Raw genomic sequence first — 127,283 nt, 5'->3', positions numbered from 1 at the left:
GAGGGGAATGGCTTCTTAGGGCTCCTCCTGGGAAGCTGTGAAACCCGTGCCCTCCTCTCTGTCCCCATAAGCCAGAGGGTGTGCAGGGCTTCCTATGACTTCGGAGGGAGCACCCTGCGCCTCCTCTGGGGATAGGCAAGTATTTTCCTCCCAGACCTCTCAGAGCATAATTGGCATATTATGTTTTTATTGTTTTGCTTGAAAAGAGAAACTTAAACAGAGAAACTAGGGTAATGGGCAACCAAATGCACCTAGCAAGGAGCTCCAGCATGTGGGCACGTCCACAAATCTTTGTTGACTGATGAAGAGAGGGAAAATGCTAGTGGGGGTTCAAGGCAGGATTCCAATATTCCCAGATGCAAACAGATGGAAGGGTCAGCTAACTCGACATTCTGCAGAAGAGGAAACAGAAGACTAGAAAGATAAAGGGTCCTGTTCAAATTTGCAAGGCTAGTTACTGATAAGAGACAGCCAATGCCCTGGATTTCTAGTTGGCCACAGATCCTGCCTTCTTAGCAAGTTCCCTTCTGAAAAGACATTGTTTGGTGATAAGGGCCTTGTGGCCTGGTCAGCAAGTTGAAGTCTACTTGACAAGGGATGGGACTCCCAACGTTCCCCAGTCTCTGATTCAGACATGATATTCATATGTGGATCTCAGAGGTACTAGTACACAGCAATGAAGCAGCAGCCAGAGAGCTCTGGATTTGACCACATTCCAAGGTTGTTTCCCAGGTCCAAGTTGTCATCAGTTTGGCTCACTTTCTTTCTTTTTTAAATATGTTTTTGTTTATTTTAGAGAGAGAGAAAGAGAGAGAGAGAGAGAGAGAGAGAGAGAGAGAGAGAGAGAAATATCAATTGGCTGCCTCCTGCATGCACCCCATTGGGGAAAGAGCCTGCAACTCCCACCTGTGTACTGAGCGGGAATCGAACTGGTGACCTCTCAGTGCATCGGACGCCATTCAACCAATTGAGCCACAGTGGCCAGACTACCTGGGAATATTTTTAATTGATTTGAGAGAGAGAGGGTTGGGGGAGAGAGGAAAATCAATGTGTGAGAGAGAAACATCATCGGTTGCCTCCATTTTTGTAAAATATATTTTTTATTGATTTCAGAGAGGAAGGGAGAGGGAGAGAGAGAGATAGAAACATCAATGATGAGAGAGAATCCGGCCCCCTATTGGAGATCCAGCCCAAAACCTGGGCATGTACCGTTGACCAGAATCGAACCCAGAACCCTTCAGTCCGAAGGCTGATGCTCTATCCACTGAGCCAAGCCAGCGAGGGCTCGGTTGCCTCTTATACCCATCCTGACCAGGGATCAAAGCCGTAACCTTGGTATGCGCTCTGATGGGGAATTGAGCTCGAAACCTTTTGGTGTACGGGGACAACACTTAACCAACTGAGCCACCCAGCTGGGCCAGAGTCCCCACTCTTTCATGATGACAGTGTGGGTGGGAGATGGAAAGGAAGGGCCCTAGAAAGCAGTTTGAAAGGTGTTCATGTTTCCTCTCTCAAAAATTCTACCAGGCTCTTTTCACATTTAAGAAAGAAAACATTGAGAGAACACAGAGCACCAAGGATTTGAAACCCAAAGTACTTTCTGTGCCTATGAACCATGACAAGCAGATTTTTGAGAACTAGACAAATATGAACTAAAGAGGAGGGAGTGGAGAAGTATTGTATAAATGCTCAGGCCAGGGCAAGCCTACTGGTTGCAGTGGGAAACAGATTACTATACTATATACATACTAGAGGCCCAGTGCACGAAATTCGTGCACGGGTAGGGTCCTTAGGCCTGGCCAGTGATCAGGGCTGATCTGCAGGGCGACCGGCGAGGCAATTGGGGGGCAGGGGGTGCTGGCACCTGCCTTGGCTGGCCTGGCCCTGCCCCCCACTGCCGCTGCTGGTCAGGGCCTGTGGGCTGGGGGAAGCTCCTGCGTTGAGCATCTGCACCCTGGTGGTCAGTGCTCGTCATAGCGACCGGTTGGTCAATTGGCATATTAGGCTTTTATTATATAGGATATAGACAGACAGAGAACTATGGAATAGCCGAAACCGGTTTGGCTCAGTGGATAGAGCATCGGCCTGCAGACTCAAGGGTCCCAGGTTCGATTCCGGTCAGGGGCATGTACCTTGGTTGTGGGCGCATCCCCAGTGGGGGGTGTGCAGGAGGCAGCTGATTGATGTTTCTCTCTCATCGATGTTTCTGACTCTCTATCCCTCTCTCTTCCTCTCTGTAAAAAATCAATAAAATATATTAAAAAAAAAAAAGAGAACTATGGAATATACCTATAGCTACATCTATATCTATAAAATACAGTAAAACTCATCTGCCTAAGCAGGGTCCTTCCTAACTAGCCCTTTCCAACTTTTCTAGCTGTATTTCTTGCTGCAACCTGACAGATACCCTGACTATTTACTAATCACTCATTCAGTGGGTATTTATTGAGCACCCAGGACATCTCAGGAAATAGGTAAATAAACAACTAAGAATACGGTGTGTTAATTAATTAATTCATATTGAGGACGATAAGGGGTTCTATAGAAAATAATCTCACAGGGTGATTTGATCATAAATTCCTAACTAGGCAGGCTAGAATGAGTAGTCACACCTCAGGCATATAACTTTTTTTTTTTAATGCATTTTATTGATTTTTTACAGAGAGGAATAGATAGTTAGAAACATGGATGAGAGAGAAACATCGATCAGCTGCCTCCTGCACAACCCCCACTGGTTACGCACATGCCCTTGACTGGAATCAAACCTGAGACTTCTGCAGGCTGACGCTCTATCCACTGAGCCAAACCGGTTAGGGCAGGCATATAACTTTTTCTTTTTAAAACAATTTTTATTGACTTCAGAGAGAATCCTCAAGAGGGAAAGAGAGAAAGAGAGAGAGATCGATCTGTTGTCACCCCAACCTGGGATCAAACCTGCAACCTGGTATGTGGCCTGACTGGGAATTGAACCTGCCACCTTTCAATGTATGGATGACGCTTCAACCAACTGAACCACACTGGCCCGGGAAGGCATGTCACTTTTTCAGTAAAAGGTTTATCTTTGCCTTAAGCAAGCCCTGTCCATTGTTTTTTGGGTATCCAGGTTAACACACCTTTGCAATAAGGCTAACTACCCCTAAGAAAGCAAATACTACTATAATCTTGTTAACTATCCTGTAATCCAATCCCTGCCTTGCTTTCTCCCACCTTTATGTAATCTTTCTTCCCTTCCCTCCTTCCCTTTATCTCAAATGCATTAACACACACACACACACACATCTGCCAAACTGTCATTTTCCTGAGCATTGGAGATCTTGCTTCCTGGCAGTTGTCATCAGTTTGGCTCAAATAAAATCTTATACAAATTCTTTACAGGTTTGGATGTTTCTTACATTGACAATATATTCCCATGTGATGGCATGAGCTACCATAGAAAGTATTCTTCATATTTCCTTCTCCCCGCCCTTGAACCTGGTTTGCAGTTTTCCCCCTTCCTGGTTCTCTGAGCTGAGGCCCTTCTCTCCAGAGCAGTCTTTGGCCTTTTGTGATGGAGAACTTGGAGGAAACTAGGAGGCAGGAAAACAGGCCAATACAGGAGGATGGAGGACAGGTCCCTAGGAGTTCTTTAAGGGCTGCAGTTTGTGAGAATAACTGAGAGATGGATGGGAAAGAAACAAAGGATTTTAAGGGAATGATTGGTGGTTCTGTATTCTATTCTGGGTGTAAAGAATTGCAAATAAAGACTGTGCATAGTTTTATTTAGAGAGTGAGGAACCGAGGGAGGGAGGGAGACACACACACACATTGGTCAGTTGCCTCCCGCACATACACCAACCGTGATCGAATGCACAACCTGGGTATGTGCCCTAACTGGGAATTGAAATGGCTGCCTTTCTGTGCACGGGATGATGCTCAACCAACTGAGCCACACCGGCCAGGGCAAGACTATGAATAGCTTTAAAAATTGCCTTTTGGTTTCATAGAAGGCATCTTTTTTTTACCTATACAGCACTCTGGGGGCATGATTTTATATGCTTTTCACATTCACTTACTGGGTGAATATTCATGGAGTGCCTTGTATATGCAGTCACCATGCAGGGCTGAACAAGACAGACCTTGTCCCTGTCCTACTGAAGCTTAAAAATATGAAACAAACACATAAATATTGCATTACAAATTGTGATGTATTTTGAAGGAAAGAAAGGAGCACAGTGCCGTGAGTATTAATTGGGGAACTGCTTTACACCTTTGGAATGTGTCCTGCTCTTCACACTTCAGGGTCTTTGTTCACACTTTTCATGCTGAAGTACTTTTTTTGGATAGTATATTCTACTGAAATCCTAATATTCTTCTGAAAAGCTTAAATGTTACCTTCTTTAGAATGCTATGCCAGGTCCCCCATTTAGTCTGTCCTCTCCTGTGACATTGCTTGCAAGTCTTTTATGAAACCAAATTCATTCTGCCAAGTGCATACCTATTGTACAGTAATCAATTGTCCCAGTTTGGACCAAAGATTTCCTGGGATGAGTTGGCCACCCTAACTGTTGATAAGTCTGTCCTCCCCATTATATCCAACAGTCCAGGAGGGAAGGGAAGCCTTTTTATCTCTATTCACGCAAGGACTTGCACATAGAAATAGTGATGATATTAACAACAACAATTCACATTTGAGTATTGCTACATTCCAGGCCCTGTGCTTAACACCATACAACAACCAAATAAATGAAGTAAGTCATTCTCCCTTTCTATAAAAAAAATTTGAGCCCTATCCAGTTTGGCTCAGTGGATAGAGTATTGGCCTGTGGACTGAAGGGTCCCAGGTTCAATTGCAGTCAAGGGTACATGCCTGGGTTGCAGGCTCAATCCCTGGTGGGGGGCATGCAGGAGGCAGCCAATCAATGATTCTCTCTCATCATTGATGTTTCTCTCTCTCTCCTTTCCTCTCTGAAATCAATTATATATATTGAATCTAAGACAGTTAAGCCAGGATTTGAGACGGTGGGATAAAAGAAGAGAACCTAATCCCCACTCATGCTTATCACTGCAGTTCTCAAACTTTTTGATCTCTAGACTCTTTTACATTCTTAAGAATTATTAAAGATCTCACCCCCATGCCCACCAAACTTTTATATGGGCATCTATTGATAGTAACTATTAGAAATTAAAACTTAGAATTTAAAACATATTTGCTCATTATTTTACTTAAACATTAATAATACATTTTATAAGTGAAAAATAACTATATTTTCCAAAACAAAAACATTTCAGTGGGAAAAGTGGCAAATCTCTTTAATGTCTGGCTTAATTAAGAAACCACTGGAGGAGTATTTGAGATCTTCTCCCTGGCATATGTCATCTGTTTGGCTCAAACAAACTGTTATAAACGTTTAAAAACAATAACAACCCAAACCACTGTATTCTCTCAAATCTGCTTCTACCATTCAGTCTGTTACAATATATATCATATGTAGCCTCCAAGAAAGTGAAAAAGGTGCCAAAGCCGGTTTGGCTCAGTGGATGGAGCGTCGGCCTGCGGACTGAGGGGTCCCGGGTTCGATTCCGGTCGGGGGCATGTACCTTGGTTGCGGGCACATCACCAGTGGGGGGTGTGCAGGAGGCGACTGATTGATGTTTCTCTCTGGTGGATGTTTCTAGCTCTGTCTCTCTCCCTTCCCTTCCTCTCTGTGAAAGGTCAATAAAAAATATTTAAAAAAAAAAGAAAGTGAAAAAGGCAAATAACCTCTTAGTATGATTATCAAGATTGTTTTGGCTTCGGAAACCCCTGGGGTCCCTGAACACTTTGGCAGGTGCTATTGTACTGTATGAAACAATAACGACTTTATGGCAGACCACAGGGGACGAGGTAACCTTTGGTTTGCACGAACGTTGGGTTTCGAATTGTAGACATCTTAGGCCTTACCGAGGCACCACGAGAAGACAGGGAGGACAGCATGTCCCTCACCTCGACCAAACCTTATTCTGTGAGCTCTACCCGGGTTACCCAAGAGTTTCCGACCTTGGACTACAACTCCCAACAGATCTCGCGGCAGCGGGCGTGTGTCAGCAGTTGCGAGGTGCTTGTGTGACTCCGGCCGAGTGACGGAAGTGGAGGGGGCGTGCCTGTTCCGGTAGACGCAGTGCCTCAATTGGAGGAACCGGGAAGATGGGGCGGAGCCAATGTGTGGGGTAGCCAATGGTTTGCAGTCAGGCGGAGGGGGGGCGTGGCGTGGCAGGGCTCACTTGCGGGCTGCGTGGGGCTCCCCGAATCTGGGAACGCGGGTTTTGGGGCCGGGACGACCCGGGTGGGAGATGGCGGCACGATGGAGCAGCGAGAACGTGGTGGTGGAGTTCCGCGACTCCCAGGTGAGCCGGGGGCCAAGTGGAGCCTTCTGGGCATGCGCTCTCCCGGTTCCCCTCCCCCACGCTGCCGGGTCCGTCTCGGGGTTGGCGGGGCGGCTCCTCCCGCCGGTGTCGCGGAGATGAGCTAGGCGGTGACTGGGAGCTGTTAGACCTGAGGGTGCCTGCGGGCGGTTGGGGCAGGCACGAACACGGTTTTGGGGTTACTCACGGGGGTATGGGGAATGGGGTCTGCCTTCTTGGGACGCCGAAGCGCAGAGATTGCGCACGAGTGAGTGACGAGGGGTGGCTTCCCAAGGCCAGGATGGTGAACTAGTAGGTGTTTGCTCCTCGAGGCTGGGGGCCGCGCTTGGTGACTTTGGGCAAGTCGCAGAACTCTGAGCTTCAGCAATGGAACTTAACCCACCTCACAGGATTTGGGGGGAGAGTTGATTTAAAAAAACAAAACAAAACACCGGAATGCAAAGTGCCTATTTCAGTGCCTAAGCTTTTCAGTGGTTGCTGGTGGAAAATCCCGTATAGTGAGTGAATAGGAGTGTGCGTTGCAAATACTGCCTGGGTTGAACCCTGCTCAGTCCCTAGCCTGACCTCACCCTCTGCGCATTAGTTTGTCTCACCTGTGAGAAAGTGTGAATCATATCTACCTAATAGGGTTGGCATGAGAATTTGGAGGTCTTACATTTAGAATGTGTGACACAGTGAGAGGCACAAGGTAAGCCTCAAAGAACGTTAGCCCTTACTAGGGATTTTTCTGTTTCCTTTCTTCCATATGCCAGGCTGTGCTGTCATTAATTCAGGAAAGAACCACACATGATAAGTCGATGTTATCCCCTTTTTCCAAATGGGGAAGCTGATCCTGGTTTGGCTGACCCTGTGGCGTGACTAAGGCCTCCCGTTATGTGGCTGAATTGGGATTTGAACTCAGGCATCTGGCCCTGGAACTCTTCTTGGCCTCATTACACTACCCTGCATGCTGTATGAGCCTATCATACAGTTGTTCCTCAATAAATATCATACCCACCCACCCCTCCCCTAGCACCTAGGACAGTGTCTGGGTGATACTCTTTTTATTCACATACTAGGGGCCCAGTGCATGAATTCATGAACCTTGAACTGTGGGCTGCGAGGCTGTGGTGGGCAAAGGACAGTGTCTGGGTGATACTCTTTTTATTCACGTACTAGGGGCCCAGTACATGAATTCATGCACCTTGAAAGGAACTGTGGGCTGCGAGGCTGCGGTGGGCACAGGGGTGGGTCTCGGCCCATCCTCCACACTGCTGTCCAGACCCTTCTGCCACGGCCCTGTCCCCTGTCTGCTGGCAGCCCCACTCCCACCATCGTCATTCCAACACACTGATGGCACTGGCCCTGCTCGCACCCGCTGACGGCGCGGAGCGATTGGGGCCAGTGCCAGCAGCAGGTGCAAGTGCCAGGCGGGACCGTGGTGCACGGGAGCAAAGAATTTTGCTGCTCCCCCATCCCGCCGTGGCCGACACCTGCCATGTTCCGGCTCTGCCGCCTGCTGCTGACACTTGCCACGTTCCGCGAATGCCCCCTGGTGTTCAGCGCATGTCATAGTGACAGGTTGTTTGGTTGTTTGGTTGTTCCGCCGTTCGGTCTATTTGCATAATAGGGTTTTATATATATAGATTTCTGGAATACCTTTTGTGTGCCAGGCTTTCAATTCACTCATTTATTCAACAAGGATTTATTGAGCTCTTGTGGCCAGGTGCACACTGTGTCTGGCACTGTGTTGATACTCAGGTGATTTATTCTGAAGGGAAAATGGATTACAACAAGGGATGATGTGGTTTCTTCTTTCTAAAACCCCATCCCATTTTGCTATAAGGACAATTTCTGAAGGAGCCACCCACCAATTTGCTCTTTGGTACTCTCTGATGCATAGTTCCCATGGAGAATTTGAGTAGCAGCATCCTAATGAAAGGATTCTGAAGCACTTACCACTGTCAGCCTGGTGTCTCCTCTCCCAAGGGATGTGCCAGACTCGGGGTGGAAAAAAACCCATATTCCTGTTATCCATATTGTTAATTGCTTTCACTGGGGACTAAGAGCAAAATCATGTATGGTACTTCTGAACCTGCTAATTTGGAAGCTGCTAATCTGTGAACCCTTTAATTCTCATAGAAACCCAGGCAGTCTCACCCCAGCTTCTCTATAGAAATGTAATTGAAGAGACCTACGGGGAGAGAGTGCTGACACATATATTAGGATGCTATGAAGTAGTATCAGATAATTAATCCGAAACAGCCATTGTCAAAGTAAGAAGACAAAGTAAATTGGGTAATTTAACTACCTTGTGGGAGTTTCTGTTCTTTCTGATTTTTCTATTCAGTGGAAAGGGTACATCTTGGCATGAATTAGCATGGTTTTGTGGTTGAATCTGGTGCTAATTAGGAGCGATAGGGACCCATTTCATGAGCTATTTCATTAATGTAGAAACAAAAAGTTGAAACTCTTAATATTGTCTTTCGGAAAAGAAAGCCCAAACAATAAACTTTTAAAAACCCCTCCTCTTTTAAAAAAAAATCATTAAAAATTAAAGCTTTTAGGTTTTCCAGTGAAAAACCCCAGTCGTACCCTGATCGGTTTGGCTCAGTGGATAGAGCATCAGACTGTGGACTGAAGGGTCCTAGGTTCGATTCCGGTCAAGGGCATGTGCCTTGGTTGCGGGCACATCCCAGTAGGGGGTGTGCAGGAGGCAGCTGATCGATGTTTCTCTCTCATCGATGTTTCTAACTCTCTATCCCTCTCCCTTCCTCTCTGTAAAAAAGCAATAAAATATATTTAAAAAGAAAAGCCCCAGCCGGAAAGGTGAAGCTCTTTAACAGCTTATACAAGCATCATCCACTTTGTGCCTTGAGATGTTACTGTCACCAGTTAATAGTGAAGAACCTGTGCTACTTGGCAACTACTCTGAAGTGGTCCCTGGAATCAGTGAGTGTTGTTAGCACCGTAAGAAAATTTAGATAAAATCTTCTAGGGCAACACCATCCAGTGATGATGGAAATGTAGCCATTGAACACCTGAAATGGGGCTAGTGTAACTGAGATACTGTATTTTTAATTAAATTTTCATTAATTGCCATTTAAATAACCACTTGACTATTGGCTATGGTATTGGAAAGTGTAGTGGAGATTGGATAGTTTCCACTCTCAAAGTGAGGTAAGGTGGTGGAGTGTTAACAAGTCTCTAACTCAATAGTAAAAATAAATTAAAAAAATACTACAGGATATGATTATTGTATGATGATAGGAACTTTGGACTCAAAGAACTCAACTCTGCCGAATGGCTCGACTTCAGCATCTGTGAGATAGCTCAAACTCAGTATGTCCGAAGTAGTTGGACATACTCTGGGACTTCTCTCCTTGCACCCCAGCTTTTTTCCCTCATCTAATACACCCTCCAAATAGCTAGAGTGACTTTTAAAAATCCAGGTTTATTGAGGTATAATTAATGTATAATAAAGTTTACCCTCTATGTGTACAATTTGATGACTTTTGACAAGTGTTTGTAGTCCTGTAGCTACTATAATTAAAACATAGAACATTTTTATTACTCTAAAAAACTCCCTCGTGCCCCTTTGTAGCCAGCCTCCTTTTCTTATTCCCATCGTCTGGTAGCTTGCTGATGTGATATCTATAACAAATGGAACATACAGTGTGTTACCTTTTTTTAATCCTCATCCGAGGATATTTTTCCATTGATTTTTAGAGTGGAAGGGAGGGGAAAAGACAGAGAGAGAGAGAAACATCGATTGGTTGCCTCCCGCATGCACCCCAATCAGGGCCTGGAATGGAGCCTGCAACTGAGGTACATGCCCTTGACCGGAATCGAACCCGGGACCCTTCAGTCCTGGGGTCATGCTCTATCCACTGAGCCAAACTGGCCAGGGCCAGTGTGTTACCTTTTGAATATGGCTTCTTTCACTTAACCTAGTGCTTTTAAGATTCACTCATGTTTTGAACCTATTATTTAGTCTCTTTTTATTGCCCAGTAGTATTCCAGTGTATAGATAGATCATAATTTGTATTTTCCAGTTTTTGGCAATTATGATTAAAGCTGTGATAAATATCAAGTGATTTTTGTTGTGTTTTTTTCCCCCCCTTCAAAGTGATTTAAATATATATATATATATATATATATATATATATATATATATATATATATATATGTTGTTGTTGACTACTTTTAGAGAGGGAGGGAGGGAGGGGGAGAGGGAGAGGGTTGGAGGCCCCATCTTTATTTCATGCCTTTAATCTATAAATTACACAGTAGAGTTCTGAAAATGACATCTCATTTCACTGCCTGCCTTTCCAGTAGGGCTTTTTTTCTGCTCATGACTCTAGTGGAATGAAGGATGCATAATAAACACTTTTTAGCCTCCAGTGAGAGCACTCTGGCTTCTTGTCCCCAATATTACCTATGATATATTTCATGAGGGTGTTCGAGAGGGAGAAACGCATTAATGAGACCAGTGAGAGTGAGGAAGAGAATTTCTGGTGATTTGTGAGTGTAGCATCAGACTCTTTCTTGATGGTTTCTAGAGTAACTTAGAGCATTTAATAACTAAACAGTAGCACAAACTGTTTCAGATAATGCCCTGAAAATGCAGCAGGAGTTGAACCTGTCCAAATAAGAGAATTTAGGGCTGTAGCTGCCATGATTAAAAACAGCCTCATGCTTTAGCCTGAATGCAGCCATTTTAAAAAAATGTTTTTATTGATTTTTTTAGAGGGAAAGGGAGAGGGTGATAGAAACATCAATGAGAGAAACATCATTCAGCTGCCTCCTGTATGCCCCCTACTAGTGATGAGCTCAAGACTCTGGCGTGTGCCCTGGCTAGGAATCAGACAGGTGACCTCTTGGTGTGTGGGACGACACTCAACCAACTGAGCCACACCGATCTGGCCTAAATGTAGTCATTTGATTGGGTGTGGTCTCTTGGGAATTAGACATTGGATCCTGAAAAGATGATGCTTCCTAGGAATTGGGAGACCTGGGAAGGAGATTTCTAGTGAAAATGGTACTAGAAATCGAACCTGGGTATCTCAACAAGAGTATGACTGTGGACTCAGTACGGCTGGTGTTTGAATATTACCATTGCCATTCAGCTTGGAGGAGGAGTCTGTGCCCTTTGCAAAGGCATGGGTAGTGTGTGTGTGTGTGTGTGTGTGTGTGTGTGGTGATGATGATGATGATGATGATGATGATGTCCCAGGTCAGGTTTTGCTCTGAGTAGCTAGCTCTCTTTGCTCCAAGTTAGTCAGATTCTCCAAGGGCTCTAGGACTTCTGTCTCCTCAATTTATAACACGTGCCAGTATTGGTTGTGAGTAGTCCTGGTGTTGAAGGAACAGACAGCAACTGCCCTATTGTGGAAGGTGAATGTGAGATTTGGATAAGAACTAGAAAGGGATAAAACCTGGGGAATGCCTTAGCCATGGGAAGAGGAAGAACCCACGGTGACTGACTACCTGCCTGTCTTCTCCAACCTGAGCTGGCTTTGCTAGCAGAACTAAGTCTGTTTTCTCTCTCACAGGCAACGGCAATGTCTGTGGACTGTCTCGGGCAGCATGCAGTGCTTTCTGGGTGAGTGAGCTTGCTGTTTGTCTGCCATGACTTCTGGGAACAGATGGAAAATTAAGAGGTTTCTGGGAAATTAGAAAATACTCTTATATTTAAGGGTTACGATCATAGGGTTTAGTTCCGCTATCCTATTGACCTCAGGGGTACTGGTAGAGATGATTTGCAGTTATTTGTGTCTCTGCTCTAAAAGGTAAGCAATAAAATTCCTTTGAAATTTTAGTGACTGGTCTTGGAATTGCAGTTCTCCGTTTACTGCATGTACTCTTCAGAAGGATGCCAACTGGTATAGTTTAACAGGTCCTGGTTCTCGTTTGGCAGTGCCATTAATTATGGCATTTCAGTTGCCTCCCTGGACTGTTTTCTCATGAAAGAATTGGATTTCATCATGAATAAATTGAACTACCTTATTTCTATACTATCTTCTGGCACAAAAATTTTTTTTTAAATTGATTTCAGAGAAGAAGGGAGAAGGAGAGAGAGAGATAGAAACATCAATGAGGAGAGATTCATTGATTGGCTGCCTCCTGCACCCCCCACACTGGGGATTGAGCCTGCAACCTGGGCATGTGCCCTTGAATGGAATTAAACCCGGGACCCTTCAGTTTGCAGGCCAATGCTCTATCCACTGAGCCAAACCAGCTAGCCCAATTGTCTTCCATGAGCTAAACTTGATCTTTCTCTTTCCTCCAAAGCTAGAGTTAAATTTTTCCCAGATAAGAGCTGCCTTTCTTATAGATATACTAGAGGCCCAATGCATGAAATTTGTGTAAGAGCAGGCCTTCCCCTGGCTGCCGGCACCAGCTTCCCTCTGGCACCCAGGACCCAGGCTTCCCTCCGGCCGCCGGCAGGCACCCAGGACCCAGGCTTCCCTCCGGCTGCCAGCAGGCACCCGGGTCCCAGCTTGCCTGGCAGCCCCGGCTTCGTCTGGAAGGTCGTCCGGTCTAATTAGCATATTATGCTTTTATTATTATAGGTTCTTATTTTAATGGGTCTTTAAAGGAGAATGAAGATAAATGTGTGTGTTTATCTTCTGTCCTGTATTTGCTCTGGAATGTCTCTGAACTCCCCTGTTGACAGGCACCTCGTATATGTTTAGCTCTTAGCCTTTTCCTGTTTTTTGTTCTAATGGTAAGATGCCAGCTGGCCAGAGGTTCTAGATCTTTGTTCTGCAGCAACTTTTTTATTTTTATTTTTATTAATATATATTTTTATTGATTTCAGAGAGGAAGGGAGAGGGATATTTTTTATATATATATATTTCTATTGATTCTTTACAGAAAGGAAGAGAAAGGGATAGAGAGTTAGAAACATCGATGAGAGAGAAACATCGATCAGCTGCCTTTTGCACACTCCCTGCTGGGGATGTGCCCGCAACCAAGGTACATGCCCTTGACCGGAATCGAACCTGGGACCTTTCAGTCCGCAGGCCGACGCTCTAGCCAGTGAGCCAAACCGGTTTCGGCTGCAGCAACTTTTTAGAGGTTTCGGAGTTCTGTGAATTTGTGTCCTACCTATGCATTCCTTCTTCTCCCTTAACTATCCATCTTAGGGTTTCTGCTAGTTTTCCATGCCATTTTAACTTTCCATTTCCTATCTTTTCTGATTAGGGACTACTAATCTTTTTCTTCATTTTTGAGCCCATCTATATTCATTGATATTCAGGGGCTTGGAGTACTCTCTAACAATGAATTGTTAGCCAATGGCTGCTGAAATGTTAATTTACACAGCAAAAAAAAAAAAAAAAAAAGGAAAAATAAGTGAACACAGGACATCCCTGTTCTAATTTCATTTATATTGATTGGTACCTTAAACATTATTGACACTTAATATGTTATTTTTATTATTTTTTTGTTGTTGTTATTTCCCCTCCTGTTAGATTTCATTTAGTTTCCCTTTCAGGTAGATGACTTGTAAGGGAAATTGAGGTTTTTCTACAGGATATTTGGCTAAGTGATAAGTTTAATTTAACACGCATTTGTTAAAGCATGGTAAACACTGTGCCTTAGTGATTCTGGACATATAAAGATATTTGAGACTTGGTCCATACTCCAGACACTTAGTTGGTTCAGGATGAGAGTCCTAACATTAGTAGTTCTGCTACAGAGATAAAGGCTGCAGTCAAAATGCAAACCACATATTGGGAGTAATGTAGAAGCAGTGACTGTCGCGCTGGGGCATTGGGAAAGGCTGGGAGAGGGGCAGGGTTGGAGCTGAGTGTGGTGGGAAGAGGTCAGACTTGTGGTGGGGAAGACGATCTCTGGAGGAAGACTCACAGGGATGCAGCTCCTGCTTGTCTAACAGCCACCTTAGTTACTCCTGTCACTTGCATGCCTTTCAGAGTAAATAAATGGTCAATATATCTGGGGTTTTTTTTTTTGAGCACTGCTCACAAATCATATGTAATTCTAAATGTACTTTTCTATCTTAATGCTAATGCGGTTATAGTGTCATCATGATATGTTGTTCTCCTAGCCGCAGGTTCCTATACATCGTTAATCTAGATGCCCCTTTCGAAGGTCACCGAAAGATCTCTCGCCAGAGCAAGTGGGACATTGGAACTGTGCAGTGGAATCCTCATGATAGCTTTGCACACTACTTCGCAGCTTCGGTGAGTTGATTTAAGGACTATATGGAAGGGCTTTTAAATGTGTGGTCTGGGGCTGAAAGGTGTATGTCCTATGTAGAGAAGAGAATGTAACCCTCATTTCTCAGGCGGAAAAGAGGTGTGGGTGGTCCTAAAAGGAAGATAGAGGCTATGTATATGAAAAGGTTTTATTGGTACCATAGGTGTCAGACTTCGTATTTCTAAGGATTGAATCCAGGTTTGCAAGGGAAAAGGTAGATGGCCTCTACTTCTTTGTGTGATGAGAACCTGTTTTCATTAGCAGCAATGTCACTAGCCAGTGATGCTGAAACACGTTTTGAGGGGGAACTAGTGAGCTCAGCTGTGGTTGATCTTCAGTGCTTGCAGAGGGATCAGAAGGTTCCATATGCCCTTCCACTCAAAGGAAAGGGTTCTTTCTTTTTTTCTTTTCTTTTTTAAAAATTGATTTCAGAGAGAAGAAGAGAGAGGGAGAGAGATAGAAACATCAATGCTGAGAAAGAATCATTGATCAGCTGCCTCTTTCACAACCCCTACCGGGGATTGAGCCTGCAACCAACCCGGACATGTGTCCTGACCAGGTATCGAACCGTGACCTCCTGGTTCATAGGTTGATGCTCAACCACTGAGCCACACCACTTGGGCTCACTTCTTTTTTTCTTTTTTTTAATATATTTTATTTATTGTTTAAAGTATTACATGTAGTAGTACATATATCTCCTTTTTCTCCCCCATTGACCTTCCTCCAGCCTCCTCTACCCCCTGCCGCATGCCCTCATCCCACCCCATCAGTGTCTTGTGTCCATTGGTTGTGCTTATATGCATGCATACAAGTCCTTTGGTTGATCTCTTTCCCCCCTCCCCAACACTCCCCTGCTTTCCCACTGTAATTTGACAGTCTGTTCGGTGCTTTACTGCCTCTGTATTTATATTTTTGTTTATCGGTTACAATGTTCTTTATTTTCCATAAATGAGTGAGATCATGTGTTATTTTTCTTTCATTGCCTGGCTTATTTCACTTAACATAATGCTCTCCAGGTCCATCCATGCTGCTGCAAATGGTAAGTATTCCTTCTTTTTTATAGCAGCGTAGTATTCCATTGTGTAGATGTACCACAGTTTTCTAATCCAGTCATCTGCTGATGGGCATTTGGGCTGTTTCCAGATCTTAGCTATGGTGAATTGTGCTGCTATGAACACAGGGGTGCATATATCCTTTCTGATTGGTGTTTCTAGTTTCTTGGGATATATTCCTAGAAGTGGGATTACTGGGTCAAATGGGAGTTCCATTTTTAGTTTTTTGAGGAAACTCCATACTGTTCTCCACAGTGGCTGCCCCAGTCTGCATTCCCACCAGCAGTGCATGAGGGTTCCTTTTTCTCTGCATCCTCGCCAGCACTTGTCGTTTGTTGATTTGTTGATGATAACCATTCTGACAGGTGTGAGATGGTACTGCATTGTCATTTTGATTTGCATCTCTTGGATAATTAGTGACGTTGAGCATGTTTTCATATGTCTCTTGGCCTTCCTTCTGTCTTCTTTCGAAAAGATCCTATTTAGGTCCATTGCTCATTTTTTTATTGGATCATTTATCTTCCTTTTATTAAGTTGTATAAGTTGCCTGTAGATGTTGGAGATTAAACCTTTATCAGTGATAACATTTGCAAATATGTTCTCCCATACAGTGGGCTTTCTTGTTGTTTTGTTGATGGTTTCTTTTGCTGTAAAAAAGCTTTTTATTTTGATGTAGTCCCATTTGTTTATTTTCTCTTTAGTTTCCTTTGCCCTAGGAGCGGTATCGGTGAAGAAATTGCTTCGGCATATGTCTGAGATTTCTCTGCCTGTGGGTTCCTCTAGTATTTTTATGGTTTCCCGTCTTATATTTTTAAGTCCTTTATCCATTTTGAGTTTACTTTTGTGTATGGTATAAGTTGGTGGTCTAATTTCATTTTTTTGCATGTATCTGTCCAATTTTCCCAACACCATTTATTGAAGAGACTGTCTTTATTCCATTGTATGTTCATGCCTCCTTTGTCAAATATTAATTGAGCATAGTGGTTTGGGTCGATATCTGGATTCTCTATTCTATTCCATTGGTCTATATGTCTGTTCTTGTGCCAGTACCAGGATGTTTTGAGAACAGTGGCATTGTAATACAGCTTGATACCTGGTATTGAGTGATAGATCCTCCCTTCCCCCAACTGATGGACGGAGTATGATGTAAACTCCACCTGCAGCCGGACATTCATGAACACCTTATATGGACTGTACATTGAACCGCCAATCAGCACCTGCCAAATACCCTAAGCCCCCCCCCCCCCCATTCCTAAGTCCCTAGGTGCCTAATCATGTGCCTTATATGAAACCACCAATCAGCGTGTGCTGAGTGCCCTAAGCCCCGCCCCCTCCTCTCCTCCCCTCAAAAGGCGTGTTCACCCAGGCACGTGTGCTCTTTCTCCTTGGAAGGTAGCCCAGCAGGGGTCTTCTCCTCCAATAAAGCCTGTGTCCTGGTTCTCCGGCTCTCTGTTTCATCTTTCATTGAGATCCCACCTACTTTGTTCTTCTTTCTCAGGATTGCTGTGGCTATTCGGGGTCTTTTTTTATTCCAGATGAATTTAGGGCTCACTTCTTTTTAGTATATCTATCTAGGAGTGGAATGGCAGGGTCATGTGGTAAGTCTGTGTTTAACTTTTTGAGGGACTATGAAACTGTTTTTCTGTAGTGACTGAACTGTTCTACAGTCCCACCAGCAATGCATAATGGTTCCATTTATCCACATTGTCACCAAAAGTAGTTACTTCCTGTTGTATGTAAATTAAAAAAAATTTATAGCCATTCTAGTGAGTGTAAAGTGGAACCTCACTGTGGGTTTGATTTGCATTTCCCTAATGACTAATGATGTTGAGCATCGTTTCATGGGCCTTTTGTCCATTTGTATATCTTTTTTTTGAGAAATATTTATTCAAGTCCTTTGCCCATTTTTGCTTTGGGTTGTTTGTCTTTTTGCTTTTGAATTGTAATAGTTCTTTTAAAAAAATATTTTTCTTGGTTTTGAGGTTACTACATGAACAGTAAGTCTTGTTCATTCCCAAAGAATGTTGGAGAGAGGAAGGGAGAGAGAGAGAGAGAACGAGCAATATCGATCGGCTGTCGCCTGCACACCCCCTACCAGGATCAAGCCTGTAACCCGGGCATGTGTGCTGATCAGGAATCGAACTGGTGACCTTTTGGTACATGGGATGACACTCAACTGAGCCATACTGGCCAGGGCTGCAATAGTTCTTTCTTTTTTTTTTTTTTCAATTTTTTTTATTAAGGTATTATATGTGTACATATCTTACCATTGCCCCCCCCACTCCCAAAAATGCCCTCACCCCCCAGAGTTTTGCGTCCATTGGTTATGCTTATATGCATGCATACAAGTCCTTTGATTGATCTCTTATCTCCCCCACATCTCCCTAACCTTCCCACTGTAATTTGACAGACTGTTTGATGCTTTACTGCCTCTGTATCTATCTTTTTGTTCAAGTTTATAATGTTCTTTATTATCCATAAATGAGTGAGATCATGTGGTATTTTTCTTTCATTGACTGGCTTATTTCACTTAACATAATGTTCTCCAATTCCATCCAGGTTGCTGCAAATGGTAAGAATTCCTTCTTTTTTATGGCAGCATAATATTCCATTGTGTAGATATACCATAGTTTTCTGATCCAGTCATCTGCTGACGGGTACCTAGGCTGTTTCCAGATCTTAGCTATTGTAAATTGTGCTGCTATGAACATAGGGGTGCATATATCCTTTCTGATTGGTGTTTCTAGTTTCTTCGGATATATTCCCAGGAGTGGGATTACTGGGTCAAATGGGAGTTCCATTTTCAGTTTTTTGAGGAAACTCCATACTGTTCTCCACAGTGGCTGCACCAGTCTGCATTCCCACCAGCAGTGCACGAGGGTTCCTTTTTCTCCGCATCCTCACCAACACTTGTCGTTTGTTGATTTGTTGATGATAGCCATTCTGACAGGTGTGAGATGGTACCGCATTGTTGTTTTGATTTGCATCTCTCGGATAATTAGTGACGTTGAGCATGTTTTCATGTGTCTCTTGGCCTTCCTTCTGTCTTCTTTGGAAAAGATTCTATTTAGGTCCGTTGCCCATTTTTTTATTGGATCATTTATCTTCCTTTTATTAAGTTGTATAAGCTGCCTGTAGATGCTGGAGATTAAACCTTTGCAAATATGTTCTCCCATACAGTGGGCTTTCTTGTTGTTTTGTTGATGGTTTCTTTTGCTGTACAAAAGCTTTTTATTTTGATGTAGTCCCATTTGTTTATTTTCTCTTTAGCTTCCATTGACCTAGGGGCAGTGTCAGTGAAGAAGTTTTTTGGCATATGTCTGAGATTTTGCTGCCTGTGGATTCCTCTAGTATTTTTATGGTTTCCCGTCTTACGTTTAAGTCCTGTATCCATTTTGAGTTTATTTTTGTGTATGGCGTAAGTTGGTGATCTAGCTTCATTTTTTTGCATGTATCTGTCCAATTTTCCCAACACCATTTATTGAAGAGACTGTCTTTATTCCATTGTATGTTCATGCCTCCTTTGTCAAATATTAATTGAGCATAGTGGTTTGGGTCAATATCTGGATTCTCTATTCTGTTCCATTGATCTATATGTCTGTTCTTGTGCCAGTACCAGGCTGTTTTGAGAATAGTGGCTTTGTAATACAGCTTGAAATCTGGTATTGAGATCCCTCCTACTTTATTCTTCTTTCTCAGGATTGCTGTGGCTATTCGGGGTCTTTTTTTTATTCCAGATGAATTTTTGGAGAGTTCTTTCAAGGTCTGTGAAATATGCCATTGGTATTTTAATGGGGAGTGCATTGAATCTATAGATTGCTTTGGGTAGTATGGACATTTTAATGATGTTGATTCTACCAATCCATGTACATGGTATGTTCTTCCATCTGTTTACGTCTTCCTCTATCTCTTTTTTCAGTGTCCTGTAGTTTTCCGTGTATAGGTCTTTTACCTCCTTAGTTAAGTTGATCTTAATTTTTTTGTAGGTATCTTAATTTTTTTGGAGCGATGTATAGGTCTTTTTTTTTTCCGTGTATAGGTCTTTTACCTCCTTAGTTAAGTTGATCTTAATTTTTTTCTAGGTATCTTAATTTTTTTGGAGCGATGGTAAATGGGATTGCCTTTTTAGTCTCTCTGTCTGTAAGTTCACTATTGGTGTATAGAAAGGCCATAGATTTCTTGGCGTTAATTTTGTATCCTGATACATTGCCGAATTCATTTATTAAGTCTATTAGTTTTTTGACGGAGTCTTTCGGATTTTTTATGTACAATATCATGTTGTCTGCAAATAAAGACAGCTTTACTTGTTCTTTTCCAATTTGGATGCCTTTTATTTCTTCTTCTTGTCTAATTGCAATGGCTAATACTTCCAGTACTATGTCAAACAGGAGTGGTGAGAGTGGGCATCCCTGTCTTGTTCCTGTTCTTAGGGGAAATGTTTTTAGTTTTTGTCCATTGAGTATGATGTTTGCTGTGGGTTTATCATATATAGCTTTTATTATGTTGAGGTATGATCCTTCTATTCCCACCTTTTGAGAGTTTTTATCAAGAAAGGGTGTTGGATTTTGTCAAATGCTTTTTCTGCATCAATTGATATGACTATGTGATTTTTTTCTCTCAATTTGTTTATGTGATGTATCACGTTTATTGATTTGCGGATATTGTACCATCCTTGCATTCCTGGGATAAATCCTACTTGGTCATGGTGTATGATCTTTCTGATGTATTGCTGGAGCTGATTTGCTAGAATTTTGTTGAGGATTTTGGCATCTATGTTCATGAGGGATATTGGTCTGTAATTCTCTTTCATTGTGTTGTCTTTATCTGGTTTTGGTATTAGGGTGATGCTGGCTTCATAGAAGGAGCTTGGAAGTGTTCCATCCTCTTGAATTTTTTGGAATAGTCTGAGGAGGATAGGTTTTAGTTCTTCCATGAATGTTTGGTAAAACTCTCCTGTGAAGCCGTCAGGCCCCGGGCTTTTGTTTGCCGGAAGCTTTTTGATGACTGCTTCAATTTCGTCCATAGTTATTGGCCTATTGAGCTGTTTAGATTCTTCTTGATTGATTTTTGGAAGGTTATATTTTTCTAGGAATATGTCCATTTCCTCCAGGTTGTCCAGTTTGTTGGAATAGAGTTGTTCGTAGTATTTTGTAACAATCCTTTGTATCTCAGCGGGGTCTGTTGTTATTTCACCACTTTCATTTCTGATTTTGTTTATTTGGCTCCTCTCTCTTTGCTTCTTGGTGAGCCTGGCTAGAGGTCCATCAATCTTGTTTATCCTTTCAAAGAACCAGCTCTTGGTTTTGTTGATCTTATGTATTGTTTCTTTGGTCTCTATGTCATTTATCTCCGCTCTGATCTTTGTTATTTCCTTCCTTCTGGTTACACTGGGCTTTTTTTGCTGCTCTTTTTCTAGCTCTTTGAGTTGTAGGGTTAGGTAATTTATTACCATTGTTTCTTGTTTTTTTGCAATAGGCTTGTAGAGCTATGAACTTCCCTCTCAAGACTGCTTTTGCTGTATCCCATAGATTTTGGATTGTTGTGTTTTCATTGTCATTTGTTGCCATGATGTTTTTTATTTCTTCCTTGATCTCTCTGGTGACCCAGTCCTTGTTTAATAGCATGCTGTTTAGTCTCCATGTGTTTGATTTCTTTGGATTGTATTTATTGTAGTTGATTTCCAGTTTTATGCCACTGTGATCTGAGAAGATGCTTGATATAATTTCTATCTTCTTGAATTTGAAGAGACTTTGCCTGTGACCCAGCATATGGTCTATCTTTGAAAATGACCCATGTGCACTTGAGAAGAATGTATATTCTGTGGCTTTGGGGTGAAATGTTCTGAAGATGTCAATTAATTCCATCTGGCCTAGTGAGTCATTTAGGATTGCTGTTTCTTTGCTGATTTTTTGTTTAGAGGATTTGTCCAATGGTGATAGTGGGGTATTAAAGTCTCCTACTATGATTGTATTGCTGTTAATCTCTCCCTTGATATCCTCCAGGAGTTTTTTTATGTATTTGGGTGCTCCTATATTGGGAGCGTATATGTTTACCAGAATTATTTCTTCTTGTTGGATTTCTCCCTTTAGTATTATGAAGTGGCCTTCCTTATCTCTTGTTATGGCATTTACTTTGAGGTCTATTTTGTCAGATATAAGTATTGCTACCCCAGCTTTTTTTTCATTTCCATTTGCCTGAAAGATATTTTTCCATCCCTTCACTTTCAATCTGTGTGAGTCTCTTGTTCTGAGGTGGGTCTCTTGTAGACAGCATATATATGGGTCATGTTTTTTTTATCCATTCAGCCACTCGATGTCTTTTGATTGGAGCATTTAGTCCGTTTACATTTAAAGTTATTACTGAAAGGTATTTGTTTGTAGTCATATCTATTTTTGTGTCTGTATTCCTTCTTACCTGTTTATTTCTTCTTTTTACAGTATTCCCTTTAGCAATTCTTGCATTGCTGGTTTGGTGGTGATAAACTCCCTGAGCCTTTTTTTGTCTGCGAAGCTCCTGATTTCCCCTTCAATTTTGATTGATAGTCTTGCTGGATATAGTATTCTTGGATTCAGTCCTTTGCTTTGCAACACTTTGTATACCTCCTTCCATTCACTTCTAGCTTGTTGTGTTTCTGTTGAGTAATCATTTGACAATCTGATGGGTGTTCCTTTGTAGGTAACTCTCTGTCTCTCTCTTGCCGCCTTTAAGATTCTCTCTTTATCATTTATATTTGCCTTTGAAATTATGACATGTCTTGGTGTGGGTCTTTTGGGGTTGATCCTGCTTGGGACTCTCTGTACTTGTACTTGCGGAACTTTTATCTTTCCCATATCCGGGAAGTTTTCTGTCATTATTTCTTCAAATAGATTTTCTAAACCCTGCTGCTCTTCATGTCCTTCTGGCAGCCCTATTATACGCATGTTACTTCGTTTCATGTTATCCCGAAGATCCCTTAGGCTTTCCTCCTGCTTTTTAATTTTTTTCTCCAATTGCTGTTCAGATTGAGCTTGTTTCTGTACCTGATCTTCTAACTCACTAATTCGGTTCTCTGCTTCTTGTAGTCTACTGTTGAAACTTTCCATGGTGTTTTTGATTGTAGCTATATCACTTTTCATTTCTTCCTGATTCTTGCATAAGTTGTTGATTTCCTCATCCATCCGATGTATAAATTCCATGACCATTACTCTGAACTCCTTTTCGGTCATGTTGCAAGCTTCAGTTTCACTAATTTCCTTTCTTGGCGACTCCACATTTTCTTTTCTCTGTGAGTTATTTCGTTTCCCCATTCTGGCTATCACCAGAAAGCTCAAGCTTCCGTTTGCGTGGACCTGGGCCGTGTGCTGTGGGGACTTCGCTCCACCCGAGTTTCACTGAAGTGCTCTGACACTAGGACGTGTGGCTGCCTTTGGTTGGTGGGAACCAGACTTGCCCAGGGTCAGTATCCCCTGTGTTCCGTGTGGTCTCGTGTGCACACTTAGAATCAGGGGCCCTGTCTGCACCACACTGTTGGTATGTGCCGAAAATGAGATCCTTAGCATGTGCCAGGAGTCAGAGTTTCCCTGTGTCTGCACCAAGAATCGAGTGTCAGAGTCTCTGTTGCCTTGTGAGGTTTCTCGTTGAGAATCAGGGTCCCTGTGTGTGCATGCACCAACAATTGGGGTCGCTGGCTCTTAGTGTGAATGCGCTGTGAGTCAGGGATCCAAGGCAGCTGTGTCCGGCCTGCCAAATTCCCTGAAGTGGAGCTGCGTCCTGTGTGTGCTCTCTCTACTGAGCCAAACCGGCTAGGGCACACACTCTCAAATTCCTGAAGGTGAGCTGGCTCCTTGCACTCTCCCAGATTCCCCGAAGGCGGGGGGGAGTCCGTCCTGCGCGCCAAATTCCCCAAAGGGAAGCCCCTCTGTGCACGCTCTATGATTCCCGGAAGGGGGAGCTGTGACCCGCAAGCCAAATTCCCCCAAATTCCCCGAAGGGGAGCCCTCTGTGCGCACTGACAGATTTCCCCGACGGGGAGCTGCTTCTGTCCCCCACGCCAACTTTCGTAAGGGGGAGCGCGTCCCTGCGCAAAGCTCTGCAGCTTGGGCGAGGGGCGGGTCTATCAGTTACTATGGCGCTATCCGGAAAAAGATGGCGACCGGCTGGAAGGTAGGGAGAGAGTGCGAGTGAGGAACCCATAGAGGAGAGTGTAGACGTGTGTGGTGTGTGTGTGTGTGTGAGCTAGGGTCAGTTAGATTCTGCACGTCTTCCAAGGGGCTCCCTAACTGGGCAGTCCTAGACGGCGCAGCCCCGCGCACAAAGCGGACACTTCTCAGCGGCTGGTGCGGACGCGGAGACCACGCCATCTTGGGAAACAGAGCTGCCTGAGACGCGGATCCTGGCTTCTGACACAAACCAGGACCCTGCAGCCACTGGGCACAGAGAACTGCTATCACAGCTTCAGACCAACAAACAAGAATCCAGAGTTCTCAGCAGAATTCCGTGAGTCAAAGAGCCTACCCCACTCCCAGCAGGCGCTCGAGCGCCATAGTAACTGATAGACCCGCCCCTCCCCCAAGCTGCTGAACGCTCACAGGCGCACCGAGAGCGCAGTAACTGATAGACCCGCCCCTTGCCCAAGCTGCCGAGCTTTGCGCAGGGACGTGCTCCCCACTAGGGAATTTGGCGCGGCACAGGACAGAAGCAGCTCCCGGTCAGGGAAATCTGTCAGTGCGCACAGAGGGCTCCCCTTCGGGGAATTTGGCTTGCGGGTCACAGCTCCCCCTTCTGGGAATCTTAGAGCGTGCACAGAAGGGCTTCCCTTCGGGGAAGTTGGCGCGCAGGACGGACTCCGCCCCCCTTCCGGGACTTTGGGAGAGTGCACCACAGAGTCAGCTCACCTTCAGGATTTTAAGAATGTGCGCTCTAGCCGGTTTGGCTCAGTAGAGAGAGCACACACAGGACGCAGCTCCACTTCAGGGAATTTGGCACGCCGGACACAGCTGCCTGGGATCCCTGACTCACAGCGCATTCACACTAAGAGCCAGCGACCCCAATTGTTGGTGCATGCACACACAGGGACCCTGATTCTCAACGAGAAACCTCACAAGGCAACAGAGACTTTAACACTCGAGTCTTGGTGCAGACACAGGGAAACTCTGACTCCTGGCACATCCTAAGGATCTCATTTTCGGCGCATACCAACAGTGTGGTGCAGACAGGGCCCCTGATTCCAAGTGTGCACACGAGACCACACAGAACACTGGGGACACTGACCCTGGGCAAGTCTGGTTCCCACCAACCAAAGGCAGCCACACGTCCTAGTGTCAGAGCACTCCAGTGAAACTCGGGTGGAGCGAAGTCCCCACAGCACACGGCCCAGGTCCACGCAAACGGAAACTTGAGCTTTCTGGTAATAGCCAGAATGGGGAAACGAAATATCTCACAGAGGAAAGAAAATGTGGAGTCGCCAAGAAAGGAAATTAGTGAAACTGAAGCTTGCAACATGACAGTTACTATGGCGCTATCCGCGTGCCTGCGGGGAGGGGGATAGGCTCTTTGACTCACGGAAATCTCCGGGAAGTCTGGATTCTTGTTGTTTGTTGGTCTGAAGCTGTGATAGCAGTTCTCTGTCCCCAGAGGCTGCAGGGTCCTGGTTTGTGTCAGAAGCCAGGATCCGAGTCTCAGGCAGCTCTGTTTCTCAAGATGGCGTGGTCTCCGCGTCCGCACCAGCCGCCGAGAAGTGTCCGCTTTGTGCACGGGGCTCCGCCGTCTAGGACTGCCCGGTTAGGCAGCCCCTTGGAAGACCTGCAGAATCTAACTGACCCTAGCTCATACACACACACACACCACACACGTCTACACTCTCCTCTATGGGTTCCTCACTCACACTCTCTCTCTCCCTACCTTCCTGCCGGTGCCATCTTTTTTTCCCCAATAGTTCTTTATATAGTTTGACACTAGACCCTCATCAGATATATGATTTGAAAATATTTTTTGTACTTCTGCAGATTCTTTTCACTTTTTTTTGAAAATTTTTTGTTTATTGATTCTAGAGAGAGATAGTGAGAGAGAGAGAAACATTGATTGTTGTTCCACTTATTTATGCATTTATTGATTGACTCCCATATGTGTCCCAACTGGGGATCGAACCTGCAATCCCGGCACATTGGGACAACGCTCCAACCAACTGAGCTACCTGGCCAGAGCCTTTTCATTTTCTTGATAATGTCCACATAAACGTTTTAATTTTAATGAAGTTCAATTTACTGATTTTTTTTCTTTTTGAGCATCAGTTGATTAAGCCTCAGTTGCCTCATCTATATGAGACATGGTGATGACACCCAGTGTGTAATGTGGTGAGAAAAACCAGAGGACTCGTCTGTTAATGTACCTAGTTCATTGAGCAGACCCTTTGGAAATGTCAGGGAATATTGTAAGATGAAGGGAATTTCTTTTCACTCTTAGTCCCAGTGGAAGCTATTTTGAATCCTAATCTTTTCACAGCAATCTTACTGATTTAGAATTGGAATCAGGCATTTCAGGATAAAAATCTCAAAGTGTTATCCTTCTATATGACTCTGAACTAAAATGAAAATCAGTCGTATATATATTATTAAACAGCCTATTAGTTACCTTTATTCACTATCAGTGTGTTTCATAAACTCATGATAGTTAAGGAGCCTTTGCCAGTTTGTTGTGTTTTTAAGTGAAATATAGTTTGATCAAAGCTTTCTTCTTCTTTTTTTCCTGTTGTAACTATTGTTTCTATTGGCCCATTTTTCTGTGTCGTTCTGTTTAAGTCTTTAAGAAATTTGAGCCCTAGCCGCTTTGGCTCCGTGGATAGAGCGTTGGCCTGCGGATCAGAAGGGCCCCGCGTTTGATTCCTGTCAAGAGCATGTACCTTGGTTGCAGGCTCCTCCCCGGGCCCAGGTCAGGGCTCCTACAGGAGGCAACCAATCGATGTGTTTCTCTCACATCAATGTTTCTTTCTGTCTTTCCCTCTCCTTTATACTCTGTAAAAAAAAAAAAAAAAAAAAAATCAATGGGAAAAATATCCTTGGGTGAGGATTAAAAATAATAATAATAATAAATAAATAAATTTGATATAGGCCTGTTTTAAGCAGTCTTGTGTAATTTTGACTTCTTGGACACCCTTTTGATGGTGTTTCTGTTCTTTTTCTTGTGCATCTGTGTTTTTAAAGCATCAGTTGATTAGGTAGGTTGACTCTAGGCACTCGATAATGGTAAGAGTGAGCTAAAACTATCTGGTGTGCCAGCAGTTGGAGAGAGATGGGTGTGTGACCTTCAGAATAGGGAGGAGGTTCCTCTAGTGGTCGGGGACATCTCCATTACCCTTACTCACATGCTCAGTCTGTAGGATCTTTGCCATGTAAGTTAGTTTCGACATGGCTTCCCTTTCTGGGCCTTAAGCAGATTGGGGTGAGAGCATGTATCCTGATGCCTTCTTTCCCTTGTTTCTTTTCAGAGTAACCAACGGGTCGACCTCTATAAGTGGAAAGACGGCATTGGGGAAGTTGGCACAACCTTACAGGGCCATACTCGTGTGATCAGGTAGGCACCAGCCCTCTGCAGCGCCCTGGGGAGCGAGATGAAAACACCCACCTCCTCCCACAGCTTGATTCTCTGTGTTGTGTTGGCCCTGGGTGGCTGTTAGGTCGTTAGACAGTACTGAGGTGATGGCTTTCACAGTGGAAAACACTGGTATTTAGGAACCAGCATTCATGTAGTATTAACCCTGATCCCAGAAAATACTTAGACAGGTACAGAGTAAGGATTAGAGCTGACTTTTGCCACAGGAGGGAGAAGTTATGCCATAATCTTACCTCAGGTCATAGTCGGCGGTGGCCAGGAATGGAGACATCCGGGAGCAGCCTGTGCCCTTTCTCCACAGCTGTGCGTCACCACACAGAGCTCCTGCAGAGCAGCCCATTATCCAGACACGCAGTTCCCTTCCACTCATGGCCTTCCAGTGGCCTCTGAGTGTCCCCTGACCCACCCTTCCCTGCACCCCTGTTTCTGGGTGGAGAAAGCTTGTTCCGAGAAGGAGCAGCAGCGAGTGCAGGGGTGGTGAAGTGGACTTGGAAGTGGTGGGGAAAGGCTAGACCCCTGCCTCTGCTTACTGTTCATGTAGTAACTGCCTTTCTAGACGTGAGGGCGCGAGTAGGGGACCAGAGGCCTGCTGGCAACATGGCAGCTTGCCACTGCTAAGGGACATTGGATTTACTCACTGTACCTGTGGTTGAGTCTGATTCAGAAAATGAAAAGTCAAAAATTTTCCTTGTTTTGTCTGTCCAGTTTGTGCCTGCATGTGTGCGTGTGTGCATGTGTGTTTTAAGTTGAAACACTCCATTTCTGTTCCGGAGCACGTGTAATATAGCTGGAGATAACCGGGAAGGACCTGAATGTTTCTTTCCGAGCTCAGTTAAGTCTTGTTCATTCCCAAAGAACGTTGGAGATTCCCAGCCTAAACCGTGTTAAGAGGCCCATTACAGTGACTTTCTGAAACCACTGGACACTAAATCTGCTACTGCTTTGGAACCAGACTCTGAATTTTTTCTCTCTTCATTGTTCTGTTTGTTTCTGTATTCCCAGCGACTTGGACTGGGCAGTGTTTGAACCGGATCTCCTCGTTACCAGCTCTGTGGACACCTACATCTACATTTGGGATATCAAGTAAGAACGATAAAGAGGCATAACCACATGGTTGTGCGCGATTTGGTAGCTTCATTTTAGAGATCGGGTATCTTAGTTTGGTTCCCCCTAGAGGGCAGACCCTGAGACAAGGATACTTTGCAGATACATTATTTAGGAGTTGAATGAAATGCGGTAGGGGATAGAGAAGAGACAGGATGGGGAAGGCCACAAATAGAGGGCGCATTATCCACCTGTGTACCACTGTGAACCGGTGAGGCTGAGTCTTACTGGGACTGCTAGGTGCTAGTGTAAAACTCCCTCCTCAGAGGCATCCCACCCCGAGGGCTAAGGAAGTGGGGGTGCTGTTCACTGTCAGTCATTGGTTGTCCCCAGGGGCCTTACTTCTCTGCACTCAGTCCTGTCACAGCGGTTGCCAAATGGTCTTCTAGGGAGATTTTTGGCATTTGGAAGTCAGGATGGACTTTACTGAAGTGGCAAGTGAGGGCGGGGGATTTTGATGGGCACAGACACACAGCTGCTGCTGCAGGCAGTGCTACAAGACACCTCTGCTCAGCTCTTTACTTGCTCTTTGGGAGGCTTCAGTTCCCCATCTGTGAGCGTGGCTGAGGGCCACCTGGTAGAGATACTCTTCATGGGGTAAAGAGCACCCAGCCCAGGCCTGGCACCTTGTAAGTTATTTTTTTTTTAAATTAATTTCTTTGAGGAATAATGTGTGAGGGAGGAGGAGGAAGAGGAGGGGGAGAGAGAGAGAAAGAGAAAGAGAAAGAGAAACATCGATGGGTTGCCTCCCACACATGCCCTGACTGGGGATCGAACCCTCAACCTGGGTATGTGCCCTGACTGGGATCCAAACCCACTACGCCTTCATGTACGGGCTGATGCTCCAACCAACTGAGCCACACCGGCCAGAGAACTTTGTAAGTTCTTTATTTTTTTTTTTAAAGTTTATTGTTGAAAGTATTACAGATGTCCCCTTCTCCTCCTCCTCCCGCTTTGACCTCCTCCCCCCTGGATCCTTGCCCATCCCCCCGCCAAGGCCTTCACCACATTATTGTGTAAGTTCTTAATAAATGTCACTTCCCCTCTCGCTTTGTAAAGCAAAGTTCTCTTTACCGTAACAGAGGTGACTGACTAGTGTGTATAGTCTGTAGAGTCCCGGAGATGGTCACTTTTTGCCCTCCCCAGGCTGCTCTGCTCCCAAATGGCAGTGGCTTTGTGACACTTTACACTGAAAGGTGGACTGTAGATAGAAGACAGGCCTGGTATTGAGATCTGATGGACCAGTGAAAGAGATTCTAAGGGAGCAAGGGTGTGTACGGCTGACGTCACCAGCATTCCCTCTAGGTTAGCACCTCAAGGTGCTTGAAGCTCTCTTTTTTTAAAAATTGAATTTATTGGGATGACATTGTTCACAAAACCATATAGGTTTCAAGTGTACAACTCAGCAAAACATCATCTGCACACAGCATTGTACACTCATTACCTAAAGTAAAGTCTCTTTCTGTCCCTATTTGCCTACCTCCACCTACTCCCACCCTACCTACTCCCACCCCCCTTTTCCTCTGGCTATCATCACGCTGATGTTTTTGTGACTGACTTATTTCACTTAGCATACTGTCCTCAAGGTTCATCCATGTTGCAGCATGTGATAGAATCTCCTTCCTTTTTAAGGCCTAATAATAGCCCACTCTCTGTATATAACGCATTTTGTTTATCCACTAATCAGTTGATGGACACTTGGGTTGCTTCCACCTCTCGGTTATCGTGAACACCCAGAGTAGTTTTTTACTTTACCTTTGAAATGCGTTGGTAAGATTCTTGCAGAGTTACCCCTTCATGACTGTCCACTTGTTCCATTAGGAGAAATGACACCAGGAAGGTATTCTTTTGGCTTTTTCTGCTCTTACATCAGGGTCACACAGGCCATGCTGTGCTCTTTTTTTGTGTGTGTGTTTTGTTGTTAATCCTCACTGGAGGATATTTTCCCATTGATTTTTAGAGAGAGTGGAAGGGAGGGGGAGAGACAGACAGAGAGAAACATTGGTGTGAGAGAGACACATTGGTTGCCTCCCCCACGTGCCCTGACCAGGGCCAGGGATCAAGCCTGCAACTGAGGTAGGTGCCCTTGACTGAAATCGATCCCGGGACCCTTCATTCGCAGGCCGACGCTCTATCCACTGAGCCAAACCAGCTAGGGCTCTTTATGCTCTTTCTAAGGCTCTCACATTCCCACTGATCTCCAAGTACCTACTCAAAGGAAAGTGAAGAAATATGTGCAGAGCATGAAAAGCACTAGGTGTGTGGTGGCATATGAATTGGGCATTTGATTTCTGACTTTTATATTTCAGAGACACAAGGAAGCCTACCATTGCACTGTCTGCTGTAGGTGAGTGTATATCCCCCCTGTTTGTCTTTATTCTGTTTCTTCCATTCTTTCTCTCACATTGACTGTCCAAACCCCATGTTTTATTGTGGCTAGATGGAATTTTAAGGCCCATATTGCAAGGGACTTGCTTCAGGTTGCTCTTAGAAGTTGGTCAGGACTATTGAGTTGTCGTCAGCAACTTATTTCAGGATGCAAGGACAGGAACCAAATTGATTTGTTTTTAAACATTTTATTGCAGAAAATTTTAAGTGTGTATAAAAATAGAAGAAAGTGAAGTACCAGTTGTCAATATACTGCCAGTTTTATTTCATCTTTACCTCTACCCACTGTCCCACTCCCCCACCTGATCCTCTTTGGGATTATTTTGAAGCAAATCCCAGGTATTCTTTCATTTCATCAACAAATATTTCATTAAGTATTTTTTACAAGAAAAGAATCCTTTAAAAAGCATAATTATATGCCCTAACCGGTTTGGCTCAGTGGATAGAGCGTCGGCCTGAGGACTGAAGGGTCCCGGGTTCAATACCGGTCAAGGGCATGCATGTACCTTGTTTGTGGGCACATCCCCAGTGGGGCGTGTGCAGGAGGCAGCTGATGGATGTTTCTCTCTCATCGATGTTTCTGGCTCTCTATCCCTCTCCCTTCCTCTCTGTAAAAAACCAATAAAATATATTTAAAAACAAACAACATAATTATGTACTGTCAACATACCTAAAAATATTAACAATAGCTTTTTATTACCATTATATACTTATGCAGTATTCAAATTTCCCCAGCAGTCTGTCTGTCTCTCTTTCTCCTTTTTTACAATTATTTGAATCAGAATCCAAGTAAAGTCCATACTTGCAAATGGTTGATATACTTCTCATCTTTATTAATTGGTAGGGTTCTTCTCCTTTTCATTTTTTGGTTTGTTTTTCTTTTTCTGCAGTTTGTTTATTGAAGTTCATTTTTTGGTTTGTTTTTCTTTTTCTGCAGTTTGTTTATTGAAGAAACCAGGCTGTTTGTCCTGTGGTTTCCCCACAATCTAGATGATGCTGATGTGTCCCCATGGTTTCATTTAATATGGAGGCACTGCGTCTTTGAAATCTGATCTACCTGTTTTCATTGCTCAGTTGGAATAAACTATTGTTGGGATTCTGCACTGGGCTCTTGTGGAGGGTTCCTACCAGTTCCTGGGAGTTGAACTTGGATATAGAACTGGTAAACCTTACTCACAGGGATGAAGCCTAATCATCAGGATTATATTTTGGCATCAAGTACCTGTCACGAGGAGATGGAGCAGGCTCTTCTTACTCATTCTCTAGCTGATACGCTTTCTTACATAAAAACTAGGTCTTCACCACTTATTCTTAGATGACTTAAGATGCCCTGTGTCTCAAGAAAAAACAAAAACAAACAAACAAACAAACAAAAAAACAAATACCCTCACCAAAACCAAGCAAGGATAACTCTGGGCCTTATTTCTATTTCCTGTTAGATTCTAAGTCCTTGCTTTATCTATCACATTCTCCAGACTTCGTGGATCAGGTTGCTCTTCAAAGCCCTGGATCTACTATGGCATCCCCAATAATAAACACCCACCCAAAGGGAGAGATGTCAAAGCAGAAATATCATGTGTTATCTGAGCAAGAACAAAAAGAGGTGGGAATGATGGCCATTGTTTGGTTCTTGTTTAACTTAACTTGATTATTTTTAAGAGTCAGCTATCATTGCTGCTGTGTCCCAGTTTTTCCCATTTCTCAACGTCTCCTGCCATCTTACAGCGTGCCGCCTCTCTTAAGTAGCAGCTCTTTTGTCGTTGTTCTTTGTGTTTGCAGAGTGGGGAAGGCCTGAGTCCACACAGTGCCTGGGTGTTCCCTTTCCCTGACTCAGTGCAGGGCCAGTGGCCGTGTCTAACCACTGATGGGTTGGTGGAGGGGGGTGCCCACAACCCTCTGAGGGCAGAATTGGGCAACACTGGAGCTTATTTTTCATCAGAGCTTTGTTTTGCCAACACTGTCCATCAAAAAAAAAAAAAAAAAGAAAAAAAAGGAAGAAAGAAAGAAAGAAAGAAAGAAAGAAAGAAAGAAAGAAAGAAAGAAAAGAAAAGAAAAGAAAGAAAGAAAACAAACAAGGAAGGAGCAGGCATTGAGGTTGGGAGTGCAATCCTGGTCATTGAGGTGATGAAGAGCCAGGTTGTGTGATGAGTCAGTTACCAACCAGCAGAGCCACATTCAATGTCTGCTTTCTAAGAAACTGCATTTCCCTGCTGATGCTGCTCAGAGGTCACCTGTAGATTTTTTCCCCCGAGTGAAGTTACCAGGTGACTCTGATCCTGTTCCCATGTGTTATTTAATTCATTTATTTTTTGGCTTTATTTTCTCTTTATGGTGGAGTTGGTGCATTTATAGAAACTTGAGGGATTCTGTGCTTATTTCAACCAGAGCTCATTATCCAACTCCCCTGGGTGTGCTATCCTCTGATTCCAAAGGTGTTGAGGTCAGCAGCTTTCTATCCTGATTTTTCTTTGCAGCGGGTGCCTCACAGGTCAAATGGAATAAAAAAAATGCTAATTGCCTTGCCACCAGTCATGATGGGGATGTACGGATATGGGACAAGCGGGTGAGTAATCTCTCTTTTTCCCCCAGTTGGCCTTTAATCCCTCCCAGAGAATAAGACGAGGATGTTGTGAGTAGCAGGGCTTGTCTGAGAGTCTAGTGTGCCTGTGCTGTGTGGTAAATTGCCATTTTCGGATCACAGTACCAGATGATCTTTGCTTCCTGATCAAACTGGCATTGAAGGAAGGTAGGGAAAGTAGGAGGCATATGATCAGTGGTTAAGACAATGTACTTGGACTCAAGTTAGAGTCCCACTTTGCTGTCTCCTACTAGTAAGTATGATATCAGATGAGTCACTAAACGTCTCCAAGCTTCCATTTCCTTATCTTTAAAGTAAAGTTGATAATAATAGTGAGTGTATCATTGAGGAGGTCAAGCCTGGGAGACCCAACACTATTCTAGGATGGTCAACTGCCCCAGATTGCAAAGCAAAAACCATTTGTTCTAGGACATATACCATCCTGGATATCTCTGGTGTAAATGACTGAGGTGCAGGGTACTCAGTTGCACAAATCTTCCCTTAGAAGCCTAGCTATCTCATCAGCCCCAAAAGAGCCTCAGACCATATATTCTCCCTTCAACAGCTCCTGTAACGGACAAGCAGGAAGAGGTGTGGGGTCCTAGACTGCTGTTGTAATGGAAAGTATGTAGGACGTTTGGTATGTTGACATGAGGACCAATAATGATGCAGGGAAAGGGCCTCCCCGGTATCTAACTGCCAGACCATTGGGTAATGATGCTCCTGTAAGATCTGGGTTCTAAATACCACTTCCTGCTCTGTGAAGCCCTAGGCTGGAGATCCTCAGCCTTTGTGGGGAGTACCTACTTTGAATTTTCCTGAAACTTGTTCAGGGTCTGTCCCATCTCCAGTGTTGCCTGTAAAGTCTTAGTTTTGCTTCTGGCTGCCCTACTCCCTTCCCTCTTAGCAGGGAATAAGGTCTTAACAGTTGCAGAGCGGAGAGGGAATGAAGCAGAGATTGGGGGTCTGCTGGATTGGGTGCCAGGACTGCTGGGGAAGTCATATGCTGGCTGAAACTTTCTGCCTTAGTAGCTCTTAGGGGAGAAGGAGATTTTATAAATAGAGATTGGACAGGTGTATCTTCCGTATGTTTTTATCTGTCCCTTTAGTCCAGTCTGGTAGTAGTCATTCTTCCACCCCCTTTATTTCTTAAATTGGTGATGGGGTTTATTCTTTTTGTCGCTAGCATAGCATTTAAATATAGTGAGTAGTTTAAATGAAATGTGTGGTTAGTTGTAGTGCATCCCTATTTGCTATAGACTGTTTTCAGAGCCATAGGCAAAAGAAACACTTTGGTGTTTAGCCAGGAACTCTACCAAAACAGTATCTGTTCCTTATCTTTTTTTTTTTTTTTTTTTAGTAAAGAATTATAAATTTATTAGGTCATCTGGAAAACCAGATGGGCTGAGCCCCCAAATGGCGCCAGCCTGTGTTCCTTATCTTGAAGTACATACGGCCAAACTGTTCCTTCCTAGTCTTTTGATTGGTCCACTAATAACCCTGACTTCCCCCAGCAAGCCTTTTATCCATTGGTTTAAGGGGTTTATTTTTGGCTATTAATAACTTAAGACTTCTGCTGAGATGGACTGTAAAGCTTGTTCGTTTTATTTCTCTGGCACTTCTAGTGTCAGAGCAGCACTGATGGCAGCCAGCCTCAGAGGCTTAAAAAAGTGCAGTATCAGTGGTGATGCTCGAGTTTATTATCAGTGTGACTGATAATAATTATGTTTACTAAACATTTATGATGCACAGGCATTGTTCTAAGAACTTTATGTGCATTGGTTTATTTCTCTTTATAACTGGTCTTTAAAGTAGGTACTGTTGTGATCCCTGTTCTGCAGATGAGTAAACGTAGACACAGTTTGTTACTAGGATTTTAACCCAGGGAGGCTGGTTCTGGAGACTGCACTAATACATGCTCTTTAGAGCAAGTATAAAAAGAAAATAATCATTCATAGTCCTGTTACCCAGAGACAAATGCTAACATTTTGATATTTTATTTTCTTCTGCATTTTTCATGGTTTATCATATCATATATGTAGTTATGTATACTTTTTTCATTTAACATTACATTTTCCTCATGTTATAAACTCTAAGTATTAATTTTTTTAGAAATATTTATTTATTAATTTTTGTTGTTGTTAATCCTCATTGAAGGATATTTTTCTAATGATTTTTAGAGATAGTGGAAGGGAGTGGGAGAGACAGAAAAATTGATGTGAGAGAGACACGTCGATTGGTTGCCTCCCGTATGTGCCTGGACTGGGAATTAAACCCACAACCTAGGTATGTGCCCTAACCAGAAATTGAACCCCCAACCTTTTGGTGTACAGGATGATGCTGCAAGAAACTGAGTCTCCTGGCCAGCGCTCTAAATATAACTTAAAAAACAAATGTTATTGCTTTCAAAGAGAGGGAGGGAGAGGGAGAGAGAGATAGAAACATCAGTAATGAGAGAGAATCATCAATTGGCTGCCTCCTACATGCTCCCCACAAGGGATCGAACCCCCCAACCCAGGAATGTGCTTTGACCAGGAATCGAACCTCGACCTCCCGGTTCATAGGCCGACGCCCAACCACTGAGCAACACCGGCTAGGCTCTAAGTATAACGAACGTATCAGAAAGCTGTACTAGAATTGATTTTAAAATTTCAATTATTCCTCACTTACTGTTTGTATTGTTTCTGGTTTTCTGGTATTCCATGTAACACCAAGATGAACATCTTTTGTATCTAAAGCTTTCTGTGAATTTGGAATATTCCCTTGAGAAAGGAAAATTTTAAGTCTCTTGATAAAATTTGTCAAGTCCCCCCACCCTCACCCCCCAAAAAAAAGGTTTTGGTATTTTATATATACACGAGCAGTGATAAATGCAGACTGCATTGAGTATTATTTACAGGTATCTTCTAATTTGATAGCTTAAACATATTTTAATGTATTGTTTGAGGTTTCCTTTTGAGCTTGTTCATTTTTATATGCTTATTAATTGTGTATTGTTTTCTTTTGTGTTGTGTGTTCATTCTCTTCTGGGGTCTTGGTCACATTAATATTGGAAGTTTTTAGGATTGACATTGGATCTGTTTGGACATCACAGCCCCTCTTCTTGGGTGATTGTGAGGAAGGGAAGCAAGAATTGCAGAACATAATACTAAAGGGGAAAAGCCCCCACTATCTCGTATCCTTCATGAAAGCCAGTCAGGGCTGGAGCAGAAAGAGATTAGGCTCCCAGAGCCATATACAGAGTATGGGTGAAGGAGAGCAGGATAAGTGTTGTTGTTTGTTGTAAACAAAACAAAGTCGTTTCTTAAAGATAGAGACAGTATCTAGCATTTTTATATGCCTGCAGACTATGTGGTAGACTTGAGTTTTTTCTAAATAGACAATACTATGTGCTTGTCTTTTGCAGAAACCTAGCACAGCAGTGGAATATCTAGCAGCCCATCTGTCCAAAATCCACGGCCTGGACTGGCACCCAGACAGCGAGCACATTCTTGCTACCTCCAGTCAAGATAATTCCGTCAAGGTGAGTGGTACCCCAGTGGGGAAGTTGGGGAGCTGTGTTTGGGAGGCATCAGTTTGTGTTTGGGAGGTAGCATTTTCTTCTGAAGGAAAGTATGTTGGCATAGTCTGTGTGTTTCAGGGGTGCATGTGCTTGTTGGCTATGACGCGTACTGCGGCAGCCAACCAGCCTGATCCGGGCCCTATCGGTGCCCCCTACCGGCTGGCTCCACTCCCGATCGGCCCCCAACACCCCTATCGGAGGTGGGGCCAGCCAACCAACCGCCTGCCACCCCTCCCCCTGACCAGTCCCGCCCCCGACCGGCCCTCAATGCCCCAATTGGGGGCAGGGCCAGCTGGCAACTGCCTGCAGCCCTTTGCATCCCCTCCAGCCCAGCCCGATGGTCCCCTTTGGGGCAGGCTGGCCAAATCCCACCCGTGCATGAATTCATGCATCGGGCCTCTAGTATCTGATATGATCCTGGACTTTATTCCTTTCTCCTTGTGAAAGGAGGTCAGAAACAAAAGCATTTAGAAAGGAAAAGAAGTTTACTTACAAAGAAGTTGCCAGGAAGTCAGATTTCAGAAGGACTGGCTCAGCAAAGAAAAAGCACGGCAGACATATAAGGAAAGGAGAAAAACCCACAGAATTGTTAAAGTTATCAAGTTTACCATTAGTCTATCTGGGGTGGGAAAACAGCAGTTTTCTTACATGACTATTATAAAATTATGACATCTTCAGACATCAGCATTGCAGAAGTCAGGAATAGAGTTGTTTTATTAGAGATTCTTTAACTTACAGGAAATGCTCAAGGTTCATGTGTTTTGGTGACTATTATTTTTGGTTTATCTCAGAGTGTAGTGTTTCTTATTGTTTGTTTTTCTTCTCTGACTGTGACATGTGATATGTGTGCCCCCTTATTCACAAGGATGCAGGGCACGGAGTCAGCTTCGCTCTACAGTTCCTCCTTGTGGTCAGGCCTCTGCCTGGAAGGTCAGAGATTTAACCACAGAAATTTGCTTAGCAATTTTGTGATTCAGCATCATTAATTTAATGCTTTGCTTTATTTTCATAGGCATGCTTGTCTTTTTGGTATGGTTAGCAAAACTAAAACCATACATACACTAAGGCTTGAAAGTTAACTTCTCTCTGAGGTTTGTAAATCCCCCAGGGTTGTAATTTATGTTTATGTGCCACAAGTGGTTTTCTTGTTTCTTTGTTTTAGATTTGGATTTTTGTCCCCCATCCCCTCCAGATCAGCTTGTCTTCCAAGTTCAGGAACCAGAAACCAACCAATTCACCTCTGCCTCTATCTTTGAGGTCCCCAAGTTTGTCATTGTTCATTGACATTTTTACTACGTGTGAGGCTGAGATTCCATAGGCAATAAAGCAGATAACAGGCAAGGTCCATGTGTGAAACACAGACCTTGTTCCTTACCCATAGGTTTAGCTTATGAATTAAATGAAATTTTTGGCAAGGTACTTATTTATTCCACTATATTCTGGTAAGAAGGAAGACAGTTTTTATTGAATGCATACACTGAGTGGCCAGATTATTATGATCTCTGAATGCATAATAATCTGGCCACTCAATGTGTGTGTGTGTGTGTGTGTGTGTGTGTGTGTGTGTGTGTGGCCCAGTGCATGAATTCGTGCATGGGGGAGGGGACATGGGCCGTTGGCCAGCCTGCCTTCTGGTTGAACTCCTGGTCAAGGGGACAATTTGCATATTAGACTTTTATTATATAGGATATACACTGAGTGGCCAGATTATTATGCATTCAGAGGTCATAATAATCTGGCCACTCAGTGTATAAATAACATAATGTAAAAAGTAAAATAATTTAGAGGCACATTGTTTAATATTCAACCATTATTTTTACTAATTTTAGATAAGGATGAGTATCTCATTTCCCCCCCTACACAATCATTTTCTAACATTTACCTGACAATTTATTAGCTTATAATTTGTATTTTTAGTTTCTGAATTCTCTGGGATCAGCTGGAACAAGCATTGAATGAGTGTTTCACTTCAGTTTGTAAATTGTTAATCGTAAAACTCTTGAATTAAGAAGTGGGAAATGGCCCTAACCGGTTTGGCTCAGTGGATAGAGCATCAGCCTGTGGACTCAGGGGTCCCAGGTTCGATTCCGGTCAAGGGCATGTGCCTTGGTTGTGGGCACATCCCCAGTGGGGAGTGTGCAGGAGGCAGCTGATTGATGTTTATCTCTCTCATCAGTGTTTCTGACTTTCTATCCCTCTCCCTTCCTCTCTGTAAAAAATCAATAAAATATATTTTTAAAAAAAGAAGAAGAAGGGAAATGATTTTTTTAAAGGATTTTTCTTATATAGCCATTAAAAATAGAACATTAACCACAATGAAATTGGTTTTTTCCTGATCTCGGTTTAAGCAGTCTATTTCAGAAAATTGCCTTAGACTGAGTCCTGGAAATCCAAGCACGGTCCTTTGGGTACATTCTGAGAGATGAGTGTTTGGCTATGGATCAAGGTCTGCCTTATTGAGAATCTGTACCCCTGAGGCTATTCAAGAACCTGATTCTTTCCTTCTTGATTGAAACCTTTCTTATAGTTCTTCAGAAAACATCCTTTCTGATCTGTAGCTTATAGCTGGGGCCCTTTGGCAGTGGTAAAAGAAAAGCAGAAATTGCCTGAGGATGGGAGGACTGCATGGCTCTGATTAATGTATTATAATAACCAACTCTATCAGAGAGAAACATAGAGAAGACCTCTAGTCACATGTACTATGTGACCATGTCATAAGACTCCATCACTGATTGCCTTGAGAATAAGAATTTGTTATGAACAGTGAGGACTTTGTCAGCTCTCCTGGGTCCTCCCATTTATCCCATCAATGGTATGTTATAATTGTCATCAACTGTTGACTATTTTAAACCTAGAAGCAAAATCATTTTTTTAAAAAAAGGATTAATTTTGTTAATTGTCATGCCAATCTTTGTTTATAACCTGAAAAGTATACAACTGAAATGCATTCATGGTAACAATATTTTAGTTGTAGATAATTAACCCAGGGAGGCGGAACTTCTCTTTCACTTGCTAGTTTTTCCATTATGGTGGACTTGATAGCATGAAATCATTGTATTGAGCTAATTAAAAATCTGGAGAATGCCAAGCCTATCTAATATTTCTAGTTTCCCTTCTTTTATAAGTTGACGGAGTAAGTTATAGTTTACCTTATGGCCATCTGGGAAACCCAAAAGCAGTTTAGATGGAAAAGACATCTTAACAATTTTATAAGTTTGAATATGGGGCCTGGATTTGGCAAAAAAGAGTTGTCAGAAGAAACAAGAATTATTGCACGCTATGCCTTTATAGTTAAACTCTCCCTAACCCCTAACTTCTGACAACCATGGATCCATTCTCCATCATTATAGTTTTGTGTTTTGCAAATGTCATTAAAATGGAATCATGTAGTATGTAACTTTTTGAGGATGGCTTCTTTCATTCAGTGTAACATCTTTAAGATTTGTCCACGTTGTTTGAAGAATCAATAGTTCTGCCCTGGCCTGTGCATTTAAGGGTTGCGGGTTTGATATCCTGTCAAGGGCACATATCTGAGTTCCTGGTTCGATCCCCAGCCCTGGTTGGGGTGTGTGCAGAAGGCAACTAACCAATGTGTGTCTCTCTCACATTGATGTTTCTCTCTCTCCCTCCTTCCCTTCTACTCTCTCTAAAAATCAATGGAAAAAATATACTCAAGTAAGGATTAATTTTAAAAAATCAATAGTTCTTATACTTTTTACTGCTGAGTAATAATCCCTTGTATGGATATCCTACAATTTGTTATCTATTGACCCATTGGATAACATTTGGGCTGTTTCCAGTTTTTGGTGGTTGCAAATAGAGCTGCTATAACCATACATTTATAGATTTTTTTGTGAATAGAAATTTTCAGTTTTCTAGGATAAATATGTAGGAGTGGGATCACTGGGTCTTATGGTAGGTGTGCATATAACTTTTAAAGAAACTGCAAAACTGTTTTCCAGAGTGGCTTCTGTCTGTTTTTGAAAATAATTTCTTAATACCTCAATAATTCAGAGTTTCACTCTTGGTCCTCCTGCCATGGTGCTTTGCCATTTTCTGCTCTCATGACGAGTGCTGCACTCCAAGTATATTTGTCTCTCCATTGCAAGCACAGGTATCATCTCTAAGGGAGAGTTTGTATCTGGCTCACTTTGTATAACTGCAACTTCAAGTCCCACACCTTCCATGTAGGTGTGGGTGAATGAGTGGGTTGGTGTGCGCGCAGATAGTTGCATAGCCACCTTTTTCCTGTGTGACCTTGGGCAAGTTCCACGGGTTAGTAATTTTAGCTTCTCCGTTTGCAAAAGAGATTGATAACACTCATTGTATGGTTGTTGTAAAGATTTAATGGGATAAAAACTCAAAAGCTCTAAACATTTGTCTGAAATGCAATAAGTAGTCAGTACATTGCAGCTATTGTTGTTAGTTAAATTACTCTACTTGTGAAAGTGATAAAGGGTGAAAACATGCCACTCTTACCTTTCAGCTGAGAATGTTGTTTAATAGGCAGGCTGACAGTGATCTGCCCCAGCGTGGTCCTCATGAAGTCCGAAAATTCTCCGGTAACGGTTCTGAGTGTGAAGGCGAGGCTTTCTTTGTGTCTCTGCAACAGTAGCATGGCATGGGGGTGACTGGAATGCACTATTGAAATGTATCTTTAGAGAGCAGTCGCCAGCCTTTTGGACTTCTTGGACCACCAGTGGTTTGTGGACCACCGGTTGGCGACTGCTGCTTTAGAGGACAAAACAATGAGTTCAAAGGCTGTTCGTATTTCAATAGTTGAGTTTTTTAATGGCATTTATTTCACAAATTATCTTTCTTTCTTCCAGTTCTGGGATTACCGCCAGCCTCGGAAATACCTCAATATTCTCCCTTGCCAGGTGCCTGTCTGGAAGGCCAGATACACTGTGAGTGTGAACACCTGTCTCGTGTTCCAGACTCTTTATGAGGCAGTTTTCTCTTTCTGTCTTGATTTAGGGGTGGGACAAAGGTGGTCATACTGGTATAAAAGATGTTATCCACTTAAAAATTTACCCTTGGGCCCTGGACAGTGTGGCTCAGTTGATTGGTGTGCCATCCCATATTCCAGAAAGTGGCAGGTTCGATTCCCAGTCAGGGCACATACCAGGTTGTGGGTTTCATCCCCAGTCAGGGCACGTACAGGAGACAACCGACCAGTGTTTCTCGCTCACATTGATGTCTCTCTCTCTAACATTGATGTTTCTCTCTCCAATTAAAAATAATTTTTTAAAATTTAAAAATTTACTGTTGGAATGTTGGGTAAGAATCTGTACTAGAATTGCTAACCATAGCTAGACTGGGAAGCTAGGTAGTGGGAAGGTGGTCCTAGGAGCCGGGGAAGAGGGTCAGATGGAAGCAGAGGGTGGAGAGGCTTGTGGTCAGTGGATTGCGATGGAAAGAAGTCTGGCTTTAGATTCAGAAGACCTGGGTTTTGGGCCCAGCAATGCCACTTAAACACCCCCCCCATCTTTATTGAGCTATAATCTCTATATATAAAAGCCTAAGCAACCACACGACTGAATGACTGGTCGCTGTGACTGACCACCAGAGGATAGACGCTCAACGCACAGGATCGGGCTCCCTCCTGTCTGGATTGGGCCTGTGGGGATCAGGCCGAAACCGGCTATCCAACATCCCCCGAGGGGTCCTGGATTGCAAGAGGGTGCAAGCCAGGCCGAGGGACCCCATCAGTGCACAAATCAGTGAACCAGGCCTCTAGTTGATATATAACATTGTGCAAGTTCAAGTTGTACAATGTGTTAATTTGATACACTTATATGTTGCAAAACAGTTATCACCATAGCATTAGCTAACACCTCCATCACATAATTACCATTTCTTTTTTGTGATGAGAACATGCAAGATTTACTCTCTTAGCAACTTTCAAGTATGTAATATGGTGTTACTAACTTTAATCACTCTGCTGTATTAATATATCCCCAGAACTTAATCATTTATAACTGGAAGTTTGTACCCTCTGACCACCTTTCCTCTTCTTCCCTCTCCTCAGCCCTGTAATTGATATTTTACTTGGTGTTTCTATGAGTTCAGTCTTTTAAGATTCTACATATAAGTGATATCATACAGTATTTGTCTTTCTCTGACTTATTTTACTTAGCATAAGGTTTGTCCACATTGTGGTAAATGGCAGGATTTCCTTCTTTCTCATGGAAATTGTGTGTGTGTGCCTCATATTTTTATCATTCACCATTGATGGACACTTAGGTTGTTTCCACATTTTGGCTATTGTGACTAGTGCCTCAATGAGACATTTAATATTTGTGTGGCCTTTGGCAAGCCATTTGGTGTTTTTGAGCAATAGTTTTCTCCTTTGTAAAATATGAATAATAATTTTTACAATGCCTTCCTTTTTTATTGTGATAAAGTTCACCATTTTAAAATGTACAATTCAGTGGCATTTAGTATATGCACAATATGCCTTCCTTTTGAAAAATCATATATGAAAATGCTTTATAAATCATAAAGTACAATGAATATAAGGGGTAGGATATTATCAACATTCCAACCATTTTTTCATTGCCACATTGATAGCTGCTGGTCAGGGGTAATGTATTTCTCTTACAGTCAATTTGAAAGGGAGGATAGGGATGAATAAAGCTACTTTTATACATTAGGCTGTCACCCTGGGGCATTGTGGAGCATAGAGGATAATTGGGTATTAAGTTGCTTTTGCATTTGGGAACACTTGTCAGCAGCAGATGTTGACAACAACAGATGTTCTTTTTTAAAAAAAAAAAATTTTATTGATTTTTTTTAGAGAGAGAGGAAGGAGGAGGGAGAGAGGGGGATTGCCCTTGGCCAGGAATCGACTTGGCAACCTCCTCCTGGTGCGCAGAATGACAGCCAACTAACTAAGCCACACCAGTCAAGGCAGATGTTCTTATGAATAGAAATTTCTCTGGATTAATATGTTTGCTTAAAAAACAAACAAACGGAGAAGTCTAGAAGTGCTGCCAGGAGGGGAGGTAGAGATAAATGTGCTCTAGGTGGTGATGGTTTATTCTGTAAAGACCAGTGTCTAATCATCAATCAAATGGGCCCCCTAGCTGCCTGGCAGATTGGGTGTTGATAAGTAAAATCTGTCAGACCTCAAACTAAGTGGGAGGTTTTTTTTGAATAGCTGTAATATCTGGGGCAGTGGGAAGGTTATGGTTCACGTGGTGCATTTCCTGGAGACAGGAATTGTGCTTGCTGCTCCGGGCTTTTCCCCAGCGTGCCTTGCATGCTCACTCTGGGAAGGTGCTCAGTAACTCGTGAAAGAGCTCGGGGGGAGTAGCTAGGATATGAAACAGTGTGTTCCCCTGTGCAACAGTCAGAGCCATATTTTAGAATATTTTCAAAGTTCTTCAAGTATTTGGCTTAGCTTTATTTTATTTTATTTTTAAAATATATTTTTATTGATTTCAGAGAGGAAGGGAGAGGGAGAGAGAGGGAGAAACATTAATGATGAGAAAGAATCATTTATCGGCTGCCTCCTGCACGCCCCCTACTGGGGATTGAGCCCGCAACCCGGGCATGTGCCCTTGACCAGAATCGAACCCGGGACCCTTCAGTCCGCAGGCCGACGCTCTATCCACTGAGCCAAACCAGCTAGGGCAAGGCTTAGCTTTATTTATTTATCTTTTCACTTGCTCAGGTTTCTTCCAGAAGCAAAGAAAAGTAGATGTGATGGTCAACATACGATATTTGGAAAAGTTTTCCCCAGATGGGTTGGGACCTTCCATCATCCAATTTATTTTAGGAAAGAATTGCTACTTTGTTACTGAAGACTCAGCTGATTCTCTCTGGAATCATCACCTGCTTTTCCCTTTCCTGCCGTAGCCGTTCAGCAATGGATTAGTGACTGTGATGGTCCCCCAGCTGCGGAGGGAGAATAGTCTCCTCTTGTGGAACGTCTTTGACTTGAACACCCCTGTCCATACCTTTGTGGGGCACGATGACGTGGTGCTGGAGTTCCAGTGGAGGAAGCAGAAGGAAGGTGAGTGGGAGAGAAGACGGCCGCCTGGTTTCCTTCTGAGCCTGTTCCACAGCAGCTCAGTCGGGGTTGGCTGTGTGATCCAATGAGGAGGATGCAGAAGCAGGGCTGGCTTTAGGAATCAGTCAGGGTCCACCACCCTTAATCACAGATCGGCAAAGGGGTGTGTGGGCTGTGATGCTTCTACGTTTCCTCCTCTTCTCGTCCGTTCCGTGGAGTCTCTCTCCTGTGTGGGAAAGATCTATAAGAAATGGATAGGCTTGCTGTTGGGTCATTTCTAGGGCTGAAAACTCTGGGGTTACTACCCTCAGAACTCTCTGGCAGTTTCCCCTTGCTACTCTGCTGACGAGGGAGAGCCAAGGTCATCACTGCCCCTCACATATTCCCAGTCTCATCACAAACACATAGTGGTATTTTACCACCCGTGCCCTTGAAGGTAAGTTTGGTCAAGTGACATGCTTTGAACATGAAACATGATGCGGTTTCTTTTGGGTTGAAGTATTAACAGCCAGTGTGCAATTACACACTCTCATTGCCTCTGCCACGCAGCTGGCAAGACTCCGGATGGAGTCGCTCCGGTCAGAAATGAGGAGGTAGAGATAGAGAGTGAGCATAAAATCCTTGCTTTAAGCTACTGAGATTTGGGGTTGTTTGTGATTACAGCTTAATTAGCCAGCCGTCACTAATGCCTGGTCAGAATTACAGTGGGAGTCAGGCAGCCCTCGGCCTCAGTTTCTCTACCAACTCACCATGCAAATTTAGTTGCAGCCTCTCTTTTTTTTAGTATATATTTTTATTGATTTCAGAGAGGAAGGGTGAGGGAGAGAGAGAAACATCAGTGATGAGAGAGAATCACTATCAGCTGCCTCCTGCACACCCCCCACTGGGGATGTGCCTGCAACCAAGGTACATGCCCTTGACCGGAATCGAACCTGGGACCCTTCAGTCTGCAGGCCGACGCTCTATCCACTGAGCCAAACCGGTTAGGGCAGCCTCTCTTTTCTTGAGATCTTCCTGCCATGCTCTCTAAATATTGTACAGAACAGAAGTATGTTTCTTGGTCTTTCCATATCACAGAAGGAAAGCCAGGCAGTGCAGTGGTGTGACTTGTCCAGAGCCCAGGAAAGGGCTCTGGTAGGACTGGGGTTAGAGCAGTCAACTTCTCACCCCAACTTACTTGTGACTCTCCCAGGATTGTTTTTGAAAGGACTCTCTTAACCACCTTCTTAATTTTATTTATTTCTGTAATATCTCTTGCTTCTAGAAACATGAGGCTGCATGACTTTGGCTTTCAGCGTATTCTCTTGCATTTTGCCATAGTGAACAGATGATGTGGTTTCCCCACTGGCTGAGAGAGGTTGGCCTGTAATTTTGGATTGAAATAAAGTTTTTAGCAACCAATTTTCAGTTATCTATGTCTATATGCCAGTAGGGTGAATTGTATAAATTGGGACTCTCTAGCCAGTAGTGAAAAATTTTTTTAAATATTTATTTTTATTATATTTTATTTTTCTGTTGTTAATCCTTACTGGGTGTTATTTTTCCATTGATTTTTAAAAATATATATTTTATTGATTTTTTACAGAGAGGGAGGGAGAGGGATAGAGAGTTAGAAACATTGATGAGAGAGAAACATTGATTAGCTGCCTCCTGCACAACCCCCACTGGGGATGTGCCCGTAACCAAGGTACATGCCCTTGACTGGAATCGAATCTGGGACCCTTCAGTCCGGAGGCCGAGGCTCTATCCACTGAGCCAAACTGGTTAGGGCTCTATTGATTTTTAAGGAGAGTGGAAGAGAAAGGGAGAGACAGAGATAAACATTGATGTGAGAGAAACATCAATTGGTTGCCTCCTGCATGAGCCCATACCAGAGCCTGGGACAGGGAGAAGCCTACAACCAAGGTACATGCCCTTGACTGGAATTGAACCTGGGACCCTTTGGTCCACAGGCCGATGCTCTATCCACTGAGCCAAACCAGCTAGGGCCAATAGTGAAATTTTGAATGTAAGTTATAGGGTTTTGGTTTTTTATTCATTTTTTATTGTGAAATATATCACCCATCCATAAAATTGCATAAAACACATACAGTTTAAAAAATAAAGTGAAAATCTATGTAACAACAACCAAGGTTAAGAAAAGAACATAGTTAGAACTCCAAAAGCTTTCTGATCACAATACTGTCTCTTTTCCTATAGGTAAACATTATCCTAATGCTTATGATAGTGATTTCTGGTTTTATCTTTTTAGTTTTACCACCCATTTTTTTCATTTCTCAAAATAGTTTAGGTTTGCTTGTTGTTGAACCTTTTGTGAATATAATCATCCTTTATATATTCTTGTATTTTACTTTTTATTTTTATGGCCATGTCTTCTTAGTTTTTGTTGTTTTTATATATATTTTTTTTATTGATTTTAAAGAGAAATGGAGAGGGAGAGAGAGACAGAAACATCAATGATGAGAGAGAATCATTGATCGGCTGCCTCCCGCACAACCCCCGCCGGGGATCGAGCCCGAAACCCAGGCATGTGCCCTTGACCGGAATTGAACCTGGGACCATTCAGTCCGCAGGCCAACACTCCATCCACTGAGCCAAATCAGCTAGGACATGTTGTTTGTTTTTAAGAATGGTTTATTGATTTCTAGAGAGAGAGGAAGGGGGGGGGGGGAGAGAGAGAGAGAGAGAGAGAGAGAGAGAGAGAGAGAGAGAGAGAGAAACATCAATTTGAGAGCGTAACATCTATCGGCTGCCCAAACTGGGGAATTGAACCGGCAACCTTTCAGTGCAATGGATGACCCCCAATCAACGGAATCACACTGGTCAGGGCTGTCTTGTTAGATTTAAACGGGTGTATAGAAACGTTGTTTGAAGGCAGTGACAGAGAAGGAACTTTTGTCCCTCACTCACCCGATTAACTTGGACAGATTGTGTTCTTTTGTTTCCTCAGTTTCCCCATCTGTAAAATGAGGGAATTGGTGAAATTACTTCTAAGTTCTTTGCTCTCTGAAGATGCCATGAAGTAGATTCTAGATACTACATAATTTCCCTGAAATGTCCTGACCTTTCATAAAGCTCTTTCATAAAGCACCCTGAGCCTGTCAGAATAATTTTCCTTTGACCTGACCTAATGTGAAAATATAATTCAGTTAACTCAAAACATTAAAGATTTATTATTCATTTTATAAAGAGATGCGTCCACCTCTTTTCCAAAAAATTTTAAACAGTAAGATGCCAGGATGCATTTAAATCAATTCATTTTGCAAAAATTGTATTCATCCCCGGCTCTGGAGCATATAAAAGAAGAACATTTGTGGAGGTGAAAGTTTAATGTGGCATTAAACCCCAGTATCACTCTTCACCTGCTAATTTGCTAGTTATTATTTCACCTCATTTAAGTTTCTGCTCAAATGTGACTTCCACAGGGAGTCCTGTCTAAAAATAGCTTCCCTATCAGTCTCTCTCCTCTATTTTTTTTAATAACACTGTCACTACCGACATTTTATTACATATTTATTAGTTTGTTTATTTCCACCACTGGTACGTAAGATCTACAATGTCAGAGGTTATTGTATTCATGCTGTAGTGGCTATAACAGTTCATAAATATTTATTGAATGGATGGATGAAAGAATGAATGAATCAATCAATCTCACTCCATTGCAACCTGTAGCAAAATTGATGTTTAATTTAGAAAATTTTCCAGAACTTTTATTTGGTGATTTCTAGGGTCCAAGGACTACCAACTGGTTACGTGGTCACGGGACCAGACCTTGAGAATGTGGCGGGTGGATTCCCAGATGCAGAGGGTATGTATTCGTTGCTGTTGTGGAGGAATGTAACCAGATACACTAGAAACTTTAAAAAATACAGAATTTGGTATTTGTGGAAGTTAGAGGATACATGATAGATATTTAATACGCACTTGCTGGTAGGCCAAGTGGCTGTGTATGCCACAATGAGCCTCTGAGGTCTTCAAGAGCCAACTTCAGTATTAAGCACTTAAAGGCTGAAGAACCTCTGCATGTCTTTTCTTTTCCTGTCCTGGTATAGGAGGGTGTGGGCAGCATACTGAGCAAATGGCCCATGGGCTTCATTTCCTTTTCTTCTCAATGGGCTAGGAAATTTACCAGTGCACTCTGTAGTGTTCAGAGCCCTCCACGTCCATCAATGACACCTGTTCTATGAAGCCTTTTCCAATTTTTGCCCCATGAATGATACCTGTTTCTTACATGAACCACATTGGAAGCGGGTATGAACTGCTTTGCTCTGCCTCATCTCAGTGTTCTGTCCTCTCATTCGGTGGCTACATTTCTTGAAGTCAGGAACCATGTCCCACTTGTATTCCTCCTTCACAGCGCTCTGTACAGAGTGGATAGAAAATGGTAAAATTTGCTTAGTACGAAGTCATTCTTGAGCATTTTTATTCATTATCATCACCTTATTGTTTTTCAAATCTATTTTCTCCAAAAAGTGCCATTTGCTCTAAATGCTCTGAAGGTTATTATATTTTGGGGGTTAGCTGAATAACTCCATCAAGGATTAGAATTAAAAATAATGTTTTTTGAGGCTTGCATAAACTATGAACAGGATGAAAAAATTCCATGGTAGAATAATAGACTCTATTCTCCTGTGTATTTAATCAGGGAAAGTTGGTGATAGATAAAACCTGTTTTGATTTTATCAGTTTTTGTCTGATATCTCTATCTTTTGTGATTCCCATTTTTTTTAAAAATTGATTTTTAGAGAGAGAGAGAAAGAAGGAAAGAGAAACATCAATGTGAGAATGAAACATCGATCAAATGCCTCCTGCCGGGGTGGGGGTGGGGGAGGTGGAGTCTGAAACTCAGGCATTGCCCTGACTGGGAATCGAATTGGCAACCTTTTGATGCACAGGACGATGCCCAACCAACTGAGCCACACCAGCCAGGGCTGTGAGTCCCATTTTTAGGTGAGAACTCTAACCCAACATGATGACCATTTCCACTGACTTCTCTGGACCTAGATCTTCTACCCTTCGTTGCAGCTTTGTGCAAATGACATATTAGATGGTGTTGATGAGTTCATCGAGAGCATTTCTCTTCTGCCGGAACCAGAGAAGACCCTTCACACTCAGGACACAGATCACCAGCACAGCTCAAGCCATGGAGAGGAAGAAGGTAATTGGTCAAACTGATGTTTTACGTGAGGTGCCCTCTGCGCATTTCAGAGTTGTAGAAGATACCTTAGAACTGCTCTCTGACTCAGTGTCAGAGATGTTTGCCTACAATTGAACCTCTCTCCCTTGCTAGTCTTAAAGGAAGATCCCCTGAGCAGTCTCCTGGAAGAGAAGAAATCAGATCAACCGGGACTGCCTCAGACTCTGCAGCAGGAGTTCTCCCTGATCAATGTGCAGATCCGGAATGTCAACGTGGAGGTGCTCCGAGTCTAATGAATTGTCTCATGCTCACGATGGCAGTTGGTGGGAGAGGGGACTATTTCAGCTATGATTTCAGCTAGCGAATAGCTTTGCTGCTCTTAACAGATAATTCTCTCTGCTTACTTTTTATTTCCTGGGTTTTCTAAAGAACTTGATATTTTACAAATGCAGATTATTTTTCTAACCATATTACTGTCTCATAAGATGACCTAAGGGATAAACTGATGCTCATGTGTCTTAAAATCTTAGATGCTCATGTGTCTTAAAATCAACACCTCCTTTACTGTATGTGAAGATACTTAGATCTGGGAAGACTTAGTGATTTGACTCAAGTTACTGGTCAAGTTAATGACAGAACTGAGTTTGGAAGCCAAACCTCTGACTCTCCAGGACTTTTTGTGCTTTGCTGTCCAATCTTCCCTTAAAGCCAGCCATGTCCTTGGTCATTCAGAGTCATAGTAAGAGGGTGACCAAACCTCTTTGTTCACTTCACACATGGAGAGGTTTACTCTTTTTTTTTTTTTTTTTTTGGCAGCTGTTCTTTGCTTCAGGGAATTGAGTCTCTATAAAGAAGTTTTAAAACTTGATTAGTTTTTCTTTTGCCCAGATTCAGTTAATGGTAGGCATCAATATGTACATTTGCATATCTCATTCGGCGTTTAAAACAACTGCAACAAGTGCTTTTATCCCCACCTTTCTGATGAGGAAAGGGAGACACTAAGAGATGACTTGTCCAAGGTCAGCAGCTATTTGGTGGAAGAGATTTGAATATCTGTCTCCAGATTTCCCACACGTGTGGCTCTCTTCACTGTGCTCCACATGTCTTCTCTAGTTGACAGCACAGGCAAACGAAAGAGATAAGGATTCTTAGGTTAATTGGCTGTCTATATCAACTCAGTTTATACACCTCTGTCACAGTTGAAAACAGCGTGGATACCTGGTGATCCAGTTTAAGAAGGAAATCTTAATTCTTTTCCCAGGAGAGCTTTTTAAAAATTATTGGGATATAATTCACATACCATATTTACCCTTATAAAGTGTATATTTAGTGGTTCTTAATATAATTGTTAGAAATAAGGTGAGCCCCCCAAGTCAGGGGTCCTGGAAGAACACAAAACATACTCGAGAGCCAGGCAGCAAGGCAAACATATTTACTTCTACGTAGAAGCGTGCACACACATGGTCTGGAAGCGCGTGCACACCAAGCAGGTGGGCTGCTTGGGTTTATAATCCCTGACGCACGTGACCTGTCCTTTGCTCTTGATTGGAGCTCAGGTGCACAGTCTTTCGCGATTGACTAATTCAAAGGGAGGGGTTGGCCTTTGCTGTTTCAAGATGGCAGCCCCCAGGGGAGCTGCAAGCCATCTGGCCAACATGGCGACTGCCAAGTCACGCAGTCCAAAATGGCGGCTGTCTAAACTGCTCTTTGGGCCGAAACCGGTTTGGCTCAGTGGATAGAGCATCGGCCTGCGGACTGAAAGGTCCCAGGTTCGATTCCGGTCAAGGGCATGTACCTTGGTTGTGGGCACATCCCCAGTAGGGGTTGTGCAAGAGGCAGCTGATCGATGTTTCTCTATCATCGATGTTTCTAACTCTCTATCCCTCTCTCTTCCTCTCTGTGAAAAATCAATAAAATATATTTAAAATAAATAAATAAATAAATAAATAAATAAATAAATAAATAAACTGCTCTTTGGCAGAAAAGATGACTTGTTTATTCTCACATAGTCACAAAGTTGGGCAGTTATAACCACTGTCTAATTCCAGAGCATTTCCATCATCCCCAAAGAAGTCCTGTATCCCCAGTTACTCCCCATTTTCCTCTCTCCCTAGCCCATTAAATACTTGACTAATCGGTCCATTTTTATGGATTTTCCAAGGAGTACTTTTTAAGTTGAGTCAAGTATTTAACTTTTTCCATGCTTTATTTTCCTTTCTCAAAATAAATATGTTTCAGCCTACCTACAACTTTTAGGATGAAGCTTTTTAAAATCAGAATAATTTGTACTTATTAAAGTGGTGCTAAAATTAATGAGTTGTCCAAATCTTCCAAATTAATTTGTTTTTGGAGTTTTACCTTTATCTTTGGAGATTTCAGGAACTAGGAGCATTCAGTTAGCTGATTTAAAATATATTTTTATTGATTTCAGAGAGGAAGGGAGAGGGAGAGAGAGATAGAAACATCAATGATGAGAGGGAATCATTAATCGGCTGCCTCCTGCACACCCCCTACTGGGGATCGAGCCTGAAACCTGGGCATGTGCCCTTGACCAGAATGGAACCCGGGACCCTTCAGTCCATAGGCCAACACTTTATCCACTGAGACAAACCAGCTATGGCCAGTTAGCTGATTTAAACCCATTTGCATCTAAAGACCCTTCCTGGTTTGTCTCCAAAGCAGTTATATATTTGTCCCTTGCAGATGGATGCAGCGGATAGGAGCTGTACAGTGTCTGTGCACTGTAGCAACCATCGTGTCAAGATGCTGGTGAAATTCCCTGCGCAATATCCAAACAATGCCGCCCCTTCCTTCCAGTTTATCAATCCCACGACCATCACGTCCACAATGAAAGCGAAGCTGCTAAAGGTTGGGATCTGTGTTCACATATTCTCCTTGATGTTTGTATGAGAACTCTGCTCCTGAGCATGAGTAGTGAAGTTTAATGAAAAACCAACAGGTAAGATTTGGAAGTCATCTATCCTGACACACTGCCATGTTAACACTTGCTATTCATTTTGTGTAGAAAACATTAGAGCAGTGGTTCTTGACCTTTTTGGGTCATGGACACCCTTTGAAAGTCTAATGAAAACTATGGACCCTTTCCAGAAAAATCTGCACAAATATTGCATATAATTTCAGAGATAATTGTCTATGAAATAATATGCAGCTCTATGATTACTGGTACATTTAATTGGCTCAGAGATCTCATTAAAACTATGTATTACTCCCAGGTTAAAAACCTTGCAATATAGTTTCATTTATCTGGAAACAATAGGCAAGGTGTATTCTGAAGATAAAATATATTTTGTAATCAGAAAAAAAATGTGTAAGGTCATTAAAAAAATCCATTCCAAATCTTAGCTGTTGTAAATTGTGCTGCTGTGAACATAGGGGTGCATATATCCTTTCTGATTGGTGTTTCTGTTTTCTTGGGATATATACCTACAAGTGGTATTACTGGGTCAAATGGCAGTTCCATTTTTAGTTTAGTAAAAAAGAAGCAATTCTTACCATTTCAACACCATGGATGGAACTGGAGAACATTATACTAAGCGAAATAAGCCAGTCAGAGAAAGATAAATATCACGTGATCTCACTCATTTATGGAATATAATGAACATCATAAACTGATGAACAGAAATAGACACAGAGACAAAGAAGCATCGAACAGACTGTCAAACTACAGCGGGAAGGCAGGGGAGGGTTGGGGGTGGGTAAGAGATCAACTGAAGGACTTGTGTGCTTGCATTTAAGGATAACCAATGGACACAGACACTGGGGGGGTGGAGGGTGAGGGCATGTGCTGGGGGGTAGGGGAGGCCCAAGGGGGAGGTCATTGGGGGGAAAAGGAGGCATATGTACTACTATTTGTAATATTTTAAACAATAAAAAATAAAAAAAATCCATTCCATAAAAAGAGACAGTGCCATCCTCAAATGAGGCAGCTGGCTGCACAGGTGAGTGTGTGAAGAATGGCAGTGCCTGAGTGGAGGAGGGGCAGCCTGGTGGCTGGTCTTTACCCCTGCATGTGCAGAAACTCGATTTGTCAGTTCACACAGAGCAAATCAGGCAGAATTCCCATGAGGAAGCCCCAGGAGCTGGGGATGATACACCTTTTGCAGTGTGAGCAGCATCACATAATGAAGTAACTGAGATGTCCTGACAAAACCAAGCTGACCCGAATGCTCTTCACCTTTTGCCTAGTTTATTTCATATGCACTTAATCTGTCTTCTTGGAGTATGATCTATAGTAAAACATTTTTATTTTATTTTGCAATTAGAGTTTATATTCAATATTATTTTTAATTTTAGGTATACAGTATAGTGGTTACACAATCATGCATTTGCAAAGTTATTCTCCCCGATATTTCTAGTACCTACCTGGCATCAGACCTAGTTATGTAATTAAGAAAATTTTCAAGTGTCATAAGGACCTCTGAAATGCTAATTACTCAGATTTTGTGGTATTTGACATTTTATACTTGGAATTTGAATATTTCATTGTCTCATTTGGACACGTAAAAAAGATTTGGTATAAAAGTGATAGGATTAGGAAGTGTTCTTAATTAAAGGTTAAATTCAATGCTGTCCAATAGAAATATAATACATGCCACTTGTAATTTTAAACTAAAAACAAAATTAAAAGATTAATTAATTCAACAATATTTTTATTTAATCCAGTATATCCAAAGAATTATCAGAGCAACAATGTAGTCAGTATGAAAATGAAAATTATTGAGATAGTTTACTTTCTGTTTTTTGGTACTAAGTCTCCAACATTCGGTATGAGTTGTATACTTACAGCACATCTCAGTTCAGACAGCCACATTCCACCTGCTCGGTGCCCCATGTGGGTAACAACTTCTGTATTGGACAGTGCAAGTCCAGTTTACATGCCTGTCTTCAATATGTGTAAGTCAGCTTACATGCACAGCATGTGCCTTAAAATGATGGATTTATATTTTTAAAGAACCACAGAAGAAGAAAAAAGATACATCTGTTCCCCCTGGCTTATTATACATGTCACTCAGAGCAATTTTCAGTTCAGCCCAGCGGGTGTTCCTTGTAAGGTACTGAGATTTCTCATGGAGGAGAGGTAAGGCAGGGGATGAGGAAAGGAGTAGAATGTTCACTTAAAGAATATTCATTCCATTACTAGAAACGTGCCCTCTAAAACCAGCATGTGTGCCTGCCTAAGGAAAGGGCTTCTCAGAGTGGGTTCAGAAATGAGTCTTCTCTCCGAGCCTCTAGAGAAGGTGGAAGTAGTAATTTGAGTGGGAAGCTTCCGGCACAGCCGTGCTCCAGTCTCCCTGCTCTTCACCGCTTCCGGCTGCTTTGAAGAATGTTGCTATTATTGACTGTGTTTTGTGCCTTTTCCAGATCCTGAAAGACACTTCTCTGCAAAAAGTGAAACGCAACCAGAGTTGTTTGGAGCCCTGCCTGCGCCAGCTCGTCTCCTGTCTTGAGTCTTTCGTGGTGAGATTCTTGTACCAACCTGTGCTTTGGTGTTTTGTATAATTTCTTCCTCCCTGGGCACCTGATTTTGTAACAATATATCTTTATTTATTTTGTAATTCAGCTTTTGAGACAGATTGTGGTTTTTAGTCTGTTGACTTTTAAATTTCAGAATCAAGAAGACAGTGCTTCCAGCAACCCCTTTGCGCTCCCAAACTCCGTCACACCACCCTTACCCACGTTTGCCCGGGTAACCACCGCCTATGGGTCATACCAGGATGCCAATATTCCCTTTCCTAGGACCTCGGGGGCCAGGTTCTGTGGAGCAGGTTGGTCTTTTTTTTTTTTTGGTTTTCTAATTCTAGATTTTGGGAGAGCAATTTTTCTTTGTTTTTATTTTCTGAGAACTCAAAAAAACTTCTATCGTAGTGTAATATGGTCTGATGCCAGATTGGCATCTGTGGACAAATCCTACGAATGTTCACCAGAATTACAGTCTTGAGAGGATGAATTTGGGTCTCACTCAGAGTCCTGATTCTTAACAGGGGACAGGTCCCCTGACCAGGTAATATAAAATACCTGTGATGACTTTTTCCAAAATACATGCATCCCGTCTCCTGGATCCTGACCTTGGTCCTTGTTAAGTATGGCTGCAGTCATGAGCCTTTGCACCTCATGGAAATGTGTCCTGTCCTTCAGGTATATTGAAATAGACAAAAGATTGACCAATGCTGCCTTAGGATTTCCCATGTCTGGCTCATTGACCTTGATGTGCACATGTGATGTTTCCTTTGTCAGGGTATCTGGTGTATTTCACAAGGCCTATGACGATGCATCGAGCAGTGTCCCCAACAGAACCTACTCCGAGGTGAGTCTGGGAGATACAGCTGTAAGCTACATTCATGAAGTGGGCAGACATCTGGGGATGAACTTTGAGTTTGTCTTTAGACAATTTATTTTATCTTCAGTAAATATGTATTATAAGTTTATTTGAGAAAGATCAGATTCATTAAATTTTAACTAAGCTGAGATTTCTACTATGAAGTTACAACCAAACCACTAGAAGGAGTAGTTTAATGAAAGCTGTTGTCTAAACAAGGCAAGTTTCTTTTATTATTATTATTATTATTTATTATTTTTTTTTAATCCTCACCAGAGGATATTTTTTCCATTGATTTCTAGAGAGGGTGGAAGAGAGGGAGGAGGAGGGGAGAGAGAGAGAGAAACATTGATGTGAGAGAGACACTTTGATTGGTTGCCTCCCATATGCGCCCCTACTAGGGCTGTGGAACCTGCAAATGAGGTATGTGCTCTTGACCGGGAATCGAACCCAAGACCTCTTGGTTCCAGGGCAAACGCTCTAACCACAGAGCCACACTAACCAGGGAAATAAGGAAGTTTTAAATTAAAATACGAAAGCTCTTCTTTTCCCCCCCCCCATGTCCTGGGGAAAGCCACTGTTAACAATTTAGTGTGTTTTCTGTTTAGTCTTCATTATTTTTCTTCCTTTTTCTTTCTTGAGAGGCAGTCTAGTGTAGCAAGTGGGAACATGGACTTCAGAGCCAAACTGCTGGATCCAAATCTTGGCCCTGTAGTTATATGACCTTTGGACTGTGCTTGATTTTGCTCAACAATAACTTTCGGGTGATAATGGCACCTACCTCCTTTACTTACTGTGGAGATTAAAGGAGTTAGTCCCTATAAAGCATTTAGAACACTGCCTGGCACATAGGGAGTGCTCTAACTGCGTTTCTTATTATTACTGCTTTAAAAGAAAAAGTTTCATTTAACAGTTTTATTGAGATATAATTCACATAGTATACAGTTGACCCATTTAAAGTGTATAATTGAGTGGTTTTTAGTATACTCACAGATATGTGCAGTCATCACTACAGTCACATTCTAGACCATTTTCATTATCTCAGAAAGAAACTTCTATCCCCTTAGCTATCACCTCTCCTCCTCTATTCTTCCAAACTCTAATCTACTTTCTGCCTATAAATGTACCTATTCTGGACATTTCATATAAATGAAATCATATAGTATGTGGTCCTTTGTTTCCTTTGTGACTGGCTTCTTTCATTTGGTGTAATGTTTTGAGGATCATATATATACACATACCAGTGTATGCTCCACATTTTATTTATTCATTCATCAGTCAATGGGCATTTGGGTTATTTCTACTTTTTGGCTATTATGAATAATGCTGCTATGAACATTTGCATACAAGCTTTTGTGTGAACATATGTTTTCACTGTTCTTGGGTATTAGCTAGGAATGGAATTGCTGGATTATATTGTAAAGTTTTTTCTTAATAAACTTTATCATTTAGAGCAATTTTAGATTCATAGCAAAATTGAATGGAAGGTATCGAGTTTTGGTATACTCCTCCCGCCCACTCACACAACATCCCCCATACTACTGTTTTGTTTTTAAAAAATATATATTTTATTGATTTTAGAGAGGAAGGGAGAGATAGAAACCCCAATGATGAGAGATAATCATTGATTGGCTGCCTCCTGCACACCCCCTACTGGGGATCGAGCCCACAACCCAGGCATGTGCCCTTGACCGGAATAGAACCTGGGACCCCTCAGGCCGCAGGCTGATGCTCTATCCATTGAGCCAAACCAGCTAGGGCATTCTACTGGTTTTTAAAACTTAAATATGTTTTATACAATAGACTTCTGGTTCTACAGTGTGGTGACCATAACTTGTAAATCCTACTGCTACAAACACCTGGATACATTGGTGTAACATATTAGCATACTTACGAATGAATAGCTGAGCTAACAAGAAAGGAAGGAGATTGAACCAGGTGCGTGAGCAGGTGCCTCTGCTGTCCAGGGAGTTTGCCAGTCTCCTCAGTAACCCAGGCAGATGAGACACTGGTCCCACAAAAACTAGGAGTTAAGAGCTAGAGACATATTATCTGGGTTCTTTATTTGAAAGGTTCGACTAGAAAACAATCACCTCCTCTCTAAGAAAAGCAAGAATATCTGGATCTGAACTTTGGATCAGAGGGGAAATGTTCCTAATTAGAATGTTTTTCATACTAGCAGTATTTTATTGACCAGCACCCAAATCAAGAACCAGCACATTGCCCTCACCCGAAAAGTTCCCTGGTCCCTGTGCCCAGTGGAAACCACTCCTCTGACTGCCGTCATTGTAGTTGAGTTTTGCCTGTGCCTGAATTTCACCTAAATAGACTCATGCAACATGTACTATTTTATGTCTGGCTTATTTCGCTGAACTTAATGTTTTTGAAATTGATCCTCATTTTTTGCATGTATCCATTGGTTTGTTGTATGAAAATAAAACAGCTTGTTCATTCCTACTCCTATTGCTGAACATTGGATTATTTCCAGTTTGGGGCTATTTTGTGTAGACCTACAAATAAAAGTCTTTTTATGGATGTGCGTATTAATTTCTCTACCCAAGGAGTCAAATCCCTGGGTCATAAACATAAGTGTATGTTTAATTTTATTAGAATTGCCAAAAAGTCTGTTCCCAGTGGTTGTACCGTTTTATACTCTTTGCCAGCAATGTTTCAGAGTTCTGGTTGCTCCACATCCTCTCCAAAACGTTGCCTTTTCAGTTGTTTTTACTTCAGCCATTGTGGTAGGTGTGTAGTATTGTGGTTTTAATTTGCACAACTCTGGTGATGACTGATGATGTTGAGCCACTTTTGTGTGCTAACTGACCATTTGGGTATCTTTTATGATGTGCTTTTATTTTGCCCAGTTTTTGGACAGTTTCTATTATTTATCTGTAGTAGTTTTCATTTTGGTTGCAAATCCTTTGCTAGATGTATTGATTTTCTTCTACTCTGTGGCTTGTTTTCTCCCTCCTTAGTGATTATTGATAAACAGCATTTTTTAATTTTGATGAAGTCTGTGTCATCACTTTTTAAATTTTATAGTTAGTGCTTTTGTGTTCTATCTGAAAAAATCTTTGCCTATCCCAAGGTCATGAAACTATTCTTCTGTGTTTTCTTTCAAAAGTGTGTAGTTTAAAATTCCTTATTAAAAGTCTGTAATCAATTTCAAATTAATTTTGTGTATGATATGAGGTAGGAGTCAAAGTTTTTTTGTTTGCTTTTTTCTAGTAGAAATATTTCATTGTCCCGGCACCATTTATGGAAAAGATTTTTCTTTTCTCATTCTGAATTGATACCTTTGTTGAAAATTAATTGGTCATGTGTTTGTGGACTCTTTTCCCCTTAATCTGTTGGTCTCTCCTTATGCCAATACTAGACTCTTAATGTAGCTTTACATAGTAAGTTTCCAGTCTGATAGTGTGAATCCTCCAAGTGTATTATTTTTATTCAGGATTGTTTTGGCTATCCTAGGTCTTTTACATTTCTATAAAAGATGCAATCAGCTTATTGGTTTCTCTGATAAAGCTCAAATCTTGATTGGAATTGTGTCGTCGCTGTCGATCAATTTGGAGGAAATGGTTATCTTAATAATATGTAATCTTCCAATCCACTAACTTGGTGTACTTCTCTGTTGTTTTGGGTCTTTAATTTCTCTTAGCAATATTTTATATTTCCTTTATTTTTTAAAACCATTTATCCCCCCTGTATCCTTCTCCACCTCCCCCAACCCCTCTACCCCCAAAAATCATCACACTGTTGTCCATGTCCAAGAGTTGTTTCTCTTTTTTTTTCTTTTTAAATATATTTTATTGATTTTTTTACAGAGAGGAAGGGAGAGGGACAGAGAGTTAGAAACATCGATGAGAGAAACATTGATTAGCTGCCTCCTGCACATCCCCTACTGGGGATATGCCCACAACCAAGGTACATGCCCTTGACCGGAATCAAACCTGAGACCTTTCAGTCCGCAGGCCGACGCTCTATCCACTGAGCCAAACCGGTTTTGGCTCTCTTTTTTTCTTTTTGATCAATCCCTCCAACTCCCCAACTCCCCTGAGAGCTGTCAGTCTGCTCTTTATCTATGAGCCTGTCTCTATAATACTTTGTGTTTTCAATGCATATTTTTTTCTATTAAATTTGTTCCTAGGTATTTGATGTGTTTTGATGCTATTGTAAATGAAATTTTAAAAATATTTATTTTCTAAATATTTGTGTCTAATATATAGAAAAACAGTACATTTCTTTTTTGTTTTGTTTTGTTAATCCTCACCCAAGGATATTTTTTCAGGGAAGGAAGGGGAAACAGAGAGAGAAAGATGGATGTGGGAGAGACACATCGATTGGTTGCTTCCTGCATGTGCCCCAATGGGCTGGGCTTGAACCTGCAACCCAGGTACATGTCTTTGACTGGGAATCAAACCCAAGACCCTTCGGTGTGCAGGCAAACATTCTAACCACTGAATACCAGCCAGGCATAGTAGATTTTTCTATCTAAAAAATCTACTATGACCTTGTATCTAAACTCACTTATTAGTTTTAGTAGTTTGTAAAGTACTTTAAATTTTCTATGTATGTAATCAGGAACATTCTCTGCTTCTGCAGGTAAGGTATTTTTCAGTTCTGAAAGTTCTGTTTAATTCATTTTTTGAGAGTTTCCATTTCCCCCCCATTTTATCCATCTTTTCCTCTTGGTTTCATCAAGTGCTAAGAACGGCACTGCTTAAGAAGATGGAAAGATTAAAGCCAGTATGGATAATGCTGCATTTTCAACCACAGATCTCTCTCGGCCTTGTCTGCTTATCATACTGGTTTGATTGCGCCAATGAAGATCCGCACAGAGGCCCCTGGGAACCTTCGTTTATACAGTGGGAGCCCCACTCGCAGTGAGAAAGAGCAGGTCTCCGTCAGCTCCTTCTACTACAAGGAGCGGGTAAGCAGCAGAGCCTCGGCCTTTGATTCCTATCCCTTCCCTGGATTCTTGTTCTTTGTCTCCCTGCTTGCCATGCACAGCAGCTAAATTAGCAATCCCCTGTACACTTTCACTGTCATAATTAGTTTGTTAAAGAAAGACCATTGTTTTGTGCCTTTCCATTGGCTTTACCTATTAAAATTGTATTTGGGAGGAGCTCCCACTTAACCCTATTCTTGTAATCCCCATTAAGTTGATCATTCTTTCAGATAGAATAATTGAGCTTCAGATCTTCCTTGGTATTCTGATGTTCATCAACAAATTAAGGGGTATTTCTGAGGGCTTGGGGTCTTGCTGTATTTGCAACTTCATATCTGTGAGAAGTTTTAAAGTTAATTTCTAAGAGGTTTTATAGTTTTCCTAAGTCTACGCTGAAGTACCCATTTGAGTGGACCAGTTTATATAAAAATCACTTGAACCTGGCCTTATGTTCCTGGGTTCTTAAGGAACTCATCGTCCCTGAAGTAGCTATTAAGCTGTCAGAAGCCTTTAGTGACGACAATGTAGAGAGTGTTGGCAGAGCGTAGGAAGGACTCTGAGAACTCTTTCTTGTCAGATTGAGAGTCTGGTTTAAACCAGCTTTTAATTGACATGATGTTTTAAACAGAGTTACCAATGAGCTACTCACAAACTCAGTCCAAAGGGATTCTTTGCTGTTGTCCTCCACTAATGAGGAAATGATGGATTGACTATAATTTAAAATTTTTAAATTGGATTATTTTAAATAAACTAATTTCTAGCAAGTGTTAGAGGTGTCATCACTCTGATTGCAGCTATACTGTCTAACATTCCTGGTTCTCTCTGATAGTTGGCCGTCTCTGACTTTGTCATCTGAAACGAGTGGCAGGTACTGATGCTTGAGACAAGACCAGACTCGGGCAAAACCATTCAGTTGAACAGGGACCATGATTTTTTTTGTTGCCTTTCTGGCCAACTTTCTTCACATTTCTGCTGAAATGAATCCCCCTTGCTGTCACAGACCTTCTTGGGACACCATATCTTCCCAAATTTTTACATTGAAAAAAGTTATTTTAAATGCAAGCTAGCTGGTAGCTGCCTAGATGAGTTGATAAACTGGTTGGAATTAAGGCATTTTTTAATTGACATCATGGTTGGATAAATATGGGCATTTTCTTTAGCATTAGAGCCAGGTTGAAGAGATCTTTTAGTTGAATCATGTCATGTGCTGCTCATGCTTAGATTCGGATTGGGCAAAACACACAGACTAGCACTTTTGACTCTGTGACAGTGTGTAAAGAAAGGCCATGTCGAGTCAAAGTAACTGCAGTTCCCAGTTGGGATCTCTCCATATGTGGAAGCATTTGTAATGCCCACACTCATGTGTTGGATGGTCTGGCCTCTTTTACTACAAACAGCACAATCATAGAAGGACCAAAGGAAGGATCGCGGTATTTCAGTTTGGGGTCGTTCCCACTGTGCTGCTTCTCTACAGGAAATGGGCTGTGATAATCCCCGAGGGTGACATAGTGAGTGGTCTTTCAGTTTTATTTCAGATAGTGAGCAAGTAAAATGGGAGAGACCCTTTTATTATAATTGTATATGAAACTTTTATATTGCTATATAACCTATGTACAGGAAAGTTCATAAATCATAAACATCTAATTCAGTGAATTAATAGTCATACTGGACAGGAAATAGAAAATTACAAAAACCCCAGAATCCCTGGGGAAGGAAGGCACATTTCAATGGATGACATAAAGTAGTTATTAGGTTAAAACATATGAAATGGGTGCTATTTGACCATTTTTGACCTTAAAGAAAAATTTTAGTTGGTTCAACATAATATGTTAAAATGAGCAAGTCAGTTATTTTGTGATGAATCTGAAATAAATTCATCTCTCCTTAAAGCTTGTTCATGTCCATCCCATTTACATGGGCAAAGGGGGAGGATTAAAGAAATGAGATACAGCCATGATATTGTCCATCAGCCTTCTTATCTTCCTTATGGACAGCAATACGGTTCTGTGCCTTAAGGATTATTTTCTGTTTCTCAGGTGTCTAGTTTCTTGGGTCAAATAATAGCACTATCATTACTTTAGTTCTGGAAATGATTCCAGTTTACTAAATTTTTGTGTTTTTATTTTCATCCCAGATCTTTCATCTACATATTTCTGTTCTCTTTTAGATCTCTATCCCTGAGATCTTGAAAAGGCATTTAAAAATATTTTTATTAATTTTAAAGAGGAAGAGAGAGGGAGAGATAGAAATATCAATGATGAGAGAGAATCATTGATCAGCTGCTCCTGCCCTCCCTTTACTGGGGACCAAGCCCACAACCCAGGCATGTGCCCTGACTAGGAATGGAACTGTGACCTGGTTTATAGGTTGACCCTCAGCCACTGAACCTCACTGTTTGGGCTGTTTTTGTGATTTTTAACCTGCCCTACTTAGGTTATGTTATATTCAGCCAAATGTTCTCCAGATGGAATTCCAAGGTTGCTCCTAAAAATTAAAAAAAGTGAGACATTTAAAAAATATATATATTTTTAATTGATTTCAGAAAGGAAGGGAGAGGGAGATAGCAATACCAATGATGAGAGAATCATTGATTGGCTGCCTCCAGCATGCCCCCCACCAGGGATTGAGCCCGAAACCGGGGCATGTGCCCCGACTGAGAATTAAACCATGACCTTCTGGTTCATAGGTTGATGCTCAACCACTGAGCCACGCCAGCCAGGCTGTGAGATACTTTTTATAGGAAGTTAGAAAACACAGAGTGCTGCTAACATTCATTTGGTAACTGGACTAACTATTAATAGTTGATGAAATATTACTTACTCTATGGAAAACCCAGAACTTTTACGCTTTTACCCTATAAACATTAAAAAATTTCTGCAACCTCCCACATTTGCTTCAGTTTATGTTATGAAAATAGCCCTAAAGTAAATAACTGGGGAGGTCTTGAAGTTGCTAGAATAATTTCTGATCTCCATAAACAGTGTGTATGCTCCCAGTTTCACACTGATGCTCATGTTGTTAGGGAGAATGCCCTTAAGAGTGTAAGTCCTCAGCCTTAGCTCCCCTTTCCCTGCATTTCTCTGGGGCTCTTGCTTCCCATGGCATCACTCTAAAAATAGTCCTGCGGTCCCAAGGTCAAGGTTTCCAATTTCTCCAATGTCCTTTAGCTACGCACCCAAAAAATGTGGTATTGAGTGTATGGAAGAACTTCTTCCTTTTTAGGAATGGGAATATTCTCACACATACACATGCCCCTGAAAGGGCAAGCAGAGTCCTCCACTGTTTCTCCAGTGGCCCTGTGATCCTAACCCTCGTTAGTTCCTTTGGTCGTAGTTCCTTTGTCAGAGCAGTGTGGACATCAGCCCCTTATATGTTGAAATGTGTTTTGGGCTGAAGAACAATGACATTGAAGCTGGGCTTGGAGAGTGATGGGTTGGGTGGGAGGGGCGGGAATCCATCTACTGCTGTATTTCAGTTCAGATTTTGTAGCATTTCAATCCTGATTTTGTAGTATATTATGGTATCATTTAATCCATCAGATGTGTGGGAAGCTTTCATTTTATTCTATATTTTTCCCTTTTAATTTTCTTGGTGTTTTTCTTCCCTCCTCCTGGGTGTAACGTTTTCACACACAGATGTCTCCTCGCTCTGCCCGGCGACGTTGGTCCATACAAGCAATTAACGACTTCCCGGTACTGTGCGCTGTGCAAATGCTCTCCTTGACTAATCCTGTCTCTGCCCAAAGGCCCAAGAATAAAATGCCACCTGCCTGGCTTTGAGGAACCTGAAATGACAGGCTGGCTGGGTTTCAGGACCAGCAACAATAAATTCTCATTCTTGGGAGTCAGGTGCCAAGGACTGCCTCCTGGTTCCCTAACGGTTTCAAATGGGCGAATACTGATACCGTTAAGGATTGTGAATGGACTTCTTTGAAAAGGAAGCTCAATACTGGGTTTCTTGGAAAGAACCCCGATTGTAAGCCTTCAGCTACCTGATTTCATTTGGAGTATTTGTATACTATTTGTAGAGCTTTCAGAGCCTACCTTTGGCATTGGGAAGCAGAGGAAGATATAAGGGGCTTCCACCATTGTGTCTGTTTTTATCGTCTTGGTGTAATTCAAAGAGGAAAGTGCCCATCTCATCCACTGACATGACATATAAGCTAGTTTTTATTTTTTGGAAATTTTCTGGAACAAATTTTTCCCCATATCATCAGTTTTTGCATTGACAGTCAAACCTAGACATCCTCTCTTCCTTTCCTTCCTTTCTTCCTCACTCCTATTGCCCATCTCCCCTCTCTGTCTTCCTCTCCCGCCCCCTTTACCAGTCAGTAGTGCCATGGTGACCTCAGGCTGTGCAAGGCAGCCTTGAGGCGTTAGCGTAAATTTCATTTGGTGTAAAAAAATACCTAGGGGGGGATACTTACCTGGCAGGGGAGATACCATGATCACGAAGGTGGTTTCCCCAGGGCGAGGCTTATCCATTGCACTCCGGATGTGCTGACCCCTGCGATTTCCCCAAATGTGGGAAACTCGACTGCATAATTTGTGGTAGTGGGGGACTGCGTTCGCGCTCTCCCCTAAAAAAAAAAAAAAAAAAAAAGAAAAAGAAAAAAAATACTTAGGGGGGTAGTTCTATAGCCTTTTCACATAAAAACCAGTTGAAATCAGGAGCCCTGATTAGCAGTACCGCAGCTGCCGGCAATTTGCAGGTGGAGCTGCCAGCATGGCCACCTTTCCTCCAAAGGCCTGTACCAGCCAGCCCGACAGCTGACTTCCACTGGCTTTCCCAGCAGGCCCCCTGCTGCTATTTAAACGGGAACTCATCAGGACTCCCTGCTCACTCTGCTGATTATGCACTGTTGGGGTTGCTGCTAAGCAGTTGGTGGCTTATTCTTGGGCTGTTTTTACATTTTACCCATTTATTGACATCCATGTTGCCTCCGGTTGTAGCAGTAACACTGGTGGTACAGTCGCAAGCTGGCTGTTGGTTGTCATTCAGTGCTATTTGCACCAATGCCTCCCTCCCGCTTCCTCCCACCCAACTCCTTCCCTATCCGTCCTCTTTCCCATGATTCCATGAACACCTTCTTGGTATGTTCAGAGGAGCACCCTGGTGCTCATAATGTGATAATTTGTCTGTCTTGCTTTGTCTCTCCCCTCAATCCCTGCTCATAATCTGTGGGAAGGGGCATTTTCTCTTGATGGGGCATTGAGAAGACCTAAGAGAAATGCAGAGTCCTTTGCCTCCCATAAGTACTGATTTTACTGCACAGAAAAGTATCCATGTGTTAGCCGTCAGAGTGGGACTGGAGCAATGCAGGAGGTTTAGAGGGCATTTGGGCCACAGTGTCCTCCCCTCACCTGGAAAGATCAACCACACTCAGACTGGTGTGTCATGGTTCTTTGCCTGTCGTCACCTGACAGTTGCATAGATAAGAGAGACTCCTAAAATTGCCACTAGATATTAAGGGGAAAGGAAGTCTTGGGAAAATGTGGATGGAATATGAACCCTTTTAATTGTCAAAGCTGTAAAAGAAACACCGTGAAAAATGGTCCATGCTTGTTAGGGAGCAGCAAGGATTTGAGATTTGGCTTGTCTTCATTTAGCAGCCTTGTTTTATCTGACTCCCCAAGAAATTGGCCACTAGACAGGATTACTGAGTGAACCCTGTAGCAGGAAGGGGAGGTATTTCGTATGTTAAAACCACCAACCAACAAATTTAAAAAGAAACTGTTGCCCTAGCCGGTTTGGCTCAGTGGATAGAATGTTGGACCATGAACCGAAGGGTCCCGGGTTCGATTCCGGTCAAGGGCACATACCTTGGTTGCAGGCTCGATCCCCAGCCCTGGTCTGGGTGCTGGCAGGAGGCAACCAATCCATGTGAGAGAGACATCTTGCATCGATGTTTCTGTCTCTCTGTCTCTCCCCCTCTTCCCGCCCCCCCCCCCCCGCCCCCTCTAAAAATCAGTGGAAAAATATCCTTGGGTGAGGATTAACAAAACAGAAAGGAAGGAAGAAAGAAAGAAAGGAAGAAAGAAAGGAAGAAAGAAAGAAAGAAGGAAGGAAGGAAGGAAGGAAGGAAGGAAGGAAGGAAGGAAGGAAGAAAGAAGGAAAGAAGGAAACTGTTTTGTGACTGGTTAAAGATCTTTGATAATGTTTTATAGTATTCCTTGCTAGATTAAATGAATGAATACTGCTGTCCCATAATTGCTTTCATAGTGTGATTCTTGGTGGCAGCTATAATTAGGTGGCCCTGTGTTGGGGAAGCTTCTATTATAGGCTCAAAGGCAGCTTATTGAGGTTTCAGAAACATCACCTACACATCAACCAGATCAAACAGAGAAGCACCTAGAAGCCTGGTGTCTCAAGAAGTTGACAGGAAGTCCCAGGAAATACAGAGTATGATTTCTATAATTCAATGAAGGGTAATTGTAGGTAGTTGTTTAAGACAGCTGCCTTTATATTTTCATCAAGTACATATTGATGACTCATATTAGTTTGTTTCTACTGATCTCCGTGACCCAAGACTGCAAATGGGGGAAGAGTCCTAAGATAGCTCATTGGACTCTGAGTCCTCTCTACGAATGTACCTAATCCTAACAAGTCCATTCAGTGATTAAACAGTGTGAGGTGCAGGCCCTTGACCTGACCTGAAATACAGCACCTGGGTCTGAGCCTGGCATGCCCACTGCCAAGGTGTGTAGCCCTAGAAGCTGCTTGCTCTGCGGATCTGCAGCACGCTGCTCTGCCTTAGTTGAACAGTTGCAGTGCTTGGCAGAGAAGTGGCTTTAGAAGTGAGGAATTGTAGAGGATGGTGTGTTGGCTAGGCCTCATTAGAATCAGATGCTGATCTCCTTACATGCAGAAATGGATCCATTTAAAAATGGACCACACTATTTACATATTTACAAGTAGTCAGGACTTAATTTTTCCCCCCCTTTTTAATCTAAAGTCATGCTCTCTAAAAACAGATGAACAAATATGGGCTTAGCAGCCTGACTGGCCTGTGTTCAAATCTCAGCTCTTATGAGTGTGGCCTTGAGTGGTGGAGGCAACAGCCCCTTTGTGAGAGCTGCGGTGAGGCTCGCGCTCGCATAGCGGGAGCCGTTGTAGCAGGAGCTAACGTTAGTCCTGACAGGCTAGCCTTTAAGTCCCAAGTTAGATGTTTTTCCACATACGGGCTCCTGTGTAGCCATTTGTAGACAAGGCTCTGAGGAAGTAAGATAATTGTTTATGATCTTCCCTTTCTATTACCCATGTCCCTCTACAAGTTTCTCTGACATTCTAAAATGGTCACTTTTAGAAATATTCAAGTCTGGTAGGAAAAACATTTAAAAATGAGCTAGTCTATTGGCAAATGAACCACTTTGGGCACATGGGTCTTTTTTTTTTTCAAATATATTTTATTGAATTTTTACAGAGAGGAAGGGAAAGGGAGAGGGATAAAGAGTTAGAAACATCGATTCAATATTGATTCAGCTGCCTCCTGCACACTCCCCACCGGGGATGTGCCTGCAACCAAGGTACATGCCCTTGACTGGAATCGAACCTGGGACCCTTCGGTCTGCAGGCCAACGTTCTATCCACTGAGCCAAACCGGTTAGGTCTTAATATTATCTTTTCATTGGGTTTGCTTAGAAAGGCAGGGAATTGTGGTGGCTTTCACTGTGGTCTGAAAGCTATAGGCCCCATCCCTCATGGGCTTCCATTTGTTTCCCCGGTTTAGTTAAACAGAGCTGGTTCATTGCTCAACGTTTCAAGTGTTTCTCGTTTCTCTTTATAATAAGGAATCAAAGTGACTGCCTGGAACAGTGTTTTAGAAGCCTTCTAACCAACCCGAGGACCAAATTAGATGGATCATTCTCTCTACCTTGTCGAATCTTTTTAGTGTAAATATTTCCCTCCCTCCCTCCCTCCCTCCCTCCCTCCCTCCCTCCCTCCCTCCCTCCCTCCCTCCCTTCCTTCCTTCCTTCCTCCCTTCCTTCCTTCCTTCCTTCCTTCCTTCCTATCCAATACCTTAAATCTCATGTGAGGCCTGTGGGGCCTGTGGGTTTGTCATTTCCTGGGATTTTTAAACTCCTGGAAACCTGGGTGAAAATCACAGTGAAATGAGTAGGTGTACTTACACCCTCCCTTTTCTGCTTAACCACATTGTGCTGTTCCTGTCTCTGCCAAATCACCCTCCCTATGAAAACCAGTCATACCATAGTAGTAGGCAGGCATGACGACACCGTCTGTGTTGGTTAACACTGCCTGGCTCCAGTCCATTCTGACAGGTTGTTTGCTCTTTAGCACATTCTCCCCTTGCACCCACGTCAGGATATTTGTGGCTAAAAATGGTAGCATTTTTTGTGAATACTCACACAATTCTAATTTTGACAATAACGAGGGCTAGCAGAGAATTGAAGGGCTACCCCACAATGATAGATTAAGCTTCCTCTTGTGTTGCAGAGTATTGTCTTGTGTATGGGTAAATAGTAAATAGTAACTGAACTGCTTCTTAGGAGCAAATGGGTTAAGGTCCAAAATGATAATCTATATTTACCAATTATGATAAGCAATCCAGGTATTTCAGCTAATCTTTTTCATTTGCTGTCCATGAACTAAGTCCAGGTGTCCTGGATTTAGTAGGTCCATAACACTTACTAATCCCATAGGAAGTTACATGCATTGGGCAACTTTGGGGATTAGATGGGCCATCAGGGTTCAGAGACGTCTGAATATAGACCGTGACTAATTTATGGAAGGGTGATTGTATAAAAATCACTTGTGGAAAATGAATTTGTGAGTAATCTAAAAATGATCTAATTACATTTCTGAAGGTTTATGCGCATTCATAAAAATTATAGATTTTAAAATTGTACTCTTTGAATTTACAGAGTGTTTACTCACTTTTCATTGTACTTGTATTAACCTTGGGAGATTGGAACAACAGAGCTCGTCCTGAGCCATCAGTGAATGAAAAGAGACTGGCATGAGATTAAATTCACAGCAAATAAGTAATTCGCCCAGGGTCACCTTGAACCAGTACATGTGGCAAAAAGACCAATAAACCTTGGTTTTCTGATTCCACATTGCAGGCTCTTTCATAAAGGCTCCTTTTGCACCCTTTGTTAATAAATATGTCTCCCTCCTTCCTCCTTAGTTGAGTCACTTTGGTGGCCCCCTTTTTAATTTCTGGCAATAACATGAAATAGAATATCACTCCCTTGGCGGGCTGTCATTTTGAAGATACCAGATGGTGCTACTCTCTAATAATTCCCATTTTCTCAGATATCTCTCATTTCCCACATCCAGGCTCCTACATAGCCATTTGTAGTGAGGCTCTGGGGAAATAAGATAGTTGCTCATGATCTTCCATGTCCATTACTCACGTCCCTCTGCTGAAATATTTTTGACATTCTAAAAATGATCACTTTTAGAAATAGTTCAAGTCTGCTAGGAAAAACAAGGTAATTCTCTTTGAGCTGCTAAGTTTTCCCGTCTGCCTGCCCGCCATAGATTAAAGTTTGCAGAGCCCACACTGCTATTCCTGGATTAAATTCTCAATAGATCCTATTAAAACTCTCTTAGAAGGAAAAACAAAAAACTTTGAACTCAGGACTGAACCCAGCCTTAAAAATGGCTCTTTTCCCACATTTTATTGTGGTCTTTACTAACTTATTTACCTGCTGTTCTTTTTCTTCCTTATTTTCAAAATTCTGGCTTCAAGGTGTCTGTTTTTGAGCACAGCTCTGCAGTAGGTGCTTGTTCTCCTGTTAGGATTTTGGACCAAGAGCTCAATGCCCTTTGTTATCCTTTCATTTCCTATAGATGCTGATTCATATAATTGTGGGCATGATGTTGTAATGCAAAGTCTCTGCAAATTACCAATGACCCAAACATGATGTGCTCTGCAACTAGAGGTTTCCACTCAGAAAAGTCCCCATTAGTGACATCTTGTCATCTCCCCCAGAAATCAAGGAGATGGAAAAGCAAGCGCGAGGGATCAGACTCTGGCAACCGGCCAATCAAGGCTGCTGGGAAAGTTGTCATCCAGGATATCGCGTGCCTCCTTCCTGTTCACAAATCACTGGGAGAGCTGTACATGTAAGTTCAAGGTTTTAAGTGTGCCATCCCTATCATTTAGTCATGATTATCAAAGGTCCCCACCCCCCCTTTTTTTTTTAAAGTATTGGAACCCTTTCTTCAAAAGCAGCTTTAGGAGTCGCCCAGGATATTAGCTTCCTATTATTGCATAACCAATTATGACAAACTTAGTGGCTTAAAACAACATACACTTATTACCTCACAGTTTCCCTGGGTCAGGAGCCTGGCCATGGCACAGCTGGGTCCTTGCCCAGGTCTCACCAGGCTGAAATCATGGAGTTGACCCGGCGTTGTGCCTATCTAATGCTCAGGGTCCTCTTCCGGTCGTGCAGGTTGTCACAGAATTCAGTTTCTTGCAGCCGTTAAGCGAGGTGAATTTCACCTTGTTTGAGACCAGCAGGAGTGTCTCACTGTCACTTCACCTTCTTTCTAAGGTGTCACCTGAGTAGGTCAGGCTCACCCAGGGTAATCCCCCTTTTGACAAATTCATAGTCAACTGATTAACAATAACCTAATCGTGGGAGTGACATCCTCTCAGGATTCACTGGACTCACCCCACTTAAAGGGAGGAACTTATAAAGTACTTACAACAGGGGGCAGAAATCTTGGGAGCAATCTCAGAGTTCTGCCTCCCAAGCCCAATCAGGAAAACAGATGAAGCAGAGCCACTTTGGCTGAAGGGAGGCGGGAGGTGAGTGACACGCATACGGAGGCCGGCCTCTGCTTCCCCTTCTTCCTGAGCCTGAACACATGACAGAAATATTCATTTTGTAGTATGTGCACAGCATACCACTCTCTGTGTTAGAAACTGCAGTGTTGTATGTCTTTCAATCCATTTTTATTTAACTCTCAAGTCTGGGGAACTTCACAGCTAAGCAGGTTAGCAACGGTGTCTGTTTTTTTCTCCACTGACTTAGAGAGAGGGAGAGATTTGTTGTCCCACTTATCTATGCATTCATTGGTTGGTTATTGTATGTGCCCTGACCAGGAATTGATTGGCGTATCGGGACAATGCTCTAACCCACTGAGCCACCTGGCTGGGCCAGCAAATTGGTTTTTGAGTCTGGCCTCCTCTTCTGGCTTCAAAGAGGTGAGCGATTTCACCTTCCCCAGGCCTGAACCCACAGCATAACATCAGCTGCTAGTTAAGCATTTTCTTCTTACATACAAAGGGATCTTTAGGCCAATACAAAGAAAACATTTCTAGTGACAACCAAAGACGAAATTTTCAGTCTGTTTATTAAACAAGGAGTAATTGATTTAGGAAGTTAGATCAGAAAGAAACTCTTTAATTCTTTTTACATTTCAGATTAAATGTAAATGATATTCAAGAAACGTGTCAGAAGAATGCCACTTCTGCCTTGCTTGTTGGAAGGAAGGATCTTGTCCAGGTATGTTCATCCCTTTTGCTGGTATCTGGATTTTTTTTCCCCCGAGCAGGGTGTCTTCACTTTATTTTATTTATTTATTTTTTAAAAATATTTTATTGATTTTTTTACAGAAAGGAAGGGAGAGGGATAGAGAGTTAGGAACATTGATGAGAGAGAAGCATCCATCAGCTGCCTCCTGTACACCTCCTACTGGGGATGTGCCCGCAACCAAGGTACATGCCCTTGACCGGAATCGAACCTGGGACCCTTCAGTCTGCAGGCAGATGCTCTATCCACTGAGCCAAACCAGTTAGGGCGGGGTGTCTTCACTTTATAGTTGTGGTTTAGTGACATTTCAAGGTGTGTCTCCTATTTTTCAGCTTCTCTCCCATTTTCTTTGCCAAACTACAGGACAAAGTAGCTTTCTAAATCCCTTGGATGCTTTTCTTAATAGAGCTTAGTTGAGAGGATCCTAAAGCTTTTGCTAACTATTTTTTATTGCATCTATTTTCTATTTTACTAGTAGTACTATGGTTGCATACCAGATTTAGGTATCTGTATCTTTACCATTTGTATTCTCAATTCTGCTTTCTTTTTACTTTAAAAAATGCTTCATTTCATAAGATGTTTACAAAAACATTCCTTTTGAATAGACACGTTCAGTTTTAAAATACAATGTGATCTTACAAAAATTTAAATCTTCATTTTTGCAGGAACACATCAGTATATTAAAGCAAGCTGTTCCTTTATTGTTTTTTAACAGCTTTATTGAGAATATAGTCCATATACCATGTGATTCACCCATTTAAAATGTACTATCTAATGGCTTTTAGTATAGTCACAGAGTTTTGCAACCATCACCACAAATACTTTCAGAACATTTTCATTACCCTAGCTCTCAATCCTTCTTCCTCACCCAGCCCTAGGCAACCACTAATCCACTCTGTCTCTATTGCACCTTTATTCTTTAGTTCGAGGGTTAGATTGAGCAATGGAAACGACTAGCTGTTGTCCTGTCCACTCAGTTTTTTCCCTTATAACCCTCCAAATGACCCGAGCTAAGGCCTTCCCTTGATTTCTATTTGTAGAAAACCCCTAGGATTTCAATTTGTCTCCTAATAAATACTGTAAAGTTTTTGCCCAAACCCTGTTAGGTGAATATGATCTATTTCTATAAGAACCTAGCCACCTAAAGTCCCGTGAATACTAAGAAGCCAAATAAAGAAGTAGAAATATTGTGGAATGTATAACAGAAGGCACAGGTGTAACTCAGCACCATAGTGATGTAATCCCGGACTCTCTCAGCCTCTGTATCTAGGTGGGGTAAAAGTAGTTTTACAGTTGTAAAACTCTAAAACACAGTTTATTCTTGTATTATTTATTAATTATTGTATAATTTTCCATACGAACAACTGTAAACCATGCCCCCCCCCCCCCCCCGTATTTGTGAAACGGGAACCATAGGGATAATTACCTCATAGGGTTGGTGGGAAGATTGGTAAATGCAATGCTAAGGCACACCCAATGTTTATGTTCTGAAAAAAATTCTCTGAGGAAAAATTATTTCCTAAAGTGTGTTTTAAAAAAATATTTTTATTGATTTCAGAGAGGAAGGGAGAGGGGGAGAGAGAGAGAGAGAGAGAGAAACATTGATGAATGATGAGAGAGATTCATTGATTGGTTGCCTCCTGCATGCCCCACACTAGGGATTGAGCCCACAACTTGGGCATGTGCCCTGACCGGGAACCAAACCGTGACCTCTTGTTCATAGGTTGACACTCAGCCACTGAGCCACACCGGCCTACAATTCTGTGTTTCTGTAAGCTTTCAGCTTTGCAGCTCTCAGAGGAGCAAGGGCGGGATGTATGGGGAGGAGAGATGGGATTCTCTCATGCTTCCTGTTCCTGTCCTCACCAGTCTGAGTTTGGGTGTTTCTCTTGATTTGTCCAGGTTTGGTCGCTGGCTACAGTAGCTACAGATCTTTGCCTTGGTCCGAAGTCTGATCCAGATTTGGAAACACCCTGGGCTCGGCATCCATTCGGACGGCAGCTGCTGGAGTCACTGTAGGTTTTGAGAGCTGAAAGTGAGGAAAAGAGTGATGTAAATTTTAGGTCTGTCAACACTTTCAAACTTGTCTAAGAGGATAGTGCAGAGGCCCGAGGAGTGAGAGGTGGAAGCGAGAGCTCTCCTTTCTGTGCTGCAATGATTCTGTGCCAACTAACTTTTTATAGCAGAAGGAACTATGCAATATTTGTCATCTCTAACAAGGATTTGAGACTCATGAGTCCTTTTGAAGCTTAAGCCCATAAGTCACGTCAGTTTGAACACAGGAGTTTGAGCTCTTGAGATGGTTAATTTTGTGGATGCTGTGGAGCTTCGCCCCTGAGAACAGATTAAAGAATTGCACAGTGGGTTTCCTGTTTTCCAGGGGCCATGGTGCTTTCACCCTGTTAGACAGTTTAGGAAGACATTGAATTTGTTTTTGATTTATTGCACTGAAATATGGCATACTGGAAATAAAATGTGCAAAATGGTTTACAACCAGGTAAGCCTCTTGGATCTCCATAACAGTGAGGCCCAGGTCCTGAGAGAGAAGCAGAAAATCTCTGCTTTTTTTCAGGGGAAGGTTTGCTTAGTTACTGGTTGAGGCCAGACCTGGGTCAACATGTGCTCACACTTAAATTGCCTCAGAGTAACGCAGGGATGATAATGCTTGCTCTACACACTTCATGTAAGGCTCACTTAAGATAGTGAGCGTGAAACACCTTAAAAAATATTAGACATTGCTCGGTAGGAAAGTATCAATATTATTCCATCGCAAAGGCCAAGCCCCCCTGGTCCCTACCTCACATTCTAGCATAGTGGTCCTAAAAGAGGCAAAGGGGACGTGAGTACCTACAAGTGAAGCTGTTCCTTGTTGTTCTTATTTAATAGCTCACTGAGTCCCCCTCTTGAGTCGATGGCCTGCTTGCCGTACTGTGGGGTGGGTGTTCTCGGAGCACCTTCACATAGCCGTAGGTTACGTGAACGAAGTTTTGAGGAACCCCCGGAAAGCAGGGTTCTGCCCTGGAGTTGGGAGGCCGCATGGATGGCCTCACTCAGATGTCACTTTAGTCTGCTTAGTTCTCGGAGAAGCTTTGTTCCAGTCGGAGCCCGTGCCTGGTGCCAGCCAGAAGCTTTCAGATTAGTATTCTAGGTCATCTGTAATACTTGAATATATTTTATTCCAAAGCAGATTTAGCCAAACTCAAAGTAGATCAAGCCTCTGGATCTATAGAAAGCCCTGGTACCTGACAAGCGTTTTTGAGGAGGAACTGAGCATCCTCTTTTCCCTATTCCTATGGCAACAACCGCCATGATTGTGCTAGCATCCTTCCTCCAGCTCTTGACTTGTTTTCTCTCCTCTCACCTCTTCCTCTCCAGGTTGGCTCATTACTGCCAGCTCCGGGATGTGCAGACGCTGGCTATGCTCTGCAGTGTGTTTGAAGCCCAGTCCAGGCCTCAGGGGGTACCAAACCCTTTTGGGCCTTTTCCCAGTCGTTCATCTAATCTGATGGTGTCCCATAGTCGATACGTAAGCTTGCGATTTTCTGGTTTGTGTCTGGCGTGTCCTAAAGGTAAACGTTCATGGTGGGTGGTGTTCTGATGCCTCCCCTGTTTGTTCTGCAGCCCAGCTTCACCTCCTCTGGTTCCTGCTCAAGCATGTCAGACCCAGGGCTCACCACTGGTGGCTGGAACATAGGTTGGTACGAACCTGACTTAGCCCACGCTGGGTGTTTAGATCTCAAGAGCTGCATGTGAGTCGTTAATAACATGTAATCCTTAGGTGATGAATAGTCTCTGTTTTCTTTTGTTTCTCATTTTTCTTTATCTTTCCTATGATGGCGTTACTGTAGTCAGCAAGGCCTGGACCTTCATGTTTGAACAGGCCAGTTTCTGGGAGGGCTTTGTGCCTTGCTGGGTTGCTTTACATCCCATGACCTTGAGAAGCTGACAGGAGACTTCCCAGTATCCACCTCCAAAACCTAGCCCTGTCCTTCCTCCATCACACATGCCCAGTCATCTGCTGTGTCCTCTTCAAGGCAGAGAATAACACTGAGCCCAATTCCAGCTGGCCATAAAGACCTATTTGATGTGTATTTGTGGTTTCTGGATTTTTAAAATTCCTTTTAAAAGATTATCTTAATTTTCTTGATTATAAAAGTAATACATGCACAGTGAAGAAAAAAATAGAATGTATTGGATTAGAAAATAGTAATCATTGATTGCCCCACCTAGAAATAACATCTTGTTAACATTCCAGAACATTTTCTTCCAATCTTTGTGTACGTGGGGTATAGGAGGGGTCATTCTGTATGTGTGATTCTTTGTTTTGCTTTTAATCTCATCATGAGCATTTTCTCATGTCATTTAAAAAGTCTTTATAAGTAATGACTGCCTAATATGCTACTATATCACTATGCTGTAATTTGCTTAATCATTATATGTGTACTTATCAGGCCACTAAGTAACACCAAGACAAAAAGGTAAGGCTAAGAAAAAGTTCTGTTTAATTATATTTCTCAGAATCTTCAACTTAGCTTATTTTTTTTCTGGGGACTTTATGGGAGTTTTTAGGTATTTTCCATGCCTTCTCTGACTTTCACCTTCCCTTCCCATTTGATTTTCTTTAGCAGGGAGAGAGATAGAACACATATCTTCACCTTGGGGAGAGTCTTCACCAGAAGAAATCCGCTTCGGGAGTCTGACCTACAGTGATCCTCGTGAGCGAGAGCGTGACCAGCATGATAAAAACAAAAGGTAACGGCCTTCCCAGGAGCGAGCTGTGGCTGCATAGTGCTTGGCTTCTCCCGAAGCAGGGCTCTTGCTTTAAGAAAGGTATATAAAGTGCCATTTGGTATTAAGCTCGTTTTTTCTTCAAGGAACTGACAGGAAATCTTTTGAATTTTTTCCAGGCTCCTGGATCCTGCTAATACCCAGCAGTTTGATGACTTTAAGAAATGCTATGGAGAAATCCTCTATCGCTGGGGTCTGAGAGAGAAGCGAGCAGAAGTGCTGAAGTTTGTTTCCTGTCCCCCTGACCCTCACAAAGGGATCGGTGAATATGCATCTTATTTCTCTTCCCGTCATTATCTGAAAGCTTCTTTAATTTAATTTATCCATAACATAAGACCTGAAATGAAGTTTTAGTTTCTTGTTGATAAGCAGAAATTGCTGAAGCATTTTGAGTCTATTTTAAGCTTCTGAAAACTCTTACATTTCATGACAAGAGTCCATTTTTATTGTAGTAGAAGTAGTTTTCTATACAATACTCAGATATTGATTGGAAGTCAGACTAAAACTCCTCTTAGGCACAGTGCTAACACATTTCTTCTCATGGAACTCACAGACTAGTGGGGGGGGGGGGAAGAATTAAGTAATTAAACATTGCGATCAGTATTTAACAGCAAACAGAGAGGCCGTTGGGGCAGGGAGGGAGGGAGGAGAATTTTAGAAGCTGTGATGAAGTGCACTGTGAAGGCCTTTCTGAGGAGCTGAGGACTGAAGGATACGGAGCCACGGTGCAGAGGCAGCTAGAGGAGCACGATGCTGGGAGAAATGACTTGTTACTTAAACAAGTGAAGGGAGCCCAGTGTGGCTAGGACACAGTGCTGAGAAGAGTGGCATAAAGTTAAAATTAGATATGACAATTAGATTATGATTATAAACTATACTCTATATATAAAGTAAGATTAGTAGGATAATTAGGAACTTGAAAGTAAAGAATTTGGATTATATTCTGAGTTCAATGGTAAGCTTCAAAGAGCATTAAGAAGTAAATTACTTGCCCGGCTGGTGTGGCTCAGTGGTTGAGCATTGACCTATGAACCTGGAGGTCGTGGTTCAATTCCTGGTCAGGGCATATGCCCGGGTTGTGGGCTCAATTCTCAGTATGGGGAGTGTCAGAGGTCAGCCAATAAATGATTCTCGCTTATCACTGAGGTTTCTCTCTCTCCTCCTCTACTTCCTTTCTGGAAAAAAAAGTAAGTTACTTGCTCTGGTTTCCATTTTAAGAGGGTCACTGTGGCTGTTACCTGAGGAAAGGATTGGAGGAGCAGAGGCAGAGGTAGGAAGACTGAAGACTGTTCACGTAGTTAAAGAGAGATCATCAGCTCAGTCTAGGGGTGATATCGATGGCAGTGGGGAGAGGGGTGGATTAAAAATATATGTTAGAGGTAGACTAATTATGACTTACAAACCAGCTGGATGTGGATTGAGGAAAAGAGACAAAGCTTGGATGATTCCTAGGTGTTCAGCTTAAGCAGCTGGGTAGATAGATGGTGGTGTCATATTCTAAGATAGAAAAGATGGGAAGAAAATTGAGAGCTCAGTCGGGGACAGTCGGAGATGATGTGTGAGATATCAGACTATAGCAGTCAAGTAGGCAGGCGGGTGTGAGTCGAGCTCAAAGGAGAGACTGCAGCTAGGATCAGGAACTTGGGAATCTTCAGCATTTAAGTGGTAGGGATTGAAGCTGTGAGAATGGCTGCATTTACCTGGGAGCTGGTGGGTGGGCAGGAAGAGTATGGGAGAGCAAATAAGAGAGCCCACTCACTCTGGGCCTTGAGAGGAAACTAGTACATGGAGCTTGAGTCTTGGAGGAAGAACCAGAAATAAGGCCTTAGGATGAGACACCAGTGAGCAAGACTGATACAAAAGAAGCTAAGAGAAGAGCTGTTTTTTAAAGGGTGAAATGGAAGACTACCAAAGAGAGTGGGCTAACCAACACGTTGATTTCTACTCATTAAAGAGCCTATATGGAGCTTTTCTGAAAAGGCATAACCATGCAAGAAGTAATGTTGGCAATAAAACTTGTGACCTGGGAGGCAGGTCGGTTAGTGGTAGAGATTTTATAGGGCCAGAGAAAGCTGAACCCCGAAATGGCAGGTAGAAGAACAGTAAGATACAGGGCAGAACCTCCAAATGGCTCAGGAATGAGTGGTACCCGGTGTCTCTGGAAGCAGCATGAAGGGAAAATTAAAAACTGGAGTATTGTTTCATGGCCTTTGTAGGGTCCCAGGTCCCTGCTTCACTGAAGCAGAAAACTGGAAGTTCATTCTCCAGAGAAGGTAAATAGATTTCCAGATTGAGAGGACCTGCCAAGCACTCGGGTAGTGAATGAAGAAAGACAGGATAAAGAGAAGACCCCTGGAGCTTCCAGAGAGAGCAAACAGGTTACGTGTAAGGGACACTTCAGGAGCAGTGAACTAGATACTGGAAACTAGACGAAAGAAAATGATTTCTAACCTCGGATTCTGTACCCAAGTTAGCAGTCAAGTGTGAGAATGAACGTTCAGCCACTCTAAGGAGGAGGGATAGATTCAGTCCAAGAAACCAGGAAGTCGGAATGATGATGGAGGTAGACCAGTCCAGGTTGGAGCTTCTGGAGCGTTGTCTTCAAGAAGAGAAAACTGGAAAAAATATCTAGTGTAGTTCAGTATATTTATAGAAGATTCAGATATTTAAGGGAGAGAATAGAGATGAATTATTGGTAAGTACATAGCAAACTAAGCAGATGAACAAAACAAGACAGTTACTAACTCCAGGAAAAGCAAAATCTGAAGAAAGGAAAAGTTGTCATGGTGCATGACTTGAATAATGTTTACCTAGATAAATCATGTAAAAATAGAATAGTGATCCAAGCAGTTGGTAATGGAACTGTCGGGAAGATGAGGGACAGTTGGTGTGTGTGTGTGTGTGTGTGTGTGTGTGGTTGGGGAGTGAAAGAGAGCTCCCACCACGGGAGGTCATAGATAATGCTTAAATATGAACATTAAGAAATAGCTTCATGACCAGTGGTGTTTAGTGATAGGGAGGTAAAAACAAAAGAAACAGTGAAATGGGTTGGAAGGATTTTCCTCAGGAGTGGTGGGTGTGGAAGCGAATACTGGCTTTGGTAATAGTGTTGTGCATGTGTATCTAGTTTCAATTTAAAAAAGAAGTAAAACAAATGATACATAGCTGTAGATACTGAATAACACAGATTATTTTAACATGGATTGTTTTGGTGTATGTACTTGAAGAAATGCAAAGACACAAAGGCTGTTTGGGCAATATATTTTTCAGAGCATCTAAATGCATGAAAGTATATCAAGGAGAGATTAATGATGGCCCAGAGCAATTTTATCTTTTTAAATTAGTTTTTAGGAAAATATATGAATCACTGATCAATCAGCTAAACTCTTAGTGACATCTGCTCTCATGAAGTGTCACGCTGCGTTCCGCAGGCTGTACAAAGAACTATAAGTCATGGTTTGTAGGTGGGTAGGTCAAGAGGTCTACAATCCAATCAGAGAAATAAAACATTAGCTTGTGAAGACTTAAATGATATTCAAGAATAATATGTGCTAATACCACTACAAACATTATTATAAGATTTCAGAAAGGGAGGGCTGTGAAAGATAGAGTCACAGATAAAAACATTAAGAAATATATTTTCAGCCTTAAAGTGTTTACTCTTTGGAAGAGTCAGGCTGCCCAATTACAGGAAATAGCAGGTAGTGAAAGGAAAATACAACAACGTTACCAAGGGTACTTGGTGTCCTTGGGGTGGAAAACCAGCAATTCCCGCTCGAGCTTATCACATCTGCAGGGTCATCCTGTATTGGCAGCAAATTTGAGGGATAAAGTTGTTATCATTTAGAGGGTACATATTTATAGAAAGGACTCAAAGCTTCATTTATTGGGGATAATTCTAGACAGAGTTTTTTTTTTTTGTTTTGTTTTTTTATAAGTCCCTGAAAGTATGATGATTTTTGTTTCTGTTTCTTCCATTGTGGTATGTGGCTCTGGGTTGTAATGATGGCTGAGCAAGGTGATTGCTTTGCCTTGTCACAGGCAAAGGTAAAGTTCCTGCCCCGGAGGTGCTCATCTGCCCACCTAAATTTTGCGCAGCAATTTTCTGCTTCAGCCGATTGATTAATTTGTTGTCTTATTTATGTGGCTGGTTTTATTTACACTTGTGTAATAGGTGATGTTCATTAATACACATAGCTCTTCTGTATGGTTAACAAACTAGAGTCTTATGACACTGCATCTTCAAGGTTTTCCGGGAGCCTCGGGAATCATAATTTTATTGTTCTCTGTGCCAGAGTATTTTTACTGCCTTTTAGCTTGTCTATTATGAACCAAGAATGCTCCATTTTGTCTCCACCAGATTTCACCTGCAAAGCCTGTACCTGTGGGTATATCCCTTCTTCCCTGAGAATCCTAAGTTTGTCAGTGTTCTAGTAAAAAACACCTGGACAGCTTTGTGATTTAAAAAATTTTTTAATTGATTTTTTTTGAGAGAGAGAGGGAGAGGGAGAGGGAAAGAGAAAAACATCAATGTGATAGCAGAACACCGATCGAGTGCTTCTTGCATGCCCACTACTGGGGATCAAGTCCGCAACTTAGGCATGTGCCCTGACCGAGAATCAAACCAACAACCCGTCAGTGCATGGGACAACACCCAGCCAACGGAGCCACACCAGCCAGGGCTACAGCTTTGTGGGTTTTGAACACACTTCATGTCTCTTTGTGTCTCCTAAACTGGAGAAAGTTCACATGCACTCCAGTGTGGCCCAGAGGTGTCCACATACCCTTCTCAGCTGTTAACCAATGGCCATTCCATTTTGTGTGACACTAAGAGGCAAGAGAGAAAAAAATTGCAACAGAGGAGGGCCCTCTGCTCAGCGACTTACGTTTTTGAATTTTCTATCCTTGTGAATGTATGCCCGCTTAGAAATTGTACACGCCCCCAAAGGTTATTCTAATGAAATATTAATTTAAGGTCTTAAAGTTAATAAGGATGTTAGAAATGATGTTTAAGTTGATGTACACATAAGAGAGGCACATTACTAATGATACATTGGATTTTTTAGAGTGATGACATTTTAATACTGTTACCCAGATGGATGTGGAGAATAATTAAGTTTACATTTACAGTGACCTCAGGTGCCAAAGCACAACCCCTTTTAAAGGACTTGTTATTGTAATTCCAGTTACTGGACCACACAGTTTTTATACCCTCATCATCTTAAGTGTTGAATCCTCTCAAACCAGTAAAACCAGAAAAGGAAAGTTAAGAAATTTAAACTAATGAGGCTTTTCATGAGAACATAAACTGAAGTTCAACATAATATAAAAAGTTCTGCTTAGAAAGAGAAGGCATGGCAATTTTTAAACCAGAATTATCAAACTAGTCTAGCTTGGCTCACCATTTACCTAACTAGGACCACCATAAAATTTCTCCCAAGTTCCCGCGTGTGTAACGATTATGATTGGTGCCGGCGGTCAGGAAGCAGAGGGACTGGCTGTGGTGGAAGAAAGGTCCCTCCTCTGTTGTAGGAAGCAGGACAAGGGGACGACCTGGGGAGACTGAGGACTTGGTGGCCAAGGGATGAAGGGGCCCCTGGGAAGGCTTTTGTTTTCTCGGGAAGTGAGAGAAGAGGCCCAGGTGACAGGGGCGCAGAGGTGTGAGAGAGGCGTTTTTTGGAATGTGGCGAGGTGTGAAGTCGCCACCTGGGGAGTGGAAGAGAAACTGAGTCAGAGCCCTGCACAGACACAGCATGATGGTGGCCTTCTCGCAGGACCCTCGGGGCAGAGGTGGAGTGGGCAGCTGATCGGGCTCAGCCAGGCCTGAGGTGGTGCCGTGGAGGGAGAGAAGGCAAAGGAGCTGAGAATATTTGCCAAAAAGTGGTTATAAATTTGGGCTGTGTAATTCAGGCTGAGCTCAGGGGAAATTGCAGCTAGAGGGGGGCAGATGGAACGAAAGTGAAAGGGATGGTGGTAGGCTAGAGGTGAGAGGGCAGTGACCTGAGAGGTCAGCTGTGCAGAGGGTTGGTGGTGTGGGTTTTGAAGGCACCAAGGGTAGTGCCAAGAATCAGCACAGTTTATTAATCTGTGAGTCAGGCCCTGCAACTGTTGGGGGTGGGGAGGGGAATGAGACACAACAGCTGCCACCGCTACAGGCACCGGGGGTTGGACCAGGACCTGCGAGAGCCAGGCACCTGCCGCTGCCTCGGCCCACACCCTGCAGCTCCTCTTTATAACACTGCGATTGTAAAAGATGGAAAATCATTGGTCTAGCCCTGGCCAGTGTGGCTCAGTTGTTGGGCATCGTCCTGTGCACCAAGAGGTCACTGGTTCGATTCCCGGTCAGGGCACGTGCCGGGTTTTGAGTTTGGTCCCCAGGAGGGGGCCTGCAGGAGACAGCTGGTTGATGATTACCTCTTATCAATGTTTCTCTCTCTCCCTCTTCCATACTTTTTCTTTAAGATCAATTTAAAAACATATTAAGAGGGGAAAAAAAGAAAATTGCAATCATTGGTCTGATTGGAGCCTACAGAGACCTAAGATGTATTCATCTTCCTTAGCTCACAGTGCCCAGTTTGCTTTTGCAGAACTGAACTGACGCTGTCTCTTGTTCTGGCCATCTCTGACCGTTTCCTCAGAGTTCGGCGTGTACTGCAGCCACTGCCGGAGCGAGGTCCGCGGCACGCAGTGCACCATCTGCAAGGGCTTCACGTTCCAGTGCGCCATCTGCCACGTGGCAGTTCGAGGATCGTCCAATTTCTGCCTGACCTGCGGGCACGGGGGACACACCAGCCACATGATGGAGTGGTTTCGGACCCAGGAGGTGTGTCCCACCGGGTGTGGGTGTCACTGCCTGCTTGAAAGCACTTTCTGAACTCACAGACCATGGGAATTGTCGGAAATCCCAGAGGACCCCATGAGTGCCGGTGACAAGCTCTCTGCCAGGGGAGAGGCTGAGTGCCCATTCCTCCCTAGACGGGGGGTGTGCCCCTCCCGGACCGCGCAGCACCACTGCGGGAGTCTGGCCCTCTCTTCGATTGGCCGCTGGTGGCACGGATGTTGCTCGAGGTGGGTGAGGGCAGGCGTGCAGAGCTGTGTGGCCAAGTGGAAGTTTTCTGGGAGACAAGCACCTGCCTCCAGAGCCGTGTTGACTTTTAAGGTGTTATCCTTAACCCCCCGGGCAGCGTCCTTTCTGATGCCGTTACAGAGCCAAGGTCAGACGCAAAGGACAGTCTCTTGAGCCAAAGGACAGTGGGCAGGAATTTAGTTGACAATGGACCTATGACATAAGTTGGTACATTTCATGAACTGGTGGATAGCGGTTTAAAATATGATACTTAAATTATAAATAAATGATATACTTAAGGATTCTTAAGATGTATTTTTTGTTCGTTATTTTCCAGTTGCTTCCCATGACTAATAAAATTCTAGTAATTGTTTCAAAAAAAGAGACAGAGGAAGTTGAACAGTGACCTAGTGAATCTTTATTTTTACCCAACTTCTAGTTGAGGTTAACTCTTGGATCGGAACAAAGTCAGTGCTCAGATTTTCAAAGGAAATGCTGATGTACTTTTGTCATCTGGCAGGAGAAAATAGAACCTGACATTTAAGGTTCCTCCCCACCGCAAGCATCTTTTTAATCATTTCTTCCAGCAAATGGAAAACGAGGCGGCAGCCAGCACTGAGGTGGCAGTCTTCGAGGCCGCGTGCAGGTGGGCTGAGCTACGGTAAGTGCCTTCACTCTCCTTCGCACACTTCGCCCCACGTTTATCTGTGTTCCAACCGGTTATGACTCAATTCTTCAGAACCGTTTTCAACACTTCCCATTTCGTATGTGCAGAAAAAGAAATATTTTTTATATTGCTACTGAAATTTGTTCCTTAGAATTCTACCATTTCAAATTGATGAGCTTAAGAAATATAGCTACATGTGTTGTACATCATTATGTTTTAAACTACAGGTCAGGACTCATTAATGGATTGTGAAATCAATTAAGTGGATAAAAACAGCATTAAAAACAAAATGAAATAGGGTAGAAGAAAAATGATCAGAATTACCACACATAGTTAGGGTAAATATTGTTTTGTGTAACTTATTTACAAGTGTATATGCACACATTGCACATGTGTAGTAGTAGATCACAATGTAAATGCATTTTTTACTGAAGCTTATGGTCAAAACACATTTAAAACACTGTTTTGGAAGTTTATACTTTGTCCCGTGTGTTACTGGGTTAGAAAAGCCTCGGTCCTTTGCCCTGGCTGGTGTGGCTCATGGACCGAAAGGTCACCGGTTCGATTCCCCGTCAGGGCACATACCCAGCTTGTGGGTTCAATCCCTGCTTGGGATGCATGTGGGAGACAACTGATCAATATCTCTCTCTCACATCGATGTTTCTTTCTCTCTTCCTTCCTCTTGCTCTAAAAATCAATTAAAAAACATTAAAAAAATAATTTTTTAAAAAGAAAAGCCTAGGTCCTTTTCAGTGAGAGCAGAGCTTTAACTCTGGGCTCTGATCTGAGGTCAGACACCATTGTCTGCGTAGAGTGAACTGAGTTGCGAGGTACAGCATGCACACTGGGGGCTGTAAAGGAGGCGACCAAGGAAATCGGAATTTGTTCACTCTTTGCCTTTCCCTGGTGTGTGTGGACGCTGCTGTCATGGCGATCACAGACTAATTCACTGAGGAAAGGGCCTGTTGTGTTTCTCAGTGAAGCCACGCTGCTTGCAGAGGAGTCTTCCCCTGCTCCCCGCCGTTCAGGCAGACGTGAAGGTCTGTCCCTGTCAACAGTTAGATGTGTTTATTGTTACAGGAACCTTGCCTTCTATACTGAAAACCTTAATCACAGCTATTAAGAACTTTAAAGCTTAAAACATTACATAATATCTTCTTTTAAGATATGTATTCCTTTTGGATTTCTGAGTTATAGGAACAAAAGTCTAATATTTAAAAAATACTCACTCTTGGAAACACATCGGTCTGGGTGCTGGCCGTGGTCAGTATTCTCTTTGTCTCAGAATAGATGATTACAACCACACTGTATGTGGTTTCTTAACACATTAAGCGCCCTGTCAGTCACCAGTGACTGACATTATACTTTCCGTCTGGAAGACAAAACAGGCTGGGCGCTTAACGTGCTAAAGGTGGAGCTCGGGCTGGGGCTGAAAATTGAGGCTGGGGAGCAGGCAGGAGCCAGAGTACAGTGGTTCCCCAGCAGTGTGCCAAGGAGTCTGTAAGCCCAGGTCTCCTCAGTCTTTTATTATCTACCAACTGCATAACGGATATTCCCCACAAATACAAAACACCAATTTTAATTGTTTAAAAATCACTAACAGCCCTGGATGGTGTGGCTTGGTTGGGTGTCATCCCGTGCACCTAAAGGTTGCCAGTTCAGTAACCATGCCTATGTTGCGGGCTCAGTCCCTAGTAGGGGGCATGCAGGGGGCAGCTGGTGAATGTTTCACTGTCACATTGATGTTTCTCTCTCCTCTCCCTCCCTCTCTCTCCCCCTCTCTCTCTGAAAATCAATAATAAATTTTTAAAAAATCTTTTATAAAAACACTATTAACAAAAGTGTTTAAAATCAATCACATCAGTCAAACAAGCTTGATGATGTATAGCAAAGGGTAGGTGAGGTTCCATGTCTGGTCTATTTTAAATTTTACTCTTTTTTTTTTTTTTGCCTGTTAAGTAGGAAAATTCCAAACTCATTACAGGTCATTGAGAGTACAAGCAAGTACTTGGTGGTTATTGAACACTAATTGGTGTTCCTGTCTATAGTCTCTTGATATCCTTGATATTTTAATATTATAAAATTCTTTGATATTTTTTATTCAAACGTGAATAATAAGTTATGGAGAGATTTTCCCCTGAAGACCTCATCCAGCATTTTGTCCAGTGGGCAAAAAATGAGCACCTTTCTCAGAAACTGAAAGAACAATAATTGGATTCTCAATCCCCTTTTGTTCTGTTGCAGCAGTTGGCTCTGCTTTTAAAGATATGCCCAGTAATAATGTCATCTGTTCCTTTCTCTGACAAGTAAAGAAAAGCATCAGGTTTTGAGAAGACTTAAATACTCGTCGATTTATAACACAGCTCGTTCTTAAGAACTCCTAATAACCTAACCTCAACATTAAATACTGTTTCTTCTTCATCTTTGTACTGATAGTATTTTTCACTTGATTTTAAAAGCGCTTGATTGATTTCCAGAGAGGCCATGTATTGTTAGAAATGATAGTAGCCATGGTTTCACAAAATTTTATAAACTATACTCTGGTGAATAGGTGCAAGTGGATAACGAGTCCAATAAGATCTGATTTCAGGTATTTATGATCATGCCTCTTATTTATAACCTTTTCAGTTACACACTTCACATGGTTACACTTACAGATTCACTTGTCCCAACACATAGAGTCATATTCTATATTTTCTCTGAAATCCAGGTTCTTGTTTACATCTAGGATGTATTCAAAGCGTTGTTTGCTACTTTTATCACTATTTTTATTTTTCAGTTAATCTTTTTGAGCTATTTTGAAAAAATATGTTGTTATTGATTTTTTTAGAAGGAGAGGAAGGAAAGGGAGAGATAGAAACATTAATGAGAGAGAAACATCTATTGGCTGCTTCCTGCATGCCCCTTACTGGAGATCGAGCCTGCAACCTGGGCATGTGGCCTGACTAGGTTGAACCATGACCGTCTTATATATGGGTTGACGCTCAACCACTGAACCACACTGGCCAGGCAGTATGAAATCTTTTGAAATTGGTTGTAATCCCCTTGAGATCCAGATTATCCCTTTTGATTGCATAGTATATTCTATGGTATGGATGGACCACACTGTTGAGCCATGGAAATGACAGAATGAAATCAATGAAGTTGAGGACAAAATTTACCTAATGAGAACAGAAAAAAAGTTACTGGGGAAAAAAAGAGATCAGAGCCTTAGGGACAATAACAAAAGATACACCATTTGTACCATCAAAGTCCCAGAAGGGGACTAAAGAGAAAGAGGCTGAAAATAGCAAAGAAATAAGGGCCAGAAACTTGCCAAGTTTAGTGGAAAAAGCATAACTCTACCATGTCAACCAGTTGAGATTTATTTGTTTTAGAATTTTAAGTTTATTAATTTATTCAAATAAGATTAACCCAGAGAAATTCATGTCAAGACACATAATTAAATTTCTGAAAACTAACGACATAAAATCTTGAACGCACCAACTGAAATGACAATGAATTTCTCACCTTAAACTATGGAGGCTTGAAAAAAGTGGATGCTTTTCAAAAGTTAAAAGAACTGTCAACCTCAAATTATATATCTGGCAAAATTACCTTTCAAGTATGAAGGGAATTTTGTCGCAACAGACTTATCCTAAAAGAATGGCTAAAGGAAGTTATTAAAACAGGAGTGAATGATAAAAGAAGGGATGTTGGAGCATCAGGAAGAAAGAAAACAATGGAGAGAGCAGAAATATGGGTACATATAATAATTATCCTCATGAGCTATATAAATCATATTTGATGATTGAAACACAAATATAACACTACTAGTATTTGATATTCAAAAATGATACTTAAAGTGGGGAAGGTAAAGGGACCTATATGAAAGGAAGTTTTCCACACTTCACTCAAAGTGGTAAAATGTTAAAATACCAGTAGACTGGTAAGTCACATGTATATTGTAATACCTAGAGCTACCACTAGGAGCGCTATACAGTGATATATGCAAAAGCTCTATAAATGTAACATGGTACAGCCACTGTGGAAAAGAGTATGACATTCCTCAAAATAAGTAAATTAGAATTATCATATAATTCTATATAGAATTATCAACAATTCCATTTCTGACACACACCCAAAAGAATTGAAAGCAAGGTCCCAAGGAGATATTTATACCCATGTTTATAGCAACACTAGAGGCCCGGTGCACGAAATTTGTGCACGGGGGTGGGGGGGGTGTCCCTCAGTCCAGCCTGCACCCTCTCTAATCTGAGACCCCTCGAGGGATGTCCGACTGCCCTCTCACAATCCAGGACTGCTGGATCCCAACTGCTCGCCTGCCTGCCTTTCTGATTGCCCCTAACCGCTTCTGCCTGCCAGCCTGATTACCCCCTAACCCAGTGATGGCGAACCTATGACACGCGTGTTAGCACTGACACACTTATCCATTTCTGATGACACACAGCCGCTGAGGCGGCCGCATGCCGAGGATGAAACATTTGCTACTCCTGAGGATGAAACATTTGCGAAATAATGTTTTTTCCTCAAAGTGACACACTACCCAAGTTATGTTCAGTTTTTTGGTGAAGTTTGACACACCAAGCTCAAAAGGTTTCCCATCACTGCCCTAACCACTCCCATGCCAGCCTGATGGATGTCTAACTGCTCCCCTGCCAGCCTGTTTGACCCCAACTTCCCTCCTCTGCCGACCTGGTCACCCCTAACTGCCCTCCCTTGCAGGCCTGGTCCCTCCCAACTGCCCTCCTCTGCTGGCCATCTTGTGGTGGCCATCTTGTGTCCACATGAGGGCAGGATCTTTGACCACATGGGGGCAGCCATATTGTGTGTTGGAGTGATGGTCAATCTGCATATTACTCTTTTATAGATAGGATAGAGGCCTGGTGCACAGGTGGGGGCCAGCTGGTTTGCCCTGAATGGTGTCCTGGATCAGGGTGGGGGTTCCCTTGGGGCATGGGGTGGCTTGAGTGAGGGGCCTGTAGTGGTTCGCAGGCCAGCCACGCCACCTGGTGACCCAAGCGGAGGCCCTGGTATCTGGGGTTTATTTACCTTCTACAACTGAAACTTTGTAGCCTGGAGTGGAGCCAAGCCTCCTGCTCGCTTCGTGGCCAGCAGCCATTTCTGTTGGGGTTTGTGTATCTTCTGAAATTGAAACTTTGTAGCCTTAAGCAGAGGCCTGGGCTGGCCAGGGTATGCGGAAAGCTTTGCTTCTTCCATTGCTGTGGGCAACCCTAGCCTCCTGCTCTTTCCAGCTCCGTGGCTGCCGCCATTTCTGTTTGGATCTGTTTACCTTCTATAATTTGTAGCTTTGAGTGGAGGCTTAGGCTGGCAAGGGCAGGCGGAAAGCTTGGCTTCCTCCATTGCCTGGGAAACCCAAGCCTCCCTCCTGCAATCTGTGGCTGTAGCCATCTTGGTCGGGTTTATTTGCATACTCACTCTGATTGGCTGGTGGGTGTGGCTGGTGGGTGTGGCAGAGTGATGGTTAATTTGCATATTACTCTTTCATTAGATAGGATTATTCACAATATCTAAAACATGGAAGCAACCCATGTTCATCGATGAATGAATGAATAAGCCAAATGTGGTATATACATACAATGGGATATTATGCTGCCTTAAAAAGGAAGGAAATTCTGCAATATGCTACAGCATGGATGAACCTGGAGGACATGATGCTAAATGAAATGAGTAGTCATAAAAAGACAAATAACTGTATTATTCCACTTACATGATGTGCTTAGAATAGTCAAAATCACAGAGACAGAAAGTGGAATGGGTGTTGCTGAGGCTGGGAGGAGGAGAGAATGGGAAGTTATTTAATGGACATAGCTTCAGTTTTGCAAGATGAAGAATTATGGAGATAGATGGTGGTGATGGTTGCATAACAATATGGATATATTAATACCACTGAACTGTACACTTAAAATGGTTAAGATAGTATATGTTATCTGTATTTTACCATAATAAGAAAAATTGGAAAGGAAAAAAACACAATAAAGTTAATCAAGATGAGATTCTAAAAAAATCTTCAAGTAACCCATAGGAAGGCAAGACAAGAGAAACAGAGGAAACAAACAAAACAAATACTAAAATGGCAGATTTGTAATAGCCCCAAACTGGAATTGCCTCAGATGTCTTTCAACAAGTGGATGATTAAGAAAATTGTACAGCCAGGGATACAGATAACCACCTGGATGACTCTTGTGGGGATTGTGCTGATTAAAAAAGTCAGTCCCCAAAGGTTACATTCTGTATGATTTTCATTATTTACCACTCTTGAAATGACAACATTATAGAGCTGGAGAACAGATTAGTGGCGGTTAGGGGGATGCAGAGGGGTGGGAGAGGTATGGTCATACATGGGTAACAGAAGAGATCCTTGTGGTGATGGACACGTTTTGTATCTTGATTGTGGAAGTGAATACACCTTTATGCCTGTGATAAAATTGCACGGAACTAAATACTCATCCACAAAGAAGTACAAGTAAAACTTGAAGCGTGTGAATAAGATCGGTGGATTGCGTCAGCAGTGCCCATTGAACTTTACTAAGTCACAAGAATGGAGAGAAGGGTGGGAGGGTCAGATATTTAAGTGAGAGACTCAGCAGGATTGAGCTCAGCCTGGGTTTGCTGATATTACAGGAGGTGACTGATACTTAATAATAAGCATGTCAAAGTTTCTCATTCCAGTTTTAATCTTTTGACTGGTCCCCTATGGCAGTTGGAATTATTTTCCAGTCATACTCATGGTTGGAAAGCAGTTAAAACTTTCAGGAATAGATGACACGTGATATCTGTCATCTTATTGAAAATATGCAACTAATCCTGGGAGACTGGTTATTACCTCCCAAACCAGATATCAGAAATCCCCAGTGCTGCCACCAGGGGGAGGCTGTGAATAAAGTCTTTCAGATTGGACATGAGAAGCCAATCTGAAAAGCACAGACAAGAGTATTATAAAGATAGTAGAGGCCCAGTGGTGGGTCCCTCAGCCTGGCCTGCAGGGATCAGGCTGAAACCGGCTCTCCCACATCCCCTGAGGGGTCCAGCTTGCGAGAGGGAGCAGGCCAGGCCGAGGGACCCCACTGGTGCACAATTGGGGCTGGGGCGGGGCTGCGGGAGCGCTCTAGGACATGTCTGGCCCATCTCACCCACCAGACTCCAGCAGCAAGCTAACCTCCTGCTCAGAGTGTTTGCCCCCTGATGGTCAGTGTGTGTCATAGCAACTGGTCGAATGGGCTAACACTTAGCATATTAGGCTTTTATTATATAGGATTTCTCTTACAGTAGTATAAATTTCAAACAATCTGTAATTACTACCTCTATTTTGCTATGTTAAGCGAAGATATAAAGGATGAGAAAATGAGATAGAAATGACATATCTTTTCTCACTGAGCCCAGCTGTTTGCTGTCACGGCTCTGGGTTGTCATTCAAGAAAGCACACTCTCTCACCCTTGGTGCTTTCAGAAGTTGAAGCTTTGCTGGCATAAACTGGCCCATGCTGCTAGGTGTTTTGGTGCCTTTGTGTCCAAATGGGGGACAACTCGTTTCAGGACCTGGGGCTCAGACATTACTTTCTTCTGTCATTCTCTTAATTTAGAGAGAATCGTTGATGGAGAGACCTCCAAGACAGTCTCTGTTTATTCTTCTTTTCCTAATGGAGATCAGACATGGAAGAAAGGAGAAAAGATTGAAGTTGGTGTCTAAAATAGGTGGATTTTCTTTCCCATCAGGAGAATGTCTCCAAAACAAATGTGCTTGATTGGCTTTAGAAGGCGTGGACCAATCTGTAACTTAAAGGAATCAACCTTTTTTCCTTCTGTAAACATTTTGGACACATTTGATACAGCAGATATTAAACATTTGTGCAGTACAAAGAGAGGATATACTCTTCCTTGCTTTCCTCACAAAAGGCTTTGGCAGAGTTGGAAATCCTGAAATAGAGACGGCAGAAGGAGCTCAGAGTGGAGTTTTTAGAGCAGAGTTTCCTCAACATTTATATCTGTAAAACTGACAAGTTATTGACACTAGGAGGCAGCAGAGATCTAGAGTTGGTGAATCCGATCAATTTTTCAGCCTGAAATGTGGTTGAGGGATGAAGGTTAATCCAGACTAGTCTCTACCTGTTTCTTTAGTTGTGAAATGAAAGAGCTACTTACTTGTAATTGCCTTAGATTCATTGATCTAGTGATTGAACAAACATGTACCATCAGAAAACCAAAGCCCTTTGAAATCCCGAGTCTCGCCTTCTTAAGAATGAACATTTCCCACACATCATTGGTAAAAATCTTAGCTTTTAATATTAATTTTAAATTGCATTTTTAAAACGAGACACTAATTAAAATGCAGTTATCAATAAGGAAGGTAATGTGGCCACATCAAATCTACATGCTTTGGTCAGTAAGGTGGTTCAGAGAATTCTACCAATATTGATTCTAGGAGTGAATGAAAAAAGGCAGAAGCTGAACTAAGGAGAAAATAAAATAAAATAAAAATGTTAAACTGAAGTCAGGTAGATGTCTTTTAATGTACTTTCACCGTTTTCACCCTTGACCTTCACACAGGGAATCAGCCCATTTTACAATTGGTAAGACCAAGGCTCAGAGACATTATGCTCAAGGTGACAGAAAAAATGAACCCGGATTTTCTGTAGGTTAGCCTGACATTCACTCTGTCATGTTGCTTTACCAGGAATGGGCAGCAAATCCCTGATGGATGGTTCACTGGAAAACATGTTCGTACAAGGTCGCTTGATGAAACAGATCTGAGATGACTAAGTCATATGATGGATAATTGCATCAAGTCAAGATTTTTTTAAAAATCAGTGAATTATGGCCATGGATTCGGACTAAGAAGATAAGTTTTATGAAGGATGAATGCAAAGTCTCTGTAGTTAGAAGCAGTTAACTGTAGAAGTTCAGGATGAGGGAGTTCATATGGGAAAGACTTACATGTTTTGCTCTGTGCTCAGTAGGGGCCAACAGTGTGCTTTTATAGCCAAAAAGTCAATGAAAGCTTAGACTTCATTGTTTCCCAGGAGAAAAGTAATAGCCTTATTTATGTCTCTTTATCAGCCTGTGACCATTCTGTTCAATTCCAGGGCATTTTTGTAGGAACAGTGTTCAAAGGATAAGAAAGGTGGTGAAGAGCTTGGAAACTATCTAAAATGAAGAATTATTATAAACATTGGAAAGTCTTGACCTGGCCAAGAGAAGACAGAAGACACAAAACACTGACTTATAATGGCTGAAAGCAAGTTAGAGTTATTCTGTGGTTCCAGAGTCAAAAGTAGGATCCGTGGAAATAGGTTACAAGGAAATAAATTTCAGCTCGGTATCAGTGGTAGCAAAGAAATTTCTTTAAATGAGTGATTGTCGTGACATTACTAATATTAAATAACTCATCTTAGAGTATTTCTATGTAGGGAAATAACCTTGATGAGTCTCTTTGGGATGAAAGGTGAGCTGGCTCTGGTGTGGTCAGAGAGGAGAAGATACAGAAAATAGAGCTCAGTTTTTCTCTGTAATGAGATGAGAAATTTTTATGTTCCCAGGGGAGCTATGGGAAGAAGGGAGGAAGAGGGTGGGAGAGCAACCTGCCAAAAGGTCTCCCCCCCTCCCTTCCCCCCGCCATGGGACACCACAGTGAGAAATTTGCTTAACAGTTGCTCAGAGCAGTGATCCTTAACATTCAATTTGACATTATGTTGTGACCTTGGGCTTTTGGGGGAATTAAAAAGAGGACTAAGGGAAGTGACCAGTAAGGTAAGACAGTGAATGAGGACGCTGAGGTGTGAGCAAGTGAACTCTAGCCTGGACTGCCTATTATGTCGTATCTGGGAAATCCATGGGAATGTTGGGGGAGGCAGCCCAGACCTGCCTTATGTAGATATCGAAGATAAAGGTGACTTCAGAGGACAGAGGGATTAGGGATGTCTGCATCACATAGGGGAGACTTGAAATTAAAATTGTCCAACACTCCTCGCCGGGTAGCTCAGTTGGTTAGAGTGTCGTCCTGATACGCCAAGGTTGTGGGTTTGATCCTGGTCAGGGCACAAGAATCAACCAATGAGTGCATATATAGATGAGCAACAAATTGATGTTCCCCCCCCTTCCTCTCTCTCTCAAATCAATCAATCAATCAATTTTTAAAGAAGAGTTGTCCAGCAAAAGGTAGTGAGCTCCGGTCACTAGGGGAGTTCTCTGGGTAGCATCTGTTAAAGGTGTTGCGGAGGGAATTCTTGCATTGGTTAGGAGGCTGCGCCAGATGAGCTCTAAGGATCTGGATGAATGAAACGCACTGCCTTTCCCTCTACCTGCCTTATTAGGTCCTTTCATTCAAAGATCAACTTGGGTTGGCAAGAAGTCAATGTGCCTTAATACATTAAAACTTAAATAACACATTGCTTTCTGATTCTACTTTTCCATCCATCCATTTAACAAGTGTCTGTTTTGCTTCAGGCATTGTGCTGCCTTTTGTAGGAACACACTTGTTAATGAGACACGATTCCTCCCGTTCTATGAGCTTACCTTTTGGTATGCGCGATGCTTATTTGAAGGAGGGCTTTCTGGGTTAGGAATCTGGAGTAGTGGGGGTAGCGTCGGTGAACCTGGAGACCTTTGTTCTCACCCCAGCTTTGCCATGTGACCCTAGAAGGCACAGAACCTCTGAAAATCTCGAATTACCCATCTATAAAGTAAAGGTGCACAGCTCTTCTGGTTGTCACGACTCCAAAGCCTATAAAATCTAGGCAGGTGCCATAGGACACGAAGCAAGCCGATGTCATGACACCTTCAGTGGAATCCTCTAGAAATTCATTCTGCAAATACCTGGTCAGTACTTCTCCTAATTGTTAAGGTCATCAAAAGCAAGGAAAGTCTGAAACACTGTCGCAGCTGAGAGGAGTAACAGGGCATCCTGAATGGGGTCCCAGGCAGAAGAGTGACAGTAGGAACAATGAAGGAGACCTGAATAAAGTACGGACTTTAGTTAATAACATTGTGTCAATATTGGTTCATTAATTGTGTGGACAAAAGGGGCCACAGGCTAACCTGACAAGCTCAGAGAAGGCCTGCATGGCGGTCTTACAAACACAGAGACCTAAAGTCACCACAAAGGATGGTCTGAAATCAAACTTTCACTAAAAGCAGCTATGGTGGGTAGTTACATCCTAGGCTGGTATCTTCACTGACAAGGTCAACCTTTACCTTAACTGAGCCTATCTGTCTTTTTGCATCTATAATAACAGACCCTTGAAATGTCTGGGTAACTTGTAACTTCCCTTTTTCTGGACCCCTTGGGGCACAAACTAATGTGCTGGGCGCCAGGACAGATACCACAAATTCCTTCATTGTTATCATGTTAATTGTTCCTGCACCCACCTAAGGGTGTGTCTATCATTTTACTTTATATCCAATCCCAGGGGTTCCCCACCCCTAACCCCCCCCCCCCCCCCCCCGGCTTTGCTTTCTCCCCCTCTCTAGTCTATCACCAATGGATTTCTTGTAACCCACCTACGTCCCTTTCCTTTGACTGCAATGTATAAATACAGATGTAACCCACCATTCTCCAGAGCATTATCTCAATTCATTGAGGTTCTGCTTCCTGGCATAGTCGAGTTTGGCTCAAATAAACACACAAAAATTCTTTACAGATTTCAATGGTTTTTTTACATTAACAATTGTGACGAATATAGTGCAAGATGTTAATACAAAGGGAAACTGGGTGTGGAGCATAAGGGAACTGTCTGTACTCTCTGTAATTTTTCTGTAAGTCTAAAACTCTTCTGAAATAAAAAGGTTATTCAAATGTATTTAACAGTAAGGGATTTAACATTTCTCATAGTGGCAATAGTAATAACCTCCAAAGCTATTCCAAGAGGTAAGAAAGATTGAAGATTTACTATACTCACTTCTTCATCTAACCTCTTCTTGACATTGCCTGTTTCGCATAAACATACAATATGAATTATCCTCATTATCAAGATTTCAAATGTGCTGACATTTCTAAATAATTGAATAAAAATTATTCCTTACTAGGTGTACAAAATTCATGCACGGGGGATGGGGTGGGGAGGGAGGGTGTCCCTCAGTCTGGCCTACACCCTCTTGCAATCCAGGACCCCTCAGGTAGGGTCCCTAGGCCTGACCAGCAATCAGGGCCTATCAGGGCTTTCCTTCCCCTGGCTGCTGGCAGCTGGCCCCGCCCCCGCCATTGCCACTGCTTGCCATCTGTGCAGCACTGCCCCCCCACACCCCCCCCCCCCGACCCCCGCCACCGGTCACCTCCCTCTGTGGGCGACAGGCGTGGGGTGTGATCCCTTGGCTGGCCTGGGCCTCCCTCTGCAGGCCGATTGCTGGCCAGCCCGCACACCTGCCACAGCATCACTGGCTGGTGGCCTGGGCCTCCCTCCTCCCTCTTTGGGGCGATTGCAGAGCCCCCCCCTCCCCAATTGATCACCCCGCCAGCTGGTGGCCTAGGCCTCCCTCTTTAGGGCAATCAATTGCGGAGCCCCCCCATCAATCACCCCACAGAGGGTGGCCTGGGCCTCCCTCTGTGGGGTGATTGTGGGGCAATGGCAGGGCCCCCTGACCAATCGCATCATACCCGCCTTGGCTGACCTGGCGCCAGTGCGTGTCATAGCGTGGTCATCCAGAAGGTCGTCCAGACGGTCGTTCTGCCATTTGGTCGTTCAGTCGATTTGCATATGACGCTTTTATTATTGTAGACTAGAGGACCGGTGCACAAAATCATGTGTGGGTACGGTCCCTAGGTCTAGCCTGCGATCAGGGCCATCTTCCCCGGCTGCCAGCAGCCGGCCCTGCCCCCCACCGCCACCCACCCAAGTTCCCAGTTTGCCATCGGGCGATGGGAGCCTGACGGCTGGGGGAGGGACCGAGAGGTCAGCCGGTCCTGCCCACTCATTGACCCCACCCCTGCTGTGGGTTGGCCTCTGTGTGGGGGGCAACTGGCAGGGCAGGGGCCTTGGCCTGGAGCTGCCCGCATCCCCCTCCACCCACCCCGGTTCCCCACTCGCCATCCGGCAATCAGAGCCTGCTGGCCAGGGGGAGGAACCAAGAGGTGGTCAGTGTACCTCGTCGTCTGGTCGAGTGGTCGTTCTGGTCATTCTGCCGTTATGGTCGCTGGGCTTTTATTATATAGGACTAGAGGCCCGGTGCACAAAATTTGTTCATGGGGGGGGTCCCCTCAGCCCAGCCTGGACCCTCTCCAATACGGGACTCCTTGGGGATGTCCGACTGCCGGTTTCGGCCCGATCCCAAGGATCGGGCCAAAACCGGCAGTCGGACATCCCTCTCACAATCCAGGACCACTGGCTTCTAACTGATCACCTGCCTGCCTGCCTGCCTGATCGCCCCTAACTGCCCCCCCTGCCAGCCTGATCACCCCCAACTGCCCCCCCTGCTGGCCTGGTCTCCCCTCACTGCCCCCCTCTGCCACCTGGTTGCCCGTCACTGCCCTCCCCCCCTGCCGGCTTAGTCGCCCCCAACTGCCCCCCCCTGCTGGCCTGGTTGCCCCTCACTGCCACTCCTGCGGGCCTGGTCGCCCCACACAGCCTGCTGTTCAGTTGTTACTGTGAGGGTGTCGTGACCAATTTGCATATAACCCTTTTATTAGTATAGATGTTATCTGGAGCAATCCCTTAATTCTTAGTTTGACATTTTAAGATCAAGGAGTAATCAGACAGTGACACCAAAGCACTGCTCAGTGTATAATTAATCTTTCCAAATTAGGCTGAAAAGCCAATTAATCATTCTTAGAAATAAGGATAAACTTTTGAAGTGGTATCCATCCCTACCTGTTACTACTCTGATTTTATTTAATTGGGTCTCTGTGTTCAGAAATGGCAGCAAGCTTGCATTCCTTGGGTTCTGGCTAAGGGTGTGTGCGAGCACACAAACACAAAGGAAATTCCATTTTCCACTTAGATTGGAAAATATAAAAAAGTTGAAAAAACACATGATTGGCACAGACTTCTTTATTTTTCTTTATTTTGAGAGAGAGAGAGGAATTGAGAGAAAGAAACATTAATGTGAGCTGAAACATGGATCGCTTAATTTTAATTTTTTGTAGTTTGAGTTTTAAAATATATTTTTTAATTTTTTAAATTTATTTCAGAGAGGAAGGGAGAGAGAGAGAGAGAGAGATTGAAACATCAATGATGAGAGAGAATCATTGATCAGCTGCCTCTTGCGCACCCCCTACTGGGGATCGAACTCTGACCTCCTGGTTCATTGGTCTACACTCAGCTACTGAGCCACACAGTCCAGGTTTTGTTTTGTTTTTAATATGTCCATTTGACTTTTCAATGTAAAACAAAACAAAACTGTTTAAATATTGTAAGATTTCCTTGCCAAAAATGAACAGGCAACTTTTTTTTTAAAATATAAAAAGAGACATTTTTCTGGCTGCTCAGTGCTTGACTGAGAATTTTGTGTGTTGGAGGCAGCTGGATGCAAACCACTTTATTTCCTCAATTTTGTTTTAAACAGGTTTGCTGTGCTTGAGGCAGAATGCTTCTATGGGTCAAAGAAGCACACACCCAAAGAAGGTGTGCTGATACTTTTAGAGTTTTATTGAACATGTTTATTACGAGGTACACTTTATGGGTGTGCTTCACATTACAGATGTAATATCAATTTGGTTTGAAGTATCAACCTGTCATTACTTTCAGGATAATAACTTAGCTAGTAGGAAGTGACAATTAAAACCATATTTTAAAAATCCTTCCCTTAAGTTTTGGCATTGTGCATATATTACGTAGTCCTTGGAATAATAATGCCACCCAAGAGAGCTTGGCTCTTCTTCCAAAATAGCCTTGAAAGACAATAATAAAAAGGACAAGAGCGAGATTTTATCTCAAACAGGCCAGCTGAAGACCATTTCAAGAAATTGGAATTTCAAGAAGTTTGGAACAATTTGGAGCAAATAATGATAATATATTAAGTTAAAAAGATGTGGTAAATAACATATTTATGTTAATATTTCAATTTTGTGCCGAAACCAGTTTGGCTCAGTGGATAGAGCATTGGCCTGCGGCCTGAAGGGTCCCAGGTTCGATTCCGGTCAAGGGCATGTACCTTGGTTGCGGGCACATCCCAAGTGGGGTGTGTGCAAGAGGCAGCTGATCGATGTTTCTCTCTCTCTTCCTCTCTGTAAAAAATCAATAAAATATATTTTAAAAAATAAATAAATAAATAAATAAAATAAAAATGAGACCGCCTTTAGTCACTCATTTAAAAAAATATATTTCAATTTTGTAAAACAAAAAAAATGTCCATATGTACATTAATATATATATATATATATGATTTCACAGAGAGGAAGGGAGAGGGGGAGAGAGAGAGGGATAGGAACATCAATGATGAGAGAGAATCATTGATCGGCTGCCTCCTCCATGCCCCACACTGAGGATAGAGCCCCCAACCTGGGAATTGAACAGTGGCCTTCTGGTTCATAGGTCAACGCTCAACCACGAGCCATGCCAGCAGGGCCATATGTACATTTTTAATCATGGAGTAATAATCCCATTTCCAACTCCAGTCTGTCTGCCTCTCCTACACCAACAGCTCGGAGGGCTTTGGGCCGCTGGGTGATTGTGGACTTGGGGAAAGTACTTGGCAGCCGGAAGTTCTTGGGCCCCTGGCGCATATAGAGGACTGCGTCTGTGGAACCCCTGGAAGCCAAGGAGCTGACAGGTAGGCTGAGTGGGGGCCAGCACCTGAGGAAGTGAAAAGCGGTGGTTACCAAGAGAAATGGGAAATGGATGTTGGAAGGCCATGACTAAATCTGCTGTGGGAAGCAGTCATTTATTTTTAAATCACTGATTGCCTGCCTCCTGCACGCCTCCTAATGGGGATCGAGCCCGCAACCCGGGCATGTGCCCTTGACTAGAAATGAACCTGGGACCCTTCAGTCCGCAGGCGGGCACTCCATCCACTGAGCCAAACCAGCTAGGGCTAGTGTCCCTTTCAAAGTAACAGCCCAAGTTTTTCTCTCTGCCAAATTCTTAGCACATTGGAAGCTTTTCTTATCTTCAAGAATCAATTTTTTTGTTTTGTTTTTGGCAAATGATGTATAAAAGGGCCACAGAGCAAAGTGCTATCAGTCAGACACTTCAACAATTGTCAACACCTAATGTCATTTCATCTCTGTTCCTGTCACCTTTCCTGTCCCTCCTTGCCCTGGGATTGTCCTCAAGCATATCTCAGACATCATTTTCTATCCATAACACTTCAATATGTATCTTTAAAAGATAAAAATTCTTTTGTGAAGTACAAACATAAAACTTACTACTTTAAACAATAATTTAAACCTATTTAATTAGTACATTCAGGCCTCCATACCTGTGGGTTTTGCATCTGCAGAATCAACCAACCATAGTCAGAAATATTCAGAAGAAAGGCATTATTTGTTGCTGATGTGTACTATGTATTTAGGCATTGCATCTGTACTGAAACTTTATTTTGTCATTCCCTGAACAATATAGCATAACAACTATTTACATAGCATTTACATTGTACTAGGTATTATAAGAAATCTAGAGATGACTTAGGGCATATGAGAGGATGTGCATATATTATATGTAATTACTGTGTTATTTTCTATAAGGGACTTGAGCACTGTTGGTTTTGGTATCCTAGAAACAATCTCCCCCAGGTACTGAGGGATGGGGATCCAAATATTGAATTTATTGCTACGCCTCTAGAGTAGAGACTAGAGGGCCTTTCTTAGTGTCTGAATCTCAACCCCACATCTTTGAACTGGAGTTCATTATTCATTTCTTGACCCAGGGCACCATACAGTTTGTCATCGTTCATAGCTCATCCTTACCTAGCTTTATTTTCTCTTACCCCAGCTTGGGTTGCAGCCAGCTTGGCTGGTGCCTGTTAAGAACTCACTGAATTCTGCACCCTCTTTAGGTTTTGTTCCTGTATCCACCTCATCAGCTCCCATTCCAGAGTTGTTTGTTGACAAATCGGATTTAGAACTCCAGGTAAAATGTTAGCAGTGTTCTCTGGTCAAGTTTCTCATTCCTTTAAAAAAAAAAATTACAGTTGGCATTCAGTATTATTGTATTAGTTTCCAGTGTACAGCATAGTGGTTAGACATTTATATCATTTAAGAAGTAATACCCCTGATAAGTCTCGTACCCATCTGGCACCATACAAAATTATTACAATATTATTAACTGTGTTCCCCATGCTGTACTTTTCATCCCCATGGCTGTTTTGTAACTACCATTTTGTACTTCTTAATCCCTTCACCTTTGTCACCCAGCATCCAAGTTTCTCATTCTTAATGGATGTTTTTCAGGTAGCCAATGAGAACTAGCCAATGAGAAATTAAGCAAGTGTCTCTCATGATAAATTTTCAGTTGAAAAGCCAGGACTGTAATTCAGGACTACATTCTGCTCTATTACTAGGTCAGAAGCAGGCAATATGTGACTTGGACGCTGGTGTTTGGTATATATCTTAATTGTCTCAAGTGGGTGTCTTGTCTACTCTAACTTCTTACCTTCTACTCTCCTATTTCTTCATACCTATAGGTGAGAGATCACTGAGGGGAAAAAGCTCATTTACACAAATACTGTGGTGCAACAAATGGATTGTGACACCTGCATACCTTGAACACAAAAGTATCTTCACAGTCATTGTTCACTTGATGTATAAAATGCTAACATCCTCTGGCTTGTTGGAGTGGGCCTTGGGGCGTTCGGGTAAAGGTATTGTTTAAAGTAACCGGCATTATTTCCTTTACTATTGAGCAACTATTTCCAACCTAAAGATGGAGATTACTATGGCCTCTCAGCTCAGTTAGCCCATTTCTATTGTTGATTTGTCTTTGTCTTATAGAAATGTTTGCAGTTTCTATTACATTTGAAATAACCTATTCTGCAAACTACTAAATGGAAACAATTTATAAACTTGCCTAATTCTCTATATAAGGTAGCTTTAAAAGTTCTATATACTTCTTTAAAAACAGAATGAAAGCTAGAATCTAAATTATGGCATTCTAGCTTGAGGCATTATTTTCAGATGGGTGACTATAAAAAGATGACTGTCTTGTTTATTGTAATAGCTTCCCCTCCCCCTATAGACTCTTATGGTCTTTTTTCTTTTTAAATTGATTTTTAGACAGAGAGGAAGGGAGAGGGAGAGAGAGGAAGAGAGAGATCGGAACATCAATAAAAGAGAGACACATCTATTGGCTGCCTCCTACATGCCCCCTACCCGGGATCGGGCTGCAACCCAGGCACGTGCACTAACCGAGAATTGAACCGGCAATCTTTTCAGTGCACAGGATGACGCCCAACCAACTGAGCCACACCAGCCAGGGCTCTGATGATCTTTTAAGACTTTGTCATTAGGAACATTCTGTGTGATCTTGGGAGTGCAATTGGAAATATCCCAAAGGCGTAAGCCAGCCATGCCTTTCTCAGCTCATAGTGCGGAGAGGATATAGCATCCAGTCTAACCTTTCCAAGTGATATTTATGCATCTCAATCCCACAGGGGTTTTGCCAACTCTCAGAGGTTCCATGGCTGGTGAGCTCTGGCCAAGTTGGGCAATCAGAGCTGAGCTAATAAAATCAAGCCTGGAAGTAAAATTTCATTTTCTATTTATTTGTAAAAGCATTATTGTAGGCAGCTTACAGTATAAAATCGCACTGTGGTAGACTGAATAATAGTGGCCCTCCAAAAATGTGTACATCTTAATTCTAGGAACCTGTGAATATATTACTTTACATGGTGTCTTAGTCTGCTCTGGCTGCCGTAACAAAATTCCATAGTTTGGATGACCCATACACAACAGAAATTTGGTTTGTTTTGTTTTATAGTTCTGAAGGCTGGGAAGTCCAAGATCAAGGTGCTGGCAAAGTCAGAGAACTTGCTTCCTGGATCATAGACAGCTGGCTTCTTGCTGTGTCCTCACATGGTGGAAGGAGCGAGGGAACTTTTTAAAAAATTGTCTTTTAAATTGATTTCAGAGAGAGGAAGAGAGAGAAACATCAGTGATGAGAGAGAATCATAGATCGGCTGCCTCCTGCACACCCCCTACTGGGGATCAAGTCTGCAACTCAGGCATGTGCCCTGACTGGGAATTGAACCCTGACCTCCTGGTTCATGAGTTGACGCTCAACCACTGAGCCACACCATCTGGGCATGAGGGAACTCTTTTATAAGAGCTCTTCATTCATGAGGGCTCCACTCTCATCACCTAGTCACCTCCCAAAGGCAACCGTGTCCTAATACCATCACGTTGGGCATTTGGTTTCAACATATGAATTTGGGGAGGGGACACAAACATTCAGTCTACAGCACATGGTAAAAGAGATTTCGAAGTTGTTGCTAAATTAAGCATCTTGAGATGGGGAGATTATCCTGGATTAATAGGGTGGGCCCAATGTCATCACAGGAGTCCTTATAAGAGGGTGGCGGGAGGGTCAGAAGTAGAGGAGGTAGAGGATGAAATCCGGTGTTGGAGTGATGTGCTTTGAAGATGGAGGAAGGGGCCATAAGCTAAGAATAGGGGCAGCCTCTAGAAGTTGGACAAAGCAAGGAAATAGCTTCTTCCTTAGAGGTTTCAGAGTAAACATTGATTTTAGCTCTAAAGACCTATTTTGGACTTCTGAACCTCCAGAATTTTAAGATAACAAATCTGTATAGTGTTGTGCAAACATATATTCATACATAAATAAATAGCCTTGTTGTAGGTTCTTACCCCGGCCCGGGAAATATAGATTGAGGCAGGAACAGGAGCAAAAAGATGAACTCCACAGAAGGTGAATGTCCTGCTTGACTGTAGCCTGGCCAGTTGTTGGAAGAATAAGTTGCCCTGGCCAGTTTGGCTCCGTGGTTAGAGAGTCAGCCTGTGGACTAAAGAGTCGTGGGATCAATTCCTGGTCAAGGGTATGTACCTGGGCTACAGGTTCTATCCAAGGCCCCCTGTCTGAAGCATATGTGGGAGGCAATCAATCGACGTGTCTCTCTCATGTCGATGTTTTCAATGCTTCTCTCTCTCTCCCCCTCCTCTGTCCCTTGCACTCTCTCTAGAAATTAATGGAAAAAATATCCTCAGGTGAGGATTTAAATTAATGACCATGGAAGTGTGAAATAAGGAAAAAATTTCAAAAGCTAGAACTGTAGCCCTAGCTGGTTTGGCTCGGTGGATAGAGCATCAGCCTGAGGACTGAAGGGTCCCAGGTTCGATTCCGGTCAAGGGCATGTACCTTGGTTGTAGGCACATCCCCAGTAGGGGGCGTGCAGGAGGCAGCTGATCGATGTTTCTCTCTCATCGATGTTTCTAACTCTCTATCCCTCTCCCTTCCTCTCTGTAAAAAAATCAATAAAATATATATAAAAAAATAACTGAATGTAATTAAGGGGAAAAACCTGGACTATTCTCCACATGGAAGCAAAAAACTCCTGTTAAGGGGAAATATGGGTCAACCAATTTGTTAGACTCTACTAGTTCTAGCTAGAAATGCTTTTCTAAAACAATAATTAGGTGTGCATTTTGCCTTTCTGTAGGCTGTTCTTGGCTACAGCTACATCGTTAGGAAGACAGGAGCAATCTCGTCAGTGAACTGAGGCCGCCTCCTTCCTGGGATTATTTTGTACCAGCAGTGCTATTGGCAGTATTCCATTCCAGTATGTTAGATGTTATTCCTTTTGTGCTATATGGGGTTTCTATTGTGCATTGTCTTCAAGTTCCATGGGATGCAGGGAGTGGCTTGCTCAAACAAAACTCAGTAACAAAGGGCTGCTCATATTGATGAGAACTGGAGAATGTCATGTGGGCTCTGGAGACAAACTGGTTCAAATCCCAGCTCTACCACTTTCTACCTGTGTTACCTGTGGCATGTTACTTAGCCTCTCCGTGCCTTCCTTTCCTTACCTGTAAAATGGGGGCAATAACAGTGCCCACTTCATAGGGTGGTTGTGAAGATTAAAATTAGTTAAGTAATGTCCAGAATAGGCAAATACAGAGACATATAGTAGAGTAATGGCTTCCAGGGGCTGGCGTGCTTGGGGAGAAAATGAGAAGTGATTACTAATGGGGACAGGGTTTCCTTTTGGGGTGATGCAAATGTTCTAAATTCGATTGTGGTGATAGTTGCACAGCTCTGTGAATATACTAAAAACCATTGAATTGTAGACTTTGAATGGGTGAAGTATATGGTTTGTGAATTATCTACACTAATAAAAGAGAAACATGCAAATTAACCATCACTCCGCTACACCCACAAACCACGCCCATCAGCCAATCAGGAGTGAGTATGCAAATTAACCCAACCAAGATGGCGGCCAGCCACAGAGCTGGAGCAAGCAGGAGGCTTGGGTTGCCCTGGCGATGGAGGAAGCCAAGCTTCCCTCCCTCCCTGGCCGGCCCTGGCCTCCGCTCAAGGCTACAAAGTTTCAATTATAGAAGATAAATAAATCCTAGATACTTGCTTCCAGCTGGCCCTGGCCTCTGCTCAAGGAGGCGCTGAAAAAAAAAAAAAGGAGGGGTTGGGACCTTGGGTCGCCGGGGGGTGATCAGGCCAGGATGGGATGGCAGGGGCCGTTGGGGGCAAGCAGACCAGCAGGGGGGCCAGTTGGGGGTGAGCAGGCTAGCAGGGGGGCAGTTGGGGGTGAGCAGGCCAGTGGGGAGGGGAGGTGGGGGCAAACAAGCCAGCAGGGGGGGCAGTTGGGGGTGAGCAGGCTGGCAAGGGGGGCAGTTGGGGGTGAGCAGGCCGGCAGGCAGAGTGGTTAGGGGCAATCAGGCAGGCAGGCAGGTGAGCGGCTGGAGCCAGCAGTCCCGGATTGTGAGAGGGATATCTGACTGCTGGTTTAGGCCCAATCCCTGTAAACTGGCAGTAGGACATCCTTTGAGGGGTCCCAGATTGGAGAGGGTGCAGGCCAGGCTGAGGAACACCCCCCACCCCTGTGCACAAATTTCATGCACCAGGCCACTAGTATCTTAATAAAGTGGTATAAAAATGAGTCACATAAAATGCTTAGAACATTGTCTACACAAAATAAGAGCATTATAAATGTTAGTTATTATCATCATCATTATTATTATCACTAGAATGTGTCTCCCACTGAGCTTATTAGAGTCTATTCTGCCATTACCCAAGCCATACACTGTCCTTTCTAAGGCTCCTTTGGGGCCCTGACTTGTGATTCTTGATTCTTGTATTAGAGTTCTCCAGAGGAAGAGTATATATATATATATATATATATATATATATATATATATATATATGAATAGGTCTGCATTACATATATATATATATATATATATATATATATATATATATATATATATGTGTGTGTGTGTATATATATATATATATATATATATATGTAATGGCAGACCTATTCATACAAAATAAGGAGGAAAATCATGGCAATTATGGTCCTCACTTCTGTAACTGGTCACATGGTTGTAGCTGGTATTAATAACTACCTTCTACCACCCATTGTGTATTCCCTTTGCCTTCAGCAAGCACCTCAGCTGGCCATGGTTCTTTACCTGGCAGGTGACTCAAACCTTCCTTCCTGAAGGGTCTAGGTCAGTAGTCAGCCTGCCTGGATTGGATTGTTGCTCTCCGTTGACCTTGATCATGGGACATGGTAATATGAAGAAACAGTCTGCGGGATCTCCTGGATTGCAGACATTCTCTTCCTTTTGTTCACTGTGGAATGGCAGTCCCGTTTCCCTTTGGTGGTCAGGATCAAACACCCAACATTGTAACTCCTTGCCTGTGGATTCAGAGGTATGAGGAGGCCAGAGTGGCCGGTGGCAGGCTTACCTTCCCATTCAGTGGAATCATTGTTGTGTCTCCTGGTGGAAGCCATTTTTCCCTCTGAAACTAAGACTTCTAGGCCAGCAAAGTATAAGGTGGTGGGAACAGGAAGCAAAGATGTTGCTAGTAGGTCACTTGGGGTAATAGCGAGTGGTGCCACTCCTACCCATTTCTACCCTTTGGTTTCTGGATCAGTGAATCCAGGCTATTGGAGAGAAAGCACCATATATTAGACACTGACTCAGAGCATATATAGCCTTCTGGGGAACCTTGCCCCAGCCCTACAAGGTATAGCCATCAAACTGGCTCTCTAACTGAGTCTTTTAAAGGCTGGCCCACCATTCTTTCGAGCCAGCTGCTCCGGGATGGTGGGGAACATGGTATGACCAGTGAATGTCATGAGCTTGTTCCATTGCTGCATGTCTTTTGTTGTGAAGTGAGTTCCTTGATCAGAAGCAATGCTGTGTGGGATACCATGATGGTGGATAAGATATTCTGCTAAGTCCATGGATGGTGGGTTTGGCAGAAGCATTGCATGTAAGGAAGGCAAATCTGTATCCAGAGTAACTGTCTATTGCAGTTAATGACAAAACACTGCCCCTTCCAGGATGGAAGTGTTCCAATGTAATCAACCTGCCACCAGACGGTTGGCTGAGCACCCAGACAGAGAATAGTTCATATCAAGGGCTGGCAGATTGGGCACTTGGCTGTGGCTCTGGCCAGGTCAGCCTTGTTGAGTAGTTCATGTTACTGAGCCCATACATACGTTCCATCCCTGCCACCGCGGCCACTTTGTTCATTAGCCCATTGGGTGATGACAGGAGTGGATGGGGAAACAGGCTGACTGGTAACTACAGAATGGGCCACTGTCTCCACTTGATTATCAAATCAAGGAGGCTCTGCTCAGGTCACTCTTGGTGAACATTCACATGAGACACAAATATCTTCATATTTTTTGCTCATTCAGAGAGGTCCATCTACATACCTCTTTCCCCAGATTTCTTTGCTACCAATTTTCTTTTAAAAATATATATATATATATTTTTATTGATTTCAGAGAGGATGGGAGAGGGAGAGAGAGACAGAAACATCAATGATGACAATCATCAATGGGCTGCCTCCTACACCCCCCACACTGGGCATGGAGCCTGCAACCCAGGCATGTGCCCTGACTGGGAATCGAACTGTGGCCTCCTAATTCATAGGTTGACGCTCAACCACTGAGCCACACCAGCTGGGCGCTACCAATTTTCCAATCATGTTTCTTCTAAGTCTGTGACTATCCACCCAAACCATGACTACAGACTGTGAATTGGCATGTAATTTCATGTATGGTCATTTCTCCTCCCAAGGAATTACCAGGTGAACTGCCTGAAGTTCTGACCACTGGAAGGACTTCCCTCCATCATTATCCTTCTGGAATGTCCCAGAAAGGGATTGTAGTGCCACAGATGTCCACTCTCAGGTGGTGCCTGCATATCATACAGAACCATCTGCAAAGGAGGCCTGATTCTTTTCCTCCTCTGTCATCTGGTTATAGGAATCTCCCCATGGAGTCATAGTTGCTGCACAGGAAAGAGAAGGCAATGTAGTAGGAGTTGGGACCATGGGCATTTGGGCCACTTCATCATGTAACATGCCTTCAGGGCCTGTGCTGACCTGATCACACATAGAGCACTTCCATTTGATGATGAAGTGTCGCTGTGCACACCCAACTTAATCGCTTGGTGGATCACACACCACCCAGTTTATGATGGGAAGCTCAGGGTGCATGGTAACTTAATGGCCCATGGTCACGTTCAAGTGTCTACTAAGGCCCAGTAGCAGATTAAGAGCTATTTTTCAAAATAAGAGTAGTTACCTATGGATGATAGCAGGGTCTTGCTCCAATATCCTAAAGGTGTTGTGGTTCACCCTTCCTCTATCTTTTTGTTATATTTGGGCCCTGAACAGATTAGATGATGCACACTCAGAGTGGTGAGGGTGATCTTTTTTCCTCAGTCTACTGATTCAAATGCTAATTGCTTCCAGAAATGCCCTCATAAGCATACCCATAAATGATGTATTACCAGCTATCTGATCATTCCTTAGCCCAGATAAGTTGATGTATAAATCCCACAGGGTAACCATTGGCCACATGTGGCTGTTTAAATTAAAATTTAAAATTCTGTTTCTAAGTCACACTCTATTTCAGGTGCTCAATAACTAGTGGCTACCATGTTGAAAAGCACAGATATTGAACATTTCCATCATCGCAGAAAGTTCTAGTGGGCAGTGTTGCTTTGGAGAATAAAACCAAGGCATGAAAACAGGATCTGACTTCACAGAGATCACAGGACAAGCCTGTGGAACCATAATCTTCATCTCAGAATGTTTGACAGTGGCAAAACGACAGAGGGCCAAGGAAGGGGGGTAGTGTTTTTAAAACGTCAGCTGGCCTCTTTGGAGTCTATATTTTGGTACGTGCATGCAATTCCGGTTCCTCCCCAGCATCATGATTCTCAAAAGCTTCCTGCACAGCTTCCTTCTAGTGTGGAGGATCCCAATTTTTTTTCTTTTTATGAAATTGCTAAACCTTCTGAGAATCTGATGCAAGTATTATGACCTGTCTCTACCCAACCCAATTCCTTTTTCTATTAATTAAATGAAGTACTGGAGAAAAGATGTGAAGATATGATTATAGTGTATGGCCCTTCATTAAGCAAGATCACTTATCCGTTTCCACAGACAAATAAAGTTCAAATGAATCCATTTTCTAGAAAGAGATGAGTAGATATAGCCCTTCGTTCTGAGTTTTGTGTGAGTGAGAATGAACTTTAGAGCCATTTCTGGTAGCACTCCCATGGCTCTGTATGATAATAATTGTTGCTAACATTTACTGGGGTGTTCCTGGATACCAGACACTTTGCTAACTGCTTGTATGCTTTACTAGTATTTAATAACTAGTGGCCTGGTGCACGTATTCGTGCACATTGAAAGGAAATTAATTAGAATAAATATTTTAATATCGCTTTTCACCCTTTATAATAGAAGTGTCAACCAAATTCACGATCGACAATGACAGATAGAAACACATACATGCGATTGGCGCCATGTAGATCACGCAGGGAGAACAAAGGGTGAAATATTTAACTACAGCAGTGTTTGACTATATCCTGCGCAGTGAGAAAACCTGAAGTCATTTCCAAGGTCCACCATTTCTTACTTCTTTTCAGTCAGGTCAAGTTTCTAAACTTTCTAAATCTTCGTTTTCTGTCTAATGAAAAGAAAATAGGTTTCCACTGAGTCTCCTATCTACCTACTCCAGGACTTCTGTGAGGATCAAATGAGATAAGGCACTGGAAAACACTTCACAGACATTTGGTTAAAGTGTGAAATGTTTGCACCTGGCTGTAAAGCAAGTGTATTCCTGGGCTAAAGAAACTGCAAGGAGGCTAGTTCTTGCTAGGGAGAGGAAGCCAGGCATTGCTACGTGATGTCATTACCCAGCGCCCACAGCCACCATTTCGGCTGGGCTAGGCTGTGGGCCACATTTTGCGCCATGGGGTCTCAGCAGCATCGGCTGCAATTTGGTGGGCTGTCGCTCCAAGGTGGTAGTGGGGCCTGTGTCCCACTTGGGGGAAGCCGAGTGTTGCTTTGGATGCCAGGTCCGCAGTGCACATCATGGCAGCTCCTGCATTGAGCGTCTGCCCCTTGGTGGTCAGTGCACGTCATAGCATCCGGTCGGACGGTCATACACTTAGCACATTAGCCTTTTATATACATAGATAATCATCCAAAGAGATTATTGTTATTAACTTCTCTTTACAAGTGAGGAGGCAACTAGAGGTTACACCTAGCAGAACAAGATTTAACTTCAGTTCATCTGACTCCAGAGCTTATGCTCGGAACTTTGGCACTGTACTTTATCTTGATCATGTCCCTGGCATTGTGCTTATTATTCTGTTGGGTTTGACCTATTTCTTGTGTGTCACCTTCAAGACTGGGAACTTCTAAAGTTCAGTGCCTTACTTACTGAAATGTGTAGTTGTTGTTGCTTTCCAAGGTCCTTCCTAATTTTGAGCTCCCTCCTCCCCGTACCATTGTATAAGTTTACTTTCCTTCATAGAAGCATACAAGTGCAAGAACAACTCTTTCCCTGTCTTGAGCCCCAAGGGCATGGACTAGGACCTGGGTTGGCCAATTACTTTTCTCATGTGGGGCAAGCACAGAAGATCAAGCTAGCAACACGAAGATGATGAGATGGTTAGACCTAGTTCATGGTGATGGTGGTTTCCAGCAGTGGCCTGTGGTGGGAGTGGTAGGAACATCCTGGCCAAGTGATTTCTGCTAAAAAGTGTCTTCCTGCTTACTGGTCATCCACAGCTGCCCTGTTACCTGTCCATTTTCTAAGCCCAGTTCTCCTGCCTCCCATCTACTTCTTCCAGAATATTCTCTTTTTGAGCAACAGAGTTGTTTCTACTGCTTGCAACCAAGAGCCATGACTAACACAGTCATCTTTGAATCCCTAAAAGAATGGGACGGTGTATTAATAAATGCTTGTTGAATGAATGAATGAATGAATGAGTGAAATATCATAAGTGGTCAATATAGAAGGATGGAATAAAATGGAGGAGCAAGCCCTAGCTGGTTTGGCTCAGTGGATAGAGCGTCAGCCTGTGGACTAAAGGGTTCCAGGTTCGATTCTGACCAAGGGCACATGCTGGGGTTGTGGGCTCGATCCCCCAGTAGGGGGGCGTGCAGGAGGCAGCCAATGATTCTCTCTCATCATTGATGTTTCTATCGCTCTATCCCTCTCCCTTCCTCTCTGAAATCAATAAAAAAAAATTTTTTTAAAAAGGGAGGAGCAGAATAAGAATGAATATAAGAATCATGGAAAGTGAGGTGGGGAGGAATATTTCCCATTTGAATATTCCTTCTTTTAACTTGCCAGGTTATACAGTTGTAATGTAAAAGCTCTGACAAAGACAAGGCACAGGACATGAAGTGTCATTCTTAAAAGTGCAGTTAGGAAAGAAAAACCCTCTACTTAAGTCTGAGGTGTAAGCCTTCAACTTTCTCTGAAGCTTTCTATAAATTCCTCAATGAGTCTCATCAAAACTGCTTTTCAGACACAGTAACCCTGACCCCCTCCAGGTCTCCAGTTACTCAGCTCACCTGGTGACATACTTGCAGGAACTTGCCCTATGTCCTGTCTCCTGCAACTTGGAAGAAGAGCAAGGATTAGTGTGGCTTCACCTTTTGGGAGTCATGCCAAGACATTAGAAAAGGATTTGAAAGGCCTTAGTTCAGGCAGTCATCAAGAAGTATTTTATACAAGAAGTATTCTATAAAATTAAGCCTCATTAATATGATACTCCAAGTGAACATTGACTTCATGCCAAATACAAATGAATGAATGGAGCAGTGTGAGCAAGAATGCAAGAAAATTGTTGAAAATTTGTATAGAAAAATGTTCGTCTCTATGGCAACACATCAAAACAGTTAATTAGCATTATTCTTATGCATTAAAAGAAGTTGTTCTTTTCTTGAATAAGTATTTGATGGTCTAAACCTAGTTGGACTTCCTTAATTTGGTTCTACACCCTGTTACACATGTATCAGTCAGGGATCCCTAGGAGATGGGAGGCACACTCAAGATTCTGCCTGCTCTTTATCTGATTTAAAAGACAACTGCATAAAGCAATTATTATAAATATGTATTGATGTGCACATAATTTATAAAGATGTAATCTGTATGACAACAATAGCACAAAGGAAGGAGACAAACTATATAGAAGCAAAGATTTGTGTATTATTGAGATTAAGGCAGTAATAGGGGTGTGTTTGAGGAAGAGTTAGCAGACCAGGAAGCTTGGAAAGAGAAGCTTGGGGAAGACTAATTATTTAATCATATTTGGGGCATTTTCAGGTATTATTCTTCAAATATTCTTTTTGTTCTTTTTCTCTCCTTTTCTTCTGGGACTCCCATTATGCAGTGTGGGAAGATAAAATTAGAGATGTGGGTGGGATCTTAATGGTCATGCAAAGCCCTGTAAGCTATGAAGCGATGGCAGGGAGTTTGGAGCCTGATCAGAGGGCAGAAATACAGTGAGTTCTCTTCTTTCCTCCTTTCTTTCTTCCCTCCTTCTCTCCCTCCCTCTCTTTGTCTTTGTCTTTCAAATGTTTGATTATGATGTGTCTTGGTGTGAGTACTTTTCTGTTTACTCTTCTGGAGTTTGTTGAGCTTCTTGGATATGTAAATTAAATTTTAAATCAAATTTGGGATATGTTCAGCCATTATTCTTCAAATATCCTTTTTGCTCCTTTTTAATTTCTTCTGGGACTCCCATTATGCATATGTTGGCACACTTAGTGGTGACTCAGAAGCCTCTGAAGCTCTGTTCATTTTTCTTTCTCTTCTTCAAACTGGATAATCTCAGTTGACCTATCTTCATGTTCTCTGATATTTTTTCTTCTGCCTGTTCAAATATATTGTTGAGCCTTTCTAATGAAATTTTCATTGCAATTATTGTGCTTTTGAACTCTAGAATTTGTATTTTGTTCTTTTTAAAAAAAATAAATTCTATCTTTTGATGTTTTCTATTTGGTTAGATAGCATTCTCAAACTTTTCTTTAGTTCTCTTTTTAGTTCTTTATAAATGTTTCATTTAGTTATTTGAACATGTCAAAAATAGCTGATTTAAAGTCTTTGTCTAGTAAGTCCATTGTCTGGGCTTCTTCCAGAACCGTTTCTATTGATTGCTTTTTTCTTATATATGGACACTATGTAATTTAATACAGTAAGTCTGGAAATAAGACCCCCTCCACACTCTCCCACAATGGTTTGTTGTTCTTACTTCTTGCTATTATTGGTTTTGTTGTTTAGTGTCCTTTCTGAAGCATTTCTGTAAAGTCTGTATTCTTTGGTCATGCTGGACTATTGAAGTCTCTGCTTGGTTTGTTTAGTGTCAACTAATTATTGCACAGAGATTTTCTTTAATTCCTAGAACCAATAAGTCTTTGTCAAAGGGCTGTGTGTGCCTATAGGGGCTTGCTTTCAATACTCAGCTGCAGTTGATAACTCCATCTTAGTCTTCACTTCCTACTTGTTCAGAGGTCAGCCAGAGGTGAGAATTTAGGACTTTGTCATGTCGATATTGAGCATGCACACAAGCCAACACATGTATGGCTTTCTAAAGGCCCAAGAATGTATTGGAGCTCGTCACAGCTTTATGAAAATCTCATAACCTGGCTTTTCCTTTTAAACTCTTTTAAAAATAAAGCATAGTTTGCCCCAGCTGTTGTTCACCACCTCAGGCAACCATGAAATTAAACAATTTTATATAAATGTTTTTGACAAGTGCCCCTGAGGAAAAGGTTTCTTTTGTTTGTTTTGTTTTTTTAATGGGTGAGCTCCAAGTCAGATGAAATAAAGACAACCTTGCAAGTGTCTTCCAGGGAACCACCATATAGGTCAAATCATGAGAATTCTCTGGGAAGGTGGCTTTGAAGGAGTCCAACCCAAACCCCTATGCTGACTGCCAGACTATTGTATTTCTCCATGATTTCAGGCTATTGGTTTTCAAGGTTACCGTGGAAGTGGAAAGAGAGGGTTAGGACTAGGGCAAGTTAAAATGGCATAAGCTGCCAAGATGTGGACACTTTTCCTGAATAAATACTCTCTGGATTGCTGTAAGATATTGGCTAACTTACAGAATTCTGAAAAAAGTTTGCCAGTTTTCTAATTGTGTTATAGAGGAGAGAATCTTTGGAGGTTCTGTAGATTCATGAGCCTACTTTAAAGATAGTGAATCACCATCTCAGAGGATAGGAGCAAAAGTGTACATTTTTATAAGCATCTCAAAGTGATTCTTACCAAACCCTAAAATTTGAGAAACCATTTCTTCAAACTGTTGCTTGATCACCACATTTTAAAATCAGTCATATTGAGCAGGTAAAACAGTAGAATTTACATACCAGAAATTTTTATTTCTAAAAAAAAAATTTATTGTTGAAAGTATTACATACGTCCCCCTATCCTCCCCCCATTGACCTCATCTATCCTGTCCCCACCTCTTGCCCAGGCCTTCACCACACTATTGTCTGTGTCCATGGTTATGCATATATATGCATATAATTTTTTTGTAATACCAGAAATTTTAAGGACTTCAGAACCTGCAACTAAGGATCATATCATTTTTTTCTTGCTTTCTCCTCCCCCAAAGAGAATAGAAAACCTCCCTAATCTTAGGGATCCCATGTCCAAATAGTATAGAAACTGCCACAAGAGCTTAATGCTCTTGCTTTCTATAAAATAGCTATTTTTGCAACTCCCCGCGTGCTACTAGAGAAGATTGAAGGTAATGTGGTTTAAAGAATTTTAGCCTTTGTGAGAGCCATATAAATCACATTGCAAAACATGGATAGAAGTTAAAAATAGTCATTTCCTATTCTGATCTCTGCTTGAAAATTAACCTGCATAACTAGAAATAATAAATCAAATTAATAAAGACATAAATTATGGTCTTTACGTCTGAACTAAAGGCGGATAGATGGATGCAATTGAGCTCACACCCGATTTCTTAATAATGCATTAAGCAGTCAATGATGTTATGGTGGTGAGTATACAGTTGGCCAAAATGAATGCCTACTTACAGCTCAGTCTTTACTAACAGCCTGGAGAGTATACAGGTAAACAGTTTTCAAAAAGACTCATAATAAGAACCTGTTTTACAAGAAGGGTGTGGGGATTGAAATGAACAGAGTCCTAGCCTGGCTCCTTTGCTCAGTAGCTATGCAGCTTTGGGTCTAGTTTGTTAACATTTCTTTGTATATATATATATATATATATATATATATATATATATATATATATATATATATATATATAATTTCAGAGAGAAAGGGAGAGGGAAAGAGAGAAACATCAATGATGAGAGAGAATCACTGATTGGCTGCCTCCTGCATGCCCCCTACTGGAGATTGAGCCTGCAACCCGAGCATGTGTGCTTCACTGGAATCGAATCCAGGACCCTGCAGTCCCCAGGCCACACTCTATCCACTAGGCCAAACCAGCTGGGGCTTTTTTTTTTTAAATATATTTTTTGTATTGATTTTAGAGAGGAAAGGAGAGGGAGAGAGAGAAACATCAATGATGAGAGAGAATGTAAACATTTCTAATCCTCAGTTCCCTCATGTGGAAAGCGAACATCACCATGTTGAGTAATTATAAGGCTTCTGTGAAAATTAATACAATAGTCCAAGTGAAGCTCTTAGTATAATGCCTGGCATGCCATAGGTATGAAGCATGCATTATGGGCTGATTATAGTTATTGTTATCATGGTGATATGGATAGAAAGTACTCAGCTTAATGGCTACTGTGCAGATGCCCTAAATCTGTGTGGCACAATATGGTAGCTGCTGGCCACATGTGACTACTGAGCACTAGAAATGTGGCTCAGAGATGTGCTGAGAGCCCTGGCTGGTGTGGCTCAGTTGGTGGGAGTGTCGTCCCATACACCAAAAGGTCAAAGATTCAATTCTAGGTCAGGGCACATACCTGGGTTGCAGGTTCGGTCCCCAGTTGGAGTGTATATGAGAGGCAACCAATTACCGTTTCTCTCTCACATTGATTTTTCTCAAGAAGAAGAAGAAGAAGAAGAAGAAGAAGAAGAAGAAGAAGAAGAAGAAGAAGAAGAAGAAGAAGAAAAAGATGTGCTGAGAGTGTAAAACACACATTGTATTTCAAAGGAATAAAATAGCACATTTAAAGGTTTCTATAATGATGGAATGTTATCTTAATAATATTTTGGGTATAGTGGACTAAATTAAAAGTATTATTAAAATTAATTTCACCTGTTTCTTTTTCTCTTCTTAAATGAGGCTTTTAGAAAACTTGTTTCCATAGGTGGCTTGTGTTAGTGGCTTCCACATAATTTCCTATAAAACATACTGTATTCAGTTTACATTTAACCAATTTATTGAATACTAGAGGCCCGGTGCACAAAATTCGTGCATATGGGGGAGGGGGGTGTCCCTCAGCCCAGCCTGCACCCTCTCCAATCTGGTAGGATCGGGCCTAAACGGGCAGTCGGACAATCCAGGACTGCTAGCTCCTAACTGCTCACCTGCCTGCCTTCCTGATTGCCCCTAACCACTTCTGCCTGCCAGCCTGATCACCCCCTAACCACTCCCCTGCCAGCCTGATTGATGCCTAACTGCTCCTCTGCAGGCCTGTGTCCCCCACAACTGCCCTTCCCTGCAGGCCCGGTCACCCCCAACTTCCCTCCTCTGCTGGCCTGGTCACCCCTAACTGCCCTCCCCTGCTGGCCTCATTGCCCACAATTGCCCTCCCCTGCTGGCCATCTTGTGGCGGCCATCTTGTGTCCACATGGGGGAAGCCATCTTTGACCACATGGAAGCAGCCATCTTGTGTGTTGGAGTGATGGTCAATTTGCATATTACTCTTTTGTTAGCTAGGATAGAGGCCTGGTACATGGGTGGGAGCCAGCTGGTTTGCCCTGAAGGGTGTCCTGGATCAGGGTGGGGGTTCCCTTGGGGCATGAGGTGGCCTGGGCTAGGGGCCTGTGGTGGTTTGCAGGCCGGCCACACCCCCCGGCGACCCAAGTGAAGACCCTGGTATCTGGGATTTATTTATCTTCTATAATTGAAACTTTGTAGCCTTGAGTAGAGGCCTGGGCCAGCCAGAGTGGATGGAAAGCTTGGCTTCCTCCATCACCGGGGAAACCCAAGCCTCCTGCTCACTCTGTGGCTGCAGCCATTTTTGTTGGAATTTATTTATCTTCTATAATTGAAACTTTGTAGCCTTGAGTGGAGGTCTGGGCCAGCCAGGGTGTGCAGGAAGCTTGGCTTCCTCCATTGCCAGGGAAACCCAAGCCTCCTGTTTGCTCTGTGGCTGCAGCCATCTTGGTTGGGTTAGTTTGCATACTCGCTCCTGATTGGCTGGTGGGCATGGCTTGTGGGTGTAGCAGAGGTATGGTCAATTTGTATATTACTCTTTTATTAGATAGGATCTACTCTATACCAGGCTATTTGGAAAAGAATGTACAAACTACCACAGGAGTACACATGGAAGAGAGCGGTGCCGAAGGCCTCAGGGAGGAGGTGGGATCTGAGCTGGTGTTCACTCTCTCCAGCCATCAATAGGTGAGTCAAGGGTCAGCTTTACTTCATTCAGAACCTTTGATCACATTTTAAAACATGGAAGATATCATCATACACCTCTACCCTATGTAAACCTGACAGCCAGACAAATCTGGGCTTTTTAGTAAAAAAGGTTCAGCTAACTCAGCCTGGAGAGTATACAGGTAAACACAGTTATCTGATATCTGAACCTTAATCTTACTATTTGGCTTCATGTGCTTATTATTTGTCATATAGTGAGTAATAGATAAACAGTGATGGAAAAGTTGTTTGCCTTTTCACCTCTGGGGACAAAGTACAAGTGGGCTTGTTTAAGGAGGTTTTGTATGTGATATGATATTTTTAAAAAATATATTTTTATTTATTTCAGAGAGAAAGGGAGAGGGAGAGAGAGATAGAAACATCAATGATGAGAGAGAATCATTGATCGGCTGCCTCCTGCACGCCCCCTACTGGGGATCGAGCCTGCAACCTGGGCATGTGCCCTGACCTGCCCAGACCAGGAATCGACTGTGACTTCCTGGTTCATAGGTAGACGCTCAACCATTGAGCCACGCCGGCTGGACTGTGATATGATCTTAACTGGAATTGTACAATCAGATATTCAGACATTTCAAGTTCTCCTTTTCAATGTGCTTTGGGTTTTTAAAATATATATATATTTATTGATTTCAGAGAGGAAGGGAGAGGAAGAGAGAGATATAAACATCAATGATGACAGATAATCATTGATCAGCTGCCTCCTACACGCCCCCCCTACTGGGGATTGAGCCCGCAACCAGGGCATGTGCCCTGACCGGTAAGCGAACCATAACCTCCTGGTTCATAGGTCGGTATTCAACCTTTGAACCACACCGGTTAGGCTGGCTTTTTATTTGCAGTTTGGAGGCTCAGAGTTTTCAGGGCAGCATTGGAGGCTGGGCATGGAAGCCAGCTGCCTCCAAGCCTCTGATTTTCTAGCACTGCCCTGTTCATGCTGATGTCATGTTTCCCTATCACCATGGACCTGCCAACCCACCTATAATAATAAAAGCATAATATGCTAATTAGACTGGACAGCCAAATAACCTTCCGGACGTCCTTCTGGACGAAGCCACAGTGGTGGGGGCCGAGGCAGAGGTGGTTAGGGGCAATCAGGCAGGCAGGTGAGCATTTAGGGGCAATCAAGCAGGCAGGTCAGAGGTTAGGGGCGATCAGGAAGGCAGGCAAAGTGGTTAGGGGCAATCAGGCAGGCAGGCAGAATGGTTAGGGGTAATCAAGCAGGCAGGCAGGCGAGTGGTTAGGAGCCAGTGGTCCCAGATTGTGAGAGGGATGTCCAACTGCGGGATCAGGCCTAAACTGGCAGTTGGACATCCCCTGAGAGGTCCCGGATTGTGAGAGGGTGCAGGCCAGGCTGGGGGCTCCCCCAACCCCTATATGAATTTTGTGCACCAGGCCTCTAGTTTTGTTAATAGAGAACAATCCACACACATACACACATACTCACACTCTTGGAGCAGAGAGAGAAGATGGATTATGATGAATTGATTTCCCAGAGTGAATTTGGCTTTGGAATTTCTTAAATTCTGAAAAAGCCAGAGTTTTTCTATAATTAAAAGATACTCTTCCCACTTGCCAGTGGAAGAAGGAGAGGTGGGCATCCTGTGTGGTCCTTGAGGACAGCAAGGCACAAGGAGTCGTGACTGTGGTCAACAGTGGAACTGGCAGGGTGAGAGGACCGACGCTTCCCTGCCATCAAGGTGGTTGGAGTCTTGTCATTTGTGTTCAGGGTGGGACTCAGGGTGGGAAGCCCCCAGGGTTACAAGTCAGTCACAGAACAAATCCTCTCTCATCCCCAACCAAACTGAATCCAAGCCCTAAACCAGCCTCAAAATAGACTCGTTCTCAGAATATTCTAGATCATTGATTCTTCCCAATATTCCTTTCCCGCCCTCATCCTACTCCTCCTGAACTGACTGGCTCCTCGGGGCACATGCACATCGCCTAGATGAGTTTTACTAAAATGTGTGATTTAATAAGTACTAACAGGATTGAGCACAGTTAACTAGGTTTCTTTAGTGCAGTATTTCTCAGAACTTTAAGCATTTTGACTCTCTAGGAGGGAAACAAATATTGCAGTTGCTCAGGCTATTTGAGCAAGACACAGGTCTCATCAATCATCTTACGGGACTGGTGTTGGGCAGGACACTCTTGTAGGAATGGTTTTTCCAGAAGCAGGGCCTGAAATGGTTGATTCTTGTTAAGAAGTTTTAAGCGGTGAGGAAAGGGGATGAGCCAAGCCAAGATGTGGGTTCGGATTAAGGCTAGTCTCCGCCTGATCTCAGGGAACTCTGAAATGTATCACAGAGGTTGTCCCCCACACATACCCAGAGGCAAGGGGACGAGACTGTCACACTCCCACACTTACCAGTCATTGGTTTAAGACCATACCACCTTCTGACGACACTGCATCACTTTCCAGGCATCTCTGGGCAAGACAGCCATGGTCAGCCAAGGGCCAGAGAAGGGTGTAGGTGTGAGCAGTTAGCAACCAACACCCAGGAGCTGGAGCACAGGTGCCCTGGCCCAGTTAGGAGATCGGCTACAGTCATGCTAGGGAAAACCCATGCCATGCCCCAGGCCTGCCCATGGCTTCTCCCCAAGGTTGCACGAGAATCAGACCAGTTTGGGGAGCACCAGCCATTATTCAGCTGGCCATTCCCACTCCACATCTCCATGATCTCTAAGACAGAGGCCAGTTGTTTTAGAGATAACTCATCACAATGAAGGGGAAATTCCATCTTGAAGATGTAAGACTATGAAGTCAGAATGAAAGCTTCTCATCTGTGTGAATGCATATATAGAAGAGAGAAGATTTCTTAAGGAAATGGGTTTTGAGATCCTCAGGGGGAAATGGGCTTTCTTGGTTTAGAAGGAACAGGTGGGGAGGATAGAAAAATTCCCATGCCCCCAGTCCTTTTTATTTTATTTTTTTATTTTAAGATAATTCTATATGTACAGAAATGTTGCAAGAATAGCACAAAACCCTTTTTCCTGAGCCATTTGAGAGTAAGTCGTCAACATAATGCCCACATCACTCCCAAATAATTGAGTGTTTCCTAACAAGACAATTTATTGTATACTTATAGTGCAACAACCAGAAAATAAACATGGACTCATTACTACCATCTAATACACAGATCCCATTTGAGTTTTGCAAACTATCCCAATGTATATATACAGTATGCATATATTAGAGGCTCGATGCACGAAATTCATGCAAGAGTTGGCCTTCCTTCCCTCGGCTGCCGGCACTGTCTTTCCTCTGGCACCCGGGACCCAAGCTTCCCTTGCAGCCCCGGCTTCATCTGAAAGGTCATCTGGAAGGACATCTGGTCTAATTAGCATATTACGCTTTTATATATATATATATATATATATATATATATATATATATATATATATATATATATATATTTCAGAGAGGACCCTCTGTGCCTCCAGCTCATGTTTGGGGCTCAGGCCCAAAGTCTCAGGAATCCTGGGGCCTGAGCCATTTCAGTGCATGGATGATGCGTGCACCTTCCTCCCGTAGCCTTTACAAGCTTTTGCTATTGTCACACAGAGGCTATTGCAGAATCTTAGGCAGCTGCTGTTGGGCTTCAGCATATCTGTCCTGGCAGAAATTTGGGGAGTGAAAACAGGGGATTTTCTGCCCAACCCTGGCCAAGGGCGTTGGCCGAAGCCGCATGAGCCTGGCTGTGCCTTCTCCTCAGAGGTCTGGGCTGCAGCTCCCCAGAGCCCTTCCCATGAGCTTTGAGGTTCTAATAAACCCAACCTCTCCCCTTTGTTCTCCCAGCCTTTGGAATGGGTGTTGCTTCTTGAGGTTATCTGTGTTATGTCAGATTTGGGTGTCTGTGTTATGTCAGATTTCCCTTTTCGCCTTTTTATTCCTCCAGTACCTGTTGAATTCTCTGTTAAAATAACGACTGTGGTTGCTGTTTTCCTGAATGGACCCTGACTGCCACTGTTGTTAAAGGTTGCAGTGCTGCTCGGAGCTCAGATCAAGTGAGATAGATTGGAGTAAAGATCATATGCAAATTTAAAATTTTTAAAAATGGAGTGAATCAAGCCAGGCTGGATTGTCATGGGAGAGAAAAATCTACACCTGGATTGTGGGGAACATCTGGAAGACTTGCTGTCTCTGCCTAGTGACCATCATGATTTTCTAAGCAGCTATACCTTTGCCCAGGGGTGCTCACAGCCAGTTTCTTAGGGTGAAGGCTGAGGAAGCACCGAACACTGAAGCCGGGGCAGACCAGGAAATTGGCTAGAAGATCCTCAAATTCACCTGGTCTCCTCAGCCCCTTCCTAGGCACATCCCTACAGTCCTTGACCTCTGGCAGGACCTGTCTTGTCCTCATTTCTGCATACCTGTGTCTCTGTGCATCGCCTTCCTTAGGCCTCACTAGGCTTAGGTTACTCTACCAGATTGGATTAGTGTGTGTGTGTGTGTGTGTGGTGTGGTGTGTGTAGGGGGGAGATGGCTTCAACATTACTAACTGGCCCTTCATCCCTGGGCTCCCATAGAGAACCACTTCCTTTCAGGGGGTTCTTCCCATGTTCATCCCATAGAGTTTCTGTGGGTGTCTTACCAGAGAAGATCACTTAACCCAAATTTCTAGGTCACCAACAGCTTAAAAGAGACACCCACTGGTTCTGGCAAGCTCACTTTCAACAGGAAGTCCATCAGAAAATAAATATTTGAAGCTGCATCCCTGGTGGAGGTGGAAATTGAAATTCAGGGTTCTGTTAACACCTTCTCTTCCTTTCTCACTCACACGACCTTCACTCCAGAGTGCTTATGGCACACCTCGCAGTGGGAGGTCGGGCCTTCGGGGCATGGATGTGTGACCTGTGTCGTTGCGCAGGGCCTCGTACTTGGTTTAAGGCTCAGCTGACACCATCTTGAAATTCCTAATAATTTATTTTTTTTCAACAGGGGGCCCTGCATTTTGCATTGGGGCCCAGTGCCAAATGAAAGTGCTATGTGATAGGAAATGGTCTCTGGTGACGTCCTTTCCTACTGTTCTCCCCTCTGCTCCTCCTGTGCTCTGTCTGCTTCAGCTGCATGGCTTCCTTCTGGAAACACACCAGATGCATGGCCACCTCTGTGGTTTCTGAAACACTCTCCTCTCTGCTATCCCCCTGGCTCAGTTCCTCCCTTTGTCAGGGGTTGGCTCAAATGTCATTCTCTTAGGGAGGTCTACTGTGAGCACCTCAAAATTTCAACCCTACTCCCACAGAAACTAGACTTCCCATCATTTTGGTGACTTAGCGAGGCTCTGGAGAGTCCCCGGCCTGCTCTGGGGAGGTCTTCCTTACTGCGCCCCTCCCAGTTTGTCCTCCAGGATGTGATGGTGGAAGATGGGCCTTTGGCTCTGCCCCTAATGAGTGGTGAGATGCTGGGCATTTACTTCCTCCTGTATCTCAATGTCTGGAAACCAAATGGGTGGACCTGGGTGGCATTTCAGGCTCCTGCCAATCTCCACTTATTCTAGGAATGACTCTGGCATCCCTGGGGGCCTGAGCTATACCTTTGCCCAGGGGTGCTCACAGCCAGTTTCTTAGGGTGAAGGCTGAGGAAGCACCGAACACTGAAGCCGGGGCAGAACAGGAAATTGGCTACAAGTCCTGGCGGGGCTGGAGCTACCTGTGTGGGATATAACGCACTCAGCTTAAGTGTCTCCCATCTTCACCACCTCTGTTTTTGCTAAGGGTTTCTTAACCTCGGGCTCACAGAATTCATGGAGTCATTAAACGTGCATGAGAGAATAATGAAGTCTATATTCTTACTAAATATCCTAAGTGATATTTAGGGTTGTTTTTCAATGATGGATATAGGCAACACATAAAGCATGGTGGTAGTAACAGTACCAATAGAAAGTGAAGACATTTTCATGCCATATTACAAGTCATTGCAAGAAAGCTAGGGAAGTCACTGGTGCCCATCAATTTTTCAAATTACTAGACCTTGTTATTTATTCCTATATGTTTTACTCCGTAGAAAACATTATTCCGAAAGGAGCACCAGAGCTTCCCCAGGCTTCTTCCAAAGGCGCCTGTGTACAAAAAAGGTAAAGAACCATGTAAGGGTCATGTTCATTTCCTGGTGTTCTGGGATTTGGTTTTGAAGGGGAATGTGACTGACTTCCTCGTGCCTGGCGCCTCGCCCTCTAAAGGCCCCTGAGGCAGGGCTGTGACAGGGGCAGGCGAGGGGCCTGGTCCAGGCTGCAAGGCGGCCACCTGCGCCCTAGCCCATCATTCTCCCGCGGGGAGCACGAGTCCGCCACCTAGTGGTGAAGGGCGGTGAACGCGGTTCTGCGCTTGGTCCGCATCAACCCAGAGCCATTCAGCGCTCGCTCCCAGGACCTCAAAGGCTGATTATTCCCCCCCCCCAACTCCCATTTAAATTTCTTCCCCCGCCTCTCCCTCCAGGCGCCAGCGTGCCTGGCCCCCCGATGACGTGGCTCTTTTCAGACGATGCTGGGATGCAGCCCAAGGTCCCTGGGCAGAGAGAGAGTTACCTTTTCTAACCAGGTGCGTGTGCCCCAAACCTTCCGGTCCCAGGAGGCTTTCGCAGGAGTGGTGACACCCACCTGGGACACACAGGGGCCCTGCTTTTTTTTTTTTTTTTAAATCTCTAAGCACTGTCAGAAATACCCTCATGAATTTTGCCATACCATTATTATTTAAATATGCAGTAACTTCCTTTAATGGGCCCACGTTTTTAAAAAAATAGAAATAAATGCATATAGAAAGAAAACTTTACGTCACTATCACCAAAGTATATGGTGACTATAAATAAAGTAACAAAAAAGACAAAACAGTTACATTGTTGTCAATACATTCTAGTTAAAGGCTTCTCCTTTCCCCGACGTGGACCCGTCCTGGGCTGTGTTCCCTGGATGTGTGTGTGGCTGGGCTCAGGGAAGCTACAGAGGTGGGTGGGATAGCAGACAGGAGGGGCCTTGCCTCAGCAGGACCCTGCCTTGGGTTTGGACCAGGATTCAGCCCTCAGGACTACACGTTGCTCCATTGAAGACTTACCCATGGGCTTTCCAAAGGAGAGGAAGAATTTGAATATGGATCTTGTAGAGCTGGGGTGGCCTAAGGTACTGAGTGAGAATGCGTGTGTGCGCGTGCATGTGTGTGTGGAACTGCAGGCCTCTAGGCGCATAAGGACTCTGTCCAAACTCTAACATGGCTTCTAGCAGCATGAGACATGTCCCTGGGATGACTCCAGTGTGCCTTCCCCACCCCTTCTACTCCCTCACCTTGAAAATGTCTGCCTGAGAAAGCTCGAGGCTGCCAGGAAATTTTACTGCTTGTTATAGGCCTTCCCCGGCCACCCTTCCTTAGAGGATTTACTAAAAAGGGCTTACAATTGTGGCTCCTTCCTCTGTCCCTTTGAGATGTATACGTATCTCCCACATCTTAGGAGTGTCTTTCCCAAGGACCTGAAAGCCATTCCTATTAGGAAGGACAGGGCCTCTATCTCCCAGTCTCTGAGAGAGGATAGAATCCTAACTTTCATAATTGCCAGCTAATACAGCTGGCCTCGTCAGCCCTTACTAGTACACTGACCAACCCTTTGTCATGTTTTTACTTGAGTCCTCACTCCCTTCCCCTCCCTTTAAAACACCAAGTCACATCTGCACAAATCAGAAAGGAGCTCAGTTCTTTCCCCTACTGTCGGTAGTTACTGAGTAAAATCTGTTTTTATTGACTTAACTAACATCCAGCTTTATTTATTTTTAATGCTGTGTATACCTAGGTAGCAAGATATTTATGTCAGTGTCCCTACTGTGTGCTATGGACTCTCGGTAGAATGTGTGGACAGATCTCCAGAAAGCTATCCTGAACTCTAGAAATACATCACAAAGTCTGTGTTTCCTGATAGTCCATCAGGAGATTCTCTTTGTAGGCAAGGAAATGTATATTCTGTATTC

General features: G+C 43.0%; 1 protein-coding gene across 1 annotated transcript; it reads left to right on the top strand.

Moving 5' to 3' along the window:
- Positions 1-6,235: 6,235 nt before the first annotated feature.
- WDR59 (WD repeat domain 59) lies at positions 6,236-85,008 on the top strand. The gene is made up of 26 exons (XM_079800711.1): positions 6,236-6,363; positions 11,916-11,965; positions 14,435-14,570; positions 27,100-27,185; positions 28,227-28,307; positions 30,638-30,675; positions 33,191-33,279; positions 36,701-36,817; positions 41,686-41,763; positions 44,720-44,876; positions 48,602-48,681; positions 49,899-50,031; positions 50,164-50,288; positions 52,714-52,878; positions 55,393-55,488; positions 55,640-55,796; positions 56,266-56,335; positions 61,124-61,277; positions 71,254-71,387; positions 72,697-72,778; positions 74,708-74,820; positions 76,181-76,331; positions 76,427-76,499; positions 77,431-77,557; positions 77,713-77,855; positions 84,232-85,008. Exons 1-26 carry the CDS (start codon positions 6,310-6,312, stop codon positions 84,465-84,467), a joined length of 2,925 nt encoding a protein of 974 aa, XP_079656837.1. The 5' UTR covers positions 6,236-6,309; the 3' UTR covers positions 84,468-85,008.
- The last annotated feature ends 42,275 nt before the right edge of the window (positions 85,009-127,283 follow it).

Source organism: Cnephaeus nilssonii, assembly GCF_951640355.1.
Source record: "Cnephaeus nilssonii genome assembly, chromosome: 20".
In the NCBI taxonomy this organism is placed as follows: Eukaryota; Metazoa; Chordata; class Mammalia; order Chiroptera; family Vespertilionidae; genus Cnephaeus; species Cnephaeus nilssonii.
Note: the sequence above shows the minus strand (reverse complement) of the source record. Positions and strands in the feature narration are given on the sequence as shown.

What these genes read in the sequence shown, in the direction of transcription:
- WDR59 (XM_079800711.1), top strand. Translation starts at nt 6,310, where the DNA reads ATGGCGGCACGATGGAGCAGCGAGAACGTGGTGGTGGAGTTCCGCGAC. An exon ending in GGCCATACTCGTGTGATCAG is followed by an intron (nt 27,186 to 28,226) that starts GTAGGCACCAGC and finishes CTGTATTCCCAG; the next exon opens with CGACTTGGACTGGGCAGTGT. An exon ending in GAAGGAAGGATCTTGTCCAG is followed by an intron (nt 72,779 to 74,707) that starts GTATGTTCATCC and finishes TGATTTGTCCAG; the next exon opens with GTTTGGTCGCTGGCTACAGT.